This window comes from Nerophis lumbriciformis, linkage group LG03 (genome assembly GCF_033978685.3).
Source record: "Nerophis lumbriciformis linkage group LG03, RoL_Nlum_v2.1, whole genome shotgun sequence".
Classification (NCBI taxonomy): Eukaryota; Metazoa; Chordata; class Actinopteri; order Syngnathiformes; family Syngnathidae; genus Nerophis; species Nerophis lumbriciformis.
Window position 1 is genome coordinate 21,233,323 of NC_084550.2, and position 124,178 is coordinate 21,357,500.

The 124,178-nt window shown below is 38.8% G+C and overlaps 3 protein-coding genes across 5 annotated transcripts in view; 1 reads left to right on the forward strand and 2 right to left on the reverse strand.

Moving 5' to 3' along the window:
• The window catches only part of sugt1 (SGT1 homolog, MIS12 kinetochore complex assembly cochaperone), an 84,807-nt gene extending 61,336 nt beyond the window's left edge, over window positions 1-23,471 (forward strand). For both annotated transcript variants that reach the window (XM_061935131.1, XM_061935139.1), the window contains exons 11-13: window positions 6,243-6,333; window positions 14,558-14,730; window positions 17,666-23,471. In XM_061935131.1, the coding sequence (XP_061791115.1) occupies window positions 6,243-6,333; window positions 14,558-14,730; window positions 17,666-17,767 (366 nt within the window). In that variant the 3' untranslated portion in view covers window positions 17,768-23,471. The remainder of the gene's footprint in view (window positions 1-6,242; window positions 6,334-14,557; window positions 14,731-17,665) is intronic.
• A 3,529-nt stretch (window positions 23,472-27,000) lies between these two features.
• Window positions 27,001-114,509, reverse strand: LOC133580913 (leukocyte cell-derived chemotaxin 1-like). Of its 2 annotated transcripts, XR_009812232.1 has the most exons (8): window positions 114,387-114,509; window positions 114,160-114,300; window positions 100,876-101,016; window positions 96,013-96,126; window positions 82,057-82,207; window positions 38,029-38,135; window positions 28,332-29,188; window positions 27,001-28,067 (listed from the first exon to the last, which is right to left on the reverse strand). XR_009812232.1 is itself a non-coding variant. In XM_061935163.1 (7 exons), the coding sequence occupies exons 1-7, from the start codon at window positions 114,456-114,458 to the stop codon at window positions 28,967-28,969; spliced, it is 948 nt and encodes a 315-aa protein (XP_061791147.1). In that variant the 5' UTR covers window positions 114,459-114,509; the 3' UTR covers window positions 27,001-28,966. The 2 variants fall into 2 exon arrangements, 1 of the variants encoding a protein (XP_061791147.1); XM_061935163.1 differs by having other exon boundaries at window positions 27,001-29,188.
• Window positions 114,510-117,890: 3,381 nt separating this feature from the next.
• Window positions 117,891-121,564, reverse strand: LOC133580904 (protocadherin-8-like). Its single transcript, XM_061935152.2, has 3 exons — window positions 118,977-121,564; window positions 118,675-118,900; window positions 117,891-118,612 (listed from the first exon to the last, which is right to left on the reverse strand). The coding sequence occupies exons 1-3, from the start codon at window positions 121,401-121,403 to the stop codon at window positions 118,260-118,262; spliced, it is 3,006 nt and encodes a 1,001-aa protein (XP_061791136.1). The 5' UTR covers window positions 121,404-121,564; the 3' UTR covers window positions 117,891-118,259.
• Window positions 121,565-124,178: the final 2,614 nt, after the last annotated feature.

Sequence of the window (124,178 nt, forward strand, 5' to 3'; positions counted from 1 at the left end):
GGTACGGAAAACAGTCGAAAAAACGGAAAATAACAGCTGATTTGACTCGGTGTTTGAGAAAATGGCGGATTGCTTCCCGATGTGACGTCACGTTGTGACGTTATCGCTCTGAGAGCGAATAATAAAAAGGTGTTTAATTCGCCAAAATTCACCCATTTAGAGTTCGGAAATCGGTTAAAAAAATATATGGTCTTTTTTCTGCAACATCAAGGTATATATTGACGCTTACATAGGTCTGGTGATAATGTTCCCCTTTAAGTCAGGACTTTGGGAAGGCCATTTTAAAACCCAAATTCGAGCCTGTTTTAGCCATTCCTTTACCACTTTTGACGTGTGTTTGGGGTCATTGTCCTGTTGGAACACCCAACTGCGCCCAAGGCCCAACCTCCGGGCTGATGATTTTAGCTTGTCCTGAAGAATTTGGAGGTAATCCTCCTTTTTCATTGTCCCATTTACTCTCTCTCCCATTTATGTTTTTGTGATAGAGTGATTGGAGCACATACTTGTTGGTCACAAAAAAAACATTCATGAAGTTTGGTTCTTTTATGAATTTATTATGTGAGCAAATGTGCTGGGTCAAAAGTATACGTACAGCAATGTTAATATTTGCTTACATGTCCCTTGGCAAGTTTACCTGCAATAAGGCGCTTTTGGTAGCCATCCACATGCTTCTGGTTGGATTTTTGACCACTCCTCTTGACAAAATTGGTGCAGTTCAGCTAAATTTGTTGGTTTTCTGACATGGACTTGTTTCTTCAGCATTGTCCACACGTTTAAGTCAGGACTTTGGGAAGGCCATTCTAAAACCTTCATTCTAGCCTGATTTAGCCATTCCTTTACCACTTTTGACGTGTGTTTGGGGTCATTGTCCTGTTGGTGTCAGGTTTGTCACTGACAGTTTGGTTATGTTTTGTTTTTTCCTCTGTTTGTTTATTTCCTGTCAGCGCTCTTATTTTGGTTCAGTTTCCTGCTTTTCTCCCTGAGCGCTGTTTCCCCTCAGCTGCGGCTGATTGACACCTGGTGCCAATCAACCGGCTGCTATTTAGACCTGCCCTACCCTCCAGTCAGTGCTGGAGTATTAATACCTGTCGTTGTAGCTGTAGCTACTACCTGTATGCTGAATCCGGATAGCTGTTAGCCGTTTCCTGTATGCTGTGAGCTGTCTTCTAGTTCCTCATTTCCTGTTTTCCTGGTATCCTGTTTCCTGTCTCCTAGTTTCTGGTTTGTGTTTTACCTTTTATGTTGGACATTAAATCATGTTTTCCTGCACCAAGCCTGCCATCTCTGCATCTTGGGGTTCGTCACCACCAACACGTGACAGTTGGAACACCCAATTGCGCCCAAGGCCCAACCTCCGGGCTGATGATTTTAGGTTGTCCTGAAGAATTTGGAGGATATCCTTCTTCTTCATTGTCCCATTTATTCTCCGTAAAGCACCAGTTCCATTGGCAGCAAAACAGGCCCAGAGCATAATACTACCACCACCATGCTTGACGGTAGGAATGGTGTTTTTGGGATTAAAGACCTCACCTTTTCTCCTCCAAACATATTGCTGGGTATTGTGGCCAAACAGTTCAATTTTTGTTTCATCTGACCACAGAACTTTCCTCCAGAAGGAGATGTCAGATGATGTGCTCCAATCACTCTATCACAAAAAATTAAACCAATAATGTAATTTTTTATGGTACCCTTTAAGTATCGAAAAGTATCAAAATACATTTTGATACCAGTACCAAAATATTGGTATCGGGACAACACTAATCTGGACCATTCTTTTTTTTTTAAACTTACAGTATTTTTTGGAGTATAAGTCGCACCGGAGTATAAGTCGCACCTGCCGAAAATGCATAATAAAAAAGGAAAAAACATATATAAGTCGCACTGGAGCCCGGCCAAACTATGAAAAAAACTGCGACTTATAGTCCGAAAAATACTGTACTTAGTGTTTTACGGCCCTTCCTACTGTAGGTGAGACCCAGAGTTAATTTTGTTTCTGCATGGATGCATCAAATTGTGGCCCTTTAGTCGATCTTAAAACACAAAAGTAATTCATTAGGTAGCAGAAACGTTGGTCGTTTGACACAAAAGATTAGTGTCGGTCCTCTTCTGCTTCCCTCACCCCTCGCTGCACTCTTTGCCACTCTTGCCTCATATCACTAATGTCGTCCACCTCCGGTTCCCGCTCCAATCCCGGCCCTCATAAATGAAGCATCGCATTGCCCAGCGGAGCAGAAATGTTCCCTAATTTCACCGACATAACCAGCGCTGCCTTTCACATGCACACGGATACACGCGTCGTTAATGGGTGGTGGCAGCACAGTAGTGGTGGTGGGGGATTGGTTACAATGGGCTGCAGATTGCGTGCCTTTCTGGTACAGTCGTGGTCAAAAGTTTATATACACTTGTAAAGAACATAATGTCATGGCTGTCTTGAGTTTCCAATCATTTCTACAACTCTTATTTTTTTGTGATAGAGTGATTGGAGCACATACTTGTTGGTCACAAAAAAAACATTCATGAAGTTTGGTTCTTTTATGAATTTATTATGGGTCTACTGAAAATGTGACTTGGTCAAAAGTATACATACAGCAATGTTAATATTTGCTTACATGTCCCTTGGCAAGTTTCACTACAATTAGGCGCTTTTGGTAGCCATCCACAAGCTTCTGCTTGAATTTTTGACCACTCCTCTTGACAAATATGGTGCAGTTCAGCTAAATGCGTTGGTTTTCTGACATTGACTTGTTTCTTCAGTATTGTCCACATGTTTAAGTCAACACTTTGGAGAGGCCATTCTAAAACTTTCATTCTAGCCTGATTTAGCCATTGACATCACATGGACAAAGATAAGACTTTCTGGAGGAAAGTTCTGTGGTCAGATGAAACAAAAATGGAGCTGTTTGAACACAATACCCAGCAATATGTTTGGAGGACAAAAAGTGAGCCCTTTAATCCCAGGAACACCATACCTACCGTCAAGCATGGTGGTGGTAGTATTATGCTATGGGCCTGTTTTGCTGCCAATGGAACTGGTGCTTTACAGAGAGTAAATGGGACAATGAAAAAGGAGGATTACCTCCAAATTCTTCAGGACAACCTAAAATCATCAGCCCGGAGGTTGGGTCTTGCGCGCAATTGGGTGTTCCAACAGGACAATAATATTAATAATAATAATAATACATTTTATTTATAAGGCACCTTTCTGGGCACTCAGGGACACCGTACAAAATCACAACAATAAAGTCAAATTGGATAAAAAAACAACAACAACAAAGAGAAAAGAAAAGATGATTACAATGAATAAGCAGTCAGGAATAGGTGTGTTTTGAGTCTTGATTTAAAGAGGGATATTGAATCTAAGTTGGGAAGGTCTGGTGGTAAAGAGTTCCAAAGATGTGGGGCAGAGCGGCTGAAAGCTCAGGCACCCATGGTGGACAGTTTAAATAAAGGGACAGTGAGATGAATGGATGAAGAGGATCTTAGGGAACGTGGGGGCGTGGCGACATGGATCAGGTCAGAGAGATATGATGGAGAGAGGTTATGGATGCCTTTGAAAGTGAGGAGAATTATTTTAAAGTGGATGTGATGTTTGATGGGTAGCCAGTGGAGTTGCTGCAGAACAGGGGTGATGTGCTGGATTGAAGGGGTTCTGGTGATTATCCGGGCTGCAGAGTTCTGGAGAAGCTGAAGTTTGTGAAGTGACTTGTGAGGGAGACCAAACAGGAGAGAGTTGCAGTAGTCCAGGCGAGAGGTGACCAGGCTATGGACTAGTATGGCAGCAGTATGAGGGGTAAGTGACCCAATGACCCCAAACACACACACGTCAAAAGTGGTAAAGGAATGGCTAAATCAGGCTAGAATTAAGGTTTTAGAATGGCCTTCCCAAAGTCCTGACTTAAACATGCTGAAGAAACAAGTCCATGTCAAAAAACCAACACATTTAGCTGAGCTGCACCAATTTTGTCAAGAGGAGTGGTCAAAATCTCAACCAGAAGCTTGCCAGGAGCCTGTGAATGGCTATGTGGAGGAGGGCGTGGCCTGCGGGCCTGCAACGGAACGGGGTGTGCCAGGAACGGCCTCGAAGTCAGCGACAGGTGCGTCGATGGCCCAGATGGGCCGTGTTATCTAATCACCTGTCGCCCTATATAAGCAGCAGCCGGTATCCACTATTTGTGGAGGTTACCCTCCAGGGGGTTCTTCGGACCACCAAGTACCGACATGAGAGCCCGGTTCAGGGTTAAAATTAGGGCTGCAACAACTAATCAATTAAAATCGATAATAAAAATAGTTGGCGATTAATTTAGTCATCGATTCGTTGTATCTATGCCAGTGGTTCTCAAACTTTTTTTGTCATCCCCCACTTTGGACAAGGGGGAGTTTTCAAGCCCCACCTGCCCCCATCTCCCCAACAGAACTCTAATGCCAAGCTTAACATTTTCAAATTTATTGAACATCAAGTAACATCAAGTTGTATACATTCAAACTCAATAACATAAAATAACATCAAGTTCAATAATAAATAAAATAACTTTGCAGCTGTGGTATAACTTCCATCAAGTTCAATAATAAATAAAATAACTTGCATCAAGTTCAATAAATAAAACAAAAGTGTTATAACTTGCATCAAGTTCAATAATAAATCAAAAGTGTTATAACTTGCATCAAGTTCAATAATAAATCAAATAACTTGCATCAAGTTCAATAATAAATAAAATAAAAGTGCCACTTTGCATTCTTTGCAAAAAAAAAAAAAAGGAGGAGCTATGCATTTGGCAAGACAGGGCAGTGACAGCACTTTGCCCCGGGAGAGCCAATTCGCTTCACTGTGAAACAGCACGGCTGTATGATCAGCTCCCATTTCCTCACACAGTGCAGAGAACAGTCGCGCTTTCAGTGGTCGTGTTTTGATCAAATTTACCGCGCTCACAACATCTGTTAAAACCTCATTGAGTTCAGGGCTGAGCTGCCTTGACGCGAGTGCTTCCCGGTGAATGACACAGTGTGTGCCCGTCAGATTTTTATTTCTCTGCAGGCGCTGGCTCAAGCTCGACGACCTTTGAGGTGCGAGTCACAAATGTATCCATTTTGTGTAATTGTGGTCCACACATTAGCCTGCTCCCCATCCGCACGAAAGTTTGTTCCGCTTAGCCCCGCCCCCATTAGTTACTGTTGCTATGTCTGTCAAACTTTCGCTCCTACCTAGAAATTTAAAGCCTACAGGAAAAATAAGTAATTTACATTTATTTATATAGCGGATTCCACAGACAGAATCACAAAGTGATTTACAGTGTGTATAGAAAATGAAAGCATAGTAAAAAAAAAAAATCTAAGAATATAATAATAAAAAAAAAAATTAAAGTGAAATTTCCTCCCGTTCCTCGCGCCCCACCTGTCATGTCTCTATTCCCCACCAGTGGGGCGCGCCCCACACTTTGAGAAACGCTGATCTATGCTATGCGCATCCGCATAGGCAACCTTTTATTTTTATTTTTATTTTTTTATAAAAAAAAATGTATAAACTGCAACATTTACAAACAGCTGAGAAACAATAATCAAAATAAGTATGATGCCATTATGCTGTTTTTTTTTTTTCAATAAAATACTGGAAAGGATAGAAATGTAGTTGGTCTCTTTTATCCGATTATTCCGCTGCAGGCCCGCAGGCCACGCCCCCCCTCCACAGGCTACCAAAAGCGCCTTATTGCAGTGAAACTTGTCAAGGGACATGTAAGCAAATATTAACATTGCTGTATGTATACTTTTGACCAAGTCACATTTTAAGTAGACCCATAAAAAATTCATAAAAGAACCAAACTTCATGTATGTGCCCTGTCAATGCAGCTCAACTCTAAATGCACGTCCATGCCAGTGTCGGCCGCATTGTGTTCCGCCTCTCCCTTGTTTTCCCGATGTAATGATTGGAATCAGATGCTCCCGCCACACCCTGCTCATTCCATCGCTCACACTGGCCCTCTGGCTGACAGGCATCTCGTTAGTGCACTGTGTCTGTCGGTGAAGTACGAGATTGAGCCGTGCCCTCGTCTATCCCCGACGTCTCCTTCCCGCACGGTCTGAGTCGTCAGCAGAGAACAGACGGTCCTCTCTGGCCCCAGTAATGATCTGATGTCCCGTGCCTTCAAGATGTCACTTTTATTAGAAATGCTATTTTTGTCCCCCACGCACCAAAGAAAAACATTTTGTTTCACGTTGTCTCCTTTCTTCCCTCCCGCTTGTCTGGTCAGGTGGAGATGAAGATGAAGAAGACCGAGGCCATCCGATGGGAGAATCTGGAGGGAGAGGGACAGGAATCCAACATCAAACACTTCAATCCCAGTCAGTCCATAGTTTCTGCATTTATCAACCTGCCTTAAACCCACGTCTTCATTCTCTCACAGTGCAAAAAAAAAAAAAATCACCGAAATGAAAGTAGGCAGTCCAGCTCTCAAACGGTCTTTTCAGTAGTGTGACAGCCAAAATACGGACAAAAAGGCAGCGTTCTGACAGCTCAATGTGACTCAATATTTTAGCCCACATGCTCCGCCGCCGACGGGATTAATGACTTTATATAAGCATGCAATCAAACTATCCGTTGCATTCAACCAGCTCAAACTCAAGCTTCCTGTTTACTTGTGTCCCTTTTGAACACAAGCCTTGACATCCAATATTGTGAGATCACAGTGCCGTATGTCCACACTTGGCCCCAATATGTCTGCCGCTTGTTTGCCGCTTTATTTATGCAAATCTGCGTCTGGATTACATGTATCACCCTTCCCCCTTCATCGCTTATTGCAAGGAAATGCAGAAATGAAAGGATGTGATCCCTCCATTGAAAAGCAATGTAAAAAAAAAAATTTGTCCGAAACAAAATTGTTTAGCTGACATCTCATACAGCTTCAAACTGTTCTTAATGTGTACCGTATTTTCCGCACTATAAGGCGCACCTAAAAGCCTCCAATGATCACAAAAGCTGACAGTGCGCCTTATAATCCGGTGCGCCTTATATATGGACCAATATTGAGCCACAACAGGTCTCGCAACTACGGGATGCATAACATAACCCCAGCCTCTACTGTAGCGTCTATTCTATGCGCCTTATAATGCGGTGCGCCTTATACAAACCCCGTTTCCATATGAGTTGGGAAATTGTGTTAGATGTAAATATAAACGGAATACAATGATTTGCAAATCATTTTCAACCCATATTCAGTTGAATATGCTACAAAGACAACATATTTGATGTTCAAACTGATAAACTTTTTTTTTTGTGCAAATCATTAATTTTACAATTTGATGCCAGCAACACGTGACAAAGAAGTTGGGAAAGGTGGCAATAAATACTGATAAAGCTGAGGAATGCTCATCAAACACTTATTTGGAACATCCCACAGGTGAACAGGCTAATTGGGAACAGGTGGGTGCCATGATTGGGTATAAAAGTAGATTCCATGAAATGCTCAGTCATTCACAAACAATGATGGGACGAGGGTCACCTCTTTGTCAACAAATGCGTGAGCAAATTTTTGAACAGTTTAAGAAAAACCTTTTTCAACCAGCTATTGCAAGGAATTTAGGGATTTCACCATCTACGGTCCGTAATATCATCAAAGGGTTCAGAGAATCTGGAGAAATCACTGCACGTAAGCAGCTAAGCCCATGACCTTCGATCCCTCAGGCTGTACTGCATCAACAAGCGACATCAGTGTGTAAAGGATATCACTACATGGGCTCAGGAACACTTCAGAAACCCACTGTCAGTAACTACAGTTGGTCGCTACATCTGTAAGTGCAAGTTAAAACTCTCCTATGCAAGGCGAAAACAGTTTATCAACAACACCCAGAAACGTCGTCAGCTTCGCTGGGCCTGAGCTCATCTAAGATGGACTCATACAAAGTGGAAAAGTGTTCTGTGGTCTGACGAGTCCTCATATCAAATTGTGTTTGGAAACTGTGGACATTGTGTCCTCCGGACCAAAGAGGAAAAGAACCATCCGGATTGTTATAGGCGCAAAGTTGAAAAGCCATGGTGTGGGGGTGTATTAGTGCCCAAGACATGGGTAACTTACACATTTGCCATTAATGCTGAAAGGTACATACAGGTTTTGGAGCAACATATGTTGCCATCCAAGCAACGTTACCATGGACGCCCCTGCTTATTTCAGTAAGACAATGCCAAGCCACGTGTTACATCAACGTGGCTTCATAGTAAAAGAGTGCGGGTACTAGACTGGCCTGCCTGTAGTCCAGACCTGTCTCCCATTGAAAATGTGTGGCGCATTATGAAGCCTAAAATAAATACCACAACAGAGACCCCCGGACTGTTGAACAACTTAAGCTGTACATCAAGCAAGAATGGGAAAGAATTCCACCTGAGAAGCTTCAAAAATGTGTCTCCTCAGTTCCCAAACGTTTACTGAGTGTTGTTAAAAGGAAAGGCCATGTAACACAGTGGTGAACATGCCCTTTCCCAACTACTTTGGCACGTGTTGCAGCCATGAAATTCTAAGTTAATTATTATTTGTGGGAAAAAAAATAAACTATGTTGTCTTTGTAGTGCATTCAATTGAATATGGGTTGAAAAGGATTTGCAAATCATTGTATTCCGTTTATATTTACATCTAACACAATTTCCCAACTCATATGGAAACGGGGTTTGTATATGAACAACGTTTTAGAATAGGCCATTCATTGAAGGTGCGCCTTATAATCCGGTGCGCCTTATAGTGCGGAAAATACGGTATTCAAAAACGTGTTATGTTTTATACAAAACATTAATTGAGAACAAGGCCCCCTCAGGCAAAATGTGTTGACATTTTTTTATATCAATCAATGTTTATTTATATAGGCCTAAATCACAAGTGTCTCAAAGGGCTGCACAAGCCACAATGACATCCTCGGTACAGAGCCCACATAAGGGCAAGGAAAAACTCACAACCCAGTGGGATGTCAACGAGAATGACTATGAGAAACCCCCAGGGGAGACCAGGTGCAATGGACGTCGAGTGGGTCTAGTATAATATTGTGAGAGTCCAGTCCATAGTGGATCTAACATAATAGTGTGAGAGTCCAGTCCATAGTGGATCTAACATAATAGTGAGAGTCCAGTCCATAGTGGATCTAACATAATAGTGAGAGTCCAGTCCATAGTGGATCTAACATAATAGTGAGAGTCCAGTCCATAGTGGATCTAACATAATAGTGAGAGTCCAGTCCATAGTGGATCTAACATAATAGTGAGAGTCCAGTCCATAGTGGATCCAACATAATAGTGAGAGTCCAGTCCATAGTGGATCTAACATAATATTGTGAGAGTCTAGTCCAGGGGTCGGCAACCTTTACCAGTCAAAGAGCCATTTTGACCAGTTTCGCAAATTATAGAAAATAATGGGAGCCGCATAATTTTTTTGAAATTTGAAATGAAATAACACTGCATACAAAGTTTTTTTTGGCTTTGTGCTATGTATAAATCAGGGGTCTCAGACACGCTACCCACACCTTTATCTGGAATTTGAAAGCTGGTGCGGCACGCGGGTTTAAAATTATTGGCGCTTGTAAGCGTCATGCGTGCCGTGATGGTACAGCATATGGCACCCACTACAACCAGCGTGCCTGACCAGCCACACGTTGTATGGTGTTTCCGCTTGCTCACGTAAGTGACAGCAAGGCCTACTTGGTCAATAACCACACAGGTTACACTGACGGTGGCGGTATAAAAAAAACTATAACACTCTTACTAATAATGCGCCACACTGTGAACCCACACCAAACAAGAATGACAAACACATTTCGGGAGAACATCTGCACCATAACACAACATAAACACAACAGGACAAATACCCAGAATCCCATGCAGCCCTTACTCTTCCGTGACACATTATACACCCCCGCAACCAAACCCCGCCCACCTCAACCGACGCACAGAGGGGGGGGTTGATGTGTGAGGGAGCAGGGTTGGGGTGGGGGCGGGGTTTGGTGGTAGCAGGGGTGTATAATGTAGCCCGGAAGAGTCAGGGCTGCATGGGATTCTGGGTGTTTGTTCTGTTGTGTTTATGTTGTGTTAAGGTGCAGATGTTCTCCCGAAATGTGTTTGTCATTCTTGTTTGGTTTTGGTTCAAAGTGTGGCGCATTATTAGTAAGAGTGTTAAAGTTGTTTTATATGGTCGCCGTCAGTGTAACCTGTGTGGCTGTTGACAATGTATGCCTTGCTGTCACATACGTGTGCAAGCAGAAGATGTATATTGTATAACAAGTGTTGGGCTGGCACGCTGTTAATACAGATTGTAGAGAGCGCCAAATGTTGTACCATCATGGCACACCCTTATTATAGCTATAAGGGTGAAAATCGGTAAATATAAATCCCGGGAATTTTCTGCGAGAGGCACTGAAATCTGGAAGTCTCACGGGAAAATTGGGGGGTTCAGCAAGTAAGCTGCTGAGCCGCATCAGAGCGATCAAAGAGCCGCATGCGGCTCCGGAGCCGCGGGTTGCCGACCCCTGGTCTAGTCCATAGTGGATCTAACATAAGGGTGAGAGTCCAGTCCATAGTGGATCTAACATAATAGTGAGAGTCCAGTCCATAGTGGATCTAACATAATAGTGAGAGTCCAGTCCATAGTGGATCTAACATAATAGTGAGAGTCCAGTCCATAGTGGATCTAACATAATAGTGAGAGTCCAGTCCATAGTGGATCCAACATAATAGTGAGAGTCCAGTCCATAGTGGATCTAACATAATATTGTGAGAGTCTAGTCCATAGTGGATCTAACATAAGGGTGAGAATCCAGTCCATAGTGGATCTAACATAATAGTGAGAGTCCAGTCCATAGTGGATCTAACATAATAGTGAGAGTCTAGTCCATAGTGGATCTAACATAATAGTAAGAGTCCAGTCCATAGTGGATCTAACATAATAGTGAGAGTCCAGTCCATAGTGGATCTAACATAATAGTGTGAGGGTCCAGTCCATAGTGGATCTAACATAATAGTGTGAGAGTCCAGTCCATAGTGGATCTAACATAATGGTGAGAGTCCAGTCCATAGTGGATCCATCATAATAGTGAGAGTCCAGTCCATAGTGGTTCTAACAGAATAGTGAGAGTCCAGTCCATAGTGGATCTAACATAATAGTGAGAGTCCAGTCCATAGTGGGGCCAGCCGGAGACCATCCCGAGCGGAGACTGGTCATCAGCGCAGAGATGTCCCCAACCGATGCACAGGCGAGCGGTCCACCCCGGGTCCCGACTCTGGACAGCCAGCACTTCATCCATGGCCACTGGACCTCCACAAGGGAGGGGGGGGGAGCAAAGAAACGGCAGATCAATTGGTCTAAAAAGGCTAGAGTATACAAATGAGTTTTAAGATGGGACTTAAATGCTTCTACTGAGGTAGCATCTCTAACTGTTACCGGGAGGGCATTCCAGAGTACTGGAGCCCGAATAGAAAACGCTCTATAGCCCGCAGACTTTTTTGGGCTCTGGGAATCACTAATAAGCCGGAGTCTATAAACGTAGATTTCTTGCCGGGACATATGGTACAATACAATTGGCAAGATAGGATGGAGATAGACCGTGTACCGTATTTTTCGGAGTACAAGTCGCTCCGGAGTATAAGTCGCTCCGGAGTATAAGTCGCACCGGCCGAAAATGCATAATAAAGAAGGAAAAAACATATATAAGTTGCACTGGAGTATAAGTCGCATTTTTTAGGGGGAAATTTATTTGATAAATCCTAACACCAAGAATAGACATTTGAAAGGCAATTTAAAATAAATAAAGAATAGTGAACAACGGGCTGAATAAGTGTACGTTATATGAGGCATAAATAACCAACTGAGAACGTGCCTGGTATGTTAACGTAACATATTATGGTAAGAGTCATTCAAATAACTATAACATATAGAACATGCTATACGTTTACCAAACAATCTGTCACTCCTAATCGCTAAATCCCATGAAATCTTATACGTCTAGTCTCTTACGTGAATGAGCTAAATAATATTATTTGATATTTTACGCTAATGTGTTAATAATTTCACACATAAGTCGCTCCTGAGTATAAGTCGCACCTCCGGCCAAAAAAACTGCGACTTATAGTCCGAAAAATACGGTAGTATTTTATATGTAAGTCGTCACATCTTAAGTGCACAGGAAGCCAGTGCAGGTGAGCCAGTATAGGCGTAATATGATCAAACTTTCTTGTTCTTGTCAAAAGTCTAGCAGCCGCATTTTGTACCAACAGTAATCTTTTAATGCTATAATGATATAAAATTATTTTGTGGTCTTATTTAATCAAACTTAAATTTAGTTTGAGGCATGTTTTGTACTGAAACTTCAGTGTTTTTTTTGTTTGTTCTGGGGACAAGCGGTAGAAAAATGGATTGATGGATGGACAAAATAACAATTTTAACGTTAAAACAGAAATGTAACTATCAATATCTTATGGTACGAAGTTATTGTGGAATTGTCCAAAACAAAAAAAGACTCTGTAAAAACACACTTACTGGAATTGAACACAAACATTGGGTTCTAATTAGAGATGTCCGATAATGGCTTTTTTTCCGATATTCCGATATTGTCCAACTCTTAATTACCGATTCCGATATCTACCGATATATACAGTCGTGGAATTAACACATTATTATGCCTAATTTTGTTGTGATGCCCCGCTGGATGCATTAAACAATGTAACAAGGTTTTCCAAAATAAATCAACTCAAGTTATGGAACAAAAAAATGCCAACATGGCACTGTCATATTTATTATTGAAGTCACAAAGTGCATTATTTTTTTTAACATGCCTCAAAACAGCAGCTTGGAATTTGGGACATGCTGCAAGGGGTTCTGGGTATTTCTTCTGTTGGGTTTATGTTGTATTACGGTGTCGATGTTCTCCCGAAATGTGTTTGTCATTCTTGTTTGGTGTGGGTTCACAGTGTGGCGCATATTTGTAACAGTGTTAAAGTTGTTTATACGGCCACCCTCAGTGTGACCTGTATGGCTGTTGACCAAGTATGCCTTGCATTCACTTGTGTGTGTGAAAAGCCGTAGATATTATGCGATTGGGCCGGCACGCAAAGGCAGTGCCTTTAAGGTTTATTGGCGCTCTGTACTTCTCCCTACGTCCGTGTACCGCTCCGTACAGCGGCGTTTTAAAAAGTCATAAATTTTACTTTTTGAAACCGATACCGATAATTTCCGATATTACATTTTAAAGCATTTATCGGCCGATAATATCGGACTGCCGATATTATCGGACATCTCTAGTTCTAATCATATTTATTACTACAAACTAGGGGTGTACGGTATACCGGTATTAGTAGAGTACCGCGATACTAATGAATCATATTCGGTACTATACGGCCTCTAAATAGTACCGGTCCGCCACCATCCCCCCCCAACGCGCCCCTATCATCGTCAAGTCGTGTCATTGCTGGTTTACGAGCAGAGGAGCATGTTCGGCAGCGCACAATCACGGATTACTTACAAGCAGACACAGTGTGTAGCCAGAAAAGGGAGAACGCATTTTGGCTTAAAAAGTAAAGATAAAGGTGAAGTTATAACACTGAAACGCCCACCGGAAGAGGTGCTTTAAGTCATGGCGAGCTAACTAGCGGCTAAAGTCCAGCCCCAGTCGGCAGTGTTTCAGCCACTTCTAAATCACTAATCCTTGTCTCCATGGCAACAAATAAAGTAAGGTTCTTACAAGTATCATCCCTGCGGGACGAGGAATAGCTAAACATGCTTCACTACACACCGTAGCTCACCGGCGTCAAAATGTAAACGAACGGCTTTGGTGGATTTACACTGTAATGATACCAAGTACAGTAGCGTATCTAGTCGATACACAAAATCTTCTTTCGTTTTTTTTAAATGTATATTATGTTTATAAACTCAGGAAATATGTCCCTGAATATAAGTTGAAAAGGATTTGCAAATCCTTGTATTCTGTTTTTATTTACGACTTACCCAAGGTGCCAACTTCACTGGTTTTGATTTGCATTACAAAAGAGACGTCTGGGATATTTCTCTTGTTGTATTTGACATTACTAAATGGATATATTTAATGTTTGGCGCTGCCGGAGCAGAGCAGGAGGGGACAGAAAGAAGAAAGAGTATTGTGTTTATACCTAGCGTAGTATCAGTATATAAATATTATTATGATTAAATCGATATTTTTCTTTTTCTTATTACCAAATATTTTTTTTTACATTTTTGCCAATCTAATCTAGTAAGTCTCAGGATACCAAAAGAGAGCCAATTGTTTCATTTTGTTTAGTTACCGTGCACTTGCCACTATTTTTGTTGAAGATATTGTCAGTAGAGTTTACTGCCACAAATGTAATACAACAGTAAGTTTAATAAGATACACTTTATATAAATGTGTTATTGTGTATACTTGCTATAAAACGTATCAAATGGGGACCAAAGATGTTGATGGGGACATCCCTGCTACACAAATGGTGAGGCCCTCTGTGATCTGCTTATAGAGAGCGGCGGCCCAGGTTGGAAGGTGGAGGAGTGCTGAATATTCACTCCTTAACAACAAATGTGTTCCTCAACAGACGAGTACCCGACATCGTCCCAACACGGCCGCAAATGGGACAAAATCGTGGGGGACATTAGCGAGGAGGAGAAGAACGAGAAGCTGGAGGGAGACGCTGCCCTCAACAAGGTCTTCCAGCAGATCTACACCGATGGTTCAGACGAGATCAGACGTGCCATGAACAAGTCTTTTGTGAGTGTGACTCTCCATGCTTTTCACTTTAGAGCCCTCATTAGGCAATATATATTACTCTACTTTTTTTTTTTTTTCATACTACAAAACCCTAAACCAGTGAAGTTGGCACGTTGTCCATCCATGGCGCAGTGGAAGAATGGCCGTGCGCGACCCGAGGGTCCCTGGTTCAATCCCCACCTAGTCCCAACCTCGTCATGTCCGTTGTGTCCTGAGCAAGACACTTCACCCTTGCTCCTGATGGGTGCTGGTTAGCGCCTTGCATGGCAGCTCCCTCCATCAGTGTGTGAATGTGTGTGTGAATGGGTAAATGTGGAAGTAGTGTCAAAGCGCTTTGAGTACCTTGAAGGTAGAAAAGCGCTATACAAGTACAACCCATTTATCATTTGGGACGGCGTGGCGCAGTGGAAGAATGGCCGTGCGCGACCCGAGGGTCCCTGGTTCAATCCCCACCTAGTACCAACCTCGTCATGTCCGTTGTGTCCTGAGCAAGACACTTCACCCTTGCTCCTGATGGGTGCTGGTTAGCGCCTTGCATGGCAGCTCCCTCAATCAGTGTGTGAATGTGTGTGTGAATGGGTAAATGTGGAAGTAGTGTCAAAGCGCTTTGAGTACCTTGAAGGTAGAAAAGCGCTATACAAGTACAACCCATTTATCATTTATTTATTTATTTATTCCCTTCGGGGCCGTGGGGGGTGCTGGAGCCTATCTCAGCTACAATCGGGCGGAAGGCGGGGTACACCCTGGACAAGTCGCCACCTCATCGCAGGGCCAACACAGATAGACAGACAACATTCACACACTAGGGCCAATTTAGTGTTGCCAATCAACCTATCACCAGGTGCATGTCTTTGGAGGTGGGAGGAAGCCGGAGTTCCCGGAGGGAACCCACGCAGTCACGGGGAGAACATGCAAACTCCACACAGAAAGATCCTGAGCCCGGGAATGAACTCACGACTACTCGGGACCTTCGTATTGTGAGGCAGACACACTAACTCCTCTTCCACCGTGCTGCCGTTGGCACGTTGTGTAATTCGTAAATAAAAACAATACAATATTTTGCAAAGCCTTTTCAGCTTATATTCTATTAAATAGACTGCAAAGACAAAATATTTAATGTTCAAACTGAGAAACATAATTTTTTTTGCAAATAATCATTAACTTAGAATTTAATGGCAGCAACACATTGCAAAAAAGGGGCATTTTTACCACACTGTTCCATGGCCTTTCCTTTTAACAACACTCCGTAAACGTTTGGGAACTGAGGAGACCAATTTTTGAAGCTTTTCAGGTGGAATTATTTCCCATTCTTGCTTGATGTACAGCTTAAGTTGTTCAACAGTCCAGGGGTCTCCGTTGTGGTATTTTAGGCTTCATAATGCGCCACACATTTTCCATGGAAGACCGGTCTGGACCACAGGCGGTCCAGTCTAGTACCCGCACTCTTTTACTATGAAGCCACGCTGTTGTAACACGTGGTTTGGCATTGTCTTGCTGAAATAAGCAGGGGCGTCCATGATAACATTGCTTGGATGGCAATATATGTTGCTCCAAAAGCTGTATGTACCTTTCAGCATTAATGGTGCCTTCACAGATGTATAAGTTACCCATGTCTTGGACACTAATACACCCCCATACCACCACAGATGCTGGCTTTTAAACTTTGCGCATATAACAATCCGGATGGTTCTTTTCCTCGACGTCCACAGTTTCCAAAAACAATTTGAAATGTGAACTTGTCAGACCACAGAACACTTTTCCACTTTACATCAGTCCATCTTAGATGAGCTCAGGCCCAGCAAAGCCAGCGGCGTTTCTGGGTGTTGTTGATAAATAGATTTGGCTTTGCATAGTAGAGTTTTAACTTGCACTTACAGATGTAGAGATGAACTGTAGTTACTGACAGTGTTTTTCTGAAGTGTTTTTGAGCCCATGTGGTGATATCCTTTACACACTGATGTCGCTTTTTGATGCAGTACCGCCTGAGGGATCGACGGTCCGTAATATCATCGCTTGCGTGCAGTGATTTCTCCAGATTCTCTGAACCTTTTGATGATATTACGGACCGTAGATGGTGAAATCCCTAAATTCCTTGCACTAGCTCATTGAGAAATGTTTTTCTTAAACTGTTCGACAAGTTGCTCACATATTTGTTCACAAAGTGGTGACCCTCGCCCCGTCCTTGTTTGTGAATGACTGAGCATTTTTAATGGAAGCTGCTTTTATACCCAATCATGGCACCCACCTGTTCCCAATCAGCCCGTTGACCTGTGGGATGCTCCAAATAAGTGCTTGATGAGCATTCCCCAACTTTCTCAGTCTTTTTTGCCACTTGTGCCAGATTTTTTGAAACATGTTGCAGGCATCAAATTCCAAATGAGCTAATATTTGCAAAAAATAACGTTTTCCAGTTTGAACGTTAAATATCTTGTCTTTGCAGTCTATTCAATGGAAAATAGGTTGAAAAGGATTTGCAAATCATTGTATTCTGTTTTTATTTACCATTTACACAACAAGCCAACTTCACTGGTTTTGGGTTTTGTAAATTTATGTGAGATGATGAAGAACAGCGATTAAGATGCATTTCTCACAGCTAGACATGTTTGATAAAGTTCTTTCTGGGTGAAAACACGCAGTGTACACTTTTTTCTTGTATACAAAGTTTTTGGAAGGCAAACTTTTGGTCTTTTTTCCCATGAGGCAATTCATCAGCGTGAAGTGCTGACTGTCAGGCCGACTGGATCTTCTGAGTCGGGTTGAGCCCTTAAGTGTTCCTTTTTTTTTTAATGAATAAAACCAGTACTGCTGTCGTCAACTAATCTAAGCTGTGAGCGTTTTAAAGCAGAGCGAAGGTGTTGCATAACCAGATTGCTAATGAAATAGCGCATTCCACTGCAGTGATTTTTTTCCTGCTGTGCCTTTTTTTTTCCTGCAGACGGAGTCACATGGCACGGTCCTGAGCACCAACTGGAAAGATGTGGGCAAGAGAAAAGTGGATCCAAGCCCGCCGGATGATGTCGAGTTGAGGAAGTACTGAACCTCCCTCCCTCGCTCTCTCTTCTCCGCTTCCTTTTTTCCCCTCAGTTTGACCTCGGTCCCTGCATACCCCCCTCGGAAGTTCACTCAGTCTCCTCCTTCTTTGCCCGTCCTCTCCGACCTGTGCTTTTCCACCAACCAGTACAGTTCATTTCAGTCCATGGGAATACAGCGGAACCTCAATGTACAAACGTATTTGGTTCCTAGACTGGGTAGATAAATAGAAAAGTTCCTATATGCATTCTAAATATTAAATACATTCAATCAAAAAGTCTGCTTACAATAAAGCCTAAGGGAGCCGCTCAATTCTGCCTATAAAGCAGTTAAAAACATCCAAACACCTCCTTTAAGGTTTTATATACATCAGGGGTGTCGAACTTCTTTTCATCAAGGGCCACATTGCAGTCATATATAGTAGTAAAAGTAATAAAAGTATAATCGTCTCATTATATTATTGCACAATTGCCTATGCATTTGGTTATTTAATTTGTGTACGTACAAATAGATTGGATAACTTGCTTTGAAATCGTAAGTCCAGGTGACAAGCAGATATTTAAGTATGTATTGTCATTTTTACAAACTATAATACGGTATATAATAATGAGGGTGCTAAAAAAAATTTTTTATCACATATGAATCACGATTCTTATTCATCACGATTGATTAAATTAATAATAAATAAATAAATTGTAATTATTAAATTAAATACTAAATATTTAAATATTAAATTATTAAATTAATTATTAAATATTAAATTATTAAATATTAAATAAAAACATTTAAATAAATAAAAAATTGATTAAATTAAAATTGATTAAAAAAAATTCACAAATCGCATTTTTAATAAATAGGGTGCTAAATATTTTTTTTTATCACATATAAATCACGATTCTTATTCATCTCGATTGATTGAATTAATAATAAATACATTGTAATTATAAAATTAAATATTATATATTGAAATATTAAATTATTAAATTAAATTATTAAATATTAAATATTAAATTAAAAATTATATAAATAATAAATAGATTCAATTAAAATTGATTCAAACAAATTCACAAATCGCATTTTTTTCTTCTTTTTTTTGACAAATTATCTAAAAAAAAAAAAACATTATACTTATTTGGTGCACATACGTGTCATAACATCAACAACCAAAAATATATTTTGTAAGCTGTTTTGTTAAGGTGTTATGTAATTATTATTGTACCAAATAATACATTGCATAAATCAGTTTTAATCGAGAATCGTGTTAAATTGAGTATCGATTATGAATCAAATCCTCACCCCAAGAATCGTAATAGAATGGCTAACGTGCCCAAAGATTCAGAAATAACAATTGAATATTTGTACATAGATCAAAGTTCAAAACATGTGAAATTTCCTTTTTTTCTGTCAAAATGGAAATAATAAACATTTGGTCAGAAAGATGAAGTATCCACATTATACCCAGGCTTTCGCGGGCCACATTAAATGACTTGTCGGGCCGGATCTGACCCACCGGGCCTTGAGTTTGACCCGTGTGATATACATGATGTAAGTATATACTGTATATAACAGGCACATTTATAATATCATTTAATATGTGCATATTTTTGATCATTTTTAAGTATACACGGCGCATTAATTTAAAAAATGCATCACGACGTACGCTTATTTTCCAACTCCATCACTAATTATTACTCACTGCAAACTTTATGAGAGCCAACAAACGTAGTAAAACATCACTTACTGTACAATGTCTGCTGTCATTAGGATGCCGACTGCTAGGATGTTCATATATTCCCATTTAGATGAAGAATAACTCATAATTCTCGCAAAAAAGGGGGGTTGGAACCAAGTGTCTTTGTGTCGTCCTCACCATTTTTGAGTCTAAATTGTGCTGTCAAAGTCTACCAACTTGTCGGAATACGTCCTCAGCCTTCTGCTGTCCGGGTGAGAGGCGTGATTTATGATCTAGAATAAACTTCCAGGGAGCAGGGAAGTGAGGAAACAGCTGAACACTGGATGATGATCACGTTGCCGCTATTAATAGTCTGTCTGCGTTAGCACTTATAATAACAATATCACTAATACTTGGTTAATGTTCAAGTCACGAAATGTAAATGGAGTATTGTTGGCGCCTTTTGGATGTTTTTTATTGGATTTTATGGCCGGAATAGAGGACCACCCATTGCCTCGGCTGTAGAATGCATTAAAAAAAAAAAAATCCGTCATGTCTTTCATAATGATTGTGAACCATAGGCAAAATACCAAAAAAAGTGCAGTTTCCCTTTAAGTAAAAGCATATTTCTGTTCCATTCATATCCAGTTTCTCCATGGCGGTATCGATTCTATGTCGACCAGTAAGCAGACCGCAGTTGGTAACCAATGAAAGAGCACCAGTGCCGTTACCAACAAATGTACAGTACAGGCCAAAGGTTTGGACACACCTTCTCATTCAATGCGTTTTCTTTATTTTCATGACTATTTACATTGTAGATTGTCACTGAAGGCATCAAAACTACGAATGAACACATGTGGAGTTATGTACTTGACAAAAAAAGGTGAAATAACTGAAAACATATTTTATATTATAGTTTCTTCAAAATAGCCACCCTTTGCTCTTGATTACTGCTTTGCACACTCTTGGCATTCTCTCCATGAGCTTCAAGAGGTAGTCACCTGAAATGGTTTCCACTTCACATGTGTGCTTCAAGCTCATCAAGAGAATGCCAAAGGTGCGCGCAACAGTAATCATAGCAAAGGGTGGCTATTTTGAAGAAACTAGAATATAAAACATGTTTCAGTTATTTCACCTTTTTTTGTTGTGTGTTCATTCATAGTTTTGTTGCCTTCAGTGACAATCTACAATTGAGGCGGCATAGCTCGGTTAGTAGAGTGGCCGTGCCAGCAACTTGAGGGTTCCAGGTTCGATCCCCGCTTCTGCCAACCTAGTCACTGCCGTTGTGTCCTTCGGTAAGACACTTTACCCACCTTCTCCCAGTGCCACCCACACTGGTTTGAAAATGTAACTTAGATATTGGGTTTCACTATGTAAAAGTGCTTTGAGCCACTAGAGAAAAGCGCTATATAAATAAAAATCACTTCAATTTACCTTCTCATTTAATGCGTTTTCTTCATTTTCATGACTATTTACATTGTAGATTGTCACTGAAGGCATCAAAAGTACGAATGAACACATGTGGAGTTATGTACTTAACAAAAAAAGGTGAAATAACTAAAAACATGTTATATATTATAGTTTCTTCAAAATAGCCACCCTTTGCTCTTGATTACTGCTTTGCACACTCTTGGCATTCTCTCCATGAGCTTCAAGAGGTAGTCACCTGCAATGGTTTCCACTTCACATGTGTGCTTCAAGCTCATCAAGAGAATGCCAAAAGTGTGCGCAACAGTAATCATAGCAAAGGGTGGCTATTTTGAAGAAACTAGAATATAAAACATGTTTCAGTTATTTCACCTTTTTTTGTTGTGTGTTCATTCATAGTTTTGTTGCCTTCAGTGACAATCTACAATTGGGGCGGCATAGCTCGGTTAGTAGAGTGGCCGTGCCAGCAACTTGAGGGTTCCAGGTTCGATCCCCGCTTCTGCCAGCCTAGTCACTGCCGTTGTGTCCTTGGGCAAGACACTTTAGCCACCTGCTCCCAGTGCCACCCACACTGGTTTGAAAATGTAACTTAAGATATTGGGTTTCACTATGTAAAAGTGCTTTGAGCCACTAGAGAAAAGCGCTATATAAATAAAAATCACTTCAATTTACCTTCTCATTTAATGCGTTTTCTTCATTTTCATGACTATTTACATTGTAGATTGTCACTGAAGGCATCAAAAGTACGAATGAACACATGTGGAGTTATGTACTTAACAAAAAAAGGTGAAATAACTAAAAACATGTTATATATTATAGTTTCTTCAAAATAGCCACCCTTTGCTCTTGATTACTGCTTTGCACACTCTTGGCATTCTCTCCATTAACCTGCAATGGTTTCCACTTCACATGTGTGCTTCAAGCTCATCAAGAGAATGCCAAAAGTGTGCGCAACAGTAATCATAGCAAAGGGTGGCTATTTTGAAGAAACTAGAATACAAAACATGTTTTCAGTTATTTCACCTTTTTTGTTGTGTGTTCATTCATAGTTTTGTTGCCTTCAGTGACAATCTACAATTGGGGCGGTATAGCTCGGTTAGTAGAGTGGCCGTGCCAGCAACTTGAGGGTTCCAGGTTCGATCCCCGCTTCTGCCAACCTAGTCCCTGCCGTTGTGTCCTTCGGTAAGACACTTTACCCACCTGCTCCCAGTGCCACCCACACTGGTTTGAAAATGTAACTTAGATATTGGGTTTCACTATGTAAAAGTGCTTTGAGCCACTAGAGAAAAGAGCTATATAAACATAAATATAAATCACTTCACTTCACCTTCTCATTCAATGTGTTTTCTTAATTTTCATGACTATTCACATTGTAGATTGTCACTGAAGGCATCAAAACTACGAATGAACTAAAAACATGTTTTGTATTCTAGTTTCTTCAAAATAGCCACCCTTTGCTCTTGATTACTGCTTTGCACACTCTTGGCATTCTCTCCATGAGCTTCAAGAGTCACCTGAAATGGTTTTCACTTCACAGGTGTCATAGTTTAGATGCCTTCAGTGACAATCTACATTATAAATAGTCATGAAAATAAAGAAAAAGCATATAAACGAGAAGGTGTGGCCTGTAGTGTACATCCAAACAGGAAGTTGAGAATGCACAGATGACATCTTCATAAATAAGTTTAAAAAAAAAAATTGTATTACGGAATTTTGGAAAACTGGGAATTTTTCAAGTTCTTAAACCAACTGAAGACATGTTTTATATTCTAGTTTCTTCAAAATAGCCACCCTTTGCTCTTGATTACTGCTTTGCACACTCTTGGCATTCTCTCCATGAGCTTCAAGAAGTAGTCACCTGAAATGGTTCCCACTTCACAGGTGTGCCTGAAGCTCATCGAGAGAATACCAAGAGTGTGCAAAGCAGTAATCAAGAGCAACGGGTGGCTATTTTGAAGAAACTAGAATATAAAACATGTTTTTAGTTATTTTAGCTTTTTTTGTTATGTGTTTATTCATAGTTTTGTTGCCTTCAGTGACAATCCACAATGTAAATAGTCATGAAAATAAAGAAAACGCATTGAAGGAGAAGGTGTGTCCTAACTTTTGGCCTGTACTGTGTATGGTACCGTACAAAACTGAACTGTACTGCTTGGTGGAAACAAGGTCATACATTTCTCATTATCATCTCCCCCGTACCTCCTTGTCCTCTCTTGTCAATTTGGAAAGTTAGTAGGACAGAAGGATTTGCATCCTTAAGGCCAAAGTACTTAGAAGGAAAGAGTGGATTAGAACATGACTGACAGACTTAAAACAATCCAACCCGACGTTCATATCAGGGGTTTAGTACATAATTCAACCCTTGTCTGTTTGCCTTCAGCATTTCTATGTTAAAGCCCTTTATGACTTCCTGTTATCAGCACATGTATAAAAAAAAAATGTATAGTTAACAATAAGAAGTAATTTAGATGTTTTAAGCGATAACTCGGAGTGATTTTTCTCGGCTTCCGCACCCACGCTCTGCAAGATATCTCAGCGCCAATAAGTGGCTTTGTACCGCTTGTTGAGTGTGATTCAATCCAAGGTCTGAATAAAAGGCTTGTCCGGCTAACGCTCTCCGGAGTTTTGTTGTCTCTGAAAATTGTTCCGTACAGGTTGGAAAGTCTCTGGGTGAGAGAGGGGTGGTTGGTTGGCCCGTCAGCCCCCACAAGGGTAATATAGGATGGCAGGGAGCCAAATTCTGTATTGTGCGCCGAGAGGAATGAAATGTGGCGTCACTGATACCAGCGAAGGGGGGGCTGAGATATGTCCCGCAGCGGCAGGATTTAGCTTTGCTTGGGATTGTCTCGGAACGCCAGGAGATGTTTGGCCCTTCTGCAACTCGCAGAAGTGGGAAGCGGCGACCATGAATGGGCGTCCTTCCGTGGAGAAAGAGCATTAATATGGATCAGCCCCCTAACCGCCTCATCAAGCCTCTCGCACTCAACCACGTGCGAAAGTCTTCACACGTCGTTTCATCTCCGGGGACGATCAAACGCTCATTTGTGGCTCAGGATTGAACTCTTCGCTTTATGGCGCCCCCCCTCGCACACACTCATAAACTCACACTCCTTCCAGGATACTTGACACACGCACGCCACTACACTCATCTTTACCCAACCCAAGCCCGAGGCGGCATTGGGTGACATCAAAAGGAGCTAAGCGCTTTGCATCGTGGGTACGATCTGTTAGCATGACGGCTAAGGAGTCTTTTAGTCCCGTTAAAGACTTCTAGAGATGCAACTCTCGCGGTAAAGAACTCTGGAAAGTTCTTTCTGCACGGTCCTTTGTTAAAGTTAAAGTACCAATGATCGTCACACACACACCCACTAGGTGTGGTGAAATGTGTCCTCTGCATTTGACCCATCCCCTGGGGCGGTATAGCTCTGTTGGTAGAGTGGCCGTGCCAGCAACTTCAGGGTTCCAGGTTCGATTCCCACTTCCGCCATCCTAGTCACTGCCGTTGGGGCAAGACACTTTACCCACCTGCTCCCAGTGCCACCCACACTGGTTTAAATGTAACTTAGATATTGGGTTTCACTATGTAAAGCGCTTTGAGTCACTAGAGAAAAAGCGCTATATAAATATAATTCACTTCACTCACTTCACCTTGTTCACCCTCTGGGAGGTGAGGGGAGCAGTGAGCAGCAGCGGTGGCGGCGCCCGGGAATAATTTTTGGTGATTTAACCCCCAATTCCAACCCTTGATGCTGAGTGCCAAGCAGGGAGGTAATGGCTCCCATTTTTTATAGTCTTTGGTAGAGATGTCCGATGTAGGCTGATAAATGCTTTAAAATATAATATCGGAAATTATCGGTTTCGGAAAGTAAAATGTATGACTTTTTAAAACGCCGCTGTACGGAGTGGTACACGGACGTAGGGAGAAGTACAGAGCGCCAATAAACCTTAAAGGCACTGCCTTTGCGTGCCGGCCCAATCACATAATACTAGAGATGTCCGATAATGGTCTTTTTTACCGATATCCGATATTGTCCAACTCTTAAATACCGATTCCGATATCAACCGATACCGATATATACAGTCGTGGAATTAACACATTATTATGCCTAATTTTGTTGTGATGCCCCGCTGGATGCATTAAACAATGTAACAAGGTTTTCCAAAATAAATCAACTAAAGTTATGGGGGAAAAAATGCCAACATGGCACTGCCATATTTATTATTGAAGTCACAAAGTGCATTCTTTTTTTTAACATGCCTCAAAACAACAGTGCAATACTTTTTCATAACATGGTCACTACTGCCTAGTTTCTCTTGTTATATTCTTATTTTACTGTTGTATTTTTATTCTCATTGTTGCTTTTTATTTTTATTCTTATTGTAATATTTTTCTATTCTGTTTCCATTTTTACCTCCATTATTTACTTTTTTACTTTTTAAATTCGATCTCAATTCTGTACAATTTTGCTGGAATTTTAATTTTCCTGAGGGAAATCTCCTGAAGGAATCAATAAAGTACTATCCATCCATCCATCCATCCATCCATCCATCCATCCATCCATCCATCCATCCATCCATCCATCCATCCAAACAAACAAACAGCAGCTTGGAATTTGGGACATGCTCTCCCTGAGAGAGACTATGAGGAGGTTGAGGTGGGTGGGGGTAGGAGGTAGCGGGGGGGGGGGGGTTTATATTGTAGCGTCCCGGAAGAGTTAGTACTGCAAGGGATTCTGGGTATTTGTTCTGTTGTGTTACGGTGTGGATGTCCTCCCGAAATGTGTTTGTCATTCTTGTTTGGTGTGGGTTCACAATGTGGCGCATATTTGTAACAGTGTTAAAGTTGTTTATACGGCCACCCTCAGTGTGACCTGTATGGCTGTTGACCAAGTATGCCTTGCATTAATTCGTGATGAGAACAGACGGTAGATATTATGTGACTCGGACGGCACGCAAAGGAAATGCCTTTAAGGTTTATTGGCACTCTGTACTTCTCCCTACGCCCGTGTACACAGCGGCGTTTTAAAACGTCATACATTTTACTTTTAGAAACCGATACCGATAATTATGAAACCGATACCGATCATTTCTGATATTACATTTTAAAGCATTTATCGGCTGATAATATCGGCAGCCCGATATTATCGGACATCCCTACATAATACCTACAGCTTTTCACACACACAAGTGAATGCCATGCACACTTTGTTCCGCACCGTAACACAACATAAACACAACAGAACAAATACCCAGAATCCCTTGCAGCACTAACTCTTCCGGGACGCTACAATATACAACCCCACTACCCCCTACCCCAAACCCCGCCCCCCCAATCCCGCCCACCTCAACCTCCTCATGCTCTCTCAGGGAGAGCATGTTCCAAATTCCAAGCTGCTGTTTTGAGGCATGTTAAAAAAAAATAATGCACTTTGTGACTTCAATAATAAATATGGCAGTGCCATGTTGGCATTTTTTTCCCATAACTTGAGTTGATTTATTTTGGAAAACCTTGTTACATTGTTTAATGCATCCAGCGGGGAATCACAACAAATTTAGGCATAATAATGTGTTAATTCCACGACTGTATATATCGGTATCGGTTGACGTCGGAATCGGTAATTAAGAGTTGGACAATATCGGCAAAAAAGCCATTATTGGACATCTCTAGTCTTTGGTATGACTCGGCCGGGGTTTGAACTCACGACCTACGCTCAATGCGCGCCTTCACAAACGCCTTGACGGTTGCTATACCAACCTGCTTCGAAGGGTTCAAGGCTTGGTCCCCATCCCACCTTGGACCAAATTAACGGGAACCTACCTTCGGGCAAGCCACCCGTCTGAGCCGGCGTCGCACACGGTTTGCTGGTCACTGCTTCCGTGTCGAGACAGAGCTTGATATCACAGCTTCCTCCTTTGGAAACTCTACCAGGGGTCTCCTCGCCTACCCCGAAGTAATCGCACGGGACACTGCGGTCCTTGTTTCAGAGCTGGGCTCTGCCATGGGTGACCCCCGACTGATGAGTGTTGATGTGCTTTTATTGTGAAAGAGCGCACCGGCCGTACGACCCCACCTTCAAACCAATTTGCATCAAAAACAGTGGTGACGCGACAAATTTTACTTAAAAAAAGATTTATTGTGTAACATTAGATACTACAGGACATTGCTGTAACGAGTACTACGTGTAAAGTGGGTAAAGGGCTTGAGAAATTGCAAGCGTCACATATATTTCTCACTAGACTGTTAAGTTTCTAGAAGTTGACAGAAGATGTATTTACAGTACCTTCTCATTCAATGCGTTTTCTTTATTTTCATGACTATTTACATTGTAGATTGTCACTGAAGGCATCAAAACTATGAATGAACACATGTGGAGTTACCGGTATGTACTTAACAAAAACAAGGTGAAATAACTGAAAACATGTTTTATATTCTAGTTTCTTCAAAATAGCCACCCTTTTGCTCTCATTACTGCTTTGCACACTCGTGGCATTCTCTCCATGAGCTTCAAGCACGCCTGTGAAGTGAAAACCATTTCAGGTGACGACCTCTTGAAGCTGATGGAGAGAATGCCAAGAGTGTGCGAAAAAGTTATCAGAGCATGGTTCATGGTGTCTTCCCCCTAGAGGTTATTCTTGAGGGAAGCAAAAGAGTGGGATCAGTGTGAGGCGTGGAAAATATTGACTTTGCTCGACTTGGTTTTACAGATGCAACTAGAGCCCGTCACTGAAAATGCCATCGAAGTCTAGATGAGTTTGGGCAAATATTTAATATTTGTGCTTTTCACTTGGGGACTCTCATGGAAGACATATGTGCCTAATCTTAAGTCATTAGTGTCGATACCAATATATTAGTACCGGTACCGGTACCAAAATGTATCTAGATACTTTTCAGCACTTTTCTAAATACTTGGCTATTTTGAAGAAACTACAATATAAAGCATGTTTTCAGTTATTTCACCTTTTTTTTTTGTTAAGTACATAACTCCACATGTGTTCATTCGTAGTTTTGATGCCTTCAGTGACAATCTGTCAAACTCATTTTAGATCGGGGGCCACACGGAGAAAAAATCTACACCCAAGTGACCCGAACTGGTAAAATCTCAGCACGATAACTTAAAAATAAAGACAACTTCAAGATTGTTTTCTTTGTTTAAAAAATAGATCAAGCACATTCTGAAAAATGTACAAATCATAAAAGGTGAAGTAACTGAAAACATGGTTTATATTCGAGTTTCTTCAAAATAGCCACCTTTTTGCTCTGATTACTGCTTTGCACACTCTTGGTATTCTCTACATGAGCTTCAAGCACACCTGTGAAGTGAAAACCATTTCAGGTGACTACCTCTTGAAGCTGATGGAGAGAATGCCAAGAGTGTGTGAAAAAGTCATCAGAGCAAAGGCTGGCTATTTTGAAGAAACTACAATATAAAGCATGTTTTCAGTTATTTCACCTTTTTTTTTTGTTAAGTACATAACTCCACATGTGTTCATTCGTAGTTTTGACAGTCTGTCAAACTCATTTTAGATCGGGGGCCACACGGAGAAAAAAATCTACACCCAAGTGACCCGGACTGGTAAAATCTCAGCACGATAACTTAAAAATAAAGACAACTTCAAGATTGTTTTCTTTGTTTAAAAAATAGATCAAGCACATTCTGAAAAATGTACAAATCATAAAAGGTGAAGTAACTGAAAACATGATTTATATTTGAGTTTCTTCAAAATAGCCACCCTTTTGCTCTGATTACTGCTTTGCACACTCTTGGTATTCTCTCCATGAGCTTCAAGAGTCACCTGAAATGGTTTTCACTTCACAGGTGTCATAGTTTTGATGCCTTCAGTGACAATCCACAATGTAAATAGTCATGAAAATAAGGAAAACGCATTTAAATGAGAAGGTGTGGCCTGTAGTGTACATCCAAACAGGAAGTGGAGAATGCACAGATGACATCTTCATAAATAAGTTTTTATCCTACAGCTAAATAGATGTTAAAGTGAAATGCCGTTTACAAGTCTGTGTCCTATTCTCTCAGCGTCACATTTATTTTCTGCTTTCACGCCCAGATATCTGCTTAGAGCAGAACCAAACAAAGCCGTAATTTCTGTCTAGACGATGCCCAGAATGCGTGCCACCCACCAGTTGCAGGGCATGATGACCCTGCAGGCCACTCTGCAGCCGCGGTAGTGGTACGGCCACGGGTGGTATCCTCCCAGTGGCTCGCAGATCCGCTGGCAGTGGGTGTAGCCGCGGCGGCACTCCCTGCAGCAAACGCCCTCGTGGTCCAACATGGGGTCGATGTTCATGGTGTCTTCCCCCTGGAGGTTATTCTTGACGGGAGCAAAAGAGTGGCATCAGTGTGAGGTGTGGAAAATATTGACTTTGCTCGACTTGGTTTTACAGATGCAACTAGAGCCCGTCACTGAAAATGCCATCGAAGTCTATATGAGTTTGGGCAAATATTTAATATTTGTGTTTTTCACTTGGGGACTCACATATGTGCCTAATCTTAAGTCATTAGTGTCGATACCAATATTTTAGTACCGGTACCAAAATGTATTTAGATACTTTTCAGCACTTTTATAAATAAAGGGGACCACAAAAAAATGGCATTATCTTAGGGTAAATTAAATGGGTTGTACTTGTATAGCGCTTTTCTACCTTCAAGGTACTCAAAGCGCTTTGACACTACTTCCACATTTACCCATTCACACACACATTCATACACTGATGGAGGGAGCTGCCATGCAAGGCGCTAACCAGCACCCATCAGGAGCAAGGGTGAAGTGTCTTGCTCAGGACACAACGGACATGACGAGGTTGGTACTAGGTGGGGATTGAACCAGGGACCCTTGGGTTGCGCACGGCCACTCTCCCACTGCGCCACGCCGTCCCTTAAACATATGTTTCTTATTGCAAGTTTGTACTTAAATAAAATAGTGAACATACAAGACAACTTGTCTTTTATTAGTAAGTAAACAAACAAAGGCTCCTAATTTAGCTGTTGACATATGCAGTAACATATTGTGTCATTTATCATTCTGTTATTATGTCAAAATTATTAAGGACAAGCGGTAGAAAATTAATTATTACTCCACTTGTTCATTTACTGTTAATATCTGCTTACTGTTATAATCACTTATTCTTCTGTTGTTTGGATACTTTACATTAGTTTTGGATGATACCACAAATTTAGGTATCGATCCGATACCGAGTAGTTAGAGGATCATACATTGGTCATATTCAAAGTCCTCATGTGTCCGGGGATGTATTTCCTGAGTTTATAAACATAATATACATTTTTTTAAAAGATACAAAAAATCTCAATGTATCGACTGGATACGCTATTGTGGAGGATGTATAATGTTTAAGAGTTATTTCTGTACTCATAGTCATGTTTAAAACGGCTAGTGTTTTTCCATTTGTACTCTTTCTATTTTTTATCTTATGTCCGCAAGTAAACTACGTGTGTTACCTTGAAGGCTTGCACTGTAGGAGATGGAATACTCCCTTTTGTCTTATCTGTAGTAGAACAAAGAGGCTGTGTTCCTTTCCGGACAGGTGGGGGGGTTTCTTCGAGCTGCAAAAAGTTGGCTCTTCCGTTTGAGTGTTAGATCAACTAGAGTAGCCAATATGAATTTATTGGTTAAGCTGATCTCCTAAAGCTTTAGTAAAACTTGATAATATTCCAATTCTGTGTTGGTGATCCTTCTTACTCAGCATATATGTCATCAAAAGAACTTGGGATTGACGAGTGACTTTACTTCTCTGGGAGGGAAGTCTGGTCAGACATTACAGTGGATGTCAGGTGTAGATCCACCAATGGCATTTGTTTACATTCAGGGTGCTATCTTGCTGTTAGCGGTTAGCTATCGTATCCTCCTACGGTGCGTAGTGAAGCATGTTTAGCTATTCCTCGTCCCTGCAGGGATGATACTAAGAAACATACTTTATTCGTCGCCATGGAGGCAAGAATAAGTGATTTAGAAGTAGCTAAAACACTGTGGATGGACGTTAGCCGCTAGCTAGCTAGCCATGTCTTAAAGCACCTCTTCCTGAGGGCGTTTCAGTGTTATAACTTCACCTTTATCGTTAGTTTTTAAGCCAAAATGCGTCCGTTCTCCCTTTTCTGTCCACACTGTGTCTGCTTGTAAGTACTCTGTGATTATGCTCTGCCGAACATGCTCCTCTGCTCGCAAAACCAGTACTTTTCAGAGTATAGTGCCGTTTTTGATTCATTAGTACCGCGATACTATACTAGTACCGGTATACGGTACAACCTTATAAGGCATTGATTTGATCGCAACTGGAATTTCATTATGTGTAAACTCTAGTATTCGTGTTAGAACGACACAGATGCCTGTAGCTACAGTAGGTGGCAACGGTGCATGTAATCAACAGGCTCCCTGTTCTACCCAGTTGAAGTAGCAAGTATGCAGGAACACATAGCTAACAGAGGCGGAGAGATTTGAATGAAACTAAAAAAGAAAGAGTAGTCAACGGTAAGGAAAACAAGTAATAACCCTAATAAAAAGACCCGATTAAGTATGTATTAAGTACGATTAAGCATACACAGCCTTGGGTTTCGCCGTAATATGGGAGGGAATGTCTGTTTTATGCCGTTCAACTACCCTCTGCAAAATCCTTTCTCTGTCGGATGTGTTTTTCTACTGTTGCTGCAATAAAACAACAAAGTGCAGACCCCATCTCAACATTGAGCAAGAGTTAAGAGTAGCAATATCAAGTTTGAAGCCCAGATTTGAATGGATGTGCAGTGCAAAAAGGAGCTCGCTGCTGCCATTAAAGACTTTGTTTTTCTTCTTGCTGTCTGGCAGAGTGATGGCAGATTGCGTTGAGGTGAAATGTGTTCATATAAAACCGACAAAGACGCTTGGAAATAATTAGTAAAGGTTAATTGTGTTTCATAAAAATAACGCTCATGATCTACAGTAGTTGACACTTTGAAATGTTTTGAGTTCAAGGCTTTTTTTTTCTCCCCAATTGTTTTCTGGAGTGAATATATGTTCAGAGAAAGTAAATGCTAAAATGCTCTTTCATCACATCTGATGAGCTACAATAAAGCAATACTGTTGCAAATTTTGTATAAAAAATAAAAAATAAAAAAAATGTTTATATATGTACATGTGTGTGTGTATATATATATACATGTATATATATTAATGTACATATGTGTATTTATATGTAATATATACTGTATGTATGTATGTATTTATACGTGTGTATATATATATATATGTATGTATATATATATGTGTGTGTATATATACGTGTATATATGTATGTATATATATATGTATATGTGTGTGTGTGTGTGTATATGTGTGTATGTATATGTATGTATGTATATGTATATATATGTATATGTGTGTGTGTGTGTATATATATGTGTGTGTATATATGTATATATATATGTGTGTATATATATATATATATATATGTCTTAATAAGGTTATCCAAAAAATAGTGCTCGATACCGTAGTAGAGCGCAATATATGTATGTGTGGGGAAAAAATCACAAGACTATTTCATCTCTACAGGCCTGTTTCATGAGGGGGGGTACCCTCAATCATCATTGAGATTGAAATCTCCTGATGATTGAGGGTACCCCCCCTCATGAAACAGGCCTGTAGAGATGAAATAGTCTTGTGATTTTTTCCCCACACATACATATATATATATATATATATATGTATGTCTATATGTCTATATATATATGTGTGTGTATATATGTGTATATATGTATATATATGTGTGTATATATGCATATATATGTGTGTATATATGTATATATATGTGTGTATATATATATATATATATATATGTGTATATACACGTGTGTATGTATATATATATGTGTGTATATATATATATATATATATATATAAATGTGTATATATATATATACATACTGTATATATGTGTATGTATATGTATATATACATACTGTATATATGAGTATGTATATATATGTATATATATATATGTATATAATATATATATATATGTGTATGTATATATATATATGTGTAAATATATATGTGTGTGTGTGTGTATGTATATATATATATATATATATATATATATGCGTATATATATATATATATATATATATATATATATATATATATATATCCGGAGTTGGGGCACGATGGCGAGCGCCTGGTGGCCGGGCCTGTCCCCATGGGGCCCGGCCGGGCACAGCCCGAAGAGGCAACGTGGGTCCCCCCTCCAATGGGCTCACCACCCATAGCAGGGGCCATAGAGGTCGGGTGCAATGTGAGCTGGGCGGTAGCCGAAGGCAGGGCACTTGGCGGTCCGATCCCCGGCTACAGAAGCTAGCTCTTGGGACGTGGAACGTCACCTCGCTGGGGGGGAAGGAGCCTGAGCTAGTGCGCGAGGTAGAGAAGTTCCGGTTGGATATAGTCGGACTCACCTCGACGCACAGCAAGGGCTCTGGAACCAGTTCTCTCGAGAGGGGCTGGACTCTCTTCCACTCTGGCGTTGCCAGCAGTGAGAGGCGACGGGCTGGGGTGGCAATTCTTGTTGCCCCCCGGCTCAGAGCCTGCATGTTGGAGTTCAACCCGGTGGACGAGAGGGTAGCTTCCCTCCGCCTTCGGGTGGGGGGACGGGTCCTGACTGTTGTTTGCGCTTACGCGCCAAGCAGCAGCTCAGAGTACCCACCCTTTTTGGATTCACTCGAGGGAGTACTTGAGAGTGCTCCCCCGGGTGATTCCCTCGTTCTACTGGGGGACTTCAACGCTCATATTGGCAACGACAGTGAAACCTGGAGAGGCGTGATTGGGAAGAATGGCCGCCCGGATCTGAACCCAAGTGGTGTTTTGTTATTGGACTTTTGTGCCCGTCACGGATTGTCCATAACGAACACCATGTTCAAGCATAAGGGTGTTCATATGTGCACTTGGCACCAGGACACCCTAGGCCGCAGTTCTATGATCGACTTTGTAGTTGTGTCATCGGATTTGCGGCCTCATGTTTTGGACACTCGGGTGAAGAGAGGGGCGGAGCTTTCTACCGATCACCACCTGGTGGTGAGTTGGCTGCGATGGTGGGGGAGGATGCCGGACAGACCTGGCAGGCCCAAACGCATTGTGAGGGTTTGCTGGGAACGTCTGGCAGAGTCTCCTGTCAGAGAGAGTTTCAATTCCCACCTCCGGAAGAACTTTGAACATGTCACGAGGGAGGTGCTGGACATTGAGTCCGAGTGGACCATGTTCCGCACCTCTATTGTCGAGGCGGCTGATTGGAGCTGTGGCCGCAAGGTAGTTGGTGCCTGTCGTGGCGGTAATCCTAGAACCCGTTGGTGGACACCGGCGGTGAGGGATGCCGTCAAGCTGAAGAAGGAGTCCTATCGGGTTCTTTTGGCTCATGGGACTCCTGAGGCAGCGGACAGGTACCGACAGGCCAAGCGGTGTGCGGCTTCAGCGGTCGCGGAGGCAAAAACTTGCACATGGGAGGAGTTCGGGGAAGCCATGGAAAACGACTTCCGGACAGCTTCGAAGCGATTCTGGACCACCATCCGCCGCCTCAGGAAGGGGAAGCAGTGCACTACCAACACCGTGTATGGTGCGGATGGTGTTCTGCTGACCTCGACTGCGGAAGTTGTGGATCGGTGGAGGGAATACTTCGAAGACCTCCTCAATCCCACCAACACGTCTTCCTATGAGGAAGCAGTGCCTGGGGAATCTGTGGTGGGCTCTCCTATTTCTGGGGCGGAGGTTGCTGAGGTAGTTAAAAAGCTCCTCGGTGGCAAGGCCCCGGGGGTGGATGAGATCCGCCCGGAGTTCCCTAAGGCTCTGGATGCTGTAGGGCTGTCTTGGTTGACAAGACTCTGCAGCATCGCGTGGACATCGGGGGCAGTACCTCTGGATTGGCAGACCGGGGTGGTGGTTCCTCTCTTTAAAAAAGGGAACCGGAGGGTGTGTTCTAACTATCGTGGGATCACACTCCTCAGCCTTCCCGGTAAGGTCTATTCAGGTGTACTGGAGAGGAGGCTACGCCGGATAGTCGAACCTCGGATTCAGGAGGAACAGTGTGGTTTTCGTCCTGGTCGTGGAACTGTGGACCAGCTCTATACTCTCGGCAGGGTCCTTGAGGGTGCATGGGAGTTTGCCCAACCAGTCTACATGTGCTTTGTGGACTTGGAGAAGGCATTCGACCGTGTCCCTCGGGAAGTCCTGTGGGGAGTGCTCAGAGAGTATGGGGTTTCGGACTGTCTGATTGTGGCGGTCCGCTCCCTGTATGATCAGTGTCAGAGCTTGGTTCGCATTGCCGGCAGTAAGTCGGACACGTTTCCGGTGAGGGTTGGACTCCGCCAAGGCTGCCCTTTGTCACCGATTCTGTTCATAACTTTTATGGACAGAATTTCTAGGCGCAGTCAAGGCGTTGAGGGGATCCGGTTTGGTGGCTGCAGGATTAGGTCTCTGCTTTTTGCAGATGATTTGGTCCTGATGGCTTCATCTGGCCAGGATCTTCAGCTCTCGCTGGATCGGTTCGCAGCTGAGTGTGAAGCGACTGGGATGAGAATCAGCACCTCCAAGTCCGAGTCCATGGTTCTCGCCCGGAAAAGGGTGGAGTGCCATCTCCGGGTTGGGGAGGAGATCTTGCCCCAAGTGGAGGAGTTCAAGTACCTCGGAGTCTTGTTCACGAGTGAGGGAAGAGTGGATCGTGAGATCGACAGGCGGATCGGTGCGGCGTCTTCAGTAATGCGGACGCTGTATCGATCCGTTGTGGTGAAGAAGGAGCTGAGCCGGAAGGCAAAGCTCTCAATTTACCGGTCGATCTACGTTCCCATCCTCACCTATGGTCATGAGCTTTGGGTTATGACCGAAAGGACAAGATCACGGGTACAAGCGGCCGAAATGAGTTTCCTCCGCCGGGTGGCGGGGCTCTCCCTTAGAGATAGGGTGAGAAGCTCTGTCATCCGGGGGGAGCTCAAAGTAAAGCCGCTGCTCCTCCACATCGAGAGGAGCCAGATGAGGTGGTTCGGGCATCTGGTCAGGATGCCACCCGAGCGCCTCCCTAAGGAGGTGTTTAGGGCATGTCCGACCGGTAGGAGGCCACGAGGAAGACCCAGGACACGTTGGGAAGACTATGTCTCCCGGCTGGCCTGGGAACGCCTCGGGATCCCCCGGGAGGAGCTGGACGAAGTGGCTGGGGAGAGGGAAGTCTGGGCTTCCCTGCTTAGGCTGCTGCCCCCGCGACCCGACCTCGGATAAGCGGAAGAAGATGGATGGATGGATGGATATGTATGTATATATATAATGTGTATATATATATATATATATATATATATATATATATATATATATATATATGTGTATATATATGTGTGTGTATTTGTGCCTGTATATATGTGTGTAGCGGTTAAGGTAAAAGCTTGTACGGTCAAAATAAATTGCATGACCCCCCGCGACCCCAAAGGGAATAAGCGGTAGAAAATGGATGGATGGATGTAAGTGTGTAGGTAATTAATGTGATATTTTTTGGGGGAATATATACACGAGTGAAGTATTCTTTTTGACAGCCCTATTTTTTACCTTTCTTCAATCCCCTCATCCTTGTTCCAAAATGTTGGTGCTGTTGCGCTTATAGGTGAGCTTTGATTGTTGCCCTTTCCAGGTGTGATTAACCATTTTTCATTATCGATAGGTGTCGGTAGTTTTGGACCAGGGGTGTTCGAACTACGTCTTAAATTTGGCCCGCAAAACTTGAGTTAATAAATAAGGAATGTTGCCCGCAAGGAGGTTGTATTGATTTTAAAAGACTGCCTTTGATGCTACTATTTTGTCACTATTAAGTGGACTATGCGAGTAATTTAGGGCAATGACTTGCAATTATGCACATCTATTACTTATATGACCCAATGCAAACAACCTTCCCTAGTCATGGTGGAAAAAAAGAATCCAACCAAGACAAAATGTCAACAGACATGCTCACACATAACACAACCTGCTCACTGAACTTTGTGACTATTACAAAAAATGTTAATGTACCATTAAAAAAATCCTAAATTACACCCTTTTAAATCCATTACAAAGCACTATAGGAAAATTAAAAAAAACCTCTCCACACTTATCCATTTTTAGCTGCTTGATATTTCTGATTGATTACAAAACTTTAGAAGGTTGTCACATGTTTTAGACACTCTTAATTTCAATCAAGCAACATTTTTGTTACACTTTCATGGCCCTTTACAACTTCCATTTTTAAACGACAGAAAAAAAACCTTAAAACTCGACAAAAGCCCATGGGTGCCCCCTGTCCTTAAGGACCCGGTACAACATCTCCACTTTGACGCCTCTGGACACGGGGTCCAATGAAGTGTCACCAGACTGAACAGGTCTGGCAGTTATCCGGCCTGTGTGTGAATGCTAAGACTGACCCCAGCTTGGTCTTTGATGGGTTGATTTATTAAGAGGGGGATTGCTTTTCCCACATCAAGCCAGCTCACTAATTAATTGAATCATTTGCAAAAAGCTGTATTCGGTGTCAGGTTATCCTCTTCGGACAACCTCCTTTAGAACCGCGATCCTCTGCAGTGGATCTTTGTGTTTTGCAGGAAATTCTCATTTAAAATGTAGATCCTCATGTCAAAACACGCATTCATTTAGATGGCAAATATTTGATTATTGGCGGTAGTCTGCTCTTTCTTGAGCATCCTTGTCGTTAAATATTTTCCCCTTTTGGCGCACAGGGTTCAAACCGCTCTCTGTTTACCGTCTTCTAGTTGTCAGGTGTGTGTGGCAGAAGTTGCGGTGGGGGAGGACGGGGATTAGGACGAGACAAAGATGTGTGTATGGCGCGAGGAAGGGCAGGGGTGACCATGTGTATGTATGGAGTCTGTGTGAGCTCGGCCGGACAAACAGTCCCGAGGAGGAGGAGGCGTCTGTGGAATTATTCATAGAGCCTGGCCGCTGAAAGGAAAGTTCTCCTAAAGAGCTCCTCACCGACGGATACGCTCAGATTTGCAGTGACAATCCACGGCCCTCCGCCGTGACCTCGGCATCTGCTGCTGTGAGAAACACCTCCTCCCGCAAAGCCTCCTCAGGTGGACGGCAGATTGGAGCGGACAGTTCTGGCTCTTGCGGCAGACGAGGACACGTTTGCACGTCCCGTGGTCCTGACTCACCTGATAGGGGTTCTCGGGGTTGAACTCTGCCTCCACGTCCTCTTCCACCTCATCCCTGCGTGCCTGACGGCGGCGGCGGGAGGCGGCCCCCGTCTTCCTTTGTCCGCCTGCATGACATCACAAACTTTTAAAAGAGCAGTAGGGCGCTGATGCCGGATACCTCCATTCTTTTGGCTGTTTTAAAAATGGTGAAGAAGAAGGTTTTGACAACTTTTAACCTTCTGCCAGGCTACAAAAAGTGCATTTGGGAAACTTTGAAAAGCACGTTTGAGACTATTTTATGTCCAATACCACAATGTCCAAAACATTTTTGGAATTTCTGGTTTATGTTTGACTGGTGAGCAGTTTAGGTTGTGCGCCGTTGCTCAATCTTTGGGGCAAACGTCTGGACATTGCTGCAAGCAAACAATCATCAACCCAAACGTTTCAAACCACTTTCAAGTAATTAAACCTCCCTTTTCCTAAAAAGACAACAGTACATCAAACTACTACGGCCTTTCCTAAACAGAGGTGAACATACCGCCCGACATTCCTGTGGAATGAGACAATCTTTGGGGGATGTGTCCAGAAATTGCCGTAAGCAAACAATCATTGACCCAAACGTCCTCCTTTCAAACCACTTTCAAGTAATTAAACCTCCTTATTCCTAAAAATACAACAGTACATCAAACTTAACTTGTAAGGCCTTTCTAAACAGAGGAGAACATAACGCCTGACGTCCCTGTGGAATGAGACAATCTTTGGGAGACATGTCTGGACATTGCCGTAAGCAAACAATCAAAGACTTAAACCTCCTCCTTTCACACCTCCTATAAAACCTCCCTATTTCTGACAAAACATCAACAGAATATAAAACTGGTAAGGCCTCTCGTAAACAGAGGACAACATACTGTATCTCCTGACATCCCCACCTAAGATTGTCTCATTCCATGTTCCTGTGGAATGGGACAAACTTTGGTGGAGATATGTCTGGACATATGAAAGACCCAAACCTCCTCCTTTCACACCTCTTTCAAACCATCAAACCTCCCTATTCCTGAAAGGACATCTCCATAATATCAAACGAGTAAAGCCTTTCCTAAACAAAGGAGAAGGTATCGCCTGACATCCCCCAAATATTGTCTCATTCCATGGTCCTGTGGAATGAGACTTAACTTGGGGTGGAGATATGTCAGAATCAGAATCAGAATCAGCTTTATTGTCATTACGCAAGGTAACGAGATTGAGGCCATTCCATACAGTGCGATGTGTGCATGCTAGAAAAACAATGTGCAAATATATAAAAATGTCTGGACATTGCCGAAAGCAAACAATGAAAGACCCAAACCTCCTCCTTTTACACCTCTTTCAAACCTCCCTATTCCTGAAAGGACATCTCTATAATATCAAACTAGTAAGGCCTTTCCTAAACAAAGGAGAAGGTATCGCCTGACATCCCCCAAATATTGTCTCATTCCATGGTCCTGTGGAATGAGACTAACTTGGGTGGAGATATGTCCGGACATTGTCGTAAGCAAACAATCAACGACCCAAACCTCCTCCTTTCAAACCACTTTCAAGTAATTAAACCTCCCTATTCCTAAAAAGACAACAGTATATCAAACTAGTAAGGCCTTTCCTAAACAAAGGAGAACATATCGCCCGACATCCCTGTGGAATGAGACAATCTTTGGGGGATATGTCCAGAAATTGCCGTAAGCAAACAATCATTGACCCAAACGTCCTCCTTTCAAACCACTTTCAAGTAATTAAACCTCCCTATTCCTAAAAAGACAACAGTGTATCAAACTAGTAAGGCCTTTCCTAAACAAAGGAGAACACATCGCCCAACATTCCTGGGGAATGAGACAATCTTTGGGGGATATGTCCAGAAATTGCCGTAAGCAAACAATCATTGACCCAAACTTCCTCCTTTCAAACCACTTTCAAGTAATTAAACCTCCCCATTCCTAAAAAGACAACATTATATCAAACTAGTAAGGCCTTTCCTAAACAAAGGAGAACATATCGCCCGACATCCCTGTGGAATGAGACAATCTTTGGGGGATATGTCCAGAAATTGCCATAAGCAAACAATCATTGACCCAAACTTCCTCCTTTCAAACCACTTTCAAGTAATTAAACCTCCCTATTCCTAAAAAGACAACAGTATATCACACTAGTAAGGCCTTTCCTAAACAAAGGAGAACATATCGCCCGACATCCCTGTGGAATGAGACAATCTTTGGGGGATATGTCCAGAAATTGCCGTAAGCAAACAATCATTGACCTGAACTTCCTCCTTTCAAACCACTTTCAAGTAATTAAACCTCCCTATTCCTAAAAAGACAACAGTATATCAAACTAGTAAGACCTTTCCTAAACAAAGGAGAACATATCGCCCGACATCCCTGTGGAATGAGACAATCTTTGGGGGAAATGTCCAGAAATTGCCGTAAGCAAACAATCATTGACCCAAACTTCCCCCTTTCAAACCACTTTCAAGTAATTAAACCTCCCTATTCCTAAAAAGACAACAGTATATCAAACTAGTAAGGCCTTTCCTAAACAAAGGAGAACATATCGCCCGACATCCCTGTGGAATGAAACAATCTTTGGGGGATATGTCCAGAAATTGCCGTAAGCAAACAATCATTTACCCAAACTTCCTCCTTTCAAACCACTTTCAAGTAATTAAACCTCCCTATTCCTAAAAAGACAACAGTATATCAAACTAGTAAGGCCTTTCCTAAACAAAGGAGAACACATCGCCCGACATTCCTGGGGAATGAGACAATCTTTGGGGGATATGTCCGAACATTGTCATAAGCAAACAATCCTCAACCCAAACCTCCTCCTTTCACACCTCTTTCAAACTATAAAACCTCCCTATTCCTGAAAGAAAATCTCCAGAATATCAAACTCGTAAGGCCTCTCCTAAACAGAAAAGAAGGTATCGCCTGACATCCCCCAAATATTGTCTCATTCCATGGTCCTGTGGAATGAGACTAACTTTGGTGGAGATATGTCCGGACATTGCCGAAAGCAAACAATCATCAACCCAAACCTCCTCCTTTCACACCTCTTTCAAACCATCAAACCTCCCTATTCCTGAAATTACCTCGACAGAATATCAAACTAGTAAGGCCTCTCCTAAACAGAGGAGAATAAAGAGTGTCGCATTCCATGGTCCTGTGGAATGGGACTAACTTTGTTGAAGATATGTCCAAACATTGCCAAAAGCAAACAATTAACAACCCAAACCTCCTCCTTTCACACCTCTTTCAATTAATTAAACCTCCCTATTTCTAAAAAGACATAAACAGTATATCAAACTTGTAAGGCCTTTCTCAAACAGAGGAGAACATACCGCCCGACATCTGTGGAATGAGACAATCTTTGGGGGATATGCTAACAATCAACAACCCAAACCTCCTCCTTTCAAACCATCAAACATCCCTATTCCTGAAAGGACCTCTACAGAATATCAAACTAGTAAGGCCTCTCCTAAACAGAGGAGAACATACTGTATCTCCTGACATCCCCCCAAAGATTGTCTCATTCCATGGTCCTATGGAATGAGACTAACTTTGGGGGACATGTCTGGACATTTCCGTGAGCAAACAAAGACCCAAACCTCCTCCTTTCAAAGCATCAAACATCCCTGTTCCTGAATGGACCTCCTACAGAATATCAAACTAGTAAGGCCTCTCCTAAACAGAGGAGAACATACTGTGTCTCCTGACATCCCCCCAAAGATTGTCTCATTCCATGGTCCTGTGGAATGAGACTAACTTTGGCGGACATGTCTGGACATTTCCGTAAGCAAACGAAGACCCAAACCTCCTCCTTTCACACTTCTTTCAAACTATAAAACCTCCTGTAGATGTCCTGAAGAGGACATCTACAGAATATCAAACTAGTAAGGCCTCTCCTAAACAGAGGTGAACATACTGTATCTCCTGACATCCCCCCAAAGATTGTCTCATTCCATGGTCCTGTGGAATGGGACTAACTTTGTTGAAGATATGTCCAGACCTTGCCAAAAGCAAACAAAGACCCAAACCTCCTCCTTTCACACCTCTGTCAAACTATAAAACCCTCCTTATTCCTGAATAGACATCTGCAGAATATCAAACTAGTAAGGCCTCTCCTAAACAGAGGCGAAGGTATCTCCTGACATCCCCCCAAATATTGTCCCATTCCATGGTCCTGTGGAATAAGACTAACGTGGGTGGAGATATGTCCGGACATTGCCGTAAGCAAACAATCATCGACCCAAACCTCCTCCTTTCACACCTCTATCAAACCTTCCTATTCCTGAAGACATCTACAGAATATCAAACTAATAAGGCCTTTCCTTGACTGAGGAGAAGGTATCGCCGGATATCCCCCAAAGATTGTCTCATTCCGTGGGAAGTGTGGTCACTATCAAATTGTTTTGTCACCAGAAAAGGCAAAGTACCAATTTCTGATACCAGCCAAACCCGGCAACAACAGCAAAAATGATATCCTTGGTTTTCAGTCACGTGACTGTTTTGGACACGTTACGTTCCGGTTAACAAAGTGGTGGTCGATCAAACCAATATTGGCTACTAAAAGTTTATTTTCAAGGCAAAAACTGATTTTCAAGGTATAAACTGATTTTCAAGGTAAAAACTGATTTTCAAGGTAAAAGTTTATTTTCAAGGCAAAAACTGATTTTCAAGGTAAAAACTGATTTTCAAGGTAAAAACTGATTTTCAAGGTAAAAGTTGATTTTCAAGGCAAAAACTGATTTTCAAGGTAAAAGTTTATTTTCAAGGCAAAAACTGATTTTCAAGGTAAAAACTGATTTTCAAGGTAAAAGTTGATTTTGAAGGGGAGAACTGATTTTCAAGGTAAAAACTGATTTTCAAGGTAAACACTGATTTTCAAGGTAAAAGTTGATTTTCAAGGCAAGAACTGATTTTCATGGTAAAAACTGATTTTCAAGGTAACAGTTGATTTTCAGGGTAAAAGTTGATTTTCAAGCGCAGTAGAAGAGTGGCCGTGCGTGACCCGAGGGTCCCTGGTTCAATCCCCACCTAGTACCAACCTCGTCATGTCCGTTGTGTCCTGAGCAAGACACTTCACCCTTGCTCCTGATGGTTAGCTGGTTAGCGCCTTGCATGGCAGCTCCCTCCATCAGTGTGTGAATGTGTGTGTGAATGGGTAAATGTGGAAGTAGTGTCAAAGCGCTTTGAGTACCTTGAAGGTAGAAAAGCGCTATACAAGTACAACCCATTTATCATTTATTTAAAACCTTATTTTCAAGGTAAAAGTTGATTTTTAAGGCAAAAACTGATTTTCTAGGTAAAAACTGATTTTCTAGGTAAAAACTGATTTTCAAGGCAAAAACTGATTTTCAAGGTAAAAGTTGATTTTGAAGGCAAGAACTGATTTTCAAGGTAAAAACTGATTTTCAAGGTAAAAGTTGATTTTGAAGGCAAGAACTGATTTTCAAGGTAAAAACTGATTTTCAAGGTAAAAAATTATTTTCAAGGCAAAACTGATGTTCAAGGTAAAAAATGATTTTCAAGGTAAAAGTTGATTTTCAGGCAAAAACTGATTTTCAAGGTAAAAACTGATTTTCAAGGTAAAAGTTGATTTTCAAGGCAAAAACTGATTTTCAAGGTAAAAACTGATTTTCAAGGTAAAAGTTGATTTTGAAGGCAAGAACTGATTTTCAAGGTAAAAAATGATTTTCAAGGTAAAAAATGATTTTCAAGGCAAAACTGATGTTCAGGTAAAAAATGATTTTCAAGGTAAAAGTTGATTTTCAGGCAAGAACTGATTTTCAAGGTAAAAACTGATTTTCAATGTAAAAGTTTATTTTCAAGGCAAAAACTGATTTTCAAGGTAAACACTGATTTTCAAGGTAAACACTGATTTTCAAGGTAAAAGTTGATTTTCAAGGCAAGAACTGATTTTCATGGTAAAAACTGATTTTCAAGGTAACAGTTGATTTTCAAGGTAAAAACTGATTTTCAAGGTAAAAGTTGATTTTTAAGGCAAAAACTGATTTTCAAGATAAAAACTGATTTTCAAGGTAAAAACTGATTTTCAAGGCAAAAACTGATTTTCAAGGCAAAAATTGATTTTCAAGGCAAAAACTGATTTTCAAGGTAAAAACTGATTTTCAAGGTAAAAGTTGATTTTGAAGGCAAGAACTGATTTTCAAAGTAAAAGTTGATTTTGAAGGCAAGAACTGATTTTCAAGGTAAAAGTTGATTTTCAAGGCAAGAACTGATTTTCATGGTAAAAACTGATTTTCAAGGTAAAAGTTGATTTTCAAGGTAAAACCTTATTTTCAAGGTAAAAGTTGATTTTTAAGGCAAAAACTGATTTTCAAGATAAAAACAGATTTTCAAGGTAAAAGTTGATTTTGAAGGCAAGAACTGATTTTCAAGGTAAAAACTGATTTTCAAGGTAGAAAAATATTTTCAAGGCAAAACTGATGTTCAAGGTAAAAAATGATTTTCAAGGTAAAAGTTGATTTTCAGAAAAAACTGATTTTCAAGGTAAAAACTGATTTTCAAGGTAAAAGTTGATTTTCAAGGCAAAAAATGATTTTCAAGGTAAAAACTGATTTTCAAGGCAAAAACTGATTTTCAAGGCAAAAATTGATTTTCAAGGCAAAAACTGATTTTCAAGGTAAAAACTGATTTTCAAGGTAAAAGTTGATTTTGAAGGCAAGAACTGATTTTCAAAGTAAAAGTTGATTTTGAAGGCAAGAACTGATTTTCAAGGTAAAAGTTGATTTTCAAGGCAAGAACTGATTTTCATGGTAAAAACTGATTTTCAAGGTAAAAGTTGATTTTCAAGGTAAAACCTTATTTTCAAGGTAAAAGTTGATTTTTAAGGCAAAAACTGATTTTCAAGATAAAAACAGATTTTCAAGGTAAAAGTTGATTTTGAAGGCAAAAACTGATTTTCAAGGTAAAAACTGATTTTCAAGGTAGAAAAATATTTTCAAGGCAAAACTGATGTTCAAGGTAAAAAATGATTTTCAAGGTAAAAGTTGATTTTCAGGCAAAAACTGATTTTCAAGGTAAAAACTGATTTTCAAGGTAAAAGTTGATTTTCAAGGCAAAAACTGATTTTCAAGGTAAAAACTGATTTTCAAGGTAAAAGTTGATTTTCAAGGGGAGAACTGATTTTCAAGGTAAACACTGATTTTCAAGGTAAAAGTTGATTTTGAAGGCAAGAACTGATTTTCAAGGTAAAAACTGATTTTCAAGGTAACAGTTGATTTTCAGGGTAAAAGTTGATTTTCAAGGTAAAACCTTATTTTCAAGGTAAAAGTTGATTTTTAAGGCAAAAACTGATTTTCAAGATAAAAACTGATTTTCTAGGTAAAAACTGATTTTCAAGGCAAAAACTGATTTTCAAGGCAAAAACTGATTTTCAAGGTAAAAACTGATTTTCAAGGTAAAAGTTGATTTTGAAGGCAAGAACTGATTTTCAAAGTAAAAGTTGATTTTGAAGGCAAGAACTGATTTTCAAGGTAAAAGTTGATTTTCAAGGCAAGAACTGATTTTCATGGTAAAAACTGATTTTCAAGGTAAAAGTTGATTTTCAAGGTAAAACCTTATTTTCAAGGTAAAAACTGATTTTCAAGGCAAAAACTGATTTTCAAGGCAAAAACTGATTTTCAAGATAAAAACTGATTTTCAAGGTAAAAGTTGATTTTCAAGGTAAACACTGATTTTCAAGGTAAACACTGATTTTCAAGGTAAAAGTTGATTTTCAAGGCAAGAACTGATTTTCATGGTAAAAACTGATTTTCAAGGTAACAGTTGATTTTCAAGGTAAAACCTTATTTTCAAGGTAAAAGTTGATTTTTAAGGCAAAAACTGATTTTCAAGATAAAAACTGATTTTCAAGGTAAAAACTGATTTTCAAGGCAAAAACTGATTTTCAAGGCAAAAATTGATTTTCAAGGCAAAAACTGATTTTCAAGGTAAAAACTGATTTTTAAGGTAAAAGTTGATTTTGAAGGCAAGAACTGATTTTCAAAGTAAAAGTTGATTTTGAAGGCAAGAACTGATTTTCAAGGTAAAAGTTGATTTTCAAGGCAAGAACTGATTTTCATGGTAAAAACTGATTTTCAAGATAAAAGTTGATTTTCAAGGTAAACCTTATTTTCAAGGTAAAAGTTTATTTTCAAGGCAAAAACTGATTTTCAAGGTAAAAACTGATTTTCAAGGTAAAAGTTGATTTTGAAGGGGAGAACTGATTTTCAAGGTAAAAACTGATTTTCAAGGTAAACACTGATTTTCAAGGTAAAAGTTGATTTTCAAGGCAAGAACTGATTTTCATGGTAAAAACTGATTTTCAAGGTAACAGTTGATTTTCAGGGTAAAAGTTGATTTTCAAGCGCAGTAGAAGAGTGGCCGTGCGTGACCCGAGGGTCCCTGGTTCAATCCCCACCTAGTACCAACCTCGTCATGTCCGTTGTGTCCTGAGCAAGACACTTCACCCTTGCTCCTGATGGTTAGCTGGTTAGCGCCTTGCATGGCAGCTCCCTCCATCAGTGTGTGAATGTGTGTGTGAATGGGTAAATGTGGAAGTAGTGTCAAAGCGCTTTGAGTACCTTGAAGGTAGAAAAGCGCTATACAAGTACAACCCATTTATCATTTATTTAAAACCTTATTTTCAAGGTAAAAGTTGATTTTTAAGGCAAAAACTGATTTTCTAGGTAAAAACTGATTTTCTAGGTAAAAACTGATTTTCAAGGCAAAAACTGATTTTCAAGGTAAAAGTTGATTTTGAAGGCAAGAACTGATTTTCAAGGTAAAAACTGATTTTCAAGGTAAAAGTTGATTTTGAAGGCAAGAACTGATTTTCAAGGTAAAAACTGATTTTCAAGGTAAAAAATTATTTTCAAGGCAAAACTGATGTTCAAGGTAAAAAATGATTTTCAAGGTAAAAGTTGATTTTCAGGCAAAAACTGATTTTCAAGGTAAAAACTGATTTTCAAGGTAAAAGTTGATTTTCAAGGCAAAAACTGATTTTCAAGGTAAAAACTGATTTTCAAGGTAAAAGTTGATTTTGAAGGCAAGAACTGATTTTCAAGGTAAAAAATGATTTTCAAGGTAAAAAATGATTTTCAAGGCAAAACTGATGTTCAGGTAAAAAATGATTTTCAAGGTAAAAGTTGATTTTCAGGCAAGAACTGATTTTCAAGGTAAAAACTGATTTTCAATGTAAAAGTTTATTTTCAAGGCAAAAACTGATTTTCAAGGTAAACACTGATTTTCAAGGTAAACACTGATTTTCAAGGTAAAAGTTGATTTTCAAGGCAAGAACTGATTTTCATGGTAAAAACTGATTTTCAAGGTAACAGTTGATTTTCAAGGTAAAAACTGATTTTCAAGGTAAAAGTTGATTTTTAAGGCAAAAACTGATTTTCAAGATAAAAACTGATTTTCAAGGTAAAAACTGATTTTCAAGGCAAAAACTGATTTTCAAGGCAAAAATTGATTTTCAAGGCAAAAACTGATTTTCAAGGTAAAAACTGATTTTCAAGGTAAAAGTTGATTTTGAAGGCAAGAACTGATTTTCAAAGTAAAAGTTGATTTTGAAGGCAAGAACTGATTTTCAAGGTAAAAGTTGATTTTCAAGGCAAGAACTGATTTTCATGGTAAAAACTGATTTTCAAGGTAAAAGTTGATTTTCAAGGTAAAACCTTATTTTCAAGGTAAAAGTTGATTTTTAAGGCAAAAACTGATTTTCAAGATAAAAACAGATTTTCAAGGTAAAAGTTGATTTTGAAGGCAAGAACTGATTTTCAAGGTAAAAACTGATTTTCAAGGTAGAAAAATATTTTCAAGGCAAAACTGATGTTCAAGGTAAAAAATGATTTTCAAGGTAAAAGTTGATTTTCAGGCAAAAACTGATTTTCAAGGTAAAAACTGATTTTCAAGGTAAAAGTTGATTTTCAAGGCAAAAAATGATTTTCAAGGTAAAAACTGATTTTCAAGGCAAAAACTGATTTTCAAGGCAAAAATTGATTTTCAAGGCAAAAACTGATTTTCAAGGTAAAAACTGATTTTCAAGGTAAAAGTTGATTTTGAAGGCAAGAACTGATTTTCAAAGTAAAAGTTGATTTTGAAGGCAAGAACTGATTTTCAAGGTAAAAGTTGATTTTCAAGGCAAGAACTGATTTTCATGGTAAAAACTGATTTTCAAGGTAAAAGTTGATTTTCAAGGTAAAACCTTATTTTCAAGGTAAAAGTTGATTTTTAAGGCAAAAACTGATTTTCAAGATAAAAACAGATTTTCAAGGTAAAAGTTGATTTTGAAGGCAAAAACTGATTTTCAAGGTAAAAACTGATTTTCAAGGTAGAAAAATATTTTCAAGGCAAAACTGATGTTCAAGGTAAAAAATGATTTTCAAGGTAAAAGTTGATTTTCAGGCAAAAACTGATTTTCAAGGTAAAAACTGATTTTCAAGGTAAAAGTTGATTTTCAAGGCAAAAACTGATTTTCAAGGTAAAAACTGATTTTCAAGGTAAAAGTTGATTTTCAAGGGGAGAACTGATTTTCAAGGTAAACACTGATTTTCAAGGTAAAAGTTGATTTTGAAGGCAAGAACTGATTTTCAAGGTAAAAACTGATTTTGAAGGCAAGAACTGATTTTCAAGGTAAAAACTGATTTTCAAGGTAACAGTTGATTTTCAGGGTAAAAGTTGATTTTCAAGGTAAAACCTTATTTTCAAGGTAAAAGTTGATTTTTAAGGCAAAAACTGATTTTCAAGATAAAAACTGATTTTCTAGGTAAAAACTGATTTTCAAGGCAAAAACTGATTTTCAAGGCAAAAACTGATTTTCAAGGTAAAAACTGATTTTCAAGGTAAAAGTTGATTTTGAAGGCAAGAACTGATTTTCAAAGTAAAAGTTGATTTTGAAGGCAAGAACTGATTTTCAAGGTAAAAGTTGATTTTCAAGGCAAGAACTGATTTTCATGGTAAAAACTGATTTTCAAGGTAAAAGTTGATTTTCAAGGTAAAACCTTATTTTCAAGGTAAAAACAGATTTTCAAGGCAAAAACTGATTTTCAAGGCAAAAACTGATTTTCAAGATAAAAACTGATTTTCAAGGTAAAAGTTGATTTTCAAGGTAAACACTGATTTTCAAGGTAAACACTGATTTTCAAGGTAAAAGTTGATTTTCAAGGCAAGAACTGATTTTCATGGTAAAAACTGATTTTCAAGGTAACAGTTGATTTTCAAGGTAAAACCTTATTTTCAAGGTAAAAGTTGATTTTTAAGGCAAAAACTGATTTTCAAGATAAAAACTGATTTTCAAGGTAAAAACTGATTTTCAAGGCAAAAACTGATTTTCAAGGCAAAAATTGATTTTCAAGGCAAAAACTGATTTTCAAGGTAAAAACTGATTTTCAAGGTAAAAGTTGATTTTGAAGGCAAGAACTGATTTTCAAAGTAAAAGTTGATTTTGAAGGCAAGAACTGATTTTCAAGGTAAAAGTTGATTTTCAAGGCAAGAACTGATTTTCATGGTAAAAACTGATTTTCAAGATAAAAGTTGATTTTCAAGGTAAACCTTATTTTCAAGGTAAAAGTTTATTTTCAAGGCAAAAACTGATTATCAAGGTAAAAACTGATTTTCAAGGTAAAAGTTGATTTTGAAGGGGAGAACTGATTTTCAAGGTAAAAACTGATTTTCAAGGTAAACACTGATTTTCAAGGTAAAAGTTGATTTTCAAGGCAAGAACTGATTTTCATGGTAAAAACTGATTTTCAAGGTAACAGTTGATTTTCAGGGTAAAAGTTGATTTTCAAGCGCAGTAGAAGAGTGGCCGTGCGTGACCCGAGGGTCCCTGGTTCAATCCCCACCTAGTACCAACCTCGTCATGTCCGTTGTGTCCTGAGCAAGACACTTCACCCTTGCTCCTGATGGTTAGCTGGTTAGCGCCTTGCATGGCAGCTCCCTCCATCAGTGTGTGAATGTGTGTGTGAATGGGTAAATGTGGAAGTAGTGTCAAAGCGCTTTGAGTACCTTGAAGGTAGAAAAGCGCTATACAAGTACAACCCATTTATCATTTATTTAAAACCTTATTTTCAAGGTAAAAGTTGATTTTTAAGGCAAAAACTGATTTTCTAGGTAAAAACTGATTTTCTAGGTAAAAACTGATTTTCAAGGCAAAAACTGATTTTCAAGGTAAAAGTTGATTTTGAAGGCAAGAACTGATTTTCAAGGTAAAAACTGATTTTCAAGGTAAAAGTTGATTTTGAAGGCAAGAACTGATTTTCAAGGTAAAAACTGATTTTCAAGGTAAAAAATTATTTTCAAGGCAAAACTGATGTTCAAGGTAAAAAATGATTTTCAAGGTAAAAGTTGATTTTCAGGCAAAAACTGATTTTCAAGGTAAAAACTGATTTTCAAGGTAAAAGTTGATTTTCAAGGCAAAAACTGATTTTCAAGGTAAAAACTGATTTTCAAGGTAAAAGTTGATTTTGAAGGCAAGAACTGATTTTCAAGGTAAAAAATGATTTTCAAGGTAAAAAATGATTTTCAAGGCAAAACTGATGTTCAGGTAAAAAATGATTTTCAAGGTAAAAGTTGATTTTCAGGCAAGAACTGATTTTCAAGGTAAAAACTGATTTTCAATGTAAAAGTTTATTTTCAAGGCAAAAACTGATTTTCAAGGTAAACACTGATTTTCAAGGTAAACACTGATTTTCAAGGTAAAAGTTGATTTTCAAGGCAAGAACTGATTTTCATGGTAAAAACTGATTTTCAAGGTAACAGTTGATTTTCAAGGTAAAAACTGATTTTCAAGGTAAAAGTTGATTTTTAAGGCAAAAACTGATTTTCAAGATAAAAACTGATTTTCAAGGTAAAAACTGATTTTCAAGGCAAAAACTGATTTTCAAGGCAAAAATTGATTTTCAAGGCAAAAACTGATTTTCAAGGTAAAAACTGATTTTCAAGGTAAAAGTTGATTTTGAAGGCAAGAACTGATTTTCAAAGTAAAAGTTGATTTTGAAGGCAAGAACTGATTTTCAAGGTAAAAGTTGATTTTCAAGGCAAGAACTGATTTTCATGGTAAAAACTGATTTTCAAGGTAAAAGTTGATTTTCAAGGTAAAACCTTATTTTCAAGGTAAAAGTTGATTTTTAAGGCAAAAACAGATTTTCAAGATAAAAACAGATTTTCAAGGTAAAAGTTGATTTTGAAGGCAAGAACTGATTTTCAAGGTAAAAACTGATTTTCAAGGTAGAAAAATATTTTCAAGGCAAAACTGATGTTCAAGGTAAAAAATGATTTTCAAGGTAAAAGTTGATTTTCAGGCAAAAACTGATTTTCAAGGTAAAAACTGATTTTCAAGGTAAAAGTTGATTTTCAAGGCAAAAAATGATTTTCAAGGTAAAAACTGATTTTCAAGGCAAAAACTGATTTTCAAGGTAAAAGTTGATTTTGAAGGCAAGAACTGATTTTCAAAGTAAAAGTTGATTTTGAAGGCAAGAACTGATTTTCAAGGTAAAAGTTGATTTTCAAGGCAAGAACTGATTTTCATGGTAAAAACTGATTTTCAAGGTAAAAGTTGATTTTCAAGGTAAAACCTTATTTTCAAGGTAAAAGTTGATTTTTAAGGCAAAAACAGATTTTCAAGGTAAAAGTTGATTTTGAAGGCAAGAACTGATTTTCAAGGTAAAAACTGATTTTCAAGGTAGAAAAATATTTTCAAGGCAAAACTGATGTTCAAGGTAAAAAATGATTTTCAAGGTAAAAGTTGATTTTCAGGCAAAAACTGATTTTCAAGGTAAAAACTGATTTTCAAGGTAAAAGTTGATTTTCAAGGCAAAAAATGATTTTCAAGGTAAAAACTGATTTTCAAGGCAAAAACTGATTTTCAAGGCAAAAATAGATTTTCAAGGCAAAAACTGATTTTCAAGGTAAAAACTGATTTTCAAGGTAAAAGTTGATTTTGAAGGCAAGAACTGATTTTCAAAGTAAAAGTTGATTTTGAAGGCAAGAACTGATTTTCAAGGTAAAAGTTGATTTTCAAGGCAAGAACTGATTTTCATGGTAAAAACTGATTTTCAAGGTAAAAGTTGATTTTCAAGATAAAAACAGATTTTCAAGGTAAAAGTTGATTTTGAAGGCAAAAACTGATTTTCAAGGTAAAAACTGATTTTCAAGGTAGAAAAATATTTTCAAGGCAAAACTGATGTTCAAGGTAAAAAATGATTTTCAAGGTAAAAGTTGATTTTCAGGCAAAAACTGATTTTCAAGGTAAAAACTGATTTTCAAGGTAAAAGTTGATTTTCAAGGCAAAAACTGATTTTCAAGGTAAAAACTGATTTTCAAGGTAAAAGTTGATTTTCAAGGGGAGAACTGATTTTCAAGGTAAACACTGATTTTCAAGGTAAAAGTTGATTTTGAAGGCAAGAACTGATTTTCAAGGTAAAAACTGATTTTCAAGGTAACAGTTGATTTTCAGGGTAAAAGTTGATTTTCAAGGTAAAACCTTATTTTCAAGGTAAAAGTTGATTTTTAAGGCAAAAACTGATTTTCAAGATAAAAACTGATTTTCTAGGTAAAAACTGATTTTCAAGGCAAAAACTGATTTTCAAGGCAAAAACTGATTTTCAAGGTAAAAACTGATTTTCAAGGTAAAAGTTGATTTTGAAGGCAAGAACTGATTTTCAAAGTAAAAGTTGATTTTGAAGGCAAGAACTGATTTTCAAGGTAAAAGTTGATTTTCAAGGCAAGAACTGATTTTCATGGTAAAAACTGATTTTCAAGGTAAAAGTTGATTTTCAAGGTAAAACCTTATTTTCAAGGTAAAAACTGATTTTCAAGGCAAAAACTGATTTTCAAGGCAAAAACTGATTTTCAAGATAAAAACTGATTTTCAAGGTAAAAGTTGATTTTCAAGGTAAACACTGATTTTCAAGGTAAACACTGATTTTCAAGGTAAAAGTTGATTTTCAAGGCAAGAACTGATTTTCATGGTAAAAACTGATTTTCAAGGTAACAGTTGATTTTCAAGGTAAAACCTTATTTTCAAGGTAAAAGTTGATTTTTAAGGCAAAAACTGATTTTCAAGATAAAAACTGATTTTCAAGGTAAAAACTGATTTTCAAGGCAAAAACTGATTTTCAAGGCAAAAATTGATTTTCAAGGCAAAAACTGATTTTCAAGGCAAAAACTGATTTTCAAGATAAAAACTGATTTTCAAGGTAAAAGTTGATTTTCAAGGTAAACACTGATTTTCAAGGTAAACACTGATTTTCAAGGTAAAAGTTGATTTTCAAGGCAAGAACTGATTTTCATGGTAAAAACTGATTTTCAAGGTAACAGTTGATTTTCAAGGTAAAACCTTATTTTCAAGGTAAAAGTTGATTTTTAAGGCAAAAACTGATTTTCAAGATAAAAACTGATTTTCAAGGTAAAAACTGATTTTCAAGGCAAAAACTGATTTTCAAGGCAAAAATTGATTTTCAAGGCAAAAACTGATTTTCAAGGTAAAAACTGATTTTCAAGGTAAAAGTTGATTTTGAAGGCAAGAACTGATTTTCAAAGTAAAAGTTGATTTTGAAGGCAAGAACTGATTTTCAAGGTAAAAGTTGATTTTCAAGGCAAGAACTGATTTTCATGGTAAAAACTGATTTTCAAGGTAAAAGTTGATTTTCAAGGTAAACCTTATTTTCAAGGTAAAAGTTGATTTTCAAGGTAAACACTGATTTTCAAGGTAAACACTGATTTTCAAGGTAAAAGTTGATTTTCAAGGCAAGAACTGATTTTCATGGTAAAAACTGATTTTCAAGGTAACAGTTGATTTTCAAGGTAAAACCTTATTTTCAAGGTAAAAGTTGATTTTTAAGGCAAAAACTGATTTTCAAGATAAAAACTGATTTTCAAGGTAAAAACTGATTTTCAAGGCAAAAACTGATTTTCAAGGCAAAAATTGATTTTCAAGGCAAAAACTGATTTTCAAGGTAAAAACTGATTTTCAAGGTAAAAGTTGATTTTGAAGGCAAGAACTGATTTTCAAAGTAAAAGTTGATTTTGAAGGCAAGAACTGATTTTCAAGGTAAAAGTTGATTTTCAAGGCAAGAACTGATTTTCATGGTAAAAACTGATTTTCAAGGTAAAAGTTGATTTTTAAGGCAAAAACTGATTTTCAAGATAAAAACAGATTTTCAAGGTAAAAGTTGATTTTGAAGGCAAGAACTGATTTTCAAGGTAAAAACTGATTTTCAAGGTAGAAAAATATTTTCAAGGCAAAACTGATGTTCAAGGTAAAAACTGATTTTCAAGGTAAAAGTTGATTTTCAAGGCAAAAACTGATTTTCAAGGTAAAAACTGATTTTCAAGGTAAAAGTTGATTTTCAAGGGGAGAACTGATTTTCAAGGTAAAAACTGATTTTCAAGGTAAACACTGATTTTCAAGGTAAAAGTTGATTTTGAAGGCAAGAACTGATTTTCAAGGTAAAAACTGATTTTCAAGGTAACAGTTGATTTTCAGGGTAAAAGTTGATTTTCAAGGTAAAACCTTATTTTCAAGGTAAAAGTTGATTTTTAAGGCAAAAACTGATTTTCAAGATAAAAACTGATTTTCTAGGTAAAAACTGATTTTCAAGGCAAAAACTGATTTTCAAGGCAAAAACTGATTTTCAAGGTAAAAACTGATTTTCAAGGTAAAAGTTGATTTTGAAGGCAAGAACTGATTTTCAAAGTAAAAGTTGATTTTGAAGGCAAGAACTGATTTTCAAGGTAAAAGTTGATTTTCAAGGCAAGAACTGATTTTCATGGTAAAAACTGATTTTCAAGGTAAAAGTTGATTTTCAAGGTAAAACCTTATTTTCAAGGTAAAAGTTGATTTTTAAGGCAAAGACTGATTTTCAAGATAAAAACTGATTTTCAAGGTAAAAACTGATTTTCAAGGCAAAAACTGATTTTCAAGGCAAAAACTGATTTTCAAGATAAAAACTGATTTTCAAGGTAAAAGTTGATTTTCAAGGTACACACTGATTTTCAAGGTAAACACTGATTTTCAAGGTAAAAGTTGATTTTCAAGGCAAGAACTGATTTTCATGGTAAAAACTGATTTTCAAGGTAACAGTTGATTTTCAAGGTAAAACCTTATTTTCAAGGTAAACGTTGATTTTTAAGGCAAAAACTGATTTTCAAGATAAAAACTGATTTTCTAGGTAAAAACTGATTTTCAAGGCAAAAACTGATTTTCAAGGCAAAAATTGATTTTCAAGGCAAAAACTGATTTTCAAGGTAAAAACTGATTTTCAAGGTAAAAGTTGATTTTGAAGGCAAGAACTGATTTTCAAGGTAAAAGTTGATTTTCAAGGCAAGAACTGATTTTCATGGTAAAAACTGATTTTCAAGGTAAAAGTTGATTTTCAAGGTAAAAGTTGATTTTTAAGGCAAAAACTGATTTTCAAGATAAAAACTGATTTTCAAGGTAAAAGTTGATTTTGAAGGCAAGAACTGATTTTCAAGGTAAAAACTGATTTTCAAGGTAAAAAATTATTTTAAAGGCAAAACTGATGTTCAAGGTAAAAAATGATTTTCAAGGTAAAAGTTGATTTTCAGGCAAAAACTGATTTTCAAGGTAAAAACTGATTTTCAAGGTAAAAGTTGATTTTCAAGGCAAAAACTGATTTTCAAGGTAAAAACTGATTTTCAAGGTAAAAGTGTTACGTCTTCGGGGACGCATAGCTGTGCTGGTGTGTTCCTTCCAGTACAGAAGACAAGCAGGAGGAGTGTGCAGGTAGGATTAAGTATTTTTAATAAATAAAAGGCAGGACAAAAATACGAAACTGAGGACGCTAGCAAGCGTGGAGCTAAACAAAAAACCAAAATGTCACCAAGGGTGATAAACAAGGAATGCTAGCGTGCACAAACTTACTATGAGGAGAAAACCAGAGGAAACGTAAATGTTGCATAAAGCAAACATTGACCCAGCACTTACTGCTGGGTGACAGGAAACTATAAAGGGGAGTGATTAGCCAAAACACCTGGTGGAAACACTAATTGCAAAACTAAGACAGGTGAGGAGAATCAGTGCCCATGGAAACCAAGAATAAACAGGAAAAGAGGGTGCAACCAGGAAACAGACTAAAACCAGAAACATAACCAACATAAATCATGCCATGATCCGGGTAACGATCATGACAAAAAGTTGATTTTCAAGGGGAGAACTGATTTTCAAGGTAAAAACTGATTTTCAAGGTAAACACTGATTTTCAAGGTAAAAGTTGATTTTCAAGGCAAGAACTGATTTTCAAGGTAAAAACTGATTTTCAAGGTAAACACTGATTTTCAAGGTAAAAGTTGATTTTCAAGGCAAGAACTGATTTTCATGGTAAAAACTGATTTTCAAGGTAACAGTTGATTTTCAGGGTAAAAGTTGATTTTCAAGGTAAAACCTTATTTTCAAGGTAAAAGTTGATTTTCAAGGCAAAAACTGATTTTCAAGATAAAAACTGATTTTCTAGGTAAAAACTGATTTTCAAGGCAAAAACTGATTTTCAAGGCAAAAACTGATTTTCAAGGTAAAAACTGATTTTCAAGGTAAAAGTTGATGTTGAAGGCAAGAACTGATTTTCAAAGTAAAAGTTGATTTTGAAGGCAAGAACTGATTTTCAAGGTAAAAGTTGATTTTCAAGGCAAGAACTGATTTTCATGGTAAAAACTGATTTTCAAGGTAAAAGTTGATTTTCAAGGTAAAACCTTATTTTCAAGGTAAAAGTTGATTTTTAAGGCAAAAACTGATTTTCAAGGTAAAAACGGATTTTCAAGGCAAAAACTGATTTTCAAGGCAAAAACTGATTTTCAAGATAAAAACTGATTTTCAAGGTAAAAGTTGATTTTCAAGGTAAAACCTTATTTTCAAAGTAAAAGTTGATTTTTAAGGCAAAAACTGATTTTCAAGATAAAGACTGATTTTCAAGGCAAAAACTAATTTTCAAGGCAAAAACTGATTTTCAAGGTAAAAACTGATTTTCAAACTGATTTTCAAGGTAAAAGTTGATTTTGAAGGCAAGAACTGATTTTCAAAGTAAAAGTTGATTTTGAAGGCAAGAACTGATTTTCAAGGTAAAAGTTGATTTTCAAGGCAAGAACTGATTTTCATGGTAAAAACTGATTTTCAAGGTAAAAGTTGATTTTCAAGGTAAAACCTTATTTTCAAGGTAAAAGTTGATTTTTAAGGCAAAGACTGATTTTCAAGATAAAAACTGATTTTCAAGGTAAAAACTGATTTTCAAGGCAAAAACTGATTTTCAAGGCAAAAACTGATTTTCAAGGTAAAAGTTGATTTTGAAGGCAAGAACTGATTTTCAAGGTAAAAACTGATTTTCAAGGTAAAAAATGATTTTCAAGGCAAAACTGATGTTCAAGGTAAAAAATGATTTTCAAGGTAAAAGTTGATTTTCAGGCAAAAACTGATTTTCAAGGTAAAAACTGATTTTCAAGGTAAAAGTTGATTTTCAAGGCAGCGGCGATGACCAAGAAGAACGCGGAGTTGGAATATAATTACAACATTTTATGTACATATTTATATACAGATTTGAACAATTAGTGATTCACTGAAATATATTTATTAATTGTGGTTCTTACAAAAAATATATCTTATAAAATATAAAAGCTAAAATGTCTCTTAAAGCTCTGCCCCTTTAATTAGTGAATACTAAATAATTTAACTTTAGCCTACTACTACAACCATATTATTTACCAGCAACATGAAGTGAAACAGAGGCAGAGGTGTCCTGCCACAGTCAGTCAACCTCCTCCTCCTCCTCCTCCTGCTGCTGCTGAACAGGTCGCACCTGTGGTCCGAACTGTAGGCCTACCTCCTCTCCAAGTCGAGCCCTTTTCGGCCGTTGAAAATATTTTTCTATACTCATCTGTGTGAAGGAGTGAACATCCAACATTAGAATTTATTACTAACGAGCAGAACCGCTCTATGTACAGTGCCGTCTAACCTTAAGCGGCAGCAGCTCAACACATGCAGGGTTCAACGTTAAGTTTTTTTTCTACTTGCCTGACTTCTCAAATCTACTTGCCCCAATATTTGTACTTGTCCTGCCTAGGTTTTTTTCTGGCTGTGTAGTGCTCATGGCTTATATCTTAATAGAATCCTTCCCGTTGACTATTTACAACACTACACAGTATTTATTATTATTATTATCTATAATTGCATTTAAATGGCATTGCATACATGTAAAATTAAACGCTATTTCACATTATTTGACCAGTAGCAGTTACACACATCTGAACAGGTCAGCCACATGTTTAAAGCCCGACCGATCACAGTTGAAATCTTGAAATGAAGGGCCTTTAATGGCCAAAACATTAACCTGGACAACATTTTAACAGCTGGTTGGCTCAGATTTTATTCTTTTCATTGCATTCACATGCTGCAGTGGACAGTGGACAATTTAGCTTCAGTCCATGTGTGTTTATTGACAACATGGTTATAACCTGGACACGTTAGCTCGTCGGTATTGTAACACGTGATTGTTACTACGAGCGTCTGCCCCGGGCCACGAGTCAATGAAGTTAGTTAATGAAGCAGCGTCAGGCTGCTCACCGTCAGTGAAACGCTCGGTGAAATCACGGATTAACGTTAAATATATGAAGAGCCGCGAGCGATGCAGCTATAACCTATCTACTAGTGATGGGTTGATGAGGCGTCATGAAGCGTTTTGACACATTGCAAAACTGTATTGATACTGTGTCGATACTGTGTCACTAAATAATGACATCTGCTGGACATTAAAAATCCCTACAGGCAACCTATGGACCGACTCAACTGACACTGATTTTATGACCTAGTACAGTGGTTCTCAAATGGGGGTACGCGAACCCCTGGGGGTACTTGAAGGTATGCCAAGGGGTACGTGAGATTTTTAAAAAATATTCTAAAAATAGCAACAATTAAAAAATCCTTTATATATTTATTGAATAATACTTCAACAAAATATGAATGTAAGTTCATAAACTCAGTGAAGCACAAGCTCAGGTTTGTCACTAAAATGTCTGTCAAAAAGAACTGTGAAAAGAAATGTAACTATGCAATATTCAGTGTTGACAGCTAGATTTTTTGTGGACATGTTCCATAAATATTGATGTTAAAGATTTATTTTTTTTGTGAAGAAATGTTTAGAATTAAGTTCATGAATCCAGATGGATCTCTAATACAATCCCCAAAGAGGGCACTTTAAGTTGATTATTACTTCTAGGTGCAGAAATCTTTATTTATATTTGAATCACTCGTTTATTTTTCAACAAGTTTTTAGTTATTTTTATATCTTTTTTTTCCAAATAGTTCAAGAAAGACCACTACAAATGAGCAATATTTTGCACTGTTATACAATTTAATAAATCAGAAACTGATGACATAGTGCTGTATTTTACTTCTTTATCTTTTTTTTTTCAACCAAAAATGCTTTGCTCTGATTAGGGGGTACTTGAATTTAAAAAAAAATCACAGGGGGTACATTGCTGAAAAAAGGTTGAGAACCACTGACCTAGTATATACAATAATATAAACCAAGTCATTGTATTTCATTTAGGATTATTTCATAACTTCATTTAAATAAAAATATATTTTTTGTCTTTTTTAGATACAGTCAATAAATAATGTGAACATGTATCATAACATGGAAATCTAAGAGAACGTGTTGTGAATGAGGATGCTTGTGGACCTGGAAATTATTATTTATTTATTTTTACACATTTTTATTAAAAAAAAAACAGTTTTTCCAACGTATTCAATTTTAGACGCTTTCTCTTCTTAGTTATTATTTCTCCGGCTGTAGAAAAGAGCCGCTCACAGGGCACAGAGGAGGCGTCAGTGCGACACAGTTCGCGTATCGGTCACGTGACCAAAACAGCTCATGATCGGTCACGTGACTTTCTAAAAGCGGTACGCGCACCGACACAGGGTTTTGCTCTATGAGCTCGACGCATGCGCCGATGCATCGGTGTTGCCGGACCCATCACTACTATCTACCTATAACACCTGTAAAAATGAAGCAATGCTACCACGCTAGCAAGCAAGGCTATGAGCCACCAAGCTGCTAACTGTCGCCAAAAGGCACCATTTAAGTTTTTTCCCCATGGCATCCTGGATCAAGGCTTTCAGCAGCTTTTGGACGTTTGAGGTAGAAACGTAGGAAGCGCCATCATTATGAAAAGTAGCCGGCGAGTATTTTGATTCCGTCCGTCCGTCACTCTTCTTCTTCTTCTTCTTCTTCTTCTGGCCCACGAGGTGAATTAAGTGCTATTGCATAGTGCATAGTAGGCTACCGCCACCTACTGCACCTGAGGTGTAACTACAAGCAACATTCACAGACAGTCCCATTGCTTTTATGAGCGGTCGACCGAGTCAAAAGCCGAAAAATCCATTTGTGGCGGACGTAATTCTTTCGTGGCGGGCCGCCACAAATAAATGAATGTGTGGGAAACACTGGGCCTAGATCTTACCACTAAAAGCAGACACGAGCAAAAAAATCAAACTATGCAGTAGAACCGATCCTTAAAAGATTAGTCGAGTGATATCAAGGATTATCCGTCTGATGTGTTCCCAGACATCTGGTGCTCGAGACGTCTACATGGCAAAACTGGAAACTTGGAAAAGCATGGAGGTCTACATCTTCTTTGTTCACAGCTGGGTCAAGGAAATGACTATCAAGACTCTCCTGGATAAATATGCCTCTTTTTTTGCTCGGGTAAGGTTGCATTTCATGATTTAACTTGGCGTCTCGCGAGGACGCGTCCTTGTAAAGCAACTGCGTGTAGCGCTCGATAGCCTTGATTCACTGTTTTCCATTTTCCCCTCATAAAGATAATCAGGGACGCCACTGAAGACTTTGCTCGCTGTGAAAGAAAAGGGACAAGCGATCACGGCTCAGTGTAACTGCAATTCCGGGGTAAGTTTCAGCCACGTTGCCTTGTTGATGCACGCTTGTGGTTTTCCCCGTCTTTATCAAAATATAACTATAAATGTAAATGTGTGTGTGTACTGAAAACTTCATTTATTATTCCTACCTTTTGGTAAAATCTTAACTCGTTTAGGTTTTTCTATGCGTTTTAAGAACTCCTAAACAAGATGAAATACAAACAATATCAAGATAACATTTAACTGGGAAATGCGACATGTTAAAAGTACAGTACAGGCCAAAAGTTTGGACACACCTCATTTCAATGTGTTTTCTTTATTTTCATGACTATTTACATTGTAGATTGTCACTAAAGGCATCAAAACTATGACACCTGTGAAGTGAAAACCATTTCAGGTGACTCTTGAAGCTCATGGAGAGAATGCCAAGAGTGTGCAAAGCAGTAATCAGCGCAAAGGGTGGCTATTTTGAAGATCTAGAATATAAAACATGTTTTCAGTTATTTCACCCAACATTTGGGTTGAATATATAACCAGTGTATTTGGTCAAATTAACCACACATTCCAGTTAAAATGACCCAGCATTTGGGTTGAATATATAATCAATTAATTAGGTAAAATTAACCAAGCATTGCAGTTAAAATGACCCAGCATTTGGGTTGAATATATAATCAATTTATTTGTTCAAATTAACCCAGCATTGCAGGCAAAATGACCCAACATTTGGGTTGAATATATAACCAGTGTATTTGGTAAAATTAACCCAGCTTTGCAGTTAAAATGAACCAGCATTTGGGTTGAATATATAATCAACTTATTTTACTAAAATTAACCCATCATTGCAGTTAAAATGACCCAGCATTTGGGTTGAATATATAATCAACTTATTTTACTAAAATTAACCCATCATTGCAGTTAAAATGACCCAGCATTTGGGTTGAACATATAATCAATTTATTAGGTAAAATTAACCAAGCATTGCAGTTAAAATGACCCAGCACTTGGGTTGAATATGTTATCAATTTATTTGTTCAAATTAACCCAGCATTGCAGGGAAAATTACCCAACATTTGGGTTGAATATATAACCAGTGTATTTGGTCAAATTAACCACGCATTGCAGTTAAAATGACCCAGCATTTGGGTTGAATATATAATCAATTTATTTTACTAAAATTAACCCAGCATTGCAGGCAAAATTACCCAACATTTGGGTTGAATATATAACCAGTGTATTTGGTAAAATTAACCCAGCTTTGCAGGTAAAATGACCCAGCATTTGGGTTGAATATATAATCAATTTATTTTACTAAAATTAACCCAGCTTTGCAGTTAAAATGACCCAGCATTTGGGTTGAATATATAATCAATTTATTTTACTAAAATCAACCCAACATTGCAGTTAAAACGACCCAGAATGTGGGTTGAATATATAATCCATTTATTAGGTCATATTAACCAAGCATTGCAGTTAAAATGACCCAGCATTTGGGTTGAATATATAATCAACTTATTTTACTAAAATTAACCCAGCATTGCAGTTAAAACGACCCAGCATTTGGGTTGAATATATAATCAATTTATTAGGTAAAATTAACCAAGCATTGCAGTTAAAATGACCCAGCATTTGGGTTGAATATATAATCAATTCATTTGTTCAAATTAACCCAGCTTTGCAGTTAAAATGACCCAGGATTTGGGTTGAATATATAATCAACTTATTTTACTAAAATTAACCCAGCATTGCAGTTAAAACGACCCAGCATTTGGGTTGAATATATAACCAGTGTATTTGGTAAAATTAACCCAGCTTTGCAGTTAAAATGACCCAGCATTTGGGTTGAATATATAATCAACTTATTTTACTTTAATTAACCCAGCATTGCAGTTAAAACGACCCAGCATTTGGGTTGAACATATAATCAATTTATTAGGTAAAATTAACCAAGCATTGCAGTTGAAATGACCCAGCATTTGGGTTGAAAATATAATCAATTTATTGGTTCAAATTAACCCAGCATTGCAGGCAAAATGACCCAACATTTGGGTTGAATATATAACCAGTGTATTTGGTACAATTAACCACGCATTCCAGTTAAAATGACCCAGCAATTGGGTTGAATATATAATCAATTTATTTGTTCAAATTAACCCAGCATTGCAGGCAAAATGACCCAACGTTTGGGTTGAATATATAACCAGTGTATTTGGTAAACTTAACCCAGCTTTGCAGGTAAAATGACCCAGCATTTGGGTTGAATATATAACCAGTGTATTTGGTAAAATTAACCCAGCTTTGCAGTTAAATGACCCAGCATTTGGGTTGAATAGATTATCAATTTATTTTACTAAAATTAACCCAGCATTGCAGTTAAAATGACCCAGCATTTGGGTTGAATATATAATCAATTTATTAGGTCAAATTAACCAAGCATTGCAGTTAAAATGACCCAGCATTTGGGTTGAATATATAATCAATTAACTTGGTAAAATTAACCCAGCATTGCAGGCAAAATGACCCAACATTTGGGTTGAATATATAACCAGTGTATTTGGTAAAATTAACCCAGCTTTGCAGTTAAAATGACCCAGCATTTGGGTTGAATATATAATCAATTTATTTTACTAAAATTAACCCAGTATTGCAGTTAAAACAACCCAGCATTTGGGTTGAATATATAATCAATTTATTAGGTAAAATTAACCACGCATTGCAGTTAAAATGACCCAGCATTTGGGTTGAATATATAATCAATTAATTTGGTAAAATTAACCCAGCATTGCAGGCAAAATGACCAAACATTTGGGTTGAATATATAACCAGTGTATTTGGTAAAATTAACCCAGCTTTGCAGTTAAAATGACCCAGCATTTGGGTTGAATAAATAATCAATTTATTTAACTAAAATTAACCCAGCATTGCAGTTAAAACGACCCAGCATTTGGGTTGAATATATAATCAATTTATTAGGTAAAATTAACCAAGCATTGCAGTTAAAATGACCCAGCATTTGGGTTGAATATATAATCAACTTATTATACTTTGATTAACCCAGCATTGCAGTTAAAACGACCCAGCATTTGGGTTGAATATATAATCAATTTATTAGGTCAAATTAACCAAGCATTGCAGTTAAAATGACCCAACATTTGGGTTGAATATATAACCAGTGTATTTGGTCAAATTAACCCAGCTTTGCAGTTAAAATGACCCAGCATTTGGGTTGAATATATAATCAATGTTACGATCCGCTGCACGGATCATAGTTTGTTTATGTTTCTCGTCACATGTGTTTTCAGCACCTTGAGTTTCGGTTATTTCTGTTGCCATGACGGCAGATTGTATACACCTGCCTCTGGTTAGTGTGCGGGACGCGCACCTGTTGCCCGGGCGCTAATCAGAGGGCTATTTAGTCTTTTCCCTGGCCTCACTCGATCTGGCTTCCTAGTTTGTTCCCATACAACTGATGACGACGATTATTTCATGTTCCTTAGCTGCTAGTTTTCACGCTATGCCATTTTGCCTGCTAGCTCCCACGCTAGTCCTTTTGTTTCTTGCCTTTTGTGCTACGTGCATGTCTTTTTGTTTATCCACCGTATGATTTATATTTTAAATAAATCATATTCGTACCTGCAAGCTGTGTCCGAAGCCGTCTGCATCCTTGGGAGAACCACACCCGCATCACGATGCGACCACGTCGTTTCAGTAGGAAGCCAGCAGAAGACAATTCTCCCGCACCGACTAACGAGGAGTGGGACGAAGGTACGCTCATGGTGTTGCGAGCGATGGACGCCGAGACGCTTCGCTATTCGACGGAGGAGAGGTCGAATCTCATGTGGGGAGCTGGAGGCTCTCTTATCCCCATCGACTCCCTCTGGTCGGAAGACATCGCCGCTACACCGCAGTACAGTGCGCGCCGTCAAAGACGGAAGCCGGCCAGGAGGTCTTTCCCTCGCCGCCAAGACGCGCCGCTCCTGCAAACTCCTCCCCCGGACCGAAGCAAGCTACATTCAGCCCAAACTTCCCCTCCTCAGATGTTTGGCAACCCCATCGACCACTTCGCCAAACAGTTCTCTGATTGGGCTGTCAGTCACATGGACATTTCCAACAATGACGTCATTTCATTGGCGCCCCCCGAAGAGGTAACTCCGCCCACTCCCGATGACGTCATTGAGCAAGAATTTTTTTTTTTCCATCATCTGCTTCTTTCTGTCAGCCAATTCCAAATAACTTGTATTCCAAGATAAAACATTATCAGGACATTTTTATTAAGTGTAAGTCTAGTCAGTCACATTCTGATTTTCAAACTCCACCTCCAGTGACTTTGGTTCCGCCCCCAGTGACTATTGCTCCGCCCACTGCACATATTTTCTCCCCCTGTTCTCTCACCCAATCTCAAGTGGGGGATGAGAATAGACAATTTGGACAATTTAAAGAGGAGGAGTATACCCCCCTCCATACCTCCCCCCACCCACCCTTGAAGACGGTTCCAAACCGCAAAGAGCGCGTCTGGTATCCGCGTCTTGAGGGGGGGGGGCTAGTACCGGGAACTGTGCTAGTGGGGTGGCACCATTGCGCTCAGCTAAGCCGCAACCTCCTGCACGGCCACCGCCACCAGTTTTTCGGCGTGCTAAGCTGCAACCCCCTGCACGGCCACCACCACCAGTCTTTCGGCGTGCTAAGCCGCAACCTCCTGCACGGCCACCGCCACCAGTCTTTCGGCGTGCTAAACCGCAACCTCCTGCACGGCCCCCGCCACCAGTCTTTCGGCGTGCTAAGCCGCAACCTCCTGCATGGCCACCGCCACCAGTCCTTTGGCCTGCTAAGCCACAACCGCCAGCTAGGCCACCTCCAGCTGCACCTCGGCTAGCACCTGTTCCTGCACCTCGGCTGACACACCAAGCTTCGTCTCCTGTACCTCCACCACGCCAAGCTCCACCATGCCAAGTTCCTCGGCTGGTTCCCACACCAGCGCCGGCTCCAAGGCTGGTTCCCACACCAGCGCCGGCTCCAAGGCTGGTTCCCACACCAGCGCCGGCTCCAAGGCTGGTTCCCACACCAGCGCCGGCTCCAAGGCTGGTTCCCACACCAGCGCCGGCTCCAAGGCTGGTTCCCACACCAGCGCCGGCTCCAAGGCTGGTTCCCACACCAGCGCCGGCTCCAAGGCTGGTTCCCACACCAGCGCCGGCTCCAAGGCTGGTTCCCACACCAGCGCCGGCTCCAAGGCTGGTACCCACACCAGCGCCGGCTCCACGGCTGGTACCCACACCAGCGCCGGCTCCACGGCTGGTACCCACACCAGCGCCGGCTCCACGGCTGGTACCAGAACCTGCACCTGCTCCACGGCTGGTACCAGAACCTGCACCTGCCTCCACGGCGACGACGTCTCCTCCTGCCTCCACGGCGACGACGTCTCCTCCTGCCTCCACGGCGACGACGTCTCCTCCTGCCTCCACGGCGACGACGGCTCCTCCTGCCTCCACGGCGACGTCGGCTCCTCCTGCCTCCACGGCGACGTCGGCTCCTCCTGCCTCCACGGCGACGTCGGCTCCTCCTGCTTCCACGGCGACGTCGGCTCCTCCTGTTTCCACGGCGACGTCTGCTCTCTCCTCGTCTTCGTCTCAGCGACCTCGAGTGGTCTGGCTGCGCAAGCGGCGCTCTCGGAGGTTTGTTTATGGACGCCAGTGGCGCAAACAGCAGCGACACCTGAGACGTAGTCGTAGAACTCTGCGGCTGCTGAACTTCTGGCGCCACTCACGCCCACCTTCTCGGCAGCCACGAATGTGGCCTTTCCGTGGTCGCCCGCCTCGCCTGCGGCAGCGGCGTTCCACTCGCCGCCGCCACCTGACTCTTCCCCGGTGGATTCGGGGACACGTGGCCTGGCGACCCACCACCAAATCCTCCCTCCGCCCTCCCTGGTCTCTTGAACTGTTTCTTGTTTTTTGGGTTCTAGTTTTATTTCGTGTCAAGGGACATCTGGAATCTGTCCTTTAAGGGGGGGGTACTGTTACGATCCGCTGCACGGATCATAGTTTGTTTATGTTTCTCGTCACATGTGTTTTCAGCACCTTGAGTTTCGGTTATTTCTGTTGCCATGACGGCAGATTGTATACACCTGCCTCTGGTTAGTGTGCGGGACGCGCACCTGTTGCCCGGGCGCTAATCAGAGGGCTATTTAGTCTTTTCCCTGGCCTCACTCGATCTGGCTTCCTAGTTTGTTCCCATACAACTGATGACGACGATTATTTCATGTTCCTTAGCTGCTAGTTTTCACGCTATGCCATTTTGCCTGCTAGCTCCCACGCTAGTCCTTTTGTTTCTTGCCTTTTGTGCTACGTGCATGTCTTTTTGTTTATCCACCGTATGATTTATATTTTAAATAAATCATATTCGTACCTGCAAGCTGTGTCCGAAGCCGTCTGCATCCTTGGGAGAACCACACCCGCATCACGATGCGACCACGTCGTTTCAATCAACTTATTATACTTTAATTAACCCAGCATTGCAGTTAAAACGACCCAGCATTTGGATTGAATATATAATCAATTTATTAGGTAAAATTAACCAAGCATTGCAGTTAAAATGACCCAGCATTTGGGTTGAATATATAATCAATTTATTTGTTCAAATTAACCCAGCATTGCAGGCAAAATGACCCAACATTTGGGTTGAATATATAACCAGTGTATTTGGTAAAATTAACCCAGCTTTGCAGTTAAAATGACCCAGCATCTGGGTTGAATATATAATCAATTTATTTTACTAAAATTAACCCAGCATTGCAGTTAAAACGACCCAGCATTTGGGTTGAATATATAATCAATTTATTAAGTAAAAATAACCCAGCTTTGCAGTTAAAATGATCCAGCATTTGGGTTGAATATATAATCAATTAATTTGGTCAAATTAACCCAGCATTGCAGGCAAAATGACCCAACATTTGGGTTGAATATATAACCAGTGTATTTGGTAAAATTAACCCAGCTTTGCAGTTAAAATGACCCAGCATTTGGGTTGAATATATAATCAATTAATTTGGTAAAATTAACTCAGCATTGCAGGCAAAATGACCCAACATTTGGGTTGAATATATAACCAGTGTATTTGGTAAAATTAACCCAGCTTTGCAGTTAAAATGACCCAGCATTTGGGTTGAATATATATTTAATTTATTAGGTAAAATTAACCAAGCATTGCAGTTCAAATGACCCAGCATTTGGGTTGAATATATATAATCAATTTATTTGTTCAATTTAACCCAGCATTGCAGGCAAAATGACCCAACATTTGGGTTGAATATATAATCAATTTATTTTACTAAAATTAACCCAGCATTGCAGTTAAAACAACCCAGCATTTGGGTTGAATATATAATCAATTTATTAGGTAAAATTAACCAAGCATTGCAGTTAAAACGACCCAGCATTTGGGTTGAATATATAATCAATTTATTAAGTAAAAATAACCCAGCTTTGCAGTTAAAATGATCCAGCATTTGGGTCGAATATATAATCATCTAATTTGGTCAAATTAACCCAGCATTGCAGGTAAAATGACCCAACATTTGGGTTGAATACATAACCAGTGTATTTGGTAAAATTAACCCAGCTTTGCAGTTAAAATGACCCAGCATTTGGGTTGAATATATAATCAATTAATTTGGTAAAATTAACTCAGCATTGCAGGCAAAATGACCCAACATTTGGGTTGAATATATAACCAGTGTATTTGGTAAAATTAACCCAGCTTTGCAGTTAAAATGACCCAGCATTTGGGTTGAATATATATTTAATTTATTAGGTAAAATTAACCAAGCATTGCAGTTCAAATGACCCAGCATTTGGGTTGAATATATATAATCAATTTATTTGTTCAATTTAACCCAGCATTGCAGGCAAAATGACCCAACATTTGGGTTGAATATATAATCAATTTATTTTACTAAAATTAACCCAGCATTGCAGTTAAAACAACCCAGCATTTGGGTTGAATATATAATCAATTTATTAGGAAACATTAACCAAGCATTGCAGTTAAAATGACCCAGCATTTGGATTGAATATATAATCAATTTATTTGTTCAAATTAACCCAGCATTGCAGGCAAAATTACCCAACATTTGGGTTGAATATATAACCAGAGTATTTGGTCAAATTAACCCAGCTTTGCAGTTAAAATGACCCAGCATTTGGGTTGAATATATAATCAATTTATTTTACTAAAATAAACCCAACATTGCAGTTAAAACGACCCAGCATTTGGGTTGAATATATAATCAATTTATTTGTTCAAATTAACCCAGCATTGCAGGCAAAATTACCCAACATTTGGGTTGAATATATAATCAATTTATTTGTTCAAATTAACCCAGCATTGCAGGCAAAATTACCCAACATTTGGGTTGAATATATAACCAGTGTATTTGATAAAAATTAACCCAGCTTTGCAGTTAAAATTACCCAGCATTTGGGTTGAATATATAATCAACTTATTTTACTAAAATTAACCCAGCATTGCAGTTAAAACGACCCAGCGTTTGGGTTGAATATATAATCAATTTATTAGGTAAAATTAACCAAGCATTGCAGTTAAAATGACCCAGCATTTGGGTTGAATATATAATCAATTTATTTGTTCAAATTAACCCAGCATTGCAGGCAAAATGACCCAATATTTGGGTTGAATATATAAACAGTGTATGTGGTAAAATTAACCCAGCTTTGCAGTTAAAATGACCCAGCATTTGGGTTGAATATATAATCAACTTATTTTACTAAAATTAACCCAGCATTGCAGTTAAAACGACCCAGCGTTTGGGTTGAATATATAATCAATTTATTAGGTAAAATTAACCAAGCATTGCAGTTAAAATGACCCAGCATTTGGGTTGAATATATAATCAATTTATTTGTTCAAATTAACCCAGCATTGCAGGCAAAATGACCCAATATTTGGGTTGAATATATAAACAGTGTATTTGGTAAAATTAACCCAGCTTTGCAGTTAAAATGACCCAGCATTTGGGTTGAATATATAATCAATTTATTTGTTCAAATTAACCCAGCATTGCAGGCAAAATGACCCAATATTTGGGTTGAATATATAAACAGTGTATTTGGTAAAATTAACCCAGCTTTGCAGTTAAAATGACCCAGCTTTTGGGTTGAATATATAGTCAATTAATTTTACTAAAATTAACCCAGCATTGCAGTTAAAACAACCCAGTATTTGGGTTGAATATATAATCAATTTATTAGGCAAAATTAACCAAGCATTGCAGTTAAAATGACCCAGCACTTGGGTTGAATATATAATCAATTTATTTGTTCAAATTAACCCAGCATTGCTGGCAAAATTACCCAACATTTGGGTTGAATATATAATCAATTTATTTGGTAAAAGTAACCCAGCTTTGCAGTTAAAATGACCCAGCATTTGGGTTGAATATATAATCAACTTATTTTACTAAAATTAACCCAGCATTGCAGTTAAAACGACCCAGCATTTGGGTTGAACATATAATCAATTTATTAGGTAAAATTAACCAAGCATTGCAGTTAAAATGACCCAGGATTGGGGTTGAATATATAATCAATTTATTTGTTCAAATTAACCCAGCATTGCAGGCAAAATGACCCAACATTTGGGTTGAATATATAACCAGTGTATTTGGTAAAATTAACCACGCTTTGCACTTAAAATGACCCAGCATTTGGGTTGAATATATAATCAATTTATTTGAATTTAATTTACCCAGCATTGCAGTTAAAACGACCCAGCATTTGGGTTGAATATATAATCAATTTATTAGGTAAAATTAACCAAGCATTGCAGTTAAAATGACCCAGCATTTGGGTTGAATATATAATCAATTTATTTTATTAAAATTAACCCAGCATTGCAGTTAAAACCACCCAGTATTTGGGTTGAATAAATAATTAATTTATTGGGTCAAATTAACCAAGCATTGCAGTTAAAATGACCCAGCATTTGGGTTGAATATATAATCAATTTATTTGTTCAAATTAACCCAGCATTGCAGGCAAAATGACCCAACATTTGGGTTGAATATATAACCAGTGTATGTGGTAAAATTAACCCAGCTTTGCAGTTGAAATGACCCAGAATTTGGGTTGAATATATAACCAGTGTGTGTGGTAAAATTAACCCAGCATTGCAGTTAAAATGACCCAGCATTTGGGTTGATTATATAATCAATTTATTAGGTCAATTTAACCCAGCATTGCAGTTAAAATGACCCAGCATTTGGGTTGAATATATAATCAATTTATTTGTTCAAATTAACCCAGCATTGCAGGCAAAATGACCCAACATTTGGGTTGAATATATAATCAATTTATTTGTTCAAATTAACCCAGCATTGCAGGCAAAATTACCCAACATTTGGGTTGAATATATAACCAGTGTATTTGATAAAAATTAACCCAGCTTTGCAGTTAAAATTACCCAGCATTTGGGTTGAATATATAATCAACTTATTTTACTAAAATTAACCCAGCATTGCAGTTAAAACGACCCAGCGTTTGGGTTGAATATATAATCAATTTATTAGGTAAAATTAACCAAGCATTGCAGTTAAAATGACCCAGCATTTGGGTTGAATATATAATCAATTTATTTGTTCAAATTAACCCAGCATTGCAGGCAAAATGACCCAATATTTGGGTTGAATATATAAACAGTGTATTTGGTAAAATTAACCCAGCTTTGCAGTTAAAATGACCCAGCATTTGGGTTGAATATATAATCAATTTATTTGTTCAAATTAACCCAGCATTGCAGGCAAAATGACCCAATATTTGGGTTGAATATATAAACAGTGTATTTGGTAAAATTAACCCAGCTTTGCAGTTAAAATGACCCAGCTTTTGGGTTGAATATATAGTCAATTAATTTTACTAAAATTAACCCAGCATTGCAGTTAAAACAACCCAGTATTTGGGTTGAATATATAATCAATTTATTAGGCAAAATTAACCAAGCATTGCAGTTAAAATGACCCAGCACTTGGGTTGAATATATAATCAATTTATTTGTTCAAATTAACCCAGCATTGCTGGCAAAATTACCCAACATTTGGGTTGAATATATAATCAATTTATTTGGTAAAATTAACCCAGCTTTGCAGTTAAAATTACCCAGCATTTGGGTTGAATATATAATCAACTTATTTTACTTTAATTAACCCAGCATTGCAGTTAAAACGACCCAGCATTTGGGTTGAACATATAATCAATTTATTAGGTAAAATTAACCAAGCATTGCAGTTAAAATGACCCAGGATTGGGGTTGAATATATAATCAATTTATTTGTTCAAATTAACCCAGCATTGCAGGCAAAATGACCCAACATTTGGGTTGAATATATAACCAGTGTATTTGGTAAAATTAACCACGCTTTGCACTTAAAATGACCCAGCATTTGGGTTGAATATATAATCAATTTATTTGACTTTAATTTACCCAGCATTGCAGTTAAAACGACCCAGCATTTGGGTTGAATATATAATCAATTTATTAGGTAAAATTAACCAAGCATTGCAGTTAAAATGACCCAGCATTTGGGTTGAATATATAATCAATTTATTTTATTAAAATTAACCCAGCATTGCAGTTAAAACCACCCAGTATTTGGGTTGAATAAATAATTAATTTATTGGGTCAAATTAACCAAGCATTGCAGTTGAAATGACCCAGCATTTGGGTTGAATATATAATCAATTTATTGTACTCAAATTAACCCAGCATTGCAGTTAAAATAACCCAGCATTTGGGTTGAATATATAATCAATTTATTAGGTAAAATTAACCACGCATTGCAGTTAAAATGACCCAGCATTTGGGTTGAATATATAATCAATTTATTTGTTCAAATTAACCCAGCATTGCAGGCAAAATGACCCAACATTTGGGTTGAATATATAACCAGTGTATGTGGTAAAATTAACCCAGCTTTGCAGTTGAAATGACCCAGAATTTGGGTTGAATATATAATCAATTTATTGTACTCAAATTAACCCAGCATTGCAGTTAAAATGACCCAGCATTTGGGTTGAATATATAATCAATTTATTAGGTAAAATTAACCACGCATTGCAGTTAAAATGACCCAGCATTTGGGTTGAATATATAATCAATTTATTTGTTCAAATTAACCCAGCATTGCAGGCAAAATGACCCAACATTTGGGTTGAATATATAACCAGTGTGTGTGGTAAAATTAACCCAGCATTGCAGTTAAAATGACCCAGCATTTGGGTTGATTATATAATCAATTTATTAGGTCACTTTAACCCAGCATTGCAGGCAAAATGACCCAACATTTGGGTTGAATATATAACCAGTCTATTTGGTAAAATTAACCCAGCTTTGCAGTTAAAATGAACCAGCATTTGGGTTGAATATATAATCAACTAATTTTACTAAAATTAACCCATCATTGCAGTTAAAATGACCCAGCATTTGGGTTGAATATATAATCAACTTATTTTACTAAAATTAACCCATCATTGCAGTTAAAATGACCCAGCATTTGGGTTGAACATATAATCATTTTATTAGGTAAAATTAACCAAGCATTGCAGTTAAAATGACCCAGCACTTGGGTTGAATATGTTATCAATATATTTGTTCAAATTAACCCAGCATTGCAGGGAAAATTACCCAACATTTCGGTTGAATATATAACCAGTGTATTTGGTCAAATTAACCACGCATTGCAGTTAAAATGACCCAGCATTTGGGTTGAATATATAATCAATTTATTTTACTAAAATCAACCCAACATTGCAGTTAAAATGACCCAGCATTTGGGTTGAATATATAATCAACTTATTTTACTAAAATTAACCCAGCATTGCAGTTAAAACGACCCAGCATTTGGGTTGAATATATAATCAATTTATTAGGTCAAATTAACCCAGCATTGCAGGCAAAATGACCCAACATTTGGGTTGAATATATAACCAGTGTATTTGGTAAAATTAACCCAGCTTTGCAGTTAAAATGAACCAGCATTTGGGTTGAATATATAATCAACTAATTTTACTAAAATTAACCCATCATTGCAGTTAAAATGACCCAGCATTTGGGTTGAATATATAATCAACTTATTTTACTAAAATTAACCCATCATTGCAGTTAAAATGACCCAGCATTTGGGTTGAACATATAATCAATTTATTAGGTAAAATTAACCAAGCATTGCAGTTAAAATGACCCAGCACTTGGTTTGAATATGTTATCAATTTATTTGTTCAAATTAACCCAGCATTGCAGGGAAAATTACCCAACATTTCGGTTGAATATATAACCAGTGTATTTGGTCAAATTAACCACGCATTGCAGTTAAAATGACCCAGCATTTGGGTTGAATATATAATCAATTTATTTTACTAAAATTAACCCAGCATTGCAGGCAAAATTACCCAACATTTGGGTTGAATATATAACCAGTGTATTTGGTCAAATTAACCACGCATTGCAGTTAAAATGACCCAGCATTTGGGTTGAATATATAATCAATTTATTTTACTAAAATCAACCCAACATTGCAGTTAAAATGACCCAGCATTTGGGTTGAATATATAATCAACTTATTTTACTAAAATTAACCCAGCATTGCAGTTAAAACGACCCAGCATTTGGGTTGAATATATAATCAATTTATTAGGTAAAATTAACCAAGCATTGCAGTTAAAATGACCCAGCATTTGGGTTGAATATATAATCAATTTATTTGTTCAAATTAACCCAGCATTGCAGGCAAAATGACCCAACATTTGGGTTGAATATATAACCAGTGTAGTTGATAAAATTAACCCAGCTTTGCAGTTAAAATGACCCAGGATTTGGGTTGAATATATAATCAACTTATTTTACTAAAATTAACCCAGCATTGCAGTTAAAACGACCCAGCATTTGGGTTGAATATATAACCAGTGTATTTGGTAAAATTAACCCAGCTTTGCAGTTAAAATGACCCAGCATTTGGGTTGAATATATAATCAACTTATTTTACTTTAATTAACCCAGCATTGCAGTTAAAACGACCCAGCATTTGGGTTGAACATATAATCAATTTATTAGGTAAAATTAACCAAGCATTGCAGTTGAAATGACCCAGCATTTGGGTTGAAAATATAATCAATTTATTTGTTCAAATTAACCCAGCATTGCAGGCAAAATGACCCAACATTTGGGTTGAATATATAACCAGTGTATTTGGTAAAATTAACCACGCATTCCAGTTAAAATGACCCAGCAATTGGGTTGAATATAAAATCAATTTATTTGTTCAAATTAACCCAGCATTGCAGGCAAAATGACCCAACGTTTGGGTTGAATATATAACCAGTGTATTTGGTAAAATTAACCCAGCTTTGCAGGTAAAATGACCCAGCATTTGGGTTGAATATATAACCAGTGTATTTGGTAAAATTAACCCAGCTTTGCAGTTAAATGACCCAGCATTTGGGTTGAATAGATTATCAATTTATTTTACTAAAATTAACCCAGCATTGCAGTTAAAATGACCCAGTATTTGGGTTGAATATATAATCAATTTATTAGGTCAAATTAACCAAGCATTGCAGTTAAAATGACCCAGCATTTGGGTTGAATATATAATCAATTAACTTGGTAAAATTAACCCAGCATTGCAGGCAAAATGACCCAACATTTGGGTTGAATATATAACCAGTGTATTTGGTAAAATTAACCCAGCTTTGCAGTTAAAATGACCCAGCATTTGGGTTGAATATATAATCATTTTATTTTACTAAAATTAACCCAGTATTGCAGTTAAAACAACCCAGCATTTGGGTTGAATATATAATCAATTTATTAGGTCAAATTAACCAAGCATTGCAGTTAAAATGACCCAGCATTTGGGTTGAATATATAATCAATTAACTTGGTAAAATTAACCCAGCATTGCAGGCAAAATGCCCCAACATTTGGGTTGAATATATAACCAGTGTATTTGGTAAAATTAACCCAGCTTTGCAGTTAAAATGACCCAGCATTTGGGTTGAATATATAATCAATTTATTTTACTAAAATTAACCCAGTATTGCAGTTAAAACAACCCAGCATTTGGGTTGAATATATAATCAATTTATTAGGTAAAAGTAACCAAGCATTGCAGTTAAAATGACCCAGCATTTGGGTTGAATATATAATCAACTTATTATACTTTGATTAACCCAGCATTGCAGTTAAAACGACCCAGCATTTGGGTTGAATATATAATCAATTTATTAGGTCAAATTAACCAAGCATTGCAGTGGCCTAGTGGTTAGAGTGTCCGCCCTGAGATCGGTAGGTTGTGAGTTCAAACCCCGGCCGAGTCATACCAAGACTATAAAAAAAAATGGTACCCATTACCTCCCTGCTTTGCACTCAGCATCAAGGGTTGGAATTGGGGGTTAAATCACCAAAAATGATTCCCGGGCGCGGCACCGCTGCTGCCCACTGCTCCCCTCACCTCCCAGGGGGTGATCAAGGGTGATGGGTCAAATGCAGAGGACAAATTTCACCACACCTAGTGTGTGAGTGACAATCATTGGTACTTTAACTTTTAACTTTTTAATTTATTAGGTCAAATTAACCAAGCATTGCAGTTAAAATGACCCAGCATTTGGGTTGAATATATAATCAATTTATTTGTTCAAATTAACCCAGCATTGCAGGCAAAATGACCCAACATTTGGGTTGAATATATAACCAGTGTATTTGGTAAAATTAACCACGCATTGCAGTTAAAATGACCCAGCATTTGGGTTGAATATATAATCAATGAATTTGGTAAAATTAACCCAGCATTGCAGGCAAAATGACCCAACATTTGGGTTGAATATATAACCAGTGTATGTGGTAAAATTAATCCAGCTTTGCAGTTAAAATGACCCAGCATTTGGGTTGAATATATAATCAATTTATTTTATTCAAATTAACCCAGCATTGCAGTTAAAACGACCCAGCATTTAGGTTGAATATATAATCAATTTATTAGGTAAAATTAACCAAGCATTACAGTTAAAATGACCCAGCATTTGGGTTGAATATATAATCAATTTATTTGTTCAAATTAACCCAGCATTGCAGGCAAAATTACCCAACATTTGGGTTGAGTATATAACTAGTGTATTTGGTAAAATTAACCCAGCTTTGGAGTTAAAATGACCCAGCATTTGGGTTGAATATATAATCAACTTATTTTACTAAAATTAACCCAGCATTGCAGTTAAAACGACCCAGCATTTGGGTTGAATATATAATCAATTTATTAGGTCAAATTAACCAAGCATTGCAGTTAAAATGACCCAGCATTTGGGTTGAATATATAATCAATTTATTTGTTCAAATTAACCCAGCATTGCAGGCAAAATGACCCAACATTTGGGTTGAATATATAACCAGTGTATGTGGTAAAATTTACCCAGCTTTGCAGTTAAAATGACCCAGCATTTTGGTTGAATATATAATCAATTTATTTTACTAAAATTAACCCAGCATTGCAGTTAAAACGACCCAGCATTTGGGTTGAATATATAATCAATTTATTAGGTAAAATTAACCAAGCATTGCAGTTAAAATGACCCAGCATTTGGGTTGAATATATAATCAATTTATTTGTTCAAATTAACCCAGCATTGCAGGCAAAATTACCCAGCATTTGGGTTGAATATATAACCAGTGTACTTGGTAAAATTAACCACGTATTGCAGTTAAAATGACCCAGCATTTGGGTTGAATATATAATCAATTAATTTGGTAAAATTAACCAAGCAGTGCAGGCAAAATGACCCAACATTTGGGTTGAAAAACTTAGGGAAGGCTATGCAGAAAGAAACTAAAACTGAACTGGCTGCAAAGTAATCAAAAACAGAATGCTGGACGACAGCAAAGACTTACTGAGGCGCAAAGACGGCGTCCACAGTGTACATCCGAACATGACATGACAATCAACAATGTCCCCACAAGGAAGGATAAAAACAACTGAAATATTCTTGATTGCTGAAACAAAGTAGATGCGGGAAATATCGCTCAAAGGAAGACATGAAACTGCTACAGGAAAATACCGAAAAAAGACAAAAAGCCACCAAAATAGGAGCGTAAGACCAGAACTAAAACACTACACACAGGAAAACAGCAAAAAAACTCAAATAAGTCAGGGCGTGATGTGACAGGTGGTGACAGTACACCTACTTTGAGACAAGAGCTATATTGATGCATGCTTGGTTATGGTTTACCGACTTTTTACTGTCAACTGAGTTTCATTTTTTTAATGATTTCTGCTGGCGGTGTGCCTCTGCATTTTTTCCAATGAAAAAAATGTGCCCTGGCTCAAAAAAGGTTGAAAAAACAAACTGGCATAGATTGTGTTTTACAGATCATCTTCAAGTTGCTTTCTGACAGTCGCTTCAGAATGCGCCGTTTTGTGGTTGGGTCTTATTTACGTGGCTCACCTTCGACAGCGTCTTCTCTCCGTCATCTTTGTTGTAGCGGTGTAGCGTGCAAGGACGGGAGTGGAAGAAGTGTCAAAACAATCAACAAGGGAGCGGCATCTCCTCATCCGTGGCTCACTAGTGCAACAACAATGCCCGAAATGTGTCCCGTGAAAAACCGTCCGACCGGAACTCTCTAATAACTAAAGTTCCTTGGGTGAATAATGTAAACTCACTACACCGGTATGTTTTAGCGTTTTGATCGCAAGATATAAGTAAGGACTTTACACTACTTTATATTAGAAATGGCAACAGCAGAGGATGAATGTCCCATAACAAGAAGATAGAGAAAAAGAAGAATTGTATCGATAACGGACTACAGTGGCGGACGTGTGCAAATTTCCAGGACTTATGCAGATCCCAAATACACATCAGCAGAAGGTAAGAAAAGTTGTTTTTGCATATTGTGGAACAAAACACCAGATAACGTCTGCTAACGGGTGCCATTTGCGGTCCTTATACACACACCATAATAATACGGTAGCCGTAATGGGCCGACAATCCATCAAGCGTTGCGGCTTCAAAGTCATACTAAAACATTTTGGACAGATATTTGAGTGCTGTGTGTTAGGGCTGGGCGATACATCGAGTTTGTAAGATTTATCGATATATTTTTAAACAAGATATGAATTAAGAAAATATCGTAACATCGATATAATTTATTTCACGTTAAAATGACCAAACGCCGCTTATTTGTTATGTTCCTTGTTCTCCCTTTCCACGGCTACTAAACCCCTCCCCTTCCTCCTTCTAAGGCATGCTTTATTACTATGATGAGTCACGATTGGTTAGGGACCGGCCAATCAGAGGCAAGATAGGGCGGGTCATCGAACCAGGAAGGGAAATCACAAAGTGCCTGCCTGCAAATGTAGTTTGATGCATTTTGTATTATTTTTCGGAGTATAAGTCGCACCGGAGTATAAGTCGCACCTGCCGAAAATGCATAATAAAAAAGGAAAAAAACATATATAAGTCGCACTGGAGCCCGGCCAAACTATGAAAAAAACTGCGACTTATAGTCCGAAAAATACGGTATTTGCACAGCTATGTTATTAATTGTACGTAGGAATAATATTTTCTATTTTATTTATGTTATGTAATTCTGTACTGAAACAGTTTATTTTCTGTGCTGTTAAAACCCATCTGGACTAACTGGATTAATAAAAGTGTTTACAGTACAGTTGCCATTCACTTCAATTTCAGTGAATATCGCTCAAAAACAAATATCTTTACATGTATACTTTCACAGAAAAATATATCAAGATATATATCGAGTTTAAGTAAAAAATATATCGAGATATACCGTATTTTTTGGACTGTAAGTCGCAGTTTTTTTCATAGTTTGGTGCGACTTATATATGTTTTTTTCCTTCTTTATTATGCATTTTCGGCAGGTGCAACTTATACTCCGGTGCGACTTATACTCCGAAAAATACGGTACATTTTCGCCCATATCCCCCAGCCCTACCGTGTGTAATAATAATAATAATGTATTTTATTTGTAAAAAGCACTTTACATTGAGTAAACAACCTCAAAGTGCTACAGTGTATTAAAAAAATAAAAATAAAAAGATAATAAAAATATTAATAAAAATAACAACTAGAACAGCCAAATAGAAAGAACTAGTATGCATATATCTAAAAAAAGAAGGGTTTCCAAGCCTTTTTAAAAACTGTGTTTACGTTGTGTATACCGTATTTTTCGGACTATAAATCGCAGTTTTTTTTCATAGTTTGGCCGGGGGTGCGACTTATACTCAGGAGCGACTTATGTGTGAAATGATTAACACATTAGCGTAAAATATCAAATAATATTATTTATCTCATTCACGTAAGAGACTAGACGTATAAGATTTCATGGGATTTAGCGATTAGGAGTGACAGATTGTTTGGTAAACGTATAGCATGTTCTATATGTTATAGTTATTTGAATGACTCTTACCATAATATGTTACGTTAACATACCAGTTGGTTATTTATGCCTCATATAACGTACACTTATTCAGCCTGTTGTTCACTATTCTTTATTTATTTTAAATTGCCTTTCAAATGTCTATTCTTGGTGTTGGCTTTTATCAAATACATTTCCCCAAAAAATGCGACTTATACTCCAGTGCGACTTATATATGTTTTTTCCCTTCTTTATTATGCATTTTCGGCCGGTGCGACTTATACTCCGGTGCGACTTATACTCCGAAAAATACGGTAATGTGTATTTATAATTTTCGGAAGTTAATCTTGTACTTGACATTATTTATAGGGTTAGGCGCAATAAGTGTTTTTAACTTCAGCCTAAACCCTGTCGGTCTGCGACATTTTCATTTTCAATATATGAATGTACAACCGTTTGTTTATTTTGTTGACGATTGACCGAAGGATAATAAACTATAAAAAAAAAAACAATAAAAACAAAACAAAAAAACATCCACAGTCTGTGGTGCCCTCAGGTGGTCAGGGAGAGCGTTCCACTGACTGCATACTTGCCAACCTTGAGACCTCCGATTTCGGGAGGTGGGGGCGTGGTCGGGGGTGGGGCGGGGCGTGGTTGGGGGCGTGGTTAGGAGGGGAGGAGTATATTGACCGCTAGAATTCACCAAGCCAAGTATTTCATACATATATATATATATATATATATTTTTTTTTTTTTTAAATATATATATATATATATATATTTATATATATATCTACATCCTGAAAATATGCAAACAAACTGTGTTTAGACAATTGATACTTCAAACTTGCATAAATAAATATTAAGGAATGTAACATAACTTGGCTTCTGAGAGTTTCAAAATGTAATGAATAAAATGCTAAAGTTGTTGATAAACAAGCAATTATTTTAATAATTAAATATGGTAATTTTAAATGAATTATAATGATAATTTAAAATCAATTATTTCAAATATGTTTATTTTAATGTATAATTCCATGGCTGGATGTAATAAGGAGTCACGAAAAAATACAAATAAAAATACAATTTATTTTGATGTTTTTAGCAAAATATAGTAAAAATGTATTTATTTATTTATTTTTTTTAATTAATAAATATATTTATTTTTAGGTAAGATAAACATAATACAATTTATCTCTAGTCTGGATGATTTAGTTCTTGTCAACCTGTTGTCCTCCCGTCATGAAAAAAGGCTGTCCTCACTCAGGTCCGCATGGAGCTGGAGGGGGCGTGGCTTCCAGCTCCGGCTGAAAATCGGGATATTTTCCGGGAGAATATTTGTTCCGGGAAGTTTTCGGGAGAGGCGCTGAATTTCGGGAGTCTCCCGGAAAATTCGGGAGGGTTGGCAAGTATGACTGACTGGGAGCGGCGTAGCTTGGTCCTCGGTTAGGTAATGTTCTGTATTCTCAATGGAACATTTAAGGTTTCGATGTTGTCGTCGTATTGCAGTCTACACGTATCTCTTATGTGTGGCTGCCATCTACTGGTCACACTTATCATTACACCATGCACCAAATGAAATTGCTTCGAGGTCGGTAAGCACAACCAGAATTATTCCGTATTATAAGGCGTCTTTTGAGAAAAGGAAAGGATTTTAAGTGCGCCTTATAGTCCGGGAAAATAGGGTAGTTGCTAATGACTGCTTACTTGTGGAGTAGGTGGGGCGGAGCCAGAAGATTGGCAGGTCTCCGCACAAATCCTTGATCTTCTTGCTGAGGAAGGCGGAATCCGAGAGAGGCGCGCCGGCCGCCACCCACACCAGGTCGTCCTCGAACCTGGCCGGCATCACTTCGTCGTCCTGCGGGGAAAAACGGTGAGAGGAAATGAGTGGAAACGACACCGACCGACCGTTCCCCGCTCGATTGATGGCGTCAGCCTTTCCCCTTTGCAGGGCGATGACAAATCACGCCAGGATCCCACCACCACCCCCGAGGCTTGAGTACACCAGCCCTGTTTACGCCACATTTAGCTGAATACCCCAACGTCAGAAGTCATCAAGATCTGCAGGGAGGAAAAAGATTGCATGGGCCAAGTTTCCAGGTTGCTAAGAAATGAGCAGCAGTGAAGGTTTGTAGACGTTGGGACTGTAAACACGGCCTGCAGGTGGGAGTGGTTTTTACCCACAGGCATTTCTTGTTGCAGACATATCTTCTGCCTTTTGTGGGTTTTTTTTTTCTCCCCAGCACAAATGATTTGCTAGAGGGGAAAATAAGGCGAGGGTCCGTCTTCACTGATAAGAGTTTATCTGACCCATTCTCTCTGCTTGGGGGTGTGTGTGTGTGTGTGTGTGTGTGTGTGTGTGTGTGTGTGTGTGTGTGTGTGTGTGTGTGTGTGTGTGTGTGTGCGCCGTATTTGCCATCACTCTAAATTATAGTAAATGGCCAGCCTGCAGCAACCATTAGAACAACATCTCCCTGTTTACACACACACACACATTTTTGTATTTCTGACTTTCTTGAGCCTTGTGAAAAATGTCTACCTTTTTAGGACCACCCTTTCTAGATATATAAAGATGTGTATTTACAACATTAATAATATATACATACTATGCAAATATAAAAAAGCTTGTCGTGAAAAATGAGTTGGAATTTCACAAGAAAAACTTAGGATTTTGGCAGTGTTATAATAAAAGTCGTCATTTTACTCAAAATTTTACAAGAAAAACGGAACATGTGTGCAATATTATGATGAAAGTTGGAATTTCACTCAATAACAGTCGCAATTTTACAAGAAAAAGCTGAACATGTTGGCAATTTTATGAAAAGAGTCGTAATTTTACTCGACAAAAGTCAATTTTACAATGCCTACCTCTTTAGGACCAGCCTTTCTAGATATATAAATATTTGTATTTACAACATCAATAATATATACATACTATGCAAATATAAAAAAGCTTGTTGTGAAAAATGAGTTGGAATTTCACAAGAAAAACTTAGGATTTTGGCAGTGTTATAATAAAAGTAGTCATTTTACTCAATGACAGTCGCAATTTTACAAGAAAAAGCTTAATATGTTGGCAATTTTATGAAAAGTCGTAATTTTACTCGACAAAAGTCACAATTTTACAAGATAATATTATAATAATAATCAGGATTTTACTTGGCAAAATGATGACAAAAGTCATCATTTTACTCCAAAAAAATGTCACTGTTTTACAAGAACAACAAAAAAATTGGCTATATTGTGATAAGTCAGAATTTTATATGACAAATGTCACCATTTTGCATTAAAAAGTTTACAATTTAATTTTTTTTTTTTAATTTTTGGTTTGTAATTGTTTTTTAATATTCATTATTTACTTCAAGTTATTACAGTATGTCTCTATATACATATTTATTTATATATATATATATATATTTTTTAAATAAATTGTGGCCAAAGGGGGCACATTTCAATTTCTTACACACACCTGTTATTACATATGTTGGCCAGAGAGGGAGCACTTCATATTTTTACACACAATTGTTATTTCATATGTTGACAGTCAATTTTTTGGGGACCACCCTAATTTTGATGGATTTCACCACCAGGGGTCCTCATATGGAAGGTACTTTTCCTTGTTGATGTCTCAAAAAGCATAGAAATACAAGAACACGCACACACACGCACACACACATACACACACACACACATTATTGTATATTTGATCTTCTTGAGACCTCCGAAAAATGCCTACCTCTTTAGGACCACCCTTTCTAGATATATAAATATTTGTATTTAGAACATTAATAATATATACATGCTATGCAAATATAAAAAAAGCTTGTTGTGAAAAATTAGTTGGAAGTTCACAAGAAAAATTAAGAATTTCTCTGCATTTTTATAATAAAAGTCGTCATTTTACTCGACGCAAGTCAAAATTTTACAAGAAAAACAGAACATTTGTGCAATATTATGATAAAAGTTGGAATTTTACTCAATGACAGTCGCAAGTTTACAGGAAAAGCTTAAAATTTAAGCAATTTTATGAAAAGAGTCGTAATTTTACTCGACAAAAGTCACAATTTTATTATTATTATTATTTTTTTGGTTTGTAATTGTTTTTTAATATTCATTATTTACTTCAAGTTATTACAGTATGTCTCTATATATATATAGGACGACGTGGCGCAGTGGGAGCCCGAGGGTCCCTGGTTCAATCCCCACCTAGTACCAACCTCGTTGTGTCCTGAGCAAGACACTTCACCCTTGCTCCTGATGGGTGCTGGTTAGCGCCTTGCATGGCAGCTCCCTCCATCAGTGTGTAAATGTGTGTGTGAATGGGTAAATGTGGAAGTAGTGTCAAAGCGCTTTGAGTACCTTGAAGGTAGAAAAGCGCTATACAAGTACAACCCATTTATCATTTATTTATTTTTATATATATATATATATATATATATATATATATTTTTTTTTTTTTTTTTTTTTTTAAATAAATTGTGTCCAAAGGGGGCACATTTCAATTTCTTACACACACTTGTTATTACATATGTTGGCCAGAGAGGGAGCACTTCATATTTTTACACACACTTGTTATTTCATATGTTGACAGTCAATTTTTTTGGGGACCACCCTAATTTTGATGGATTTCACCACCAGGGGTCCTCATATGGAAGGTACTTTTCCTTGTTGATGTCTCAAGAAGCATAGAAATACAAGAACACACACGCACACACACAAACATACACACACAAACACACACATTCTTGTATTTTAGACCTTCTTGAGAAATGAGAAAAATGCCTACCTCTTTAGGACCACCCTTTCTAGATATATAAATATTTGTATTTACAACATTAATAATATATACCGGTACATACTATGCAAATATAAAAAAGCTTGTTGTGAAAAATGAGTTGGAATCTCACATGAAAAACTTGTTATAATAAAAGTCGTCATTTTACTCAAAACTTTACAAGAAAAGCTGAACATGTGTGCAATATTATGATAAAAGTTGGAATTTTACTCAATAACAGTCACAATTTTATAAGAAAACATAAAAATTTGGGCAGTATTATAGTAATAATTGGAATTTTACTCAAAAAATGTCACTGTTTTACAAGAAAAACTGAACATTTGTGCAATATTATGATACAAGTTGTAATTTTACTCAATAACAGTCGCAATTTTACAAGAAAAAGCTTAACATGTTGGCAATTTTATGAAAAGAGTCGTAATTTTATGCAACAAGTCACAATTTTACAAGAAAACGTTCAATATTATAATAATAATCAGAATTTTACTTGGCAAAATGATGACAAAAGTCATAATTTTACTCAAAAAAATGTCACTGTTTTACAAGAACAACAACAAAATTGGCAATACTGTGATAAGTCAGAATTTTATATGACAAATGTCACCGTTTTGCATTAAAAAGTAATAATTTTACATACAACTGTAATAATTTTATGAGAAAATATTGCAATATCACAGAAACATTAATAATATATACATACTATGCAAATATAAAAAAGCTTGTTGTGAAAAATTAGTTGGAATTTCACAAGAAAAACTTAGGATGTTGGCAGTGTTATGATAAAAGTCGTCATTTTACTCAAAATGTTACAAGAAAAACTGAACATTTGTGCAATATTATGATAAAAGTTGGAATTTTACTCAATAGCAGTCGCAATTTTACAAGAAAAAGCTGAACATGTTGGCAATTTTATGAAAAGAGTCGTAATTTTACTCGACAAAAGTCACAATTTTATAAGAAAACTTTAAAATTTTGGCAATATTATAATAATAATCGGAATTTTACTTGGCAAAATGATAAGTCATCATTTTACTCAAAAAAAATGTCACTGTTTTACAAGAACAACAAAAAAATTGTCAATATTGTGATAAGTCAGAATTTCATATGACAAATGTCACCGTTTTGCATTAAAAAGTAATAATTTTACATACAACTGTAATAATTTTATGAGAAAATATTGCAATATCACAGAAACATTAATAATATATACATACTATGCAAATATAAAAAAGCTTGTTGTGAAAAATTTGTTGGAATTTCACAAGAAAAACTTAGAATGTTGGCAGTGTTATAATAAAAGTAGTAATTTTACTCAAAATGTTACAAGAAAAACGGAACATGTGCAATATTATGATAAAAGTTGGACTTTTACTCAATAACAGTCGCAATTTTACCAGAAAAAGCTGAACATGTTGGCAATTTTATGAAAAGAGTCGTAATTTTACTCGACAAAAGTCAATTTTACAATGCCTACCTCTTTACGACCACCCTTTCTAGTTATATAAATATTTGTATTTACAACATTAATAATATATACATACTATGCAAATGTAAAAAAAGCTTGTTGTGAAAAATGAGTTGGAAGTTCACAAGAAAAATTAAGAATTTCTCGGCATTTTTATAATAAAAGTCGTCATTTTACTCGACGCAAGTCAAAATTTTACAAGAAAAACGGAACATTTGTGCAATATTATGATACAAGTTGGAATTTTACTCAATGACAGTCGCAAGTTTACAAAAAAAGCTTAAAATTTAAGCAATTTTATGAAAAGAGTCGTATTTTTACTAGACAAAAGTCACAATTTTATTTAATTTTTTTTAATTTTTGGTTTGTAATTGTTTTTTAATATTCATTATTTACTTCAAGTTATCACAGTATGTCTCTATATATTTATTTTATGTTTTTATTTTAAATACATTTTGGCCAAAGGGGGGAAATTTCAATTTCTTACAAACACTTGTTATTACATATGTTGGCCAGAGGGGGAGCACTTCAAATTTCTTGCACACACTTGTTATTTCATATGTTGACCATAGTGTGCGCACTTTTAAAACCGACACACAGTCAATGTGAAAAATCCCTCCTTTTTGGGACCACCCTCATTTTGATAGATTTCACCACCAGATCTTTTTTTTTTTTTTGTAATGTGCTTAAGGCCGATGACAAAGGAGTCAGGGACCACAGATGGCCCCTGTGCCGCACTTAGGGCAACCCAGCTGTAGAAGCTAACTGTTAATGGCCACCATAGTCTTAGTACCGTAGTGTATTTGTACATCATACAATGTTTACTTTTGTATGCACATTAAATCAACAAAAAAAATCCTGACTTTGGAGCAATGTTCACGGACTCTAGTATTTGGCTCTCTATTCGATGCAACGATTTTTCCGTATTGGGACCATGATTTCGGTCCTAACTTGTTCACCGGTCCTCATATGGACGGTACTTTTTCTTGTTGATGTCTCAAGAAGGGTAGAAATACAAGAACACACACACACACACACACACACACACGCACACACACACACACACACACACACACACACACACACACGGAACAATCATTTAGGAGGCAAAGAGAGTAACACAATCACGCACAAAGGCACAAATGTGAAATAAATGATCGTTTATGGCGCATGCAGAGGCAATAAGAACAGCCTTAGCGTGATAATGACGTCTCTGTGTGTGTGTGTGGGAGTGTGTGTGTGTGTGGGAGTGTGGGACTGAGAGTGTGTGTTTACGAAGGCCGTTGTGGTGATGTGGATTTATGCGGACGTGAAGCTTATGGAGAATTAAATGATTTTAATTATCACACAGCTTCAGTTGAACAAGCACAATGGCTCTAAGTGTGTGTGTGTGTGTGTGTGTGTGTGTGTGTGTGTGTGTGTGTGTGTGTGTGTGTGTGTGTGTGTGTGTGTGTGTGTGTGTGTGTGTGTGTGTGTGTGTACAGTATATTGAATGTATAATAGACATGCCTTTGCTCCCTAACCACTAATGCCTGCACACTCTGTTCCAATTCAAGGGTGTCAAAATTCGATTTATGCCCCCCATTTGTTTTTTTATCGCCCCCACGGCGTGTTCTAAAAATACATTTTATCGATGAATACCATTAGCTGTTACTCTGATACAACGCAAATGTCTTGTTCAAATAGTTTAACACGTACAGTAGGGGAGGGGATCCTTATGGCCCCATTTGTGGCGAATAACCTGACACAGGAAACGTGACGGATTGGGGGAGGCGGGTTGCACTCTCCACTTTAGCCACCAGAATGTCTTAAAATGTGTTTTGTGGAAATTCCAAGTTTGACCACAGCGTCGAAGTTGCTATGCAGAGTGGCGCTTTCCATCATTTCAGCGGACTGCATTGCATTCCTGTCACGGCCGATCCACCCAGGAATGGGGCCGTATAAATCCCTTACCGACTGTACATTGGATTGGTTTAAGCATCTTTTATTGTCCAACATGCATCAAAAAGGACCCCTGTTCTTATAGTAAACACTCCATTATGACACAGGCATAAATGATCTATCAAGATAAAAAAATTATATCACAATCAAATTACAGGATGTTATTTATGTAGTTTGATCATTTTCCTCGACTGGTGCACTAAAATCATGTGGTTTATTTTCTACACATGTAGCATCGTCTACGAAGATACAAAGGATTGCTATTGCGGCATCTAGTGGACACATTTAGAACAGCAGTTTATTTCATTCAAAAATTTCAAGTTAATGTTTATACTTATTTCAAGGGGGTTATATTACTCTTAATTGCTTTACCCACAAAACAAAGCTAAGTTGGGAACGTTTTGTTCAGATACTTTATCATATATTGATTGATCTACATTGTATCGGTTTTAGTATCTTTAATATATCAAAGTGGCCCACGCATCTTTCAATTTTGCAGACTGCTGGCCACATTTAAATTAAGTTTTTATGTATTTTTTTTTTATAGGAGTGATATTAAAATTGTACCTCTCCTATATGAAAACCAATTCTTGCAACATGCATTGTCTTGCACCTGGATCATTTTGTAAAGACTGATAGAAAAAATAAATATTTCAATATTACTCTGAATTGCATTAACTACAAAACAAAGCTATGTTGGGAATGTTTTGTCCAGATACTTTATCATATAGTGATTGACTTACATTGTATCGGTTTTAGTATCTTTAATATATCAATGTGGCCCACGCATCTTTCAATTTTGCAGACTGCTGGAATTTTAAATTACGTTTTTATGTAGTTGTTTTCTTACAGGAGAGATATTAAAATTGTAATTGCAATTCTTGCAACATGCATTGTCTTGCAACTGGATCATTTAGTAAAGACTGATAGAAAAAATACATATTTCAAGGAGGTTGTATTACTCTAAATTGCTTTAATTACAAAACAAAGCTACGTTGGGAATGTTTTGTGCAGATACTTTATCATATATTAGAAAAAAAACTTTAAAACTCTTAGTTTTCATTAGTTATTCGATCCAAAACCCACATTTATGCGCTAATTTTTTTTTTTTTTTTAAACAAATAATAATTACAAATTAAAATTTACTATCACTAGTACCTTTTTAATTTAAGACTATTGCCTTAAATTGAATTCCTTTATTGAATTCAATAATGTTTCTCAACTTTTGTATCAAAGTGCTGGCACTCACAGCTTTCTCTGGCCCCATAGTAGCTTATTTTTCAATAGTTCTCCATAAAGAAAAGCACAGACTGTCACCAACGTGTGGGATTATTTGTTTGGGCGCCCAATTTTGCATGTAAACAAACTTTTTTTTTTTTTAACGAGCAATGTTGATCGTACATTTACCGAGAAGTTATACGAAAACTGGGAAAAAAATGTTGGTGAAAATTGCATTCGAAAACCAAATAGCCGAAAAAAATGTTTTAAATTAGTTATTTATTATATTATTATATTATTTTTTGTAGGAATGTCTCTAACTGCCAGTCAAATTTACCTGCGGGCAGAAATAAAGAAATCGCAATCTAAAATTTGACTGATTACAAAAACGTGAAAATAATAATTTTAAAACCAAAAATAGAGTATTTAATTTTGGTGGGGAATTAATTTCCTATCCGACAATGGTGTTTTTTAAATAAAGAATAATTACAATTTAAAATTTACTATCTCTACTTTTTATAAAGTTATAAAAAAAAGTAAAAAAAAAAAGTATAATTTATTTATTTATTTATTAATTTTTTAGACATGTATCTCGTGCGCACGAGAAAGTTTCTCATGCGCACGAGATACATGTCTAAAAAAAAAATAAAAAATTAAAATTATTACATTTTTTTTTTTATAACTTTATAAATAGTTTCTCGTGCGCACAAGATGCATGTCTTAAAAAAAAAAAAAAAAAAGATATAAAAAATACAATTCCCCCCATGTCCCTTTAGGGGCTCCGTACACGTTTACTGAAAAGCTGTACGAAAACTTGAAAAAAATGTTGGTGAAAATTGCAATCGAATACAAAATAGCCGAAAATTGTTTTATTTATTTGTTATTATTATTGTATTGTTTTGTATTAATGTCTCTCACTGCGAGCCAAATTTACCTGCGGGTAAAAATAAAGAATCGCAATCTAAAATTTGACTGAATATTACAAAAAAACGTGAAAATAATGTTTTTAAAACCAAAAATAGAGTATTTAATTTTGGTGGGGAATTAATTTCCTATCCGACAATGGTGTTTTTTAAATAAAGAATAATTACAAATTAAAATTTACTATCAATAGTACTGGCACTCACAACTTTCTCTGGCCCCATAGTAGCTTATTTTTCAATGGTTCTCCATAAAGAAAAGCACAGATTGTCACCAACATGTGGGATTCTTTGTTTTGGCGCCCAATTTTGCACGTAAACAAACTTTTTTTTTTTTTTTTTAACTAGCAATGTTGATCGCACGATTACGGAGCCCCTAAAGGGACATGGGGGAATTTTTATTTGATTTATTTATTTATTTATTTATTTTTATACATGTATCTCGTGCGCATGAGAAACTATCTCGAAAATTTTTATAAAGTTATAAAAAAAATGTAAAAATTTTTTTATAATTTATTTATTTATTATTATTTTTTTAGACATGTATCTTGTGCGCACGAGAAAGTTTCTCATTCGCACGAGATACATGTCTAAAAAAAATAATAATAATAAAAATTATTAAATTTTAAAAACATTTTTTATAACTTTATAAAAAGTTTCTCGTGCGCACAAGATGCATGTCTTAAAAATAAAAAATAAAGGTATAAAAAATACAATTCCCCCCATGTCCCTTTAGGGTCTCCGTACACGTTTACTGAAAAGCTGTACGAAAACCGAAAAAAAATGTTGGTGAAAATTGCAATCGAATACAAAATAGCCGAAAATGGTTTTATTTATTTGTTATTATTATTGTATTGTTTTGTATTAATGTCTCTCACTGCAAGCCAAATTTACCTGCGGGTAAAAATAAAGAATCGCAATCTAAAATTTGACTGAATATTACAAAAAACGTGAAAATAATGTTTTTAAAACCAAAAATAGAGTATTTAATTTTGGTGGGGAATTAATTTCCTATCCGACAATGGTGTTTTTTAAATAAAGAATAATTACAAATTAAAATGTACTATCACTAGTACCTTTTTAAATTTAAGGCTCTTGCCTTAAATTGAATTCCTTTATTGAATTCAATAATGTTTCTCAACTTTTTGTATCAAAATGCTGGCACTCACAACTTTCTCTGGCCCCATAGTAGCTTATTTTTCAATAGTTCTCCATAAAGAAAAGCACAGATTGTCACCAACATGTGGGATTCTTTGTTTTGGTGCCCAATTTTGCACGTAAACAAACTTTTTTTTTTGTTGATCGCACGACTACGAAGCCCCTAAAGGGACATGGGGGAATTTTTTTTTAAATTAAAAAAACAATTTTTTTTTTAATACATGTATTTCGTGCGCATGAGAAACTATCTCGAAACTTTTTATAAAGTTATAAAAAAATGTATAATTTATTTATTTATTTATTTTTAGACATGTACCTCGTGCGCACGAGATACATCCATCCATCCATCCATCTTCTTCCGCTTATCCGAGGTCGGGTCGCGGGGGCAGCAGCCTAAGCAGGGAAGCCCAGACTTCCCTCTCCCAAGCCACTTCGTCCAGCTCCTCCCGGGGGATCCCGAGGCGTTCCCAGGCCAGCCGGGAGACATAGTCTTCCCAACGTGTCCTGGGTCTTCCCCGTGGCCTCCTACCGGTCGGACGTGCCCTAAACACCTCCCGAGGGAGGCGATCGGGTGGCATCCTGACCAGATGCCCGAACCACCTCATCTGGCTCCTCTCGATGTGGAGGAGCAGCGGCTTTACTTTGAGCTCCCCCCGGATGACAGAGCTTCTCACCCTATCTCTAAGGGAGAGCCCTGCCACCCGGCGGAGGAAACTCATTTCGGCCGCTTGTACCCGTGATCTTGTCCTTTCGGTCATAACCCAAAGCTCATGACCATAGGTGAGGATGGGAACGTAGATCGACCGGTAAATTGAGAGCTTTGCCTTCCGGCTCAGCTCCTTCTTCACCACAACGGATCGATACAACGTCCGCATTACTGAAGACGCCGCACCGATCCGCCTGTCGATCTCACGATCCACTCTTCCCTCACTCGTGAACAAGACTCCGAGGTACTTGAACTCCTCCACTTGGGGCAGGATCTCCTCCCCAACCCGAAGATGGCATTCCACCCTTTTCCGGGCGAGAACTATGGACTCGGACTTGGAGGTGCTGATTCTCATCCCAGTCGCTTCACACTCGGCTGCGAACCGATCCAGCGAGAGCTGAAGATCCTGGCCAGATGAATCCATCAGGACCACATCATCTGCAAAAAGCAGAGAGCTAATCCTGCAGCCACCAAACCAGATCCCCTCAACGCCTTGACTGCGCCTAGAAATTCTGTCCATAAAAGTTATGAACAGAATCGGTGACAAAGGGCAGCCTTGGCGGAGTCCAACCCTCACTGGAAACGTGTCCGACTTACTGCCGGCAATGCGGACCAAGCTCTGACACTGATCATACAGGGAGCGGACCGCCAAAATCAGACAGTCCGATACCCCATACTCTCTGAGCACTCCCCACAGGACTTCCCGAGGGACACGGTCGAATGCCTTCTCCAAGTCCACAAAACACATGTAGACTGGTTGGGCAAACTCCCATGCACCCTCAAGGACCCTGCCGAGAGTATAGAGCTGGTCCACAGTTCCACGACCAGGACGAAAACCACACTGTTCCTCCTGAATCCGAGGTTCGACTATCCGGCGTAGCCTCCTCTCCAGTACACCTGAATAGACCTTACCGGGAAGGCTGAGGAGTGTGATCCCACGATAGTTAGAACACACCCTCCGGTTCCCCTTCTTAAAGAGAGGAACCACCACCCCGGTCTTCCAATCCAGAGGTACCACCCCCGATGTCCACGCAATGCTGCAGAGTCTTGTCAACCAAGACAGCCCCACAGCATCCAGAGCCTTAAGGAACTCCGGGCGGATCTCATCCACCCCCGGGGCCTTGCCACCTAGGAGCTTTTTAACTACCTCGGCAACCTCAGCCCCAGAAATAGAAGAGCCCACCACAGATTCCCCAGGCACTGCTTCCTCATAGGAAGACGTGTTGGTGGGATTGAGGAGGTCTTCGAAGTATTCCTTCCACCGATCCACAACATCCACAGTCGAGGTCAGCAGAACACCATCCTCACCATACACGGTGTTGATAGTGCACTGCCTCCCCTTCCTGAGGCGGCGGATGATGGTCCAGAATCGCTTCGAAGCCGTCCGGAAGTAGTTTTCCATGGCTTCCCCGAACTCCTCCCATGTCCGAGTTTTTGCCTCCGCAACCGCTGAAGCCGTACACCGCTTGGCCTGTCGGTACCTGTCCGCTGCCTCAGGAGTCCTATGAGCCAAAAGAACCCGATAGGACTCCTTCTTCAGCTTGACGGCATCCCTCACCGCCGGCGTCCACCAACGGGTTCTAGGATTACCGCCACGACAGGCACCAACTACCTTGCGGCCACAGCTCCAATCAGCTGCCTCGACAATAGAGGTGCGGAACATGGTCCACTCGGACTCAATGTCCAGCACCTCCCTCGTGACATGTTCAAAGTTCTTCCGGAGGTGGGAATTGAAACTCTCTCTGACAGGAGACTCTGCCAGACGTTCCCAGCAAACCCTCACAATGCGTTTGGGCCTGCCAGGTCTGTCCGGCATCCTCCCCCACCATCGCAGCCAACTCACCACCAGGTGGTGATCGGTTGAAAGCTCCGCCCCTCTCTTCACCCGAGTGTCCAAAACATGAGGCCGCAAATCCGATGACACAACTACAAAGTCGATCATGGAACTGCGGCCTAGGGTGTCCTGGTGCCAAGTGCACATATGGACACCCTTATGTTCGAACATGGTGTTCATTATGGACAATCTGTGACGGGCACAAAAGTCCAATAACAGAACACCACTCGGGTTCAGATCCGGGCGGCCATTCTTCCCAATCACGCCTCTCCAGGTTTCACTGTCGCTGCCAACATGAGCATTGAAGTCCCCCAGTAGAACGAGGGAATCACCCGGGGGAGCACTCTCCAGTACTCCCTCGAGCGAATCCAAAAAGGGTGGGTACTCTGAGCTGCGGTTTGGCACGTAAGCGCAAACCACAGTCAGGACCCGTCCCCCCACCCGAAGTCCAGCCCCTCTCGAGAGAACTGGTTCCAGAGCCCTTGCTGTGCGTCGAAGTGAGTCCGACTATATCTAGCCGGAACTTCTCAACCTCGCGCACTAGCTCAGTCTCCTTCCCCCCCAGCGAGGTGACGTTCCACGTCCCAAGAGCTAGCTTCTGTAGCCGAGGATCGGACCGCCAAGTGCCCTGCCGTCGGCTGCCGCCCAGCTCACAATGCACCCGACCTCTATGGCCCCTGCTATGGGTGGTGAGCCCATTGGAGGGGGGACCCACGTTGCCTCTTCGGGCTGTGCCCGGCCGGGCCCCATGGGGACAGGCCCGGCCACCAGGCGCTCGCCATCGTGCCCCACCTCCGGGCCTGGCTCCGGAGGGGGGCCCCGGTGACCCGCGTCCGGGCGAGGGAAATCTGGGTCCTTTATTTTTATTCGTCATGGAGGTCTTCGAGCTGCTCTTTGTCTGATCCCTCACCTAGGACCAGTTTGTCTTGGGAGACCCTACCAGGGGGCATAAAGCCCCCGGACAACATAGCTCCTAGGATCATTGGGACACGCAAACTCCTCTACCACGGTAAGGTGGCAGCTCAGAGAGGAGCGCACGAGATACATGTCTAAAACTTTTTTTTCTATTTTTTTTTTTAGACACGCACGAGATACATGTCTAAAATAAATAAATAAATAAAAATTATTAAATTTAAAAAAATTTTTTTATAACTTTATCAAAAGTTTCTCGTGCGCACAAGATGCATGTCTTAAAAAAAAAAAAAAAAAAAAAAAAAAAGATATAAAAAATACAATTCCCCCCATGTCCCTTTAGGGGCTCCGTACACATTTACTGAAAAGCTGTACAAAAACCGGAAAAAAATGTTGGTGAAAATTGCAATCGAAAACCAAATAGCCGAAAATGGTTTTATATATTTGTTATTATTATTGTATTGTTTTGTATTAATGTCTCTCACTGCGAGCCAAATTTACCTGCGGGTAAAAATAAAGAATCGCAATCTAAAATTTGACTGAATATTACAAAAAATGTGAAAATAATGTTTTTAAAACCAAAAATAAAGTGTATTTAATTTTTGGTGGGGAATTAATTTCCTATCCGACTTTACATGGTATCTTCCTATTTTTGCCTCAAAGTACATGTGAGAATAATTTATAAAAGCGACAACACACAAAGGGCCAACCCACCAAGTCAAAGGTCATCGAGTCCTTGTCGAGGGTCTCCACGTCGGGCAGGCGAGCTTTCACCTGGGTCTTGATGTAGCACTTGTCACTGCCTGAAAAGCGAATCCCAGTGATTCCCTGGAGAAAATGTACAGTTAGACCTCATGCAGTAGCTACCATTGCTACTCTTATTTTTTTGTGATAGAGTGATTGGAGCACATACTTGTTGGTCACAAAAAAAAACATTCATGAAGTTTGGGTCTTCTATGAATTTATTATGGGTCTACTGAAAATGTGGGTCAAAAGTATACATACAGCAATGTTAATATTTGCTTACATGTCCCTTGGCAAGTTTCACTGCAATAAGGCGCTTTTGGTAGCCATCCATAAGCTTCTGCTGGAATTTTTGACCACTCCTCTTGACAAAATTGGTGCAGTTCAGCTAAATTTGTTGGTTTTTCTGACATAGACTTGTTTCTTCAGCATTATAATAATAATAATAGCTTTTATTTGTAAAAAAGCACTTTACATTGAGTAAACAACCTCAAAGTGCTACAGTGTATTAAAAAAAAAAAAAAAGATAATAAAAAGTAAATAAAAATAAAAACTAGAACAGCCAAGTAGCTAAACCTAATATGCATACATCTTAAAAAAAGAAAAAGAAAAAAAAAAGGCTTTTTTAAAAAGCATCCACAGTCTGTGGTGCCCTCAGGTGGTCAGGGAGAGCGTTCCACAGCGGTGGAGCTGAAAGCCCGGTCTCCCGTTGTTCGCAGCTTTGTCCTCGGAGGTTGGAGGAGATTACGCATTGTCCACACGTTTAAGTCAGGACTTTGGGAAGGCCATTCTAAAATCTTAATTCTAGCCTGATTTAGCCATTCCTTTACCACTTTTGACGTGTGTTTGGGGTCATTGTCCTGTTGGAACACCCAACTGCGCCCGAGACCCAACCTCCGGGCTTGTCCTGAAGAATTTGGAGGTAATCCTCCTTTTTTCATTACTCTCTGTAAAGCACCAAAACAGGTCCATAGCGTAATACTACCACCACCATGCTTGACAGTAGGAATTGTTTGTGTTCCTGGGATGAAAGGCCTCACCTTTTCTCCTCCAAACTGTCACGATCCTTAATCCGGATCATGTTTTTGTGTTTTCTGTTAGTTTTGGACTCCTTTAGTTCCTGTTTGTGCACCTCCTGAGTTTGCTTTGGTTGCCATAGTTGCTCATTATGTTCACCTGTCTCTGATTAGTCTTCGGCCGCTCACCTGCTACCTGAGCACTAATCAGGGGCTTTCGCAGCTTACCGCGGGGGTCGTTCTCCCAGGAATGCAGACGGACTACTCCGGACAAGGCGTGCAGGTAAGAACATGATTTAATCCTCACAAAATCAAAAGGAGTACAAAACAGAAAGCGAGCCTGATCGCACTCGAAGCTAAACTAACACTTGGCATAAACTATGGACGAGAAAAACTTACAAACTGTGGCATGAACAAACAAGATTTACGTAACAAGGCATGAAGCAAACAACCAGAGACAAGGCAAAACAAACACGTAAAAATCATATTAAAATGGACCAAGGTCTCAGGCTGTTTGTTATAGTTTATATCCCGTCTCTGAAAATAGTTTTAAGTCTTTAATTTTTTATTTAAATTTTTTTTTAAATAATGAATTTTTTAATTTTTTGCAATAATCAGTGGTACAATGGTATGCTTCTGAAAAAAGGTTGAACTGTAAATTGTAAAAATGTATTTTTTCTTCTTTTTCTTTTTCTTTTTTTTACCACTTTTCCACCTATTTTAACACCTTTGTGTCAAGTCAAGTCAACTTTATTTATATAGCACGTTTACGACAACTTTTAAATTGAACCAAAGTGCTTTACAGGTTAAAAAAAGCATAGAGCGAAAAAAAAAAAAAAAAATAAAAAAAAACAAACAAAAAAAAAAACACAACTTTGTGGCGTAACATCTTGTTTACACTTGCACTATTTAACCGGAATGAAAAGGAGTAGGAAGAAGCTGAGCTTTTGATTTTGACTTGACATTTGATTTACATTCCGATAGACCTTTTTGGGTGGGAAAAAAAACTTTAAAACTCTGTTTTCTTTATTTATTCGTTCCAAAAACCAATTTTACACGCTAATTTTTATTGTTTTTAAACAAAGAATAATTACAAATGCAAATTTACTATCATTAGTACCTTTTTATTTTAAGGCTCTTGCCTTAAATTGAATTCAATAATGTTTCTCAACTTCGAAGTGCTGGCACTCACAACTTTCTCTGGCCCCATTGTTATTTTGCTTATATTATGCTTATTTTGCAATAATACTCCATAAAGAAAAGCAGATAGACCGTCCCCAATGTGTGGGATTCTTTGTTTGGGCGCCCAATTTTGCATGTAAACAAACCATTTTTATTTTTTTTAACGAGCAATGTTACGTTTTTATGTAGTTTTTTTCTTACAGGAGTGATATTAAATTTGTTTCCCTCCTATATGAAAACCAATTCTTGCAACATGCATTGTCTTGCATCTGGATCATTTAGTAAAGACTGATAGAAAAAATAAATATTTCAAGGGGGTTGTATTATTCTAAATTGCTTTAACTACAAAACAAAGCTAAGTTGGGAATGTTTTGTGCAGATATTTTATCATATACTGATTGACCTACATTGTATCGGTTTTAGTATCTTTAATATATCAACGTGGCCCACGCATCTTTCAATTTTACAGACTGTTGGTCACTTTTAAATTACGTTTTTATATAGTATTTTTTTCTTACAGGAGTGATATTAAAATTTGTTCCCTCCTATATGAAAACCAATTCTTGCAACATGCATTGTCTTGCCACTGGATCATTTAGTAAAGATTGATAGAAAAAATAAATATTTCAATATTACTCTAAATTGCTTTAACTACAAAACAAAGCTAAGTTGGGAATGTTTTGTGCAGATACTTTATCATATCTTAGAAGAAAAACTTTAAAACTCTTAGTTTTCATTAGTTATTCGTTCCAAAACCCACATTTACGCGCTAATTACTTTTTTTAAAAACAAAGAATAATTACAAATGAAAATGTACTATAACTAGTACCGTTTTTAATTTAAGGCTCTTGCTTTAAATTGAACTCCTTTATTGAATTCAATAATGTTTCTCAACTTTTGTATCAAAGTGCTGGCACTCACAACTTTCTCTGGCCCCATAGTAGCTTATTTTTCAATAGATCTCCACAAAGAAAAGCACATAGACTTTGATTTACATTCCGATATACATTTGTGGGTGGGAAAAAAACGTTAAAACTTTTTGTTTTCCTTAGTTATTCATTCCAAAACCCAAATTTAAAAGCTCATTTTTATTGTTTTCAAACAAAGAATAATTACAAATGCAAATTTACTATCATTAGTACCTTTTTAATTTAAGGCTCTTGCCTTGAATTGAATTCAATAATGTTTCTCAACTTGGAAGTGCTGGCACTCACAACTTTCTCTGGCCCCTATGGTTATTTTGCTTATATTATGCTTATTTTGCAATAATACTCTATAAAGAAAAGCAGATAGACCGTCCCCAATGTGTGGGATTCTTTGTTTGGGCGCCCAATTTTGCATGTAAACAAACCTTTTTTTTTTTTTTTAACGAGCAATGTTACGTTTTAAATACGTTTTTATGTAGTTTTTTTCTTATGGGAGTGATATTAATATTGTATCTCTCCTATATGAAAACCAATTCTTGCAACATGCATTGTCTTGTATCTGGATCATGTAGTAAAGACTGATAGAAAAAATGAATATTTAGAGGGGGTTATATTACTCTAAATTACTTTAACTACAAAACAAAGCTACGTTGGGAATGTTTTGTGCAGATACTTTAGCAAAAATTGATTGACCTACATTGTATCGGTTTTAGTATCTTTAATATATCAAAGTGGCCCACGCAGCTTTCATTTTTGCAGACTGCTGGTCACTTTTTTAAATTATGTTTTTATGTAGTTTTTTTTCTTACAGGAGATATATTAAAATTGTATCTCTCCTATATGAAAACCAATTCTTGCAACATGCATTGTCTTGCATCTGGATCATTTAGTAAAGACTGATAGAAAAAATAAATATTTCAAGGGGGTTGTATTTTTCTAAATTTTAACGAGCAATGTTGATCGTACGTTTACTGAGAAGCTATACGAAAACGGGGAAAAAAATGTTGGTGAAAATCGTAATCGAAAACCAAATAGCCGGAAAAAAATGTTTTTAATTTGTTATGTATTATATTGTTTTGTATGAATGTCTCTCACTCTGAGACAAATTTACCTGCGGGTAGAAATAAAGGAATCGGCAAAACAAACGTAACAGGTGCTTGTTTGGCCACAATATCCAGCAATATGTTTGGAGGAGAAAATGTGAGGCCTTTAATCCCAGGAACACCACACCTACCGTCAAGCATGGTGGTGGTAGTATTATGCTCTGGGCCTGTTTTGCTGCCAGTGGAACTGGTGCTTTACAGAGAGTAAATGGGACAATGAAAAAGGAGGATTACCTCCAAATTTTTTAGGACAACCTAAAATGTGACAGTTCCACGCTGGAAATCACTGAAAGCGGCCCAATCTTTCACATATTTTTGTAAAAACAGTCTCCATGCCTAGGTGCTTGATTTTATACACAAGTGTTTAGGACACCTGATTCTGATCATTTGGATGGGTGGCCAAATACTTTTGGCAATATTGTGTACCGGTATACTATAAATATAACATTAATCAAATAAATAGGGAAAATTCACCTACTACAGGGGGTCTGGAGCGTAAAAAAATAATCGCAATAATCGAGAGAACGCTGTTGTACTCAATGTTAAATCACAATTTAAAAGGTCTTTCATTGAGATTTAACGTTCTTAAAGTGTTGGATGACTCACAATCTCAAAATCGTGGACCTCCACGGCCTCGTCCGCCCCGCTGCCGGTGCTGAACTTCTCCATGTTGTTTTCCGTGTCGATCTCCATGGTGCCCTCCTCCACTTTTCCATTGATGCTCATGCTGTAGTGGACATTGTAGACCTACACACACACACACACACACACACACACACATTCTTGTATTTGTTACCTTCTTGAGACCTCCGAAAAATGCACATTAAATCAACAAAAAATCCTGACTTTGGAGCAATGTTCACGGAGTCTAGTATTTGGCTCTCTACTAGATGCAATGGTTTTCCGTATTGGGACCATGATTTATGTCCTAACTTGTTCACCGGTCCTCATATGGACGGTACTTTTCCTTGTTGTCTCAAGAAAGGTAGAAATACAAGAACACACACACTTACACACACACACATTATTGTATTTGTTCCCTTCTTGAGACCACCGAAAAATGCCTAACCCTTTAGCACCACCCTTTCTAGACATATACATATTTGTATTTACAACATTAATAATATAATAATAATAATATTTACATACTATGCAAATATAAAAAAGCTTGTTGTGAAAAATGAGTTGGAATTTCACAAGAGAGAGGTCACAATTTCACAAGAAAAACTTAGAATTTTGGCAGTGTTATATAACAAAAGTCATCATTTTACTCAATGCTAGTCAACATTTTACAAGAAAAACTGAACATGTGTGCAATATTATGATACAAGTTGGAATTTTACTCAATAACAGTCGCAATTTTACAAGAAAAGCCTAAAATTTTGGCAATTTTGTGAAAAGGGTCGTCATTTTACTCGACAAAAGTCACAATTTTAAAAGAAAACTTTACAATTTTGGCAATATTATAATAATGATCGGGATTTTACTCCAAAAATTTCACTATTTTACAAGAACAAAAACAAATTGGCAATATTGTGATAAAAGTCAGAATTTGTATGCACATTAAATCAACAAAAAAAATCCTGACTTTGGAGCAATGTTCACGGATTCTAATATTTGGCTCTCTATTAGATGCAATGGTTTTTCCGTATCGGGACCATGATTTATGTCCTAACTTGTTCACCGGTCCTCATATGGACGGTACTTTTCCGTGTTGATGTCTCAAGAAAGGTAGAAATAAAAGAACAAACACACGCACACACACGCACACACACACACACACACACACACACACACACACACACACACACACACACACACACACACACACACACACACACACACACACACACACACACACACACACACACACACACACACATTCTTGTATTTGTTACCTTCTTGAGACCTCTGAAAAATGCCTATCCATTTAGCACAACCCTTTCTAGACATATACATATTTGTATTTACAACATTAATAATATAGTAATAATGATTAATAATAATATTTATATACTATGCAAATATAAAAAAGCTTGTCGTGAAAAATGAGTTTGAATTTCACAAGAGAAGGGTCACAATTTCACAAGAAAAACTTAGAATTTTCGCAGTGTTATTTAACAAAAGTCATCATTTTACTCAACGCAAGTCAACATTTTACAAGAAGAACTGAACATGTGTGCAATATTATGATACAAGTTGTAATTTTACTCATCATTTTATAAGAAAACTTTACAATTTTGGCAATATTACAATAATAATCGGAATTTTACTTGGCAAAATCATGACAAAAGTCATGATTTTATTCAAAAAAATGTCACTATTTTACAAGAACAACAAAAAATTGGCAATATTGTGATAAAAATTAGAATTTGTATGCACATTAAATCAACAAAAAAATCCTGACTTTGGAGCAATGTTCACGGACTCTAGTATTTGGCTCTCTATTAGATGCAATGGTTTTCTTTATCGGGACCATGATTTATGTCCTAACTTGTTCACCGGTCCTCATTTGGATGGTACTTTTCCTTGTAGATGTCTCAAGAAGCGTAGAAATACAAGAACACACACACACACGTTCTTGTATTTGTTACCTTCTTGAGACCTATGAAAAATGCCTATCCCTTTAGCACCACCCTTTCTAGATATATAAATATTTGTATTTACAACATTAATAATATAATAATAATATGTACATACTATGCAAATATAAAAAAGCTTGTTGTGAAAAATGAGTTGGAATTTCACAAGAGAAAGGTGACAATTTCACAAGAAAAACTTAGAATTTGGCAGTATTATATAAAAAAAAGTCATAATTTTACTCAACGCAAGTCAACATTTTACAAGAAAAACTGAACATGTGTACAATGTTATGATACAATTTGGAATTTTACTCAACAACAGTCGCAATTTTACAAGAAAAGCCTAAAATTTTGGCAATTTTGTGAAAAGGGTCGTCATTTTACTCGACAAAAGTCACAATTTTAAAAGAAAACTTTACAATTTTGGCAATATTATAATAATAATCGGGATTTTACTCAAAAAATGTCACTATTTTACAAGAACAAAAACAAATTGGCAATATTGTGATAAAAGTCAGAATTTGTATGCACATTAAATCAACACAAAATCCTGACTTTGGAGCAATGTTCACGGATTCTAATATTTGGCTCTCTATTAGATGCAATGGTTTTTCTGTATCGGGACCATGATTTATGTCCTAACTTGTTCATCGGTCCTCATATGGACGGCACTTTTCCGTGTTGATGTCTCAAGAAAGGTAGAAATACAAGAACACACACACATTCACACATTTTTGTATTTGTTACCTTCTTGAGACCTATGAAAAATACCTATCCCTTTAGCACCACCCTTTCTAGATATATAAATATTTGTATTTACAACATTAATAATAATATTTACATACTATGCAAATATAAAAAAGGTTGTTGTGAAAAATGAGTTGGAATTTCACAAGAGAAAGGTCACAATTTCAAAAGAAAAACTTAGAATTTTGGCAGTATTACATAACAAAAGTCATCATTTTACTCAACGCAAGTCAACATTTTACAAGAAAAACTGAACATGTGTGCAATATTATGATACAAGTTGGAATTATACTCAATAACAGTCGCAATTTTACAAGAAAAGCCTAAAATTTTGGCAATTTTGTGAAAAGGGTCGTCATTTTACTCGACAAAAGTCACAATTTTAAAAGAAAACTTTACAATTTTGGCAATATTATAATAATAATCGGGATTTTACTCAAAAAATGTCACTATTTTACAAGAACAAAAACAAATTGGCAATATTGTGATAAAAGTCAGAATTTGTATGCACATTAAATCAACAAAAAAATCCTGACTTTGGAGCAATGTTCACGAATTCTAATATTTGGCTCTCTATTAGATGCAATGGTTTTTCCGTATCGGGACCATGATTTATGTCCTAACTTGTTCATCGGTCCTCATATGGACGGTACTGTTCCGTGTTGATGTCTCAAGAAAGGTAGAAATAAAAGAACACACACACACACACACACACACACACACACACACACACACACACACACACACACACACACATTCTTGTATTTGTTACCTTCTTGAGACCTCCGAAAAATGCCTATCCCTTTAGCACCACCCTTTCTAGACATACAGTATACATATTTGTATTTACAACATTAATAATATAGTAATAATGTTTAATAATAATATTTACATACTATGCAAATATAAAAAAGATTGTTGTGAAAAATGAGTCTGAATTTCACAAGAGAAAGGTCACAATTTCACAAGAAAAACTTAGAATTTTCACAGTATTATAATAAAAGTCGTCATTTTACTAAACGCAAGTCAAAATTTTTCAAGAAAAACTGAACATTTGTGCAATATCATGATACAAGTTGGACTTTTACTCAATAACAGTCGCAATTTTACAAGAAAAGCCTAACATTTTGGCAATTTTATGAAAAGAGTCGTGATTTCACTCGCCAAAGGTCACAATTTTATAAGAAAACTTTACAGTTTTGGCAATATTATAATAATAATCTGAATTTTACTTGACAAAAGTCATGATTTTACTCAAAAAATTTCACTATTTTACAAGAACAACAACAAATTGGCAATATTGTGATAAAAGTCAGAATTTGTATGCACATTAAATCAATAAAAAAATCCCGACTTTGGAGCAATGTTCACGGACTCTAGTATTTGGCTCTCTACTAGATGCAATGGTTTTCCGTATTGGGACCATGATTTCGGTCCTAACTTGTTCACCGGTCCTCATATGGACGGTACTTTTCCTTGTTGATGTGTCAAGAAGGGTAGAAATACAAGAACACACACACACACACACACACACACACACACACACACACACACACACACACGCTGCGTTTTAGAATGGCATCTAAAGTATGAGAATCACCCTTTAGCCTGCTGTCTTTTAGCACCACTAGCCCAATTTCTCCTGTGGCTCTTCCCCACTTAACATTAGCACTCAAGCGCTAAAGTCTGTGTTTTTCTAACGAAAACACCCCATAAACTAACTAATGATTGGAAAACCATGTAGGAATCGTGTTACACAACAAAGGCATTGTACTCAAAAACATGCATGTCATTCCTAACTAGAAGAGGCAATTCTTAAAGAAATTGTGTGTGAATGCTCCAATGCTGAAGTAGAACTGAAATGCTGACAGAATGTAGTATGAATGTACGAATAGTTTGAATGTTGGAATGGTTTGAATGTTGAAGAATTTCCAGGAAAACCGAAATTTGGTTCGGAACTTGGGAAAGTGTTAGTTTGAATGTCCAGGATGAGTGGAATGTGTTGATATTGGAATGGTTTGAATAGGTTGAAAAATGTGGGAATTGTGCAACTTGGAAACATGTCCCATTCATTTCAATGCGACTTTCCTGGAAATTTGGGAATTTTAGGAAAAGCGAGATTTTTTTTTTTTTAATTATTAGGAGCATGAATGTCCTAAATGAGCTGAATTGGTTGGTGTTAGAATTGTTTAAATCGGGCAAGAAATGTTGAAGTAGTAAATGGTATTAGGGAATTTCGGGAAATTCTGTAAACATTTTTTGAACTTGGAAAAAGGGTAGTTTGAATTTCCAGAATGGTGGAATGGTTTGAATAGGTTGAAGAATGTGGGAATTGTGGAAGTTTGAAAAATGGCTAATTCATTTTGAATGGGGAAATGCAAAAAAAATAAAAAAAGGGAAATCCGGGAATTTTTTTTAGAATTGTTGAAGTAGAGCACACAATTCCTGAACAGGTGAATATTTTGAAGTTGGAACAGTTTGAATCGGATGAAAAATGTGGGAGTTGTGGAACTTTGAAGAATGTCCCATTGATTCCAATGGGAATTTCTGAAAAATTGAGAATTTCGGGAAAAGCGGGAATTTTTTTGGAAAATGGTGAAAAAAAATGGTCTGAATGAGTTGAAATTGTTGGTTTTTAAATTTTTCAAATCGGTGGCGACATGTTGAATTGAGAAATGGTATTACGGAATTCCTGGAATTTCGGGAAAACCGGGAATTTTTCCAGTTCAAAAAACAACTTCATTTTTTGTCCTGTTTAAGAGGAATGTTTTGACGGTGGAATGGTTGAAATGGGTTGAAAAATGTGGAAGGAGTAGTTGCCAGAAAAAAGGGTGGAAATAAGGCTTTGGAAAAGCAGGAATTCTGGAAAATCCTGGAATTTTTTAACTTGGAAAAAGGGTAGTTTGAATTTCCAGAATGGTGGAATGGGTTGAAAAATGTGGGAATTGTGGAAGTTTGAAAAATGGCTAATTCATTTTGAATGGGGAAATACAAAAAAAAAAAAAGAATTATGGGAAATCCGGGAATTTTTGTTTTAATTATTGAAGTAGAGCACACAATTCCTGAACAGGTTGAATATTTTGAAGTTGGAACAGTTTGAATTGGATGAAAAATGTGGGAGTTGTGGAACTTTAAAGAATGTCCCATTGATTTCAATGGAAAATTCCGAAAAATTGAGAATTTCGGGAAAAGTGGGAATTTTTTGGAAAAAAAAACAAAAAAACTTGAATGGTCTGAATGAGTTGAAATTGTTGGTTTTTAAATTTTTCAAATCGGTGGCGACATGTTGAATTGAAAAATGTTATTACGGAATTCCTGGAATTTTGGGAAAACCGGGAATTTTTGTAGTTAAACATTTTTTTGTGTGTTTTGTCCTAATTAAGAGGAATGTTTTGACGGTGGAAAGGTTGAAATGGGTTGAAAAATGTGGAAGGAGTAGTCGGCAGAAAAAAAGGGTGGAAATAGGCTTTTGGAAAAGCAGGAATTCTGTAAAATCCTGGAATTTTTTTTAACTTAGAAAAATGATAGATTGAATTTCCAGAATGGTGGAATATGTGGAAGGTGAAATGGTTCGATTAGGTTGAAAAATGTGGAAATGGTAAAAGTTAGAAAAATGGCCAATTCATTTTGAATGGGAAAAATGTCCTGGAATTCTGGGAAATCTGGGAGTTTTTGGAACTTGTCAAGGTAAAGCCCTCTTTGGAGCATTCACACAATTAAACAATGAAGCATTTGCACGGAATTGCAATGACAGTTACCCCGTTGCTCTCACTAAACAGTTATTTTTTCAACAAAGACACTTTACTGAACCAAAAGTTCCTTTATTACCAGCGAATGTCATTTACACGGGACTGCAGTACCTGGAGGAGGTCAGGTGAGGAAAAATGAGCCGCTCCTAACTTGGAGAAGCCAAACCATCAAGTTTTATATTCCTCCTTCCTGTCTCTGTGTGTGTGCTAAGTCAGGACAGCACACCCTGACCATAAAAGGAGATGTTCGTGTGTAAGTGTCTGGAAAGACAACATGTAGGTTGTATCTTAGATGCTGGCATTAAGCTAAACATGTAGTTTCTTCTCCAGGATAAGGCTGTCCCCTTTGCAGTTTGAACGCCCTAAATAAAAAACGTGCTGAATAAAACGCAAAAAAGTGCTCCCGAATCGGTGATGAGTGTTGATAAATCACATTGCGCGTGCTAAATAATTAGCTGCAAAGGCCCTATTGGAATTGCTCCGGTAAACATTTATTCTGCCATCTCAGTCGCATTTTGAGGCACTTGACCCGCACAAAAACTCACCGATTTTTGCAAGCTTTTTCAGTCCGAAAAAAAATAATTCTATATTTTCGTGATCCGTTACACAAAATTTCCAAAATCGACTACGTAGCATCCCCTAGAAAAAAGAAAAAAAAATCTACCCCTGCCAACGGGTTTACGTTCCGTCCCCAAAATCGCTGGGGACGTCATAAAAGTCAACCATTTTTCGTCCAAAAACAGGGGTCGTACTTTTAACAAACTTCTCCTCGGGATTTTGACCAAAATGAGCTGCGATTAAATTTGCCATTTACTACACGCGATGATAAATTGCCAAAGAATTTCGCCCATGCCATAGGATGTGGGCGTGGCATGGCGCCAAACTTTCATCTGATGGTTCGCCACAAAACTTTTAGCATTTGTAACGCGGTTCCACAAACTCAGATCTTGATTCAAATTTGGTACAAATGATGATGATGACATCCTGATGTGCCGGATGGGTCAGTAACTGGTCAAACCCCCTCCTAGTGGGCGGGTCCTGTCTGCGAAAAATGCTCCTCGCCATCAACATCAAACTGTCATTAATTCAATTTAAATAATCAACTCTCTTTCCAAACTGATATGCGGCTTAAAGATCTGGAATTGATCGTGACTTGATATCGATATTTGTCCACCACATCTCCCCCTTGTGGTGGAAAATTATAACGCTCATAACTTCCTCCCACATGCTCCGATTCTGTTGAAACATTTGCGAGTAAGTCTCGACTCTGGGTGGGACGCCAATGCACGACTACAGTGGTGACAGTATGTGGTGCCAATATCGCCCCCTTGTGGTGGACAATTATAACATCTACAACTTCCTTCCACATGGTCCGAGTTTCTTGATATATTTGCGAGTAAATCTCTCTTTTGGTGGGACGCCAAGGCACGACTACTGTGGTGCCAATATCGACCCCTTGTGGTGGAAAATTATAACAGCTACAACTTCCTTCCACATGCTCTGATTTTCTTGAAATAATTGCGAGTAAATCTCGACTGGGTGGGATGCCAACACAGACTACTGTGGTGCCAATATCGACCCCTTGTGGTGGAAAATTATAACAGCTACAACTTCCTTCTACATGCTCCGATTTTCTTGAAATAATTGCGAGTAAATCTCGACTGGGTGGGACGCCAACACACGACTACTGTGGTGCCAATATCGACCCCTTGTGGTGGAAAATTATAACAGCTACAACTTCCTTCTACATGCTCCGATTTTCTTGAAATAATTGCGAGTAAATCTCGACTGAGTAGGACGCCAACACACGACTACTGTGGTGCCAATATCGACCCCTTGTGGTGGAAAATTATAACAGCTACAACTTAGCTACAACTAGAAGACATGCAGGCTATTTCTACAGTGGAGTCACCCGCTTTCAGGCAGCTGGACACAGTGGACAGTGAGTACATAAACATGGAAAGCGAGCTAAAGAAAACACTCCGAACTCTGCCTCTGGTCATCATTCATTACTGAAGGTACACACTCTCTTATATACTCTTTCATTCTAGACTTCTAGAGTGTTTGATTATCACATCACTCTAAATGTATAGACTATAAAGTTCACAAACATAAAGAGGGATCCTAGTGGGCCAGGCCAATCTGCCCTCTTCTCTGAACTAAAACTGGGGGAAATGCGTAGAGTGTTCTGGGCTTCAGTACAGTGTTGATCTCCTGAAGACATGATTTTATTTCACAATTCCTTGAGAGGAAAAAGGCCTGGTTAGGTGTGTGTATAGCAGTATGTGTTTGTTCTGGCCCAAAATAAATTGGCTTTTTGAAACATATCTTTGTCTTTGTGTGTGGTATGTAGACCACATTGCTTAGCAGAGTTCAGTGATGCAAATGCTTGTGAAGTTGATCAACAGATTGTATTATTCTCCAGTGCAATAACAGTACTGAAATGAAGGCTAAAAGGGCATTAATGGGAGCCTTAAATAAAAAATGTTAAAAAAGAAGTAACTAAATAGTTACTTTTCACAGTAACGCATTACTTTTTGGTGTAAGTAACTGAGTTACTTTTGAAATAAAGTAACTAGTTACTGGTTTTCAGTAACTAACCCAACACTGCTCATAACTTCCTTCCACACGCTCCAACATTCCTGAATTCTTTGATGGTGGGTCGGGGAATAGGGTAGGACGTGACCGCGTGCGTCATGCGTTCCCGAGTTTTACATTTGCATTTTCGCCGCCCAGAATTGCGGGCGTTCTGATGATCGGCAAAACGGGTTGCACACCTTCTTCGGGTCCGTTGACGGATCCGATCCACTTTGCACACGTTGAGTAGGTCGGCTTTGCCTGTGCTATCAACTTTACGCGTGTTTTAGCCCTAAGTCGAGCTCTCAACCAGGACGGGGAGGAGCTCGTCGTGTTGATTTCTCCACTTCCCTCACTTTCCTTTTCTTTGACTCACTGCCATCAGAAAAGTCACACTGGAGTTCGGAAGGTAACCAAAAAGCTATCGGCCCTATAGTTCCGATTTCTGGTGATGGGTCTACTTAACCTCTTAAGGCCCAAGCTGTTTGTTTACATGCTTTTTATTTTATTTTATTATTTCTCTTTGCTATTTAGGCTTTTTAGACCCTAAATAGAATACAAACTAAGAATAATCTTTTGATATGATGTACTTAGTCCATAAGTACACAGACGTGTACGTCATATTTAGTGGCATGCTAATTCTTATTTTTACACTTTTTGTTTTCCAAATTTCCATTGTATGTTATACTCTTCTGACACCACCAGATGGCAGTATAAGTGTCCACATAAGTGGCCATAAGACCCCAATTCAATAATGTACACAATTTTGGAAATAAGAGCTAAAAAGGTGCTGTCCACGGATGTGGCCACTAAGCCTTTAGAGCATGGGTGTCAAACTCTGGCCCGCGGGCCAAATTTGGCCCGCCGTGTAATTTCACTTGGCCCTTGAGGCGATATCAAATTAACACTAAAGCTGGCCCGCCGATCCTCCCGGGAGTCTTCCAAACGCCAGCCAGTCAGCCAGCCCAACGAGTGCTGGCCGAGTCACATAACGTGTGCGGCTTCTGCATGCACACACATTAGAATGCAACGCATACTTCATCAACAGCGATACAGGTTACACTGAGGGTAGCCGAATAAAAAAATCTGTTAGAAATAAACGCCACACTGTGAATCCACACCAAACCAGAACCTTTTGCAGCACTAACTCTTCCGGGACGCTACAAGGTATGTGTATGTGGGGGGGGGGGGTTGGTGTATTTTGTAGCGTCCCGGAAGAGTTAGTGCTGCAAAGGATTCTGGGTATTTGTTCTGTTGTGTTTATGTTGTGTTACTGTGCGGATGTTCTCCCGAAATGTGTTGGTCATTCTTGTTTGGTGTGGGTTCACAGTGTGGCGTATATTTCTAACAGTGTTAAAGTTGTTTATACTGGCACCCTCAGTGTAACTTGTATGGCTGTTGATGAAGTATGCGTACAGACGCCGCACATATCTTGTGACTGGGCCTAAACCAGGGGTCGGCAACCTTTACCAGTCAAAGAGCCATTTTGACCAGTTTCACAAATTAAAGTAAACAATGGGAGCCACAAAAATCTTTAGAAATTTAACATGAAATAACACTGTTTAGGAAGTTTTTTTTTTGCTTTGTGCTATGTATAAACCTAGGGTCTCAGACACGCGGCCCACGCCTTAATATGAAAATTTAATGTTAGTGCGGCCCGCGGGTTTTATATGAACGACGCTTGACAGCGTCATACTTGACAAGCCGTAGTCTGCCGATTTTCCCGTCATACTACGAATTTCAGGGCAACTATTCTCTCGAACGTGCCGTGATGGTACAGCATTTATCGCACACTACAACCAGCGTTGGTCAACAACCACACAGGTTACACTGACGGCGAAGGTATAAAAAAACTTTAACACTTTTACTAATAATGCGCCACACTGTGAACCCACACCAAACAAGAATGACAAACACATTTCGGGAGAACGTCTGCACCGTAACACAACATAAACACAACAAAACAAATACCCAGAATCCCATGCAGCCCTAACTCTTCCGGGCTACATTATACACCCCCGCTACCAAACCCCGCCCACCTCAACCGACGCACAGAGAGGGGGGGCTGGGGGGGGTTGATGTGTGAGGGAGCAGGGTTGGGGTGGGGGCGGGGTTTGGTGGTAGCAGGGGTGTATAATGGAGCCCGGAAGAGTCAGGGCTGCATGGGATTCTGGGTATTTGTTCTGTTGTGTTTATGTTGTGTTAAGGTGCAGATGTTCTCCTGAAATGTGTTTGTCATTCTTGTTTGGTTTTGGTTCAAAGTGTGGCGCATTATTAGTAAGAGTCTTAAAGTTGTTTTATATGGCCACCGTCAGTGTAACCTGTGTGGCTGTTGACCAAGTATGCTTTGCTGTCACTTACGTAGGCTAGCAGAAAATGCATATAACAAGGCTGGGCTGGCATGCTGACAATACAGATTGTAGAGGGTGCTAAATGCTGTATCGTCACGGCACGCCCTTATTATTATTGCAAGGGTGAAAATCGGAGAATATTAATTACGGGTGGTTTCTGCGAGAGGCACTGAAATCCGGAAGTCTCCAAGTATGCACCTGAGCCGCATCAGAGTGATCAAAGAGCCGCATGCGGCTCCGGAGCCGCGGGTTGCCGACCCCTGGCCTAAACGATGTTAGAATGGGTGAAAAGCGGACGTGACGATAGCTCGTAGAGTACGTTAAAGGTTAATTTGTTCGACCTTGGCCCGCGGCTTTGTTCAGTTTTAAATTTTGGCCCACTCTGTATTTGACACCCCTGCTTTAGAGGTTTTTAATACTGCCAGGCTTGTCCCTGACAGTTTGGTTATGTTTAAGTTTTCCCCCTGTCTTTGTTTTATTTCCTGTCAGCGCTCTTATTTTTGGTTGTTTCCTGCTTTTCCCCTCAGCTGATTGGCACCTGGCCACACCTGCTGTCAATCAGCCGGCTGCTATTTAGACCTGCTTTGGCCTCCAGTCAGTACTGGAGTATTACTACTTGTCGATGTAGCGGTAAGCTATTTATTTGTTTGCTTGCTGTCTTTTTGGTTCCTGTTTGCTGATTCCTGTTCGCTGTTTCCAGTTTGCCTGTTCCTGGTTCCTGGTTTGTGTTTTTTTTCTTTATTTTTTTTTTTGGACATTAAATCATGTTTTCCTGCTTAAAGCCTGCCATCTCTGCATCTTGGGGTTCGTCACCGCCTACACCAGGTGTCGGCAACCCGCGGCTCTAGAGCCGCATGTGGCTCTTTAGCGCCGCCCTAGTGGCTCTCTGGAGCTTTTTCAAAAATGTATGAAAAATGGAAAAAGTTGAGGGGAAAAAAATATATTTTTTGTTTTAATATGGTTTCTGTAGGAGGACAAACATGACACAAACCTCCCTAATTGTTATAAAGCACACTGTTTATATTAAACATGCTTCACTGATTCGAGTATTTGGCGAGCGCCGTTTTGTCCTAATTTTGGCAGTCTTTGAACTCACCTTAGTTTGTTTACATGTATATCTTTCTGCGACTTTCTAGGACGTGTTTTATGCCACTTATTTTTCTGTCTCATGTTGTCCACCAAACTTTTAATGTTGTGCATGAAAGGTGAGTTTTGTTGATGTTATTGACTTGTGTGGAGTGCTAATCAGGCATATTTGGTCACTGCATGACTGCGAGCTAATCGATGCTAACATGCTATTTAGGCTAGCTATATGTACATATTGCATCATAATGCCTCATTTGTAGCTATATTTGAGCTCATTTAGTTTCCTTTAAGTCATATTAATTCAATTTATATCTCATGACACACTATCTGTATGTAATATGGCTTTTAATTTTTTGCGGCTCCAGACAGAATTGTTTTTGTATTTTTGGTCCAATAAGGCTCTTTCAACATTTTGGGTTGCCGACCCCTGGCCTACACCATGTGACAAATACCACTTCTTAATTACAGTAGCAGCCACGTCCTAGTAAAAAACTAAAAAATACCCTAAAAAGCTGCAAGTTTTCCCCCCTCTGTCCTCACACCTCTTGCACCCGGACCGTCAACCGGACCAGAGAGGACCCCCTTCTACCCCCACCCCACCCTGCCAGGATCCTATACACACAAGGGCTCCATTCATGCACTCCATCATGTAACATGTCTTGTTTAACTTCGTGTGTTTGCCCACCCTGCAAAAAAAAAAAAGAGTCCCACTCTAAAGTTGATAACTCTTTTTTAGCTTAGTGGACTTAGATGATCCCCCAAACTGTCCAGTCTTAGTGTCTTGTACCACACACTTACGTGTTTTTCTTGGTTGTTCCAGAAGTAAAAGGCTCCGACGGCCCCCAGGAGCAGCAGCAGGGCCCCGGCGATCAGCACCGCGATCCCGGCCTTGAGGAAGCGCCCGGTGGCGGCGGGCTTCACCGCCAAAGTAGAGTAAGCCTGCGCACAAAAAAACCCAAATGTGGTAATGGAAGACCTGGAGCGTTAATGATCACGTCTGGCACACGGAGGGGATGAACTCTCACCGGAGGCATGAACTGCTGCACGTCTTCCGGCCCCGCGGAGGCAATCGGTACTTTCTCTGAATTCCCGGCCATGACTGGAGACGAACACCTGAGGATCCCAGGTCCACTTGCACACACTCTCTCTCTTTCTCTCTCTCTCTCCTCCCTCTCTCTCTTTGTGGGAGTGAGGGGTCATTCCAACCACTCCCATCTTCCTGAAATGGAAAAAAAAGTTGCCCATTTACGCACAGGTTGCCTCCACAAGCGTTTTTCCGAATTAAAAAAAGTATTTTAGGTGTTGAATACTCGTGGCCAGCAGGCGGGCTCGCATTACACCAGTTTTAAAATCTCCGTATTGGCTCCCCTGTGTGTTTCAGGATCAATTTTAAGGTTCTTTTTATGGTATTGGGTAGGGACGTCCGATAATATCGAACTGATATTACCGGCCGATAAATGCTTCAAAATTGGAAATTATCGGTATCGGTTTCAAAAAGCAAAATTGACGGCATTTTAAAACACAGCTAAACGTAGGGAGAAGTACAGAGCGCCAATAAACCTTTAAAGGCACTGCCTTTGCGTGCCGGTCCAGTCACATAATTTCTCCAGCTTTTCACACACACAAGTGAATGCCAAGCATACTTGGTCAACAGCCATACAGGTCAAACTGAGGGTGGCCGTATAAACAACTTTAACACTGTTACAAATATGCGCCACACTGTGAACCCACACCAAACAAGAATGACAAACACATTTCGGGAGAACACCCGCACCATAACACAACAGAACAAATACCCAGAACCCCTTGCAGTACTAACTCTTCCGGGACACTACAATATACTACCACCAAACCCCGCCCACCTCGACCCCCACCCATCTCCCGAATTCAGAGGTCTGAAGGTTGGCAAGTATGCTCTAGTACAGTGTCTGCCGAGGCAGATTTTTTGCGTTGAAAAAATGCGGAGGCACACCACCAGCAGAAATCATTAAAAAACAAAGCTCAGTCGACAGTAAAAAGTTGTTGTCGCAATTGTTGGATATGACTTTAAACCATAACCAAGCATGCATCAATATAGCTCTTGTCTCAAAGTAGGTGTACTGTCATGACTTATTTTGAGTTTTTTGCTGTTTTCCTGTATGTAGTGTTTTACTTCTTGTCTTGCGCTACTATTTTGGTGGCTTTTTTTTTTTTTTTTTTTTTTGGTATTTTCCTGTAGCAGTTTAATGTCTTCCTTTGAGCGATATTCCCCGCATCTACTTTGTTTTAGCGATCAAGAATATTCCAGTTGTTTTTATCCTTCTTTGTGGGGACATTGTTGATTGTCATGTCATGTTCGGTTGTACATTGTGGACGCCGTCTTTGCTCCACAGTAAGTCTTTGCTGTCGTCCAGCATTCTGTTTTTGTTTACTTAGTAGCCAGTTCAGTTTTAGTTTGGTTCTGCATAGCCTTCCTTAAGCTTCAATGCCTTTTCTTAGGGGCACTCACCTTTTGTTTATTTTTGGTTTAAGCATTAGATACCTTTTTACCTGCACACTGCCTCTCGCTGTTTCCGACATCTACAAAGCAATTAGCTACCTGCTGCCACCTACTGATATGGAAGAGTATTACACGGTTACTCTGCCGAGCTCTAGACAGCACCGACACTCAACAACAACACATCATTTGCGGACTATAATTACTGGTTTGCAAAAAATATTTTTAACCCAAATAGGTGAAATTAGATTTAACCCACGGCACACTAATGTGCCGCAGCACAGTGGTTGAAAAACACTGCTTTAGTATACTCTGGACTGAAGCTGTGTGCCTTCATTGTTTTTGTAGCTGTCGTTTTGAGGCATGTTTAAAAAAATAAAATAAAATAATGCACTTTGTGAAAGTCAAAGTATAGTATTTCCCATAGTTGTAGTGGGTATCAGGATTATCTCAGGGAGAGCATGTCCCAAATTCCAAGCTGCTGTTTTGAGGCATGTTAAAAAAAAAATAATGCACTTTGTGACTTCAATAATAAATATGGCATTTTTTTCCATAACTTGAGTTGATTTATTTTGGAAAACCTTGTTACATTGTTTAATGCATCCAGCGGGGCATCACAACAAATTTAGGCATAATAATGTGTCAATTCCACGACTGTATATATCGGTATCGGTTGATATCAGAATCGGTAATTAAGAGTTGGACAATATCGGATATCGGCAAAAAAAAGCCATTATCGGACATCTCTAGTATTGGGCCTTCTTATCTTTTCAGATTTGCTTCCCGGGCCATGAGATCCTTTGGCACTCATCTTCTAATTATTCCCAAAGTAAGGACACAAAGTCTATGGAACAGTTTGCCGGAGGACCTCAGGTCTGCAGAGAACGTTCATGTTTTTAAGAGCAGGCTTAAGATTCAACTTTTTGATTTGGCTTTTACCTAATATCAGTTATTTTATTGAAGTAATTTATTCAGTTATATTTATTTATTATTTATTTACTGTATATATGTGGTCAAAAGTTTACGTACACTTGTAAAGAACATAATGTCATGGCTGTCTTGAGTTTCCAGTCATTTCTACAACTTATTTTGTTGTGATAGAGTGATTGGAGCACATACTTGTTGGTCACAAAAAAAAAACATTCATGAAGTTTGCTTCTTTTATGAATTTATTATGGGTCTACTGAAGGTCCAGAAGGTCTTATATTTGTCCATGTGATGTCAGATGAAACAAAAATTGAGCTGTTTGGCCACAATACCCAGCAATATGTTTGGAGGAGAAAAGGTGAGGCCTTTAATCCCAGGAACACCACTCCTACCGTCAAGCATGGTGGTGGTAGTATTATGCTCTGGGTCTGTTTTTGCTGCCAATGGAACTGGTGCTTTACAGAGAGTAAATGGGACAATGAAAACCTCCAAATTTTTCAGGACAACCTAAAATCATCAGCCAGGAGGTCGGGTCTTGGGCGTATATATATATGTATATATATATATATATGTATATATATATATGTATATATATATATACTGTATGTATATATACTGTATGTATATATATATATATATATATATGTATATATGTGTATATATATATATATATATATATATATATATATATATATATATATATATATATATATATATATATATATATTCTAAATCTTAAGTACCCTCTCGAGTGCCTTCAATTACACTCCCGGTATGAAACGTATCCATTGCTAATATATTAGATAGATAAAAGCAATGTGTGTTCAGGTTTATCGTTAATGAATTGACAAGTTAGTCTTTAAGTTGTGTGGGAGTGGACGCTCCAGTGTGCATATTTCACTGGGCTGTGATTCATTTATACGAGGACAGCCTAAGTGTAGTTTAATTTATGAGGTCATTTTAAAATGTTTCTTGCCTCGTCGTTATTGAGGCTACACTTGATTTACCGGAACCTGCAGATTAATTGTATTAACCAAAAAAAAATGTTACCAAAAAAAAAAAAAAAAAAGAGGTAAAGTGACCTTCAGGGATGTAAGAGCACTGCTGCAAGAACAGCGACACCTGGTGGCATTATCGCAGTATTTCAAAAGTTTATTCCCCCTCACAGCATTGTGATGATACAAAAAAATATGTACAATTTAGTTATTTTTACATTCAAAATTATTTCATTACATCTCCATCTTTGTTCCAGCCTCATGGGACTGGGGGCAGATTTAAATAGAAGCATGCTTTTATTTACACGTTGATTATGGCTTTTATAAAAAAATAAAATCTCTCTATGTACAAAACTTGCATATAAGACATGTTCAAGAAAGAAGAAAAGTGATTGAATACATTAAACCAAAATGCACAAACACAATATTTTTACACTAATAAATAATTATTTTTTGGAGTATACTGAAAGTACGTGAGAGTACGTGTGCGGAGTTGTGCTTCAGTTGTCGTCGTCGCAGTGCGTGGGGGTGGGGGTGTAGACCGGAATGGTGACGTCGCTGCACACCTCCTGGACCCTCGCGGGCCGGGTGGGGGTGACCATGACGTAGTCGTACTCCCGGTGCAGGACTTTCTCGTACACGCTCTGGAGCCCCACTGTTTTGGGTATGTGCGCTTGGTAGTAGTTGTCCCTGCGCTGCGGGTCCCGGGGCAGGGACGCCGTCTTGGACTGACTGCTGAAGGAGGAGACGGTCGGCGCCGGGGAGGGCGCCGCATTGGCTCGCACTGCCGAGGGGCTCCAACAGCGGTCCGAGTGACCCAGGACCTTACACTCGCTGGTGCACGCCCACAATGCTGTTAAACGGAGAAACGTTAGACTCTTGAGGAAAATCGGTAAAACCGTCCTTTTTTCTTACCGTTTTGGGCGCATATCGGGGGAGCGGCTCCGTCTTTCTTCAAGCCGGCGGTGTCCCCGCTCACGTCGCTGTCGCTGTCATTGAAGTCGCTGTCCCCCTTGCCGCTGTCCTTGCCGCTGAAGGCGGGGTCTCGGGCGGAGATGGTGGTGTAGGAGTTGCCCTTCCAGATGGTGATCGGCCTCACGGCTTCCTTCCCGTTGCCGTAGCCCGGCAGAGTTGAGTACCCCTGCGAAAGGTAGAGAAGGCAGAGTTAAACGCCTGCATGATTAGCCGCACTTGACGTCCTGAAAAGGTGCGCTCACCTCGTGCTTATTCGCCCTCGGTTTGTTCGTGTCCGAGTCATAAACGCACGGCACCTCGCTGCCGTCCTCCGAAGCCGAGCACATGTCGCTCCCCCCGACGTGGGCTGGGTTGAACCCTCCGGCCTGGCTGCTGTAGGAGTGTCCCTCAAAGCCCGCCTCCCCCGCAGCCGCGTGCAGAGGAAGGAGCGGGTTCCCGGCTACGTGGTTCCTGCCCCGCTCCAGCGTGTCTTTCTCCCCGTACGAGTCGCTGTCCTCGCCACCCTTGTCCCCTCTGTGGCGGTTGCATGTGGTGGCGATGAGGATGATGGCGAGCAGCAGGAGGGTACAGCTCCCCGCCAGGACGACGATGATCACCACCGACAGGTCCCACTGCGCGACCGCCTCGCTCCCGCTGCCCGCCTGGTACACAGTGCGGTCACTCGGCGGGGAGCCGGCGATGATGAGGAAGCGCAGCGTGGCTGTGGCGGTGAGGGCTGGCCTGCCGTTGTCGCTCACCGTCACGGTGACGCTCAAGGTGTCGTCCACGTCGTGGTTGAGCGCCTGGTTCAGGTAGATCTCCCCCGTCACTTTGTTGACGGAGAACACGGAGGGTTCACCGGTGGCCAACCCGAAGGAAAGCTCGGAGTTGATGCCCTCATCCGCGTCTCTGGCCTCCACGCGCGTGACGATGTAGCCGGTCGGGGCGTCCCGGGGCAGGAGGAGCTCAGCCGAGCCGTTGTTGAGCGCCGGGTGAGTGATGGCGGGTGTGTTGTCGTTCTGGTCCGCGATTCTCACAAAGACATTGGCGCTGCCAGACAGGGCCGGCGAGCCGCCGTCGGTGGCTGTGATGCGAAGCTCCAGTTGTTTCATAACCTCAAAGTTGAAGCTCCGCAGCGCGTAAAGAGACCCGCTGGCGGGGTCCAGGGACACAAAAGTGGAAATAGGCGAGCCCATGAAGTAGCTGTCTGCTAGTTTATAGGTGACCTTTCCGTTTAAGCCCATGTCCATGTCCCGTGCTACCACTGTTGTGATATAAGCCCCAGGTGCGTTGTTCTCCACCACTGCGACCTCATACACCGGTTTACTGAACACCGGAGCGTTGTCATTCTCGTCCGTGAGACGGATTGTGTACTGGGTGATTGTCCTGAAAGGAGGGGAGCCCAGGTCTTCAGCTACAACAGTGAGGTTATATTCAGGAATTTTTTCACGGTCTAGCGGATTGGTGCTCACGATCATGAAGCTGTCCTCGTAGGCCTGCTGCAGTCTGAAGTGGTCATGTCCGTAAAGTGTACAGTGCACTTGTCCGTTGGCGCCGGAGTCTTGGTCTGAGGTGCTGACCAAAGCCACGAAACTCTCCTTCGCCGCTGCCTCGGTGATGTACGCTATCCCTGCAGTGATTGACGTCATGGGCGTGATGGAGATCTCTGGTGCGTTGTCGTTAACGTCTTGCACCTGCACCACAATTTTGCACACAGCCGGACTTGGGTTCGGACCCAAGTCGGCGGCCTGGACGTCAAACTCGTACGTGTTCTTACTTTCAAAGTCAATCGGGTTCTCCAAGGTGAGTCGCCCGCTTTTTCGGTCCACTTTGAAGAGTTGGCGGATCTCTAAGGGGACCTGGTTCCCAAAGCCGTACACCACCTCGCCGTTCAGTCCTTCGTCTGGGTCCTCCGCATTCAGGTCCAGCAGCAAGAAGCCTACTGGGGCGTCCTCCGGCAGGTCCACGGAGAAGCTGTTCCTGTCAAAAACTGGACTGTTGTCGTTGTAGTCTTTCACTTTGATGTTAATGCGCGTCGTTCCGGAGCGGGAGGGGTTCCCGCCATCCATGGCGACCAGCTCCAGGGCGTAGGACGGCTGAGTCTCCCGGTCCAGCTCCTTCATGAGCACCAGCTCCGCATATTTAACCCCGTCAGCCCTGCTGAGCACGTCAATCGAAAAGTGACTGTTGACTGAGATCTGATAGCTCTGGATGTAGTTCACCCCGACATCCTCATCCACGGCAAAGTCCAGAGGGATCCGCGTCCCCACGGCGGTGTTCTCCGAGACCTCCATACTGGACTCCTTGCGGGGGAACTCCGGGGAGTTGTCGTTGATGTCCTTGACCTCCACCTCCACGTGGATGAGTTTGAACTGCTCCTTGGAGAAGCTGACCACGTCGAACGCGACGAGGCACTGCAGGGTGTGTTTGCAGAGTCGCTCCCGGTCTATCCTCTCCCCGATGCTCAGCTGCCCGTCGCTCTCCCGCAGACGGATGAAAGAGGAGTTGAATTGTTTCATCATCCGGAAATTGGCCCGGGAGCCTGTCGAGGAATAGGCGGAGGAGACGTCCTTGGCTAAGTTGCCGATCACCGTGCCCGGGGCGTCCTCCTCGAAGGTCTGGTACTTGACCGTCTTGGCACCTGCCAGGCTTGCCAGGGAAACGAACAGCAGCCACCTTCCTCTCTCCATTTTGAACGCCTGAATTCAGCAAAAGTAGCAGAGTCCAACTTTTTTTTTTTTTAATGGTTCCCAAAAAAAAAAAAAAAAAAAATGTCCTGCAGAATCCGCTTAAAAGACGAGTAATAGATGTTCCATAGGTCTGTCCGTGGGTGCGCACCGGGGAAGGTGTGCAGTTCTCGCAGCAAGGAGAGCTGCGGCGGCTGCGAGGGGGTTTATAGGGGGAGGGTATGCAAATGAGCCTGGCCGTGGCCAATAGGGGAGTGGGAGAGGGGAGGGGTGACTTCTGAAAGACCTCCAAAGCTCCACGCATGGAGATTCCTCGACTGTCAAGGAAGCTTGGCATCTAATATGTGTGCTAAGTGCACGGCGTGATTTAGTAGTGGCGTGATTTAGTAATGCTGTACTGTCCCTTGTCGTCGTCGTCGTCGTCCCCCCCCCGGCCCACGGGGATAGAGGACATTAGAATAGGGAGGGTGCATTTCCTAACCTTGTAGAGATAACTTCACGCGCACGCGTGATCACTTAGTAATGCGTGGGAAAAAAAAAAAGAAGTGGAAAGTGGTGGAAGGCATCTTTTTTTTATTGCTCGTTAATAAATTCCATCGTTCGTCCCCCCCCTCGAGTGTCGTAATCCGCTAATTGTCTGCCTATCAGGAACATCATCCACTTAAACGTGGATCTTGTTCGCGTCCCACTCCCGCGCACGAGACGCGTCGCGCGCCACTGAGGGGATTATTGTTTGAAAAGAAAGCCGCCGTAAGAGGCGATACGGTTATCTATTTGATACCGACTGTTGACTGTTTTTTTTTTTTTAATGATTTTATTTTTTTGTTTCCATCCATCCATTTTGTCCCACTTGTCCCTTTTATTTAAATGTTTATTTTATTTTATTTTTTTAATTTTTTTTTTACTGTTGACTTTTTGTGTTTTAAAGCAGTTATCCCTAACCTTTTTGTAACTGCGGACCGGTCAACGCTTGAAAATTTGTCCCACGGGCCTACAGACTGTATTGATCTATATTGATATATAATGTAAATAAGGAGAATATTGCAAAGTTTGTGTTTGCCATATAAAAAACAAAATTTTTTTACAATAAGGGCATCAAACAAACAAATAAAAAAAAGTGAAAGTTATATATACTGTATATACTGTGTATGTATGTATATATATATATATATATATATATATATATATATATATATATATATATATATATATATATATATATATATATATATATCCATCCATCCATTTTCTACCGCTTATTCCCTTTTGGGGTCGCGGGGGGCGCTGGAGCCTATCTCAGCTACAATCGGGCGGAAGGCGGGGTACACCCTGGACAAGTCGCCACCTCATCGCAGGGCCAACACAGATAGACAGACAACATTCACACACTAGGGCCAATTTATATATATATATATATATATATATATATATATATATATATATATATGTATATTTATACGTTTAGTCAGGAAAAGAACAGAGGCTATTACATCCCTACAAGCCTGTTTCGCAGGTTTCCCTGCTCTTCAGGGGATTTTATTATTCTAAAATAAGAAAATAAGAAGACTATTTATACATAGCCGACTTGTTTGTAACACTTTTATGAGCGGGGCCCTTTTAGTGGGACTTAATTTTCAAAAACGGTCATTGCTCAACTGGATATTTTTATATTTTTATTTTATTTTTTTGTCATAAACAAATACAATCATGTGTGCTTACGGACTGTATTCCTTGCAGACTGTATTGATATATATTGATATATAATGTAGGAACCAGAATATTAATAACAGAAAGAAACAACCCTTTTGTGTGAATGAGTGTAAATGGGGGAGGGAGGTTTTTTGGGTTGGTGCACTAATTGTAAGTGTATCTTGTGTTTTTTTTATGTTGATTTAATTTAAAAAAAATACAAAACAAAAACAAACAAAAAAACGATACCGATAATAAAACAAAAACGATACCGATAATTTCCGATATTACATTTTAAAGCATTTATCGGCCGATATCGGCAGGCCAATATTATCGGACATCTCTAATCATGACGTAATTGCGCCTTTAAATGTGTTGGTAGTGGTTGTGACGACAATAAAACTAGGACTAAATATCAAAGTGAAACAAAACAAAAAAAATTGTAAACATTTAAACAATATCAATGGCATAATACAAAATAGGTATTGGCTTTTATTACGTGCAATTGCTTGCAGGGCCAAATTCAAGACTTCTAAAAAAAAAAAAAAAAAAAGGTTAACTGTCACAAAAGAAGAATGCTGTTTCTCACAATAAGAATAATAGCGAAGATAGATCAGTCATTTTTGGGGAAAAGTTTCCTATAGAATACTTTGGTTGAATAACTTTTAAACCAGGGGTGTCCAAAGAACGGCCCAGGGGCCGTTTGTGGCCCGCAGCTAAGGTTTTGACGGCCCGCGGGGCACATAAAAAAAAAAAAAACGATATAAAGAAGGCTAAATAAGTGCAATTAAATAAGAAAAATGTTGCAAAGTTTGTGTTTTCCATATAAAAAAGAATCATGTTTTACAGTAAGGGCATAACACAAACAAATACAAAAAAAAAGTGTTGAAAGATATAGAAGAGCAGGGAAACCTGCAAAACAGGCTTGTAGGGATGAAATAGCCTGTGTTTTTTCCTGACCTAACGTGTATATATATATATATATATATATATATATATATATATATCCAGCTCTCACTGGATCGGTTCGCAGCCGAGTGTGAAGCGACTGGGATGGGAATCAGCACCTCCAAGTCCGAGTCCATGGTT

What these genes read in the sequence shown, in the direction of transcription:
- LOC133580913 (XM_061935163.1), bottom strand. Translation starts at nt 114,458, where the DNA reads ATGGCCGGGAATTCAGAGAAAGTACCGATTGCCTCCGCGGGGCCGGAA. An exon ending in TGCAGCAGTTCATGCCTCCG is followed by an intron (nt 114,301 to 114,386) that starts GTGAGAGTTCAT and finishes TTTTGTGCGCAG; the next exon opens with GCTTACTCTACTTTGGCGGT. An exon ending in ACTCGATGACCTTTGACTTG is followed by an intron (nt 82,208 to 96,012) that starts GTGGGTTGGCCC and finishes TTTTCCCCGCAG; the next exon opens with GACGACGAAGTGATGCCGGC.
- LOC133580904 (XM_061935152.2), bottom strand. Translation starts at nt 121,403, where the DNA reads ATGGAGAGAGGAAGGTGGCTGCTGTTCGTTTCCCTGGCAAGCCTGGCA. An exon ending in CGAGGGCGAATAAGCACGAG is followed by an intron (nt 118,901 to 118,976) that starts GTGAGCGCACCT and finishes TACCTTTCGCAG; the next exon opens with GGGTACTCAACTCTGCCGGG. An exon ending in CCCGATATGCGCCCAAAACG is followed by an intron (nt 118,613 to 118,674) that starts GTAAGAAAAAAG and finishes TCCGTTTAACAG; the next exon opens with CATTGTGGGCGTGCACCAGC.